The 144,179-nt window shown below is 35.7% G+C and overlaps 2 protein-coding genes across 3 annotated transcripts; both read right to left on the bottom strand.

Moving 5' to 3' along the window:
- Nucleotides 1-29,201: 29,201 nt before the first annotated feature.
- On the bottom strand, nucleotides 29,202-90,447 carry LOC145668150 (sorting nexin-10B-like). 2 transcript variants are annotated; one of them, XM_081735735.1, is made up of 6 exons: nucleotides 90,157-90,447; nucleotides 42,377-42,463; nucleotides 35,098-35,198; nucleotides 33,316-33,408; nucleotides 32,389-32,571; nucleotides 29,202-30,056 (listed from the first exon to the last, which is right to left on the bottom strand). In XM_081735735.1, the coding sequence occupies exons 1-6, from the start codon at nucleotides 90,199-90,201 to the stop codon at nucleotides 29,861-29,863; spliced, it is 705 nt and encodes a 234-aa protein (XP_081591861.1). In that variant the 5' UTR covers nucleotides 90,202-90,447; the 3' UTR covers nucleotides 29,202-29,860. The 2 variants fall into 2 exon arrangements, with proteins under 2 accessions (XP_081591861.1, XP_081591860.1); XM_081735734.1 differs by lacking the exon at nucleotides 90,157-90,447 and adding an exon at nucleotides 45,330-45,748.
- A 6,425-nt stretch (nucleotides 90,448-96,872) lies between these two features.
- LOC145667600 (uncharacterized) lies at nucleotides 96,873-97,310 on the bottom strand. The gene has a single exon (XM_081735065.1). The coding sequence runs from the start codon at nucleotides 97,308-97,310 to the stop codon at nucleotides 96,873-96,875; it is 438 nt and encodes a 145-aa protein (XP_081591191.1).
- Between the last annotated feature and the right edge of the window lie 46,869 nt (nucleotides 97,311-144,179).

Below are 144,179 nucleotides of genomic sequence, written 5' to 3'. Positions count from 1 at the left end.
AAGTCTTAGTCGCTTTTGTAAAAATTTTGTGCTTATCTGCCTCTCCAAATCTGCGAGATTTAGCGACTTGTCTCTTAAATTGGCAACACTTTTTGATGACAATTAGGTCAGAAACCAAAGAGGTCTCCGCTTAACCAAAGTTGATATGTTGGTAAACTGTTAGAAGCTGAAGAATGCCGATATACATGTGAAGCATCATGGTGGTCTTGAATAATTGACCAGCAAATTTAGAGTTTGGTCTCAATTGGTACGGAATCAAAGATCTGAAGACCGTATTTCATATGCACACTATAAGCTCATAAAGGTCTACTATCATGCTAAATTTGGTCAAAATCGGATGAGTTCTATTAATCGCATCTAGTAAAATTTTCCTCTTTTCTTTTTCTTCTTTAGAAAATTTGACTACGGCATCAATTGGCCATCAAACTTGAGGTTTGAACTTACTCGGGACCCAAAAGCGTGCATACCGTAATATTTCGCTACTTACTGATCTCGTTAAGTTCTACCATCATGCCAATTTTGATCAAAATTGGATGAGTTCCATCAATCGGGTTTTAGTAAACGTCTTGATTTCACTGAGAGGCCCATGCGTGGAAGAATGAACGACAGGTATAATTAGATGTCCATTTTTTTAATGAGTACTTGTCTCGTAAAGATTTATCCCCATGCCAGTTTTGGCCAAGACAGATGGTCAACTTTACACGGATAGCATTATATACCATCCTTGATTTTAAAAAATCAAATTAAGGGCGAACAGTTAATGAATAAGCTGTTAATGAATAACAAATTCTAATAATAAATGACAAAGGCTTAATGTGTGTGTCATTCTAACTTCTAATAATGAACAGTTACGCCCATAGATATTGCTGCTTACCTGACGCTAAAGATGTTGCTGCGTGGGCTATCCGATGCTAAACTGTAAAAGCAAAGTTGGTGATTTGAAACTAGTATGATGATTTTTCTAAGGCCTAAATACTAACCAGGATGACCATACCGAAGCGGGACAATAGGGAGGTTATGTACATTCTTAACAATAAGGATAATTGACGTCACACGTTAAATAGGAATGTATGAGGTAAGAGTATCGGATATGCAAGAGCGCCAGAATCACTTCATCTCGGTGACTAGTACGCGACGATTTTTAATTATCTAAAATAGGTTTTATAGAATGAAGATTACTTTCGCTGGATGAAATGACTACAGAGATCATAGTACAAGAGAGAGTGCTCCTGTACAATATCTGGTAACGTTTACGGAATGGTGACATATTCCGGTACCTCGGAGACAATGACGACACAGTCCTTTGTTTGCAGCTGAAGGCGGCATCTTTCAAGAATGTCTTGGACTGAAAATATTCTGCATGCTATTAAGAACATTTGTGAGCCAGTACAGAAAGTACACGAAAGCTAAATGTGAAGCGCGTGGTCAAGACCAAACTTAACTGCTGTTAGTTCAACAGCGAATATTGAGCACTGACAATGAACACTAAATTCTGAACTGTCCTCGTTCATCACGAAAGCACAGCCAACAGAGTTCTTTGGAATCATCCATATAAAACACAGTAAAGTCAGGGTGCTGTTCTAGCAACACTCCGAATATGACTATTTGTGTGCTGTTTGGCGTGTGACAACAACCGAAGGTCGAACCTTGGCGGAGTCAAGAGCGATCATGGAACAGCACAAACATGTAGCAAACAAAGATGCGGAAAACAAATTCGTTCGCGGTTAATCTTATAGACATGAATATACAAGGGCGTGTAGTTTACGGATGTGGAGCATATTAGTAGTAAATGTGTTCACTACGCAGAGTTGAATGAGCGTGAGTTATAGAACGCACATGAACTGTATAGGCGAAAAGTTTCTCACTATGATTCGTTTGCTTCAACATAAAGCCTAGCAACAGGACTAGTGCAGATAGCCAATAGATAGCCGAATGTCCAGAATTTCTTCAGCAGATAGCAATGAGCGAATATCTAAGCAATTCAACCATAGTCTAACTTGGGCTATAGTATAATCTTAACAGAATAATATGATTACTGTCCCAGATGCGGTGAGAATATACACGAAACAAATTCAGAGCTTGGAGAGAAAAGTAGGCCTACTTAAGACAGCAAATGAGCTGTGTCCACATTAACTGGCAATCAAGAATCCAACGAAGTAACCGGACCATACCTTCAAACAAAAAGTGACTGTCACCAAGAAAGAGGCCTAGATCAACAAGATAAGTTGGTTTGTGGCGAAAGTGCACTCACTGAGCTTTCTGAATAAAAAAGAACGAAAAGTTTATCTCATTTGACCATTAAATTACATAGTTTAATATCACTTGAAGCTGTCAAGTAATAACCCTAAGGTATCTGATTGATAGTAAATAAGATCACCAATGTAGAACAAACCATAGACAGGAGAAAAATCTGTTGCCGAACAATGTAAACGACAAATAATGTGGCACTAAAAACGCTGCCTTGATGGACACCGTTTTTCTACAGAAATAGCTCCGACAAACTTGAACTAACACACGCCGTCCCAAGTAACAAAATGAGTGTTGGCTGATGGTTGATTTTCGGCAGAATCTCCATTTTTCAACGGGTGCTAATATGTTGATGAGTCCTCTTCTGCGCAGTACTTTTTCTCCAACCAATTTTCACCGAAAAACAACAAAATTGACAATCAGTTTTCGACATAAATACCAAAAATAAAGATTGGTCATTTGATGAATATTGATTAGTTTAATTCGAAATTAGCTACCATAAATTGTAGTTTATTAGAAGCGAAAATTCATTTGTTGAACTAAACGATTTTGGCTACCATAAGGTGCTTTAAGATCTACTAAATCAACTACTCAACCGCAAAGTAACATTAGCCGATCATGGTGCATTGTCATCCTCGAAAATTTCATTGCTGCCAGAATACACGTAGTCTATAAAGGGCTAGAGATGGTTACTAAGCAGCTGAACATAGCAATGATCGATCAATATCCGGTTCAAACAGATCAGGGGATCCAAACCATGCCATGTAAATACGTCCCTAACCATTATAGAGCCAGCAATAGTGTAGGGAGTGCCTTATTGACAACTTAGATCCATGACCTTTTGGGGTCTGCGCCATCCAGAACCTACCATCCACACGTATCAACTGCCAACGTGAATAATCTGTCCATGCTATACGCTGCCAGTCCACGTGTTCTCGAGCCTATGTGAACCGCCGCTGTCGATTGTCAGCTGTTTGTAGCTGCACTCGTATCGGTCTGTGGCTACAATAGCCTATGCAAACCACATTGATCTGACCTGACCTTTCTGGGAAGACTTATATTCATTCGTTCTGTCATTTCACGCACTGTTGCTTGTCTGTTTGCCCAGAGTCTATCCTATATGTCGCTTGTCGCGACGATTATCCAGCACGCATGGACGACCACTGCGTTGCCCTGGTGGGTCGTAATGCCTCCCATGTGCTATTCATGGTTCATCCTTGACACTGTGAAGCGAAAGAAATTCAATGTCGGTCAATTTTCGAAATTGAATCCCCCACTCGTCTAGTACCAATTTCCATCTCGCGCTCAAATTCCGTTAATTCACATCAGGTTGCTATTCCCACGGCACACGTTTCACAGTGCTTATATAATTTCTACTAGCAGCATTGAAATGATTCGCGCTATTCGATTGGATCTCCGTGATGTTTCCTCGACATCAAATAGTTTCCTACCGCTATCTTATGACTTCCGGCAATTAAGTATATATATATATATATATATATATATATATATATATATATATATATATATATATATATATATATATATATATATATATATATATATATACCCTAATGATATACAGTTTGCGGTAAACAGCAATATGAAATCGGAGCTCGTCAAACGGAGAGACGGTGTGATAGAAAATATATCGATAAATGGGATATCAGGAGCCAAAAGATTTTTTTTTTAATAGAACGATAGATAAAAACCATAAATGACATGAAATTGCACATGGGAAGAAGTACAACACCGTTTGTCCTGTGATATTGCCATGGACGGTGGTATATGTCAGGGAGGGTATTACGCATTTCGCATCGGGGCTCGTAAGTTTCACCCATATCATATCTCCATCCATTAGGAACTACGTGGAAATGATTGTGTGTGAACCGTGTTTAGTTATGCACATGGGTGTTACGATACGACACTCCAGAGTTATCGCGTATCCTATTCATCGACGAGGCAACCTTTGCCCATAATGGAAACGTTAACCTAAGGAACACGTCCTATTGGTGTGTAACAAATCCAGATTGGGTTCGTAAAGTGGAACACTAGCGCCCATGGAGTGTTAACATCTGGTGTGGACTAGTAAGTGAACATCTCCTTGGGCCTTTTTTCACACATGAGACACTGAATGCTGACTGATACACTTCCTAGAAAATGAACTGCCAACACTATTAGACATACCGCTTCAGACGAAGAGGGAAATGTGGTATCAACAAGATGGGTGCCCAGCTCATAGTGCACGATGCACTACAGAATATTTGAATGTTTTCCAATCGGTGGATAGGACGGGAAGGATCTATCAAATTGAAGCCCTCATTCTCGGATTTGCGCCATTAGATTTTTCTCTTCTAGTGGAAGCTGAAGGACATTGTTTATCGAAATCTGTCAACAACACTAGACGATATGCAGCCTGTAGAGCCATTTCAAATGTGATGCTATATTCTGTGAAACAATATTTGCGTTTGTGTCTCGATGCCTGTACGGCCACCTTTTTAAACATACATTTTGGCAGATTAGGTAGATTTATATCATTGCACATCACGTCAGTCTCTATGATTCTTCGAAACACTATCATGCTCATTGTCATTACGTTCTGTACACTGGCAAATAAATGGTGCTGATGATGTCTCATATTTTCTTCTTCCCGATCGAACACCATACGTTCATGTTTCTTCATCTGTTCCCATGACTTATGAGAGCTCACGTACCACACTACTGGTAGTCAGGCGAATCACTTGTCTCTCTGCTTACAACTATTCCCATGGTCATGTCTACGTTATTATATGAAGTAGAAGCATGAGACAAATGGAGTTCTAATTTTCCGCGTGTGTCCTTCCATATTATTAATGTTTCTATCTCTCGTTTCATTCGTTCCTGATGCCTCGTTTGTCTATATTTTTCCTATCACATCATACCTCCGTTTGACGAGCCCCTTTTGATATTGCTGTTTACCGCAAACCGTATATCACTAGTATTTCTCCATTTTTCCCCGGAATTTCAGGTGGTACTTTTATATGTTGAGTGCTTCTCTTGATAGAATTCTCTTACGCCACCGTTCTTCTCAATATGAATATGCCAGAAACACCCATGTTCTGTATTAATTTGCCATACGAATAAATATTCGTAAAAGTTCTCATTCTGTTCCTCTTACAAATAACATTTTGGGAACAACAGTAGGCCCTATATTATATACTGTTATTTTATTTACCTTGGGTATATTCTTAACATAAAAAGTACTGGCTGGTCAGAGCATTGTGTCAACAATATAGAAGTTCGTTTAAATTATAAAATTTTAATCTTATTTTATTTTCTAGTCTTCGTAAAGCTTAAGCTAATAATCTACATCAATCTCCCGATTTTTTGATTCAGAATTTTGTATTAACAATTAGTTATAAACCGCAGTACATATACGAGGTTTTCCATATTAAGTAATATGTTTACATTTTGTGAACATCTTATTTTATTTGTTGAAATAATTCAAAAATCTGACGTTTCCATGGATCTGAAAATTCGTATTAAGTAGAACGTGAGGTGAGTCGATAATAATTTCTTTCTTTAATATTTCGGTTAATTCATTTGAAAATTTACAATAGTGTTCAGAATTTGGATTCTTAGAGGGTAAAGAAATATGCATGTGGTACGAGTATTTTCAATATTATATACCTAGCCTACTGCTGTTATTGTAAAACAGTATGTTGCTGTAGATTTTTCAAAATGAGAATTTGTGTTAGTATTGGTTATTTCGTGTTTTCAAATTCCCAATTTAGTAAAACATTCATTAATGAAAGTAGGCAGTAATTTTCGTTTGAAATTGTTCTAATCTAACAATTGACAATATGAACCAAAAATTGAGCTATAGTAGGGTTTAGGGATATGTGGGCCACTATTTATGAGTAAAATCTAATAACTATTGAAAAATAGATTTCAGCAGAGTATGCAGAATTTCAAGGAGACTCCATGCTCATATTCTTTCAGGACAATCGTGGAGGCAGTGTTCGTAGATTAAGAAAATTTCCCTCAACTGACTCAAAATTTTCCCTAGTCCAATTCCTATGACTAATTTAGAGCTTTTCTATTTCAACTGTGCCCCTTCTGGCGCTGCTGTCGATGTATGTTTTCCCGTACGGTACCTCCTTCAAAAGAGGAGGGAAAGTTGCTGCGGCCGAGAACTTTCAATTGTTGGTTGTGCAAGCGTTGCCACAGTGAATTATTTCACGGAAGATGTTTCTATCTTGTTAGTCATTCTAAGTAGCCTAATATCTTCACTTGTCAAGATCAAACGACTGAATAACAAATTGGCAACACAGCGAAGGTCATTCACTTCTTTTCCCTAAGCAAAGAGAGGATTTCTTCCGTCAGAGGGTGGTGGGGTCGAAGTATGTTTCGCATATTTCCGAGGGCACATCAGAGATAGACAGGCTCTAGCTATATTAAAGGAAGTGTCAACTACAATTGTTTTATTTAACTTGGACTAGAAAAACAAATCACTGAACGAAGTAACGTTTGTTTTAAAAGAATAATTGTGTGACAGTTTCACCAACTAATTGAACATATTGGCTTCATCAGATACTGTAAAAACAGTTCAGATAGCAAATCTAATATGAATCAGTTATTGTTTTATTTATTTGTTTTTTACTTCTATTTTTTTAACTTTTCCTTCACTTTTTTAAATATACACCCTGGCAACAATGAGTGTAAATTATACTACTTTAAACACACACACATAAACTATTGCCATTGTATTGGTTTATTTCTGAAGAACAAAGCAAAAATTAAGCATTGATATTGGTCAATCAGTCAGCTAAAGAATTTCCCTGGATTTTCACTTTTTATCAAAAAATTCCCTTTTTGCTAAATTTACCTATGAAATTTCCATAGAGTAGGAAATTTCCCTCAAACTACGAACACTCGCGTGGGGTAGTTAAACATCGAAACCTTTCTTGTATACGCCAGCACTAATAGATTTACCTCACAACACACATACCAAGAATACCACCTCCGTTTCATATACCAAGTAGACCATTGTTTCAGATACTTAAAATATTACCATTGCCATGTATATACATTCTCGAAACATCATCATTCATACATATGAATAAAAGAAATTTCCAACTCAATTCGGACTTACACAAATACAACACTAGAACAACCAATCATATTCACATACAAAATTTCCGTCTAACAAGAACTCAAAATTCGCTACACCACATAGGAATAAAACTTTATAATAAATTGCCAGACTATGTCAAAGAAATGCAAACTTGCAGTTTAAAAGACACCTCAAGTTGTTGTTACTTATAAATATCTTTTCTATGGTTTAGATGAATATCTTTAGTGTGATCTTTCTTTGTAATGTAAATATTAAGATTTACTTAAATTTTGAAATATATAAAACAAGGTATAATATTTTGATAAAAAGGCCTTGTGTCCATCTTAAACACAAATTAAACATAACTTTCTTACAAGGCTGTCTATATTCTTTATTATAAATTAACGAAAAATGTTACAGTTTTGGAAGTATATCACTTTCTTCTTCAGACTACTAGTCCAACTGAAATCATAGATAACATAACATCATTTGAAGTAAGATTTGAAGCTTTCCTGGCGGCGTATATGATAAAGTTCTTCTCGGGCAATCAGCCAGGTGAAAACTGATTGCCAGAGAAGAACTTTATTATAACATCATTTGTTATCTCTACCAATCAGGAATCATTTTTTCATTAAAATTCAAAATATATGTCCATTAAACTCTTAACAGAAATAATACATTCTTAACTAATCTTTATATTTCTTTTAATATATATTAACTAAATTAAATACTAATTAACTATCTAAATATTGAAATTTTCTACCTAATATTGAATACTAAATTCTCTACCTGAATATTGATTACTAATTAACTACGTGAATATTGAAAAAAAAAACATATAAATAAATTTAACCCTATATTGTCCTTATATTCTACTTTTCTTCTTTCTTCTCTTTTCAAAATGTCCTCCCACTCTTCATTAATCCTCAAACCACTATTCAAGTTCATAGCTTTATCGTACACTTCTTTTATCCTCTTCGCTTCTTTCCACTTCCTAACCAGTTGTCTCCCTTCATATTCCAATATTTTCGCTCCTTTCCAGTTTACTTCGTGGCCTATTTCATCGACGTGCTTGTAAATGGCATTAGTGTCACTCTTCAATCTTACATCATCTTTATGTTGTTTTAAACGTTCTTCCATTCTCTTCTTGGTTTCTCCTATATACACCTTATCACACATCCCACATGGTACTTCATATATCACTCTTTTTTTACATAATTCCGCTGACGTTCTCATCTTCTTTTTCTTGATGATATCTATTATCTACATTCCTCCTTGCCTGTAAGTATTAATACCTTCTCTTTTAAGAATTCTTCTTATCTTCTCTGATATCACCCCTGCACTTTCAATACCACCATCGTTTCTTCTTGTCCTCTTCTTTCTCTACTTTTTTCTCACTTTTCTTCCTTCTCTTCCTGCTCTTTTTCTTGTCCTTTTCACTGTAACCATTGTCTTTCAATTGTTCCCATAGTCTTTCTATATCTTTCTCCTTTTAATCTTCCTTCATATTTATCATTTTGATCTTCTCTTCCATATTCCTAATGAAATTCATTTTTGTTCCTTCATCGACATCACTTCTTTTATTGCAGTAAACTTCTGCTGCACATTCTTTTTGAAACCACGATGTTATAAAATTTCCTTCCTTTTGTCTCTTTACTTTGATATCTAAGAAATTTACTACACCTTCTTTTTCTATTTCCTTCTCTAATATGATACCTTTTCTTTCATCATTCAATTCTCCAATAAATTTCTCCAATTGCCTTCTGGTTCCTTTCCATACTCCAAAACAATCATCTACATACCTACAAAACAATATTAATTCATCACCAACTTTTTCTATCACTGTTTTCTCCCATTCATTCGTTACCAGATCTGCTATTACTGGGCTTATACATGATCCAATAATCAACCCATCTTTCATTTTCACTATCCTATCACTTATCTTGCAGAAACTATTGTCCCATACAAACCTTAAAGCTTTTTCATTTTCTCCTTATCCCAGTTTTCAATTTTATTTGTCCTTCATCACCGTGTTCACTACTCTTGGAACTTCTTCTCTCTTTAGACTGGGGAACATACTTTTAACGTCCACACTAAACATAACAGTCCTTTCTTTTCTGGTTCCTAAACCTTTTATCAATTCTTCCACTTCTGCTGAATTAACCACCCTCTTGCTATCCTAAATTTCTCTAAGAGCTTCTGCAATCTTTTTAATCTTTTTCTCCAATGCTTCCATGAAATTACTCCTACAGTCTAAAACCGGTCTCAGTTTTACTTTCTTCTTATAAATTTTAGGAAAACCTTTCATCTTCGGTATCCTTTCTTCTTCATCAATAAATTTTGATAATCCTTTCTTCTTACTTCCTTCTATTATCTGTCTTCTTATCTTCTTATCTTCTTCTTTCCCTGCTTCTGCTACTTCCTCATATGTATTGTCATTCAACTGCTTAAGCTTCTCTTCATACCAACCTTTCTCCATAACCACTATTGCACCTCCTTTATCCGCTTGTTCTACCACTAGATCTTTCCTGTTCTTAATTCTCTTTAAACGTTGTAATTCATTTTCATGTAGATTACATTTCTTCCTTTTTGATACATTTTTCACTAATTTCACTATTTTTCTTCTTACTTCTTTCACCTTCTCTTTATCTTCTATCTCCTGTAAAGTTTCTTCTGCTCCATAAACCAATTCTTCTATGTCCGTTTTACATTGTACCACCTTAAACTTGTATCTTAGACTTAAAAATTCCTCTTCTTCTTTCGTAATCTCAGCTCCTCCAATAACTACTACCTTCTTCTTGGAATCTTTTCTTTTCTCTTCCTTCCACCCTATTCTTCTTCCTTTTTCATTTAACCTCTTCCTCTCTTTCTCCCTGTAGCTTTCTTCCCAACGTCTTAGACCTTCTATCGTCTCTATTATTTCTGTTAAGAGTTTAAAATTGTCACAACAATGGACATATATTTTGAATTTTAATGAAAAAAGATTCCTGATTGGTAGTGATAACAAATGATGTTATGTTATTTATGATTTTAGTTGAAGTAGTAGTCTGAAGAAGGAAGTGATATGCTTCCGAAACTGTAACATTTCTCGTTAATTTATAATAAAGAATATAGACAGCCTTGTAGGAAAGTTATGTTTAATTTGTGTTTAAGATATAATATATATTTTTTCTAAAAATACACTTTTAGTTTAGTTCTATTGCTACATATATATTTTGTATTATTATTATACATATTATTTTGTATTATTATATATTATTTCCTAATAATAGTATTATTAATTGTAAGAATGTATCTCTTGACGAAGCCATGAACGCAGAGTTCTTACGGCAGAAAATGAAATAAATAAATAAATAAAAATAAATATTGTGATCAGTCTGTTTAGCACCTTCAAGAACGGGACCGCGGTGGCTCAGTGGTGGAATTTTCTCGTTGACATGGAAGTGTGTGGACGTGTCTGCGTGCTCTTCGAAATTAACGTGTTTACTTGCGTAGTGCTTATCAAATGGACTGTGGAGTGGTAGGTAAAATGTGCCCTGTTATTTTGCATGTTCTTCCTGAGACAGCTACACATTTACAGTATACATATATTTGCATATCCGAACTAAACTTCCGTCAAAATCGTGAGCTAAATGGGAAGCTATTTGAGTTAGCAGCATGGGCGTCCGAAGGGGAAAGGAGGGCCTGGCTCACGAAAATGTATACGTAATATAGCAAACCACGTATATTAAATACCAAAAATACCAGACTAATATAGCAACCATGGAAAATTTTCTTCGGCCGCCCCTGGTTAGCAGGTTAGATTTTCTACCTCTACCAGTATAATTGATCATATTCTTCAATAACTGGACAGTCACTTGCTACATATTCATATAGGGCATTTCCAGATGTTCCGGACTGACAGTTATAAAACATTTTGCACTTCGAATTAATATCATCGCTGAAATAAAAGCTCCAGGATACTGTAACTTTGTTTAGCTATCAGGCATTTCAAGACCTTCATTTTGACTTGAATACGATTTCTGCTATGACAGTACTTAAATAGAAGTTAATTATTAGAGTCACTGTTCCGAACTAACACTTTTGCAACCTTCGTTTCAATCTGAAACAACTCATCATTTTAATTCTCTGAAAGTACTGATAATCAGATAGTGTCCCATATCACAAATTACAGTAGACAAGTGTAGTATTATACCATAATTTTCTTGTATAAAGATAATTTATAGTAACAGAAATATTAAATTTATAAGCCATGTTCCGGACTGATATTTCTATGTTCCAGAATGACTCTTGTGAAATAAAACTAGGATACTGGGAATACGAGTATAATGAGCAATAGTATTGTGCATAAAGTGACATATATCAGCGCTTAAAACATGTGTGCATAAGCTTATAAGCATTTAAACTTACAAAACTGGTCACAAGAGCTTAAAAAAGGAAAAAAGAAAATTACAAAGTAGGACGATATGAGCTACAAATGCATAATATTGTAATTCTTACAATCCTTTTTTCAACAGGTTATACTTCAGCAATTTCGAATTCTTCCTCTTTAAATGGACCATTAAAAAACACAAACTACCGAGCTACATTTTCAACTATATCTTTTGATGGCCAACGAAAACTCTGTCCTATCTGCTCCAAGAATTACATTGTAGCAACACTGTAATCTTTGCTGCAGTGGAGAGCTCTGCTGATGTAGAATCCCTGATCGTAAAACACGGCGTAATAAAAATGTTCTTGAAAGGATACTTCCTCAGATGTTGTTTTAGTGTCTTGTGGCGGCATGTGGCATAAAACCTTGTGCCTGATCCACCTTTCTGATGCATGGTACCTGGAGTATTCACTCTGGTAATATCATATTACCTTGAAGAAGTGGTTATGACGCAGTCTTGGAATGCTCACTATATCTTTCCAAAATTCATCAAGATTATCTTTCTCTGCTTCAATTTCATCCACTGGCACTTCAAAAACATTGATATGCTTCACCCTGTTTTCCACTTGTTTCACGTGTTTTATGTGCATTTCTAATGGAGTTTCCACTTAACATAGCCCTTTTTGCAATCCCTTTTACATCACCTCCTATACCATCTAGTTTCTTTCCCGTGGGAGGTTGCAAAACAGTTCCATTCCACGACATCTAATGTTTCAGGTATTCTTGTTATATCTGTCACCATGAACTTCTGCTTAAACTGGCTAGATGCGTTGTCAAAGAAGATTTTCAAAGTTGATGCCACTCCTTCATGGAGTACACCCTAATTCTCAAAAGCAGAGAGATTTTTTTCAAGGTAAACATGAACTGCACATTTTTTATGTTCCAAAGAATTCGAAACAAAAGCAAAAGTCTTTCGCTGTTGCTTACCATTATCATCCAAGAACCACGATACTGTTGTAAAGACTGACACTTCTTGTTAACCCAGTGAGCTGACTGGATTTCATTCTATTCTTTACAGGTGAAATTTCCAGCAAAACTCATCTGAAAACAATGGTTCCATGAGGAATGTCCGCTCTGCTGTTAGCAAAACATGTTGCTTGTTGACGTTTTATGAAAATATGGCTCAAGAAAATCAGGAACGTCACCAGTAAGTTCATCCAGGAGGTCTTGAATTGTAAAATGCTTGTGTAATTGTAAATTGTCAAAACATAAATAAGAAGCTCGATGTTTGCCCGGCAGAATTTCTGATAAGATTAGAGAGCAAAAACAAGTTCAGACAGGAAAAAAGAAGCATCTGTCAGTCCGGAACACACACTTGGTCAATCCGGAACACAGTTTAATGTCAGTCCGGAACACAGTTTACTCGGTTATGGGAGAAGCTACAGTAAAGTCCTATGGCTCATTTGAAAGGCTGTTTAAAGGAGACAAAAAATATTAAATATTTTTTTTTTTTTTTTAATTCACGAGCATACAGGCAAGCTACATCAAGTTCAACATGGAAAACTTTCCAAACTGACACAAATGTAAATAGTGCTTATTTAATATGGAAGATAATTATATTTACATACACTATATTCATTTTACTACTTGATTTGTGAAATACTGACAGTGCATCAGTGAAAAAAAAAAAAAAGGTCAAAATCTTGCTGTCGATACCTCTGTATATCAGTTTATAACTCAACATACAATTTACCTGTTTTAATCACTTGGATAATCTATTATTTATTTAGCATTATTTGACAGTGAAATATAAAATGTATTTAATTAATATGTTTCGATCTGGATTCTATATGAAGTTAGTTTTCAAATGATGCATTGTACATGTGCATGACAGCAGTTTCATTTTTTCCCTATCAGGTTGACATTTGTCTGGAAAGGCCCTATAGGGAACGTCGGGGTCCTTATCAAGGGCGGCTCTAGTATATTTTATACCCTAGGCAAAAAACATGTCTGCGCCCCCATAATCTCCTTCTCCCCCAAACCAAAACCAAAGTGAAGCCTTGTCACCCCTTACATTTTCACCACATCATCACATTATTTCCATTTGTTTAAGCATTAAATAAAATAAAATTTACTCCCAATAAGTAATCTGTAAGCCAATTATTTTTAAAAACATTTTTATTGCTGTGGGATTTGGAACAAAATTTTACTAATATAATTACAGGGCAACAGGAAATTAACGTTTTATTGTAATGTAAACCATGTTGATGTCCACTGTAAATATAAAACAAAAGATTATTTTAATTCTTTCTAGGAAGATTCCATAGGAAACGTGATTAGTGTCTGCAATGTGTTCAAAAATTTACTTTTGCCTGTTTAAGGAAATCAAAAGTTAAGAATATCAAATCAAAATATCACAGAAAAATCAGTTCTGTTTGCACCAATGTAAAAAGCAACATGAAGTTCGTGATGATGGGATAGTACATTTTAATATTTATGTAAATCTCCCACTCACAGTTTGAGATAAATTGAGCAATAGCATCATTTATAACCTTTACGGTACTTTCTTTGCTTTCATACTTGCAAACTCTTTCACTTGAATTGTCGGGTCTATTTATCTTGCTAACTCACTTTCAATAGAAACTGTGGCTAGACCTACTAGCCTTTCCTAGCTCATTGTAGAACGAAGATACGTCTGAATAAGTTATGAATTTGGATAAAACTTCGTTCTGCACTAGCCACGGACACTAGCTACGCGTGAGCAAAATACGAAGAGCTACACATACGTTAGGAAATCCATTTTCAAGATCATGTGGTAAATGTAGCTTAGAACTTCTTCAGGGGTAGATACTGAATCTTAAGATGATGAAAAATTCCTCGAGCTCAGAACAAGTCCCAAGCGTCAGTGTCACATTCCTTACACCTTCTTTATTTTCAACTGTTAGGCCTTTCCCAAGTTTTCACACAACAATTTGATCTTTGCTGCGTTTCTGTTTTTGAGATCATGGATGTTGTACAAAAATCCGAAGATAACACACACATCATTTAACTTGGAAAATCTTTCTTTGACTGCATTCATAGCCGTGTCTAAAACAGCAAAATAAAAATGAATCTTGAAATTTTCCGCAGGGTCAGCTACATTTAAAGATTCATCTATTGATTCATAGTCAAACATTGTCCTCTTATTTTGAATGCGGACCTTCTCTTTCTCAAAAAATGGTTCTATTTCAACTTCTTCTGGAACTCACGAGCATCATCCAGAGTTCTTTCGAATTCCAAATCACTACTAGCACTGATTAAATACTGTTCTGTTCTTTTCAGATGACTAACTGATCTTTTGAGAGACAAATCCTTTTCTTGTAGCATGTTACTTGCTAAATTGACCTGAAACAAAATGTTGTGCCGTGTGACAAGAGCAACAACAAACATGAAGTCTGAGAGATTTTAAAGTAACCTAAGTGCTTCTGCCTTTGTTCTAATGCCACTGGAGCCTGTAAGAGAGGTATGTTCAGGCATTTCTTCCAAAGCATCATTATACAGTACTTGACAACTGATAACGCAGAGGCGTAAAGGTATCAATTCGACTGGGCAATAGAAGTTTTACAGTCAAAGATGGCACGTAACGGCCTAAAATCCCCCATCGATGTTTTGGTGCTGAAAAGAATACATAAATTCGTTGGATCACATCAAAAAAGATGGTACTTCCAAGCAGCATGAAGCTGCGTCATTGACCACAAGCTTTGCGAGCAACATGGAACATAGAATGCACGTGGATTAATATCCAAATTCATTTCTGAACACAACTTTCCCTTCCTTTTATATTACTGCCATTGTCGTAACCTTGTCCTCGAATATTCTCAACAGGTAATGACATACCTTTTAAATTTTCAAGAATTACCTCAGTCATAGACGCTCCAATAGTTCCTGGCAGGGACATAAATCCCCAAAAGTGCTCTTTCACCAGAACTTGATTAAATTCAGATTCGTTTTTTGACGTTACCTCAGAAGAAGAAATTACTTGCACAAATCTAATGATCATAGTCATATGCTCTGTGTGACTGGGGTGCAGTCCAATATGATGGGAAAATATTTAACTTTTTGAATTGAGGACAAGATCTCTCTATTGATAGTACTAGCTAACAATTGGATCAATTCATTTTGTATATTTTTCAAAAGGTAATGAGTATGTCTTTTATCATCACTTCTGATTCTTCGTAGATGCTCATTCTCTTCGTAGAGTTGCCAAACTGAATAATTGTTTTTTATTTCATTTGTTTATTTCAACAGGTACTCAGATACAGCATAACGAGTGCCGTTTACACAGGGAAACATAACAAATATGTATTAACAATAGAAAAAAAAAGACAAAGCAGAGATGAAGTTTCTTAATTTTTTTAGTTATTTAAAGTTTGTGTAGTAGTTATCCTGTCAAAAGCGGAGTAGCTTAAAAAATGTCCACATCAGTTGTTATCTGATTATATAAATTTGGTGCTCTGTGAAAGAACCTTTGGATAATCGGCAGTCTAGGCAGCGGCGCTATTCTAATTTTTTAACAACCGGTTCTGTATATATATTCTGGTATATACCGGTTCTGTATATCCATATATATATATGGATAGTAGATGGATATAAAGAGATAGTAGATAGGTAGATAGATATAATTATCTTAGGAAACAAACCATACATGATAGACGAAAGCATTTTTTTTTACTGGAAACCACAAGTGACAAATAGTGACCTACACAACATTCGAATACAAGGTGGGGTGACGAAATTATTTATCACTGAATATCTTGGAAACGAATTTTCCAAGATAGAGGTTGTGAAAAGTATTGGAAAGACCTTTATCCAGCAATGGATCGACAAGTGTTGATAACTGTACTCGTGTGTTTAAAAAACAAATAACACTCACCACTTCAATCATATAATTCCAGTTTTTATTCTTGATAAGCATTTGAGATTAAGAAATAAACGCTTATGCCTTGTTCTAAGAAATCGTATGTTTAACCCTGTAGCTAAACAGACACTTAAAATAAAATTTTCCGTTCCCCCAGCCCGCCATTAATCCTCTGGTATGTACAGAGTAAAGTATGGTTCTTTAAATAAGTCAATTGTTTTTGGCTGTAAAAAAATTGTATTCAACAAGCTTTCCCTTCCAGCTGCGTGTGTGAATGTCTTGAGTTTATGACTGGGTATAACAAACGGTTCTGCGTTGCTGCTCACCCATATGGAGCGGGGAAACATCTATCTGGCCATAGTACATTTCCGTGTTCATTCTATGACTAAAGCTACCCTACATTATCTGAATATTCAGACTTCGGGTGCTTGCAGATATGCCACTGATCTAAAGTTTCTACATAAGGTAGTCAGTAGAAACTTAAGGTCTGAAACCCTACTTTAAGAACTATCCCTTCACATTCCTATCCATTTAGCACCAAATACCCACCTCTTCCACCTTTTTCGCCTTAGACTGCCGATTATTCAAAGGTTATTCTTTCACAGAACACCAAATTTATATAATCAGATAACAACTGACGTGGACATTTTTTAAGCTACTCGGATTTTGACAGAATAATTACACAAACTCTAAATAACTAAAATTGAATTAAGAAACTTATAGCTTCTGAGTTTTGTGAAAATGAAAAAGAATTTAAGAGAAAATATAATAAAATTTGCATTTAATAAGTCGACCAGTCGAAATAGGCCTATCCTTTATGCAATACATAAATGGTTGTATGATATGATAAAACTCAATGTTGATCAAGTGCAAGGGCATCCATTTAAATACAATTACATAGTATACAATTAAATAGTGAAGAATATTGTGTATATGTAAAGATAATTTCTAAGTGTTCTTTTGAACAGGTTCTGTCCTCACTGTCTCAGTCCGTCAATTTTCAACATAACGATGGCCTTATCATTGTCATTCTCGTGTCGAACACTACTGAGACAATAACGAAAGTGAAGGTAGTCAATCTTCTTTTAGAGATGGAAAATAAAAAATTGTCGCGACCTTAGGCAAGAACGGTGTAATAACACAGTGGTCAGACAAATTTGAAAATAAATAATGGCAATCGAGTGGTACAAATGAAAATAAAATAGAATATTCTATCTCGTCTTATCGTAAGTGGATATCGCACCTTGATTATATATTATGGACAACCCCCCACGTGTTTTATTTGTGGATCAGTTGAGCAAGTAGCTAATAGGTGTTTTTTGCACGAAAGAAAAAATACAGTGACTCAACAACAAAATTTGCCTTCTACATCTACAGGTGTCTTGCAACAGCAGATAGTAAACTTTCTTCCAACAGAATTGCATCAAGAAGATGGACAGACTGAATTACCAAACGCAGAACAAGAGACAACTGAAGGGATAGAGGAGCAAGTATATAGTTCAACTGCCACGCCAGCAACATGGTACAACACTCTCGATTCCCATATTTCCACCCTCTCCGAGTATAATTTTTCTCCGTTATTTCAAGCTGTGACTAAAAAGAGTATTGTTACCCTTCGAATTGCAGAACATTGCAGGACCTATGTTGAAAATGAGTTCATAAATCTTGCAATGCATATTGTTGCTACGGAGTGGCTCAACAGATACGGGTACAAATTTTCGAGGTTTATAGGCTCATAAAAAGTGTAAAGAAATTGTTCGCTGAAGCACCGCCGCACGTAGCTGCTTTTAAATATGAGCATCCTGAACTCACTCTACCAGCCCAGTTCTAACCAGGTGTAGAACCAGAAGCTAGTACTGTCAAAATTTCGGTGTTGACTAAAGACACTTTTAAAGTGTTCGTAGCTTCCTCGATTGGAACAGCACACAAAATGTTAAAGGTAACTTCCCCTAAAGTTGAAACTAAGGGTGTGTGCAATCTATTTACTTTTGTTTTTCTAACTGTCATTAGTTCTTTAATAAAAAAAAAGAAAAAAAAGAAAAAAGAAAAGAAAAGAAAAGAAAAACACAACTGGGAAACAACTGACAACAACTGGCTTGACAAGAAAAACAGTTCACGAATTAGGCAATGTTAATGGGGGAATGATGGTAGATTCTATCACAAATAATGAAAGATGTACTAAGCAAAAATATTAGCTATCGTGTAATGTGCTCCATAACAGATGTTTTTTCAGGCACAAAATTTTCACCTTCCTCAACTTGAAATGGAACTGGCAGTGGGTGATCTTCGGCTTTTAAGTATGCCACCGTATTCGCCAAACTGAATCGATCTTAACTGTATTTTATATCTGAAAATAAAAACAGTATGGTGGAAAATGTATTATTTTTTATATTTTACTTTCGATTACATTTTTAATCATATTTTAGGACATTTTTAAAAATATTTTTAGTGCATAAATTCATTTTGTATCCTGTATTTTCTCTAAATTTCTAGTGCAATAAAATTCTAACCCTAATTATCGTGTGTGTGTGCTTATTCGACACAGTAATTATTATGAGCTTCTTCTGTTGTATTTTTCTGCTACGTTACTGCTGTTGTTAAAATGTTCCAATTGGTCAATGTTATTATAAAGGAATATGTAATATTAATATATATTTTCACCAGTCAGTACTACTGAATTGTAATCGGAATTGGCTTGTTGGTGATAAATACATTACATATAATATTATAAAAACAATATAAATGAATTGAAAAATATTTCAAGGCACTTTAATTGTAGTGTTACAAATTTAAAACCTACAAGAGCCCTAGCTTGTCTTGGTAACATATTTATAAACTTCAGTTTACGTCAGATTCTTTGTAACATATCTGTCTTTCCATTTTCTGATCACGATTGTGTATTAACTTATTATAAGTAATAAGGATGATAAGTTGGTTGCAGGAAGTAAGATTGTAGTCTCCAGGCCAATCGATAAAAAATAATTATATAGACGTATATCTGTACTTAAGAATTCACTTTGCAATATGAATTGGTTTGAACTGCTTTCTAATTGCAATAAATTCTCATACACTTTTAAAATTTTTTAAAATTTATTCTCGTGTAATTTTAATGTCTTTATTCCACAATAGAAGCAGTTAATAAGTCTATTTAATAAACCACATAATGTAAATAAATCCCTCAAACGTTACTTAATGAAATGCGATATTATGTTGTATTTGAACCTATGCAAGAGAGAAAAAAGCTAAGTGACTAAAGTAGTTTATCTGGAAGCTGGTGAAAATTAGGAAAATATATAAACATGCTTTCTAATGAAGCGAAAAAGCAGTATAATTCTGCAAAAAATTATTCATCTACTATTAAATGTAAAGAAAATAATAACAAAAAAACTTTAGTGTAATTACTTTGTAGTTACTAGAAATCGGGATTGTGTTTATCCCCTTCCAGAAGACTTTAATAATTACTTTGTGCACTCTGTAGTTGGAGTACATAATAATATTGGTAAACCTGACGTAACAGCAGTCACTAATGAATTTTAAAGTATAAACCCTATACAGGATAGCTTTGTATTTAGAAATATACCTCTTCTATTAGTTTTGAACATTGTAAATAACTTTAAATCTTCGGAAAGTGCCATATTTACGGAATATCAAGTAATGTGATTTAAAAAGTTATTGATTGTATTGATTTGCCACCTACCCACTGCATTAACCGATGTCTAATATAAACAGTCTTTTCTAATGTTTTAAAAGTATCACGAGGTTTAAAAGCACCTGTCTATAAAAAGGGATCCGAATATTGTCTATCCAGTTATCGACCCATTTCCTTGGTATCTATCTTTTCAATAATTCTTGAAACTGTGATGCACTATACGATAATCTTGATAATCCTAATGTAATTAGTGTTTCGCAGTTTCTTAAAGGTAAATCTACTGTTGGTGCCATTGATTCCCTAACAAAGAAGGTTATTAGAGCTCACATTTTGTGATCTACTCTAAATAAAGCCTTCGGTTGTATTCAACACATAATTCTTTTAAATAAATTGGCGTACTATGGTATCCATGGTATAAGCATTAGATTATTCAAATCTTACTTAGAAAACCGTAAGTAAATTGTTTCTGTAAATAATGATAAATCTGATATTGTTAAATCTGGAGTGTCACAGGGTTCTGTACAGAAGCGAAGGAATATATCTTTCATGAAAGCATTAAAGAGAAAAAAATATACAAGGAAAGGTGTATTGGCATGTGTCTAATCCTCCTCTTTGCTGTGCGACGTTTTCTTTTCAGGCGAACTACTGGCGATTGACTAGATAAGAGTCTTGAGAGCCATCACGAAGAAAGAAAGATATTTATTTCATGAAGAGAACGAAATAAAATAGTCTATTCATCTACTCCTTGGCATTAAGTATTTGAAAACCTAAAACTGTTCTGAATAGCCTCGGGGCTGAACAGGAGAGAAAACTCCAAGTCAACCCACCAACCAACCAGTTGATGTCGAAATCGGGATCGCCTTTTTCTGTCATATTTGGGGTATGGTGGCTCAATGATTGAGTGCTCACTTCTGGTTGCGAGGTCATAGATTCGATTCCAGGCTATTACCATGTAAGTTTGTGTTGGATAGCATCGTTTCCATTGGTTTCTAAGAATTCTTTATTTCTTTCTATTTCATTCCTCAGTTTCTTTTACCATTCATTTTCCTTACTCACCATCTGTTTCCTTTAGCCTTTAGGATATAATCGTGCGATATTAAAAATCCCAATTCATTTCATGGTATTAGACCAACAATGCAGACTTGTATTTTTCAGAATAATTTTTTACTGTTCGCACCTCAATTTACTTGTGAGTAGATCATGAGTATTTCGATATCTAAATTAATTATAATAAGTAATCTAGTAGTTGTAAACTATTCAAATTGAAAGTGGTTTAGATTACAGATTTCAACACTCATCGCCATAGAACAAGAACTGAATTAGAAAGCGATAAGCGGATTTTTGCAAGTGATTCAGTTTCTCAAGAGAACATACAATCAAAATCCCCAACACACTACCAAAACCGGAAGTGGTTGAAATTTACTACTACTTCCGATTTCAAATACTGATTTCCGTAGAGCATAAACGGTAAGAGAAATGTAAAGATGCAGTTTTCTGCAATCGATTAGGTTCCCCAGAATAGGATCTCCCCTCCCTTAATCTTTTCAAACCGCAAGTGGTTCAAATTAAATGATTTCCGATTTCAATCTTTATCACCAAAGAAAAGCAGAATGGCTTGTTGATATATAATCTGTCGGAGGAACAGGTTATATATCTTTGGTCTTATTAATCTACTGCAACCATCAGTTATAGATGTACTACTTCAAGCTTGAGTATTGAATTCCCATAATTTGGAAATCTACCGTAGTTTCACATTGTGAAAAGAAACTCACTTGTTATTTTTAATATATATATATATATATATATATATATATATATATATATATATATATATATATATTTTTTTTTTTTTACTGTACTGAGTCAAACTTCTTGTGTTTGGAACACACTACAACATTACAAACAATATAACACACTAACATAATATCTTGGCATTCTGAATACACTCAAACATAGAACATAAAATAATTCGTCTACGTCTGAAAGGTTCAACCAACAAAAATTTTCTTTTGTAGCGTCTAATTTTTTTTTTTTTGTTTATTTTTCTATTTTTTAATTTGAAGTTGTAACACACTTTGGTTCTTCTAAAATTTACTTACTTCTAAAGATAATTATATTTTTACAAGTTTTTTTTTTTTTTTTTTTTTAAATCATAATTTCTTTAAATCTGCATTGATTCTTTGAGGTGTTTCGTATCTTCTGTGAGCAGATCTAATGCTTTTTAACATCGCTTGAGTAATGTAACTCTGAATTTTCCCGTGAAATCTGATTGCACTCTCTCTCCTCTCTTCTGTGAAACTGAAGCAATTTCTCTGACTCTCGGCATACTTTTAGGCATTTCCCTGGCTTTCAAAGTATATATAAATCCAGTAGGTAGTACTTTTGTATATAAAATAATGTGATACTGATCTTGCTAAAAGTCAAACAAAACTCACCCTACAATGTGTCTAGCTAAATAAATAAGCCTAATTAACATACCAAACTAGTAACACAGACAAATTAAAAAAAAGAAAAAAATTAATCCTTCTACTTGTGAGAAAAGAAGTAGAGAAACTGATGAAATCTGTGAGAAACCTAGAACTTCGCCATGATTATCTATTTCCGTTCTGCATCCTTACCAACCGTACCTTCCAACACGGAATTATTTTCACTTTTTACTTAGCTACGTTACCATCCAAATCGACGCTATCACGACAGCATTGCACGTGTTTCAGATATACTGTTTATTTTTTTCTTCTTCCTATCTAATCAAGCGATATGCATACGTTTATAGTCTTTGTAATGGTGTTATTGATTACTTTGAGTTCATTTTTTTCTCCCTTTCTTTTTTGCAAGTTGTTTTCCATACCCACTTCGGGGTCTCTTCATTCCAACTGCAGTAAAATCTGTCTTCAGCGGAATCGAACGAAACTCGAAAAAATATATTAAAGACAGGTTTCCGGTTAAAGAACGTACACCTATGGGAAAAAAATGTGCATGCATATAATGGACATATTTGCGATAAAATAAGATGCTGTGCGTACCTTAGTCAATTTACAGTATTTATTTCTACTACGAATTACTACACGCAAAACTTACAATGAACAGAAAAAAATACTGTACACACGTTAATTTAATTTTCCAATAGTCAAGGAGGATTTTCTATACACACCGCTACTACTTTAGACTGAAAAACCACACTAAGTATATCAGTCTCATTTCGACATAAGTCAAATGTTGAAGTTCCTTTGAAATTTTGACAATCGCAATTAAGTCTGTAAGCTTATACTCTCCAACTCAGAGCCCTATTTCTCTTCTGTCTCCACTTCCTTTTCTCCTTTCAGACTGTCAATAGAATTTTCAATATCAGTCGTGTCTGCTTCGGTTTACACATCACTATTTTGATATATATATAACATCTTATAGGATGTCTAAAGACCATCGAAATGCTGCACTCTGAAACTTGAAATTTTTCGTTAACCTTATTTTGATTCCCTTTGTCCGTGTAATGCAGTTTCTGTTTAATGAGAGGAATTGAACACGATTTTCGTCGGTAAATTCATGGGACCATGAAATATTTCCGTTTAACACAAGTTTGCGTTTAATAAAAGGTCCGTAGAAGACAAGTTTTACTATATATATTTATAGCTTAAATAAAAATAAAATCGGATCGAAGCAAACGCTTATTACTAATCTGTGTTACAATTTCGGCAATATGTCATTGCCTTCGGCAGGAACAATCTAGCAATTTGTCTGCTACGAGTACTGATATATTGCCGAAATTATAACACAGATTAATAATAAGAGTTTGCTTTAATCAAATTATATTTTTTATTTAAATATACTTAGTTCCAAAGCTTAAATAAGCAGCATTCAAATATACATACAAGGGTGATTCAGAACGTAATGCTTCCAAGCTCACTACTTGGCCAATAATATTGCAAACATATTGAACTGTTTATCACTAATGCACTTATGTTTAAGCTATAAAATGTCACTTTTTTTTCACTTTTCTATATATTCTCCTTCCAGAGCAATGGAGCAATCCATGCTATCCAGTGGTTGAAACAGCGGGCTGTCATTGAATTTCTGAACTACGGAAGGTTGTGTGCCCAGGAACATTCACCACCGGCGACGAGTCGTGGATACGTCATTATGACATGGAAACGAAGCGTCAGTCAATGTCATCTCCGCCTAAAAATTTCAAAGTTGTTCCATCTGCTGGCAAAGTGTTGTTGACATTTAGCCTCATCCTGCCTATAGTCCGGATCTTGCGCTCTGCGACTTTTGGCTCTTCCCCAAACTTAAGGATCACCTTAAGGGCCACTGCTACAATTATGACGCGGAGGTGGGAGCAGCAGTTCGGCAATGGCTGTGCTTCGGCGCCAGCAGTGCTTCTTTTATTCTTCGCCGACGGCATGAAAACCTTGTTTCACGTTGGCGCAAGTGTGTTGCCCGTAATGGGGCCTATGTTGAAAAAAGATGCCACCATTTTGTAGATGGCATTGCAAGCTTTCCACTTATATCTGTATCGGTGCTACCTGTCAAACACAAATAAAGATATAGCTTTCCTTTATGAAATGAAATGATCTCTGGATTTATGCTTCATGCGCATGCCCTCTAGGCTACAGGAAATGGATGATTACTGAAAGTGGATGATTATAAAATATAATTGGTGGAATGAAAATAGGGCAGAAACCCGAGAAAACCCACAGCCCATAAACTTAAATGCTCTGGGATAAAAGCAGTCTTCTTACACCAGAGGTGAGCGTTCTGCCATACCGCCTGTACGTCACAAAATTATATTATAGAGGGAAAGAAGAAAGGATTGGGGAAGGAAGAAAGCGGTCTGGGACCTGTATGTTAGATACTATCCCGGCATTTGCCTGGTGTAAATGGAGTGAAGTCCAAGGGAAATCTCACTTAGGGTGGCTGGCCTAAAAAATCTTTTACACTTTTTCGACCGAGTGTTCAAAACTAGTGTCCCTATGATGATATTACTTTCAAAAACAATTTTCATTACCTTAAGTGTATCGTCATATATATATAATTATTTCCATCAGAAAGAAAAACACAGTATAAATATAAAAAAACATAATTTATTGCTTTAACAAGAAAAATCTTAACTAACGTTTCAGTCAATACATTTGGCGAACATGGTCAACAGAACATATATATTTTAGAAAGAAAAAAGTGAAAATGAAAAGACATTTTGCATCTATTCAAAAATTGAACACACTCTAGACGCTGTATAATTTCAAAGTTGCATTAAAGTACTTATCATTAGAGAAAACAGAAAAATAATAATAAGGAAATAAATTACAGGTCAAGATGAATAAATAAAATACTGGAGTAACACATTTATAATACTTATACAAAAGCTTTAGCTGCATAGACAATTAGACAATACTTGCTTACACGGTGATAAAATCTAACTCAGAATAAATTTTATTTCTGAACTTATTTCCCAAATGAATAAAATAGATCGATGAATGGGAAGAACTCGATTATTATCTGACTAAAACAACCACTCTAGGACGTAAAGCTTTGAATTTTCTTACAAAAACGCACAAACACATACCTTATAGTAAACTGAAAATAAAAATTTAACTTTTTATGGCGATTAAAATTATTATTATTTAAATATGAAATCTCTGGAAAGTATTTTGACGAGAAATGCTTACTGCACCAAAGAGATAAGGTCAAGAATTCCAGTGGCCAAAGAGGCATTCAAGAAGAAAAAAAAATCACTTAACTGGTACGCTTAATATTGAACTATGGAAGAAGCTAGTCAAATGCTACATATGGAGTATGGACTGTATGGTTCGGAGACCTGGATATTACGGAAGTTAAAGAAATATTTAGATAGCTTCAAAACGTGGTGTTGGAGAAAGATAAAATAGACGGAGAGAGGAGTGATGTTTTAAAACGGGTGGGAGAGAAGAGGACGCTCGTAACTAGCATCTTTGGAAGGAAGACCAATTGGATTGGACACATCTTGCGAAGAAATTGTCTTCTTCATACCGCTATAGAGGAAAATATGGAAGAAAAGAGCGGAATAGGAAGATGAATACAATAATAAATATGAAATATGTTGTCAATATTTGCTTATGCTTCCTAATATTTAATCACTACTATGGAGCAAATTTATTTTCATAGTTCAAGGTAAAATTATTAAGTAACGTGCAGTCCACTATAATTTTTCTCCATGAATACTAAAAATGATTTAATTTATTTTAACGAATTAAAACACTTTCATAATATTATCTCATGCTTAAATTATCTGGTGATAACACCACTCCTTTAAACACTACCAAACTTCAAAGAGTTGCATATGATTTTATAAACAGCTTATCTGAAGTTAGTTACAAAATAGAAATTAGTTACAAAACAGTGCTTCAAATTGACAGATTTTAGATTAAAAGATTCAATTAATCTTAAAATGTAAGTAAGGTGTATAACGAAATTCTGAAAATATACAATTCAAGAATAAATTAACATATTACAGTATCCACATATACAGATTTCTACTCCTTTAACATCAGATAAGAAAGTTAAAACACATTCCCGTCAAACTGAAGGGTAATGGTTTTCCGTCCAATGAATCACTAATGGATGAGTGAAGTCATTTCGTTATATTTGCTATTAACGGAAGTGTAACATTACGAAAGTTGGAGTTTTCGATTCCAAAGAGTTCATCTGCTAAATTAAGTGCCAGTGTACGTTTCACTTTTTCATGCAGATAAGTTTCAGTACCTTCTTTACCGTTGATTCAATTACGCTTTTCAAGTTTCTTTATTCGGAGGGGAAAAAATACAGTTTCTCTCTTATTCTAATGTTTCAAGGTAAGCGTGAAACACAATCCTTACAAGTTCCATATGTAGCAAATTTCTTTAAAACACAACGTAAACGAATGATACTGGAAGACAAGCGAAAATGCATCACACTTGACCCATCCATTATAATCTCTATGTACAATAAGACATTTACTAAATTCTGTATTATTCATTTGATACATGAAAGATTCTTTGTAGCCTTTTTGTTTATCATCTCTCGTACATATACTTTTACATATTGTTATGAATATGAAATAATAATCAAAAAGAAATACATTTATGTTTTCTTTCTTTTTTAAAAAAATCAAACTTTTAACCTTAAACATTACAGTAAAAAATATTTGAACGTCTCTAAACATGTGTCCTACTAAAGTTATTTAGTAAGCAGACATTGGAATCTGCTTCATATCTGGTACAGTGGAACCAGATTAAATCTAACCAGTGCCATGTAAACAAAATTACACACACAAAAGCAATTAACATTTAAATAGCGTTCATAATAGTCAACTAGCTCAAGCAAGAAGCAAAAAGTGAAAATAAAAACAATTGCAAGAATTAAACAAATCTCTGATAGTTAAGTATGGTATATATCTCTCTACGTCAAAATATTAAAAAAAAATATTACCATACATTGGTCCGAAAACAGAAATCTATCCAACGAAAAAAATATATTTATCCTAAACTAGAAAAGTATACATAATATACTGTTCGCCAAGATCATAATATATTTCGTAAAGTATCGAAAACAAGTTGTCTACCTTTGCAATGAAAATTTTTTCAAAGGCACTTAGTGTTACAAATATGTATATAACAAAGTAAGTTAGTAATATTGTCAAATGATATTAACAATCATTGAGCAACACTCACAATACGCATTTACAACAACTGAAGTAGACACTAGCACTGTATAAGTTTGAAACTGTTAAACAGGTACCCAAATAGCAAAGAGTTATGGAAGTAATCTTTGGACGATGGCACTCTTTTTGTCCGCACAAACTGTTACGTCACGTTACTAGTTAAAATAAAGACTGCCACTACTATTATAAATAATAAAAGTACAAACTTTGCTACTGTCTAAAATACTTGTCAATAGGTATTTCTAACTAGATATTATACAAAACTGATATTTCGGGTTCATCTGGTTATCTACAAGAGCGAAATTTAGAACGAGATCAGTGACTTGTTTAGCCTCATTGTCCTCACAGTTATTCGTAAGATGTAAGTGAACAATAATTTAAGAGCTCGGTGCAAGAAGGGGATAGTTCCAGTTGAGAATTTGATTCACAATTTAAAATAAAATAAAAATAAAATACTGTTAAAACGCAATTTATTTTCATTTAGTCTTCAAACATTTTGTACAGAAATGTGATATTATAGGGGTATAGGGATATTTGCAAAAAGTTTGGAGGCTAAAGTAGAGTAAACAGATTTCTAACAATATTTTGTTTCAATCCTGAACCAAATGTAAAATTGGAGCTTTCCCTTTCTTGCACCGACGTCTTCAATTACTCTAGTTGTTTTATAGAACTACTTTGCAAAATTACTGTAGATCAAATAGTGAAGTGTAATTTACACAACGATAATAAAAACCGTGAATTATTATCTTTTATAATTTCCTTTAAAAGTGTGTTTCGTTTCATGACAAGGAACTTTTAATTATCCGGATGATCTATAATCAAAACAGCTAGTTGGAATTTAATTTTCAATTCCATTCTGAAATGTATATCAGGATGAATCCGAGATATCAGTGATTGAACATATCCAGTTAGAAGCACTTGTTAACACGTACATTTTATTCAGTCATGTGTTCATTGCTCACTATATATGCTCAGTGGCATCTGAAAGCAAAATGCGATAAAGTTGCATCGACAAAACAACTTTCGTTCCTCTCCTTCTTGTAAAGTTAAATAAAATTAAACATATCAGAACTGATGTTGAAAGTATTAACGGTAATGACGAGTTGGGAATGAAGTGGTCTTCCGTATTGATATCTACCATGTTACAAAGAGAGAGAGAGAGAGAGAACATTTTTGACAAAAAAAAGTATCTATAACAGTTTGGTTTCGTAAAGTATATTGAAAGTGTACTTCACTTGCAGTAATTTCTAAATACTCACTTGAACTAAGCATAGCACATTTCTACCTAGCATTTACAACAGACTAGGAAACAATATACATAGAGGTACCCGATAACTGCAAAATCTGAATGTACTCAATTTTTTTGGTCAATAAGAAGTGTTTGGTAGCCGATGGTCATAACCAGTAACACAGATGTAAACGATCAGACCAGCAAAATATAGAAGTTCACATTAGTGATGGAGCCATTTTTGTTTCTGTGATGCAGGTGAAACATGGAAGAGTCCAGAAATCTCATTTAACAGGTAAAGTTAAAACGTTATAATTTCTCCGAACTGTCAGATTTATCCTCCTCGGACTACCTTGTCCATAAAATACAGAAAACAAAATAATTTGCTAATGCAAATGGTATACGGCAGGAAGTCCGTCAGTGAGTAATGTCGAATTACTTCAATAGCAAGGGTCTGCGTGAAGACTTTACGAAGTTTCAACAGGAAAGCACAAAAATCCTGCGAGTCACACTGGTCATTCCTGAAACTTCCATGTTTCCATCATGATCTCACACTTCTAATTACATTGCTCTCACTTATCCTCAAGAAACTACAAAATCTGAAGGACCAATTTGTATTACAAGGCTTTCTCTCAAAAATCCTGCACAAATATTGAAAAATAGTGGTAGAAGAATTACGTCGTTATCACTTACATCTTCACTAAAGCACTTGGACAGTCCTGTGTTGACTCAATGTGGTCGGTTCTTCTGACTCTACTATACTATTGATATCGTCTATCTCACATTTAGACGCACGAGAAGCGTATTTCTCCGTAGGACTTGCAGATTCCGATGTTCCATAGCCTTCGTCTACACTTTGGTTTTGAACTTTCTCTAGGAACGATGACGTTGATGGGCTGTAATTAAAGATAAAATAAATTATTACTTTATGATTTTTTTTAATATGATCCCTATAATCCCTATAGGATAATAATATAAACCCTATTGCAGGGCTCATAGTGGTCTGGTCTCTTCTAAATAGTTTAAAAGTGACCAAAAGCACATGAAAAAGTGACCATAATCTCAAAGAGTACCTTTAAACTTGATACCAAACTTGGGTATATACTTGTGTTTAGAGGTTTATTATTAATTACATATTTGCACAGTTCTAGAACAATCAATAAACACAGAAGGGCTCTCAAACCTACCTTGAGAGTTTAAGCATCCACCAACCACCCACTATGCTTCAGAAAAAATAAAAGGCTGAACTGAGAATAAAGCTGACTTGGTTCACATGTAACAGCACAGCTGCACATGTCTGCAAGTACTGAAGTTTCCAGAAGAATATTTCTTTTTCCATTTATTTTTATAATATTTTTCTTAAAAAACTGCCAATCCAAAACATAAATCACACGAAAAAATTACTGTACTCCCCCCAAAGTGACTTTTAGTGACAAACTTGGAAAAAAAAGTAACTTTTAGTAAGTAACTTGAAAAAATAACTTTTAGTTAAAAAGTGACTTGCTATGAGCCCTGCTATTGATACTTAAACAACAATTACATTTCACAATTTTGAAATATTTTCACACTAAAATGCTCAAAATTCAACATTATTATTACCGTTAAATAGAAAAAAATAAGTTGTATACACATACCAATCAATAGATCTCATCAAGCTGAATAAAATGATATTGGTGAGTGTAAATTCTCATGCGCACTTTTCGAAAAAATAGAGAAAACATTTTTTTAAATGGATATTGTACGATTACCGCGTCACCTATAAAGATGAAACTGATATTGAAATATACTCTCATTAAACTCTTGATTATGACACTAACAACAGTACACTGTTCGATTAATAAGACATAGCACCAAATTATGATTTAACTCAAACTTTGATTTTCGGTTAATTATATAATAACGTCCAAAGATGAAACAAACACATCAACCGATCACAAAGAGCTAAAGTAGATTGTAGGAAATACTTTGAGGGGAAGTTCATATGCGTAGTTTTCAAGAAAATCGAGAAAAAAAAATGTGTGGTGTTGTAAAGTACGTTCTTCGTCTTAAAAATATCGGATATTTTTTAGCCTGTTGAACCACATTACTTATTTATTTATTTAATTTCATGTTGTACATGTAAAAATATACTATTAAAGTGACAGATTCTATGTGTTGTTCTTTATCTTCACTGTGACACACTAAGCCTAGCCTTAAGTGACGGACATACACCTAACAGTGATACACTTACACTCCTATAGTAAGAATGTAGTATACGAGGTTTCAGCAATCAGTCACAGCAGTTCGGCTAGCATGAAGTACTGAAAACAACAAATTACATCATTCAGAGCGCCATATAATTAGCCAATGATACAATCAGCTATTGCAAGTAGTAAACGATGCGATTAGTTACGACTGCAGCCGGCAGGGTTGCTAATATCACTTTCGTTGCATTGTGGGAACGATCTGAATTTCAGTTGGGTATATAGGGACAGGTGGATGAGGGTGATCAGTGCTTATACTTGTAATGGTCCTAATTAAAAATCGACAAGTTCGAGTGAAGTCTAGTACGTCACAGTACATGATTACGTGATATAAGGACTTGACGTGACATTATATTACATTGGTGGAATGAAAATGAAATGAAATCTATTGAGTTTTACGTCCCACGGTATGCCGCTTAGGCTAAAGGAGACGGTGATGATGAGAAGTGAATCAAATGAAGAAAGTGGGAGGAAATGGCAGAACCCCGAGAAAACCCCAAGAACGGTGTTTGTCCACCACAAAGTGCACACGGTGCGAGCTGGCATCGAACCACGGACCCCAAGCACCGGAAGTGAACGCTCTACCACTGAGCCACCGCGCCCCCCACTGGTGGAATGAGAAAGTGGGAGAAAACGGGAGCATTCTGAGAAAACCCACGGACACGTTGTTGTTCACCATAAACTTACTTGGCCGGGAATCGAACGAGGGACCCCACGCACCAGAGGTAAGTACTCTACCACTGAACCACCGTGCGCCCCGACGATTGGTAGGAATTTTTTTCTTCAGCAGAGACGATATGATATGAGTAGATTGTAGGCCATTACTCGGATTTGCAACTGAATTAAGTACCCTCCAGGGATCGAGCTCCGGATCATGTGGACAAAAAATATGTGCGGTAGCTACTTAGTCCTGACTACAAGGAGACGAATTTGACAGGTATCAAACCTAGGTGTGGATAAATTTAGTATACAAACATGTACTTACGAAACAGGAACTTCAACGACGCGAACTTCTTCAGCAAGTTCAACAGCTGACACATCATTTGGATCTACCACATTGTCATCTCTGAGTCCTATAAGATTCTTTTCTATTTCCTGCCTGGGGAGATTTGATTGCAGCAGCAAATGAAGAGCACGTTCTCCCAAATATACGGGAATTTTTATTACACTGAAAGAGAACAATATTACTAACATAAATAAAACAATTAAGACTATATACTGTATTTCGCTCTTATGTTTATATAATAAAAACTAAATATTTCTCTTGGCTGCACAAATATGACACACAAGGTGTATTATCACTAAAATTTTTTTAAAAAAATCTTAATAAATGGATAGAAAAATGAAAATGCACCTTTAAGAGGAGCAATTCTCTGCGCTGTCTAAAATATTTCAAGTTTAGCCACACCATAATGTTTGTCTAGTTTATGAAGCCCAGATCTACGCAGCAGTTTTTGCTGAAACTGCTCAAAGGGAAGAAAAGTACGGAATAAAGAAATGAAACGTTAAAGAACAGAGAAAAAGAAGCAGAGAAGCGAGCTAGGCACAATGAAGGAATGAAGATAAATGTTGTCAGACTGTACGTAGATGGGAGTTTATTGGAGGAAGGTAATACTAATGGAATGGATAACATATTCATTAATAGTTAGATTACGTTCCCGATAAAGATTTCGTAAAAGAAAGAAGTAAACACTATAAAGAATGAAACAATGACGACCACAAAGCAATATATACATATATTCAAGAAATTATAGAAATAGCATATTGGAGGATAGGACAGTAAACTTCAAGACTAAACGAGAATGGGTAATAAAATGCTAAATTAAAAAAAAATAAGATTTTATAGGAAAAAAATGGACTGGAAAATGGTTAATAATCATCTGTGAGAAAAAATATTTTATAGTAAACTTACCTGCGCAAGAACGTTTGTATATAATTGCATCTTTCTTCAAGAGATGACGGGTCCGTACTCCACCATGCTCCTACTGCCAGAGGTGGTGGTTTTCTAAAATAAAAAATGTTAGCTTTAAGTAGAAATTGGAAATTCCGATTATTACTACACATTATTCACTCATAGAAATGTATGAACACATTCAAATCGAAATTTCAATGTAAACAGCATTCAGACTTTAAAACAAAATACTACATGTGTTTGATTTCATGGAATAAAACTTAAATCTTTCTGCAGAGTGCACAACACATTCGCTAACAGTTTTAACGTTGATGTTTCGATGAGACTACGATCAATACAGAATTTGATATTAGCGTTACATTTATAATCTGATCACAAAGTATTCGTATCATAATTAAGACACTCTTGTACACATTGTAAGGCGAGAAAGTGAACAGTTCAAAGTATTGTAGTTAATACATATGAAGACTAGACGCTGTACTATTAACTTAATACTAGTAACATATGTACACTGCTGATTCACAAATTACAGTAAAAGGCCCCATAAGCACCGAAGAATGTGAAACATGGACCTCGACTTAGCATGAAACCCGAATCGAATAGAGAATCCAACCTGCGTTTTGCACTCAAAAGAGGGGACGCTTACATTTCAACACGAGAAAACCTGTATAAAAGTGGACTGAAAAAGGCATTATCTTAAAAGTTATTAAGCTACAGTGTGGTTTTATGCTGGAGAAAAACATTGAAATTGACTACATAAATGTTATAAAGGGATTAACATAATGGGTTAATTATTATTGACTGTTAATTTGTATTCTTGCCTATGCCTTGATGCAGACAGCAGTGTCAGTTTTTTTTCTTTCTTTCTTTCTTTCTTTTTTGTCCATAACAGAGAACAGCAAATTACCTGCTTCTTCACGGCCAGATATAGTCAACTCCTCGTAGTTATAAACTTAGCAAATGCGCCTTCGGCATATAAGAACCTAGTTCGATTCCAAATGGAAGATCTTGTGATAATCATCCCACGTTAAGCTATAGGTTCACACTTCATATAACCTCACTGCTGAAAGGGACGCCAAATTCCAACAAATCCTACTTCTACCGTCTGCGTGATGAGGTGAGATCAGAAAAGCCGAAATTTTATGTTGATGTACTAGTGTTTTCGTGCATATTCGAGCACAATATTATCTTGCCTTACGCCCGCTCCGGGATTCTTTCTTCAAACTCGTATCGTTTTAAATCATTGTTTTTGCATTTGGCTGAACTTTTAAATTTGACGATATTTGGATCTATTATGCGATGCACTGGATTATGGAGGATTAAATTAATAAATGCCATACCCCAACTCATATTCACTAAAATGAAATCCAAGAACGAAAATAAGCGAGATGAACACGCTCAGATTTAGGATTTAAAAGATTGATAGATTGAATGATCCATATTCATGTCCTTGGTTAGCAACCAAATTACAGTACATAGGAGAGAGCTACAGTTTATTATAGAATCTAAATGACTAATGCTGAACCCAGACATGTCCACTCGCTACTAGACCAGCGAAGGGGTTTTCAAAAGATCGAGAAACTTGTTTAAAAATGGTAATAAGACAGGCCAGATAACGGTTCCTTTATATTCAAAAAATTATCTATTCATTTTTTTTATATATATCAGGTGATATAATTGATATGAAATTTTAGCATGTAGTTGAAGCTCAAAGAAAAACGTGCCATTTAACACTAATTAATCGCATTATTTCTTTGTTGTTTCATATTCCATATTTATTACCTTGCAGGATGATGTTGCTGAAGTACTCTTCTCAGCCAAGTAAAATCTTTGAAACTTCGACGTACTTCTGATTTTGTAAGGGAAAAGGCAGGATGGTTTGTCTGTAAAAACAAAAGAGAAACCGCTATTATATACAATAAATAAGATAAACAGTATGAAACTACGACTAGTAAACTAGTTCAAACTGGATGTTATCAAGGGCAACCTCCTGGTACTTAAGATTAGATATATATTTTATCTTACACAAACTTATACACGGCTAGCCGAAAGATTTCGAAATCCAAAAGAATTCGGATGAATGAAACATAAGACCCATTTTATTTACAAACTGCTTTATCACCAAAAACAAACGAAAGTGCTAATGCGCAGTAAGTTTAACCTACAATTGAAATATAGGCAGTCTTTGGGTCAAGACTAATCTTAACATTTATAATGATGATAGTGAGTTGCTCTCGGAAAGCAAAATTGAAAACGGGAGATTCAATTCGCTTCCAAGAAGAGTAAAGGTGGTTTGATCATTACGTTAAACTATTACTCTGTCTCACATATTGTTCAGAATTGGTTAATCTACAAACCAAGGGGACCAGAACTTTTACTTTCGAAAACGGGACGCATACGAATAGGCAACGGGAGGGGGGAAGGGAGTGACTTCCACATTGCATTTTGGGATTCAGCAGTGTTTTCAATTTACACAATACACAAGTAAGAATGATAACACAGCGTTTCTAACTTAAGTACTACTCAAAAATACTTTTAACTACTTCAACACTCAGAATTCCCCTCAATTCCCACTTGAACCACAGAACACTCAATTTTCATTTGAATATTCACAAGTTCTAGGCAAGACTGAACCTTCCCAATGAGTGTTGGTACGGAAGAGTGTAGAATTAGCATTGGTCATTTATATTTTGAATAATAATTACGGGACACTTGGGTCATGTTTACTTAAAAACGGGACATTTAGGAGTCCCGTTTGAGAATCAGAAAAAAAAACGGAACAACGGTTGAAAATAAGGAACTGTCCCGGCTAAAACGGAACGTCTGGTCACCTTACTACAAACAGATCTATCAAATGTTCTGAATTTTTTTTTCTATTGTATTTATACATGAATTACTTGCTATAACGAATTATCCATGAAACTTCCTTCTAAACAAAAAATAAACATTTGATGTAAATTTAAAACGTATATCATGATGTATGTAGTTTAAGAGAGAAGCAAGTTTAGACATGAATTATTTGAATGGTTTCAGTTGCCAGTCTTATCTGCTATCCAACAACTACTTGATAGAGAAACGGCATACAATACAGCTCACAGTCAGTTATGTATACACGATATTGATACAATATTGCTTATCAGGTTCTAGATAATTGAGCACTGCGACAAAAATAATCTATAGTAAGAAACGCAACGATCAAAGAAACTATCCAGCATTAGCTTTCTTTATGTGAAACTACCTAATTACTACTAACGTAATTATTTGTTAATGTATGCTACAAGATACATATTCTAAATTAAGATTAACCTTGTATCCCAAAAAATGTATTACATATATTAAGTTATTTCAACCCCATCTAAAATATTTGTGTGAAATTAGGTGGAAAGAACATGTGTGTGTTTTAACAGAAAAAATATTTTCTACCGTTATTAGTGGCATGCCTTGTACAGTCAGCGACAAAAGTTATTTCCGTCTGATGAAATTAGTTTCGTAAATAACTTCAGAATGGAAAGTCAATTTGAATACAGTTTTCAGTAAATTAAAAAGAACGTAATTTTCTGAACGTTCCAGCCTTGAAACAACTCCTAATAGTTGAACATACACTGTTCCAGCCGTGAAACAGTGTATGTTCAACTATTATTCCCAAAATAAATTTTACCAAGCAGAAAGAACTTCTGTCGCTGTCTGTACAAGAGATTTACGATTTAAACGCTTATAATTCTTTTTTCAAGAAACGAAGCTCTAAAGAAAAAAATGTGATTTTTTTTTAAAGTTTTTGTTCATTTTGTTAATTTTGGTGATTCAAGAATGTCCCCCATGTGGATCAACATTCAACAATAACACATGATACAACCTAAGTATATAATTTTAATTTACTACGGGTTATTCCCCCCCCCCTCCCGAGTTAATATCAAAATTGGTAGCATTTTCACAAGCTATTTCCAAACAAAACTAAATTTTAAATTACACTATCATTATATCCTCTAGTATTGTCAAAATACATATTTTACGTAGTAAGTTTAAAAAGTTGATATTACAACTTTTACTCCATCAATATGCAAATTAGAGGTCACAATTCTGTCAATTACCTTATTTCTGTCTCGAGAAAGATGCAATAAATAAAAAATAATACTAATAAACTGGCCACGTAGAGAGGTAATTCATGGCACCCCAGTACAGCAATTATTTGAGCAATCATTATCCACACCATGATGCATGATCTACATGCAGGGTTGGCAAAAACCATGGTTTTTATTGAAAAAAAAACAAAAAACCAGGTTTTTTTTGGTTTAAACCAAGTTTTTTTGGTTTGAATAATGTACTCTATGTATTTATATTAGATATGGACAGAAATTAGTTTGTTTCGTCTTGGTGTTATTATGCAACAACAAGGTTATGCTGGAAGGGGTCACATAAGCTTTAAATCGGAATCCAAATCGCTTCTCGACTTACATCCAAGAGAAATTGTCCATTTGGACACGAAACCGGGACAAATTGGTCACAAATGCGATTGCCGACTAACTCACGAAGGACTCCTGATAAAAATACGTTGTACTGATCTTTACATAGGCGTACTTGTTAATATAATTGTTAAGAGTAATTTCAAAAGGACAAAAAATAAACAGTTACACAAGTAGAATTATATATAAACCGGGAAACTCCCGCCTTAGCCATTGGGAAAATCCTGTTATTACTTTAAATGTATTTGTATGTAAAATTTTAAGGTCAACATATCATAATCACTACGCTAAAACTGAGGTATTAAATTACAAATTTGATATGTAGATATCATTCAATAAAATTAAAACAAAGTCAAACCCAAGTTGATGTTGCATGCTACGTAGGCAGTTGATAAATTTTGCCAATTTCTATCAATAAGAGGCAAGCTTGGCTTCTTTATAAAACAACAGGAATTCATTCAAGTAGAAATATATAATTTTGTTTCATTTCGTATGTTTAGACTTAACATCCTTATGAAATACCAAGGTTATCACGAAGAAGACTCGCTTAAAGGGACACCTAGAATCGCTACTTGGTTTATACCTGAAAGATGGGTTGTGGTTGGACCGAGAATTAAACACGGACCCCTTGATTAAAAGGTGAAAAGTAGATAAACGTAATGCGGATCGTTTGATATGTGGAAACGTCACCATTAAGTTCACACGATTTACAGCATTTATCGCTTATATATATATACCATGGTTTAAACCAGCCAACCCTGTCTACATGCATTGTAACTTCATATTAACCAGCATAGGTTTGATTGTACTTTAAAACATTAAAGATTAAATTTAAAAATTTCTTAAGTTCCATATTCTTAAGGGGAAAAAATGTTATGCTATAGAAAAAGTAAAGTTTTTAGTTCAAAATACCGCAAATTAAAAAACAGCATTTCTTTTATAAAAGGATCAATGTAGTTTTTATTTATTCTATGACAATCTAAAACAGGGTGGATTGATTTAAATCAGTCTGATTTAAATCACGATTTAAATCAAGATTTAAATCACTTGATTTTTTTAATAAAAATCGTTGATTTAAATCAAATTCCGAAATAAAATAATTTAAAATGAAAATAAGTAAAATTCCGTTTCTGTTCTGTTATTTCGGTTACAGAAGTTAATAATCATAATACAATGAGACTCAAATGTACAGTATGTACACCATAGTATGAAAACAAGTGTCGTGCACAAGATGATTAGGGAAAATCCGGTTTTGAACGGGTAACGGAGCAATGCTGCTTTCTCCTCTTCGTAACAATGGGTTTGGGTTTTTAAATCGTTAACTATTCCAATGGGGAAATCACCATCGACATTTAAGACGGAAATTCTTTCGCGTGCGCGTCTGCTTGTTTGGTCCCAGATAATAGGGCGTATTTAGAGGGGTCCTATCCACTCTCCGATTTTTTTTTAAAGATTTATAACTTTAGGCGAAATTTATGCATTTCGTGCCTTAAGCTATTTCCAATTTTTTAAAAATATGCCCCCTACCAAACTAACTTCATATCAGTAACTTTTGTGAAAAAAGTGACATTTTGATAAACGTTGCTATACTTTTTCCTTAATGCTTAATATTTAAATTATATTACCTATCTTTATTCTATTAAAAATCGAATCTTCATTGCTCGATTAAAAAAGTATCAATAAACTTTTTTACTTCGTTTTATTTTTTTTCAAAATTGAAGGCATTGTATAACATGTTACATATGCTTTCACGCCTTTCTGCGTCGAGACATAGTATGTGATGACATCATAAATTTAAAAAAGATATTTTTTTGTTATGCCTATTATTCTTATTTTTTGGCGGGTTTACATTTTGCATTCAAAAAACTGAAATTTTACACAGTCGTTCAGTGGACTTCTTAGTATTTTTCAGATGTTTTCAGATCTCTGCTTAAAAACAGGGGGGTCTAGAGGGGAAAATGTAAAAAAAAAAAATAAAATAACAAAATAGCTTTCTCCGGTATTCAGATGGAGTCATGAATGGTACCGTTTGAAAGGCTGTTCTATTCTGAAGAGAAGGACGTATGAACCATGATCCTAGGATAAATAGGGATGTTTCAGGAAACTGTTACCTGAGATCCTGTTTTATACGGGAATCTAGGGTATTTGGGGGATATTTTTCGCGGGCTTACTTTTGCACCTAGAAGATTGAAATTTTGCACATTTATTCAATGTACCCCTTAGTATTTTTCAGTTTTTCAGATCTCTACCTTAAAACAGAGGGTTGGTCCAGAGGGGTAAAAAGTAAAAAAGGATATTTTTAACAGAAAATCTCTTTTTCGTGATTTTTCCGCCCCAGATACACGATGGAGACATTTGAATGGTACGATTGAAAATCTTTTATATTACACATCACGACCCTAGGATAAATAGAGATGTCTGAGGATTTTTTTTTTATTACATGCGGGTTATCTGGGGCATTGTGGGGATGTTCTTAGCTCATTGTTAAATATTTTCCCCGCCCTTACTATTCAAGATAGCTTGGGATTTTATACATACATTTAGTACACCCCTTAGTATTTCCCAGTTGATTTTGAGATATGTGCGTTAACACAAGGGAGTCCAGAGGAGATCAAAATTTGAAAAAAAAAATCAGAAAGATCCCATTTTCTCTCAAAATTTCCCGCTTCAGGGACATGATAGGGAAATGTGAATGTTACCGTTTCAAAGGCTGTTCTATTCTGAAGAGAATGAGGTATGAACCATGATCCTAGGATAAAATAGGGATGATGATATAGTTGCTTATCCATAATTTTCCCTCTAAAAGAGCCCAAATTTAAAAGTGTTAAGAAACATTGTTTGGGATTAACAGAGGTTAACAATTCGGGATTAATTGAAAATTCAACCCTAATACTTTCACTTAAATGGCATAATTAGCATTCAATATTAATTCCTAATGCTTTTTCTTCAGTTCGCCACTTGTAATTTACGAGAAGAAAGATTTGATTTAAATCAAAAAAATCGATTTAAATCAAAAAAATGAACAAAAATGATTTTTTTAAAAAAAATCATGATTTTTTTCCACCCTGATCTAAAATAATGAACAGAGGCTATGGCATACCCTAAATACGTTTCCTGCATTACCCAACATAAAAGCCATTAACTGGAAGAACCAAAGACAATGAGAAAAAGTATAAAATTACCTATTCTCCATAACCATAACGACACACAAGAACTTTATCTCCTATCAAATGGATCTATGGAAAGTAAAATTAGTATTTTTTTTTCTTCCTTGATAAAACAGGAATAGCTTTAAATATGCAAACAATGCATTTGGCTAGTATTTCATTTTACAGTCATTAAATGTAACTATCTGGGCAAAATATTACAGAAACCTTCACCAATTTGAATATTTCAGTATACAGGGGGAAGAGGGCCTATTGAAAACCTAATTTTTATTTCGGTAAGTTTCAAATAAAATTATGTTAATAAATTTCGATGTACAGTGAAACAAGTGAAGTACCGTATTTAGTTAAGTTCGTTGTTCTGAGTAGCTTCGAAAGTAAAAGGAAATACAAATCTTAATAGTTCAAGATTCTGGAAAATGACTAGAACATTGTTGCTTTTTTTTTTCTTTCTTTCTTTCTTTCTTTCTTGTCTCTCTTTACTTCCTAGTGGTTTTACGTACTTTCTTTTGTTCAATTATTGATATTTCCAACTCTCACATTTTAATAATTAAGACACGTACTTGCTAAACAATGTGTTAAAAGTTATTTTTGAGAATTAAAAAGTAACTGTAACAATCCATAGTACATAAGGGTTAATATGGGTATATAAGCACCCCGTACGGGCCCAGAGAGAGAGCTAGGTAGAACTTCTATCCATTCTGAAAAATACAAGCTTGAACTTATACAAGCAGTGATCAACTGAAAACCTGTAATTTTACATTATCAACGGTTTCGTTCTCCATTCTTACGGTACTGTGACATACAAAACAGCAATAATTTGGTATACTGGTTCTCATGTTGTAACGTTATTGTTATCAAAGCTATGTACATTTATCATACACCAAGCTAAAAACAGTAAACAATAAAGCAAGAATAAAACAACAATTACACAACAACCATGTAACTATAAACGCCCCCAAGAATTGTAGGCCTTTAAAAAAAAAAAAACTAATATTTGAGTAAATACGATAATTCTGTAGTTTGTTAACCAAACTTACTTCGCAATATAAACGAATAAATTTTAAAAATCTAAACAAAATTAGTTTTTATCTGCGTTAAGTTGCTTGTACAGGTCACAGATGACGAGAAGAACCCTAGCAGAAGTAGTGTGACGTAGGTATGGGCTCGCCCACTTTTCGCACGGGGTTTCAAATGACACGACGGAAAAGCATACATATAACTTGCTAGCAGACGACATCTAAGTATAGACCACACCTCAAAAACCGAAAATGGACTTGACCGTGTCGTTGACCTTTCCCCGCTGCCCTGTTTTAGGGTTCTTCTCGTCATTTGTGAGCTGTACAAACTTTACAATCTAAAATTTCTAAGTATACTGTCCTAAACATCATATTGGTTACCCTATTATTATTCTGAACATTTTACAAATGAACTCACCTCAATTTTTATAGAAAACGTTGCTGAATCTCCGAAGAAAATGCTGCCACAAATTTGCGGGTTGTCAACATGAAGTCTCAAATATGGCTGTAAACAAAAAGTTAAATATTATAGATATGCAAATAATTTACAGCTTGTTAATACATCACGCTACAATTTCATAGGCATGAGTTGTTACAACCACCCCGAAGACCAGTGGTGCCTCCAGAGCTTTATAAGAGAGATGTCACAGCGGGAATGGTAGCGAAACCGGCTTTACCTTCCTTCCTCGCAAGCCTATTGGGGCTTCTAGTGACTCTTGGGAGGTACAAGTATTACAGAAGAAAATAACCAATTGCATAATAACATATCCAGTATGTTTTTACAGACTAAAAATTACGAACCCATTAAGACATCATAAAAGTGCAATTTGAAATCGATACGAAACTTACGTACTCGTGTAACTAATGGCAAGAAGTTAACTAGCTTCATTTCCCGTATCTTTATAGCATTTATTTACTTGTAAAACAGGGACATGATCATACTTGCATTTCCACAATGCATTGAAATTCAAGTATGTATTCGATTTCAGTCGTTTCTAAAACAAATGAATAATTCATTCGACCATTTATTTTTAGCACAACGACGTAGACCTACTACTTAATATAGAATCAGAATCACACGTGCTCCTACCAGAAACTGAATCCCGGGATTCCACATCGTAAGATGTGTATATCTATAAGAAACGCCAAAATATGCACATAGCTCCGCAAGTCTACCGAGGACCAAATTTACCGAATCCCTTCGATAAGTGCTGCCTGCTTTAAACATACCTTACACGACAAATGACCCAAATGAACGATAATTCTGACCTTCAGGCTAATAAAAGCAATAAAAATTCATGTTTTTGTAGAATATTTCTTGAAATCTTATTTTTCACAATTTTCTTATTCTCTGTTTATTCGTGTTTTATAATTATTTATCTTAATTACAAGTGTAACACAGATTTGTCAGTGGCTTCACATGCCACACTTTTACAGTAATATTTCAGTTTAAAATGCACTTCAAGAATATTCACTCGTTCTTTACATACTTTTTAGAAAGTTACACACATGCATTAAGTGTTAAATTTCGAAATCCTAAAGTGTATTTAAAAAGTATGTTTTTTTTCTTTCTTTCATGATAATTTATATATGAAAGTCGCAAAGCAAGTACAATCCTTCATTGAAAACCTACTGTGGAGCACTCTCTCACCCTTGAAACAAAGACTCATTCTTTCTTCCGCGAGAAGCACAAAAAATCCTCCGAGACCCTCCCCCTTGCGTGCAGCGAGCGACAGAGCTTAGACTGAGGCTACACCTTACTCCCTTCTCTGTAGTTCGCAGCAAAGAGGTAGAAAAAGAAATTTTGTCACAAAAATTTTGTGAATACCTTGTACGTAAGATCAGGAGTTTAAAGGGCTCTTCTGTGGCAGCAGTGTACGCCAGAAAAAGCCAGGTGAGAATAAGTGAACAGAAAGTAACACCTACCATTGTGACTTTCACTATATTGCCATCTCTCTCATGGAGATCAATATGCGTTGCGAACTCCAACAACTAATATTTTTATTTCATCTTTCCTCATTTGCATATACCGTAGGAATAAATACCCACAACTGTTTCTTTTTAATATTTTCCTCGTATCAATTGGGAAGGCACGTTGACATTGTGACTACAAAGTAAGAAAGCATACTCTAGCTTTTATATATGCTTTGCGATAGGCAAATTTTGTCTCAAGCATATAAAAATAAATAAAAACCTTAAAAACTGGATAAGTTATACCTCTGCCCATACAGACACTACGAAAAGAATCACTACATTACAAAGTGCTATTCAAGAGACTAAATCAGACTAATACGTTTTCAAGAGTAATACATTCTTGTTTTATACGTTTGAAGAGAAGTAGCCACCTTCAGCATGCCTATATGAACTAACTATATTTAATTCTACAATAGTGTTAGCCACTAGTCTGTAACGATTTTTTTTTTAACGTTCAATGATTAGGCACGCATGAATCGATAAAGGACATCAAGGCTAACAATTTGATATTGCGAGGGTAAATTCTTACATCTACTTTTCGAGAAAATAAATATAGTGGTAGAGCGTTCACCTCTGGTGCTTGGGGTTCTGGGTTCGATCCCAGCCCCCGCCAAGTGAACTTTGTAATGGACAAACACCGTGTGCGTGGGTTTTCTCGGGGTTCTCCCGTTTCCTCCCACTTTCTTCATTCAACCATTTCATTCATTTCTCATAATCACCGTCTCCTTTAGCCTAACCGGCATAACTGTGGGACGTAAAACTCAAAGATTTCATTTTATTTTCAAGTGTCACTAGTGATGTGTGTGTCATAGGTTAGCCATCCCTGAATTCCCCATGTAGTATATGAACACAAAGAAATCTCAATGTGCTATACAGAAATGAAAGTATTTACAGGGCCTATGATGGTTTAAGACAAACATTTTGAGTTGTTACTAACAAAGAGAGGTTACTGCCGGCCAGATGATTTTAGTTGGGTGATACCAGTAAATCGGCGCACATAATAGTTATTACTAAATTTCTAATCTCTAATTTCTTAAGTTAAAAACTGGTGAATTCAGCTCTAGAAAGCCAGAAATAACTAACTGCTTTATGGCTCGAAGCGCTGACCATATGAAGCTGTATGTTATCTGGCCGGCCTCATTCTTTTGTGACCTGTAACGTCAGGAATTTCAATTAAAGAATACAGACAAAGGTTAGGTTTGATAAAAGAATTTAACTTCTCTGATTTTCGCAGGATATCCTAAAGATATGAAAGGTCCAACTAGAAACTATGATTACTACGCAAGAGAAATCACTACACAAATAAAAATATACACAACATTAACTAATGAACCTACTGTAACAGTAGACTTTAATAAACAAAAGTCCTTTTCAAAAGAAGCAAAATAATTATGTACCTCGTCAATGAAATAGTATTTAGAGCGACATCCACTTCTTCCACACGTATGCACCATCTTGAGATTTCACACACACTCACTACAAGTAATGTTACTTGATGAACGATCTGCCACGAACTGACGCAAATAAGCATCTGCTTGACTAATTCAAGAAATATAAAGACCTCTGGCAAAACATTGGAACGCGTGCGCCATGTTTTTATAGATAAGCTCTTTTGATGAAAACAAGACCTCTTTTTACAATGCACGTGAGTCCGGATTTTACTTGTTCAATATCAAAGGGCAATCGGGAACGTTTTCCTTATCGTACACTGTTATTGTTGAACTTCCGTCCTTCACTGAAGATTTGTAGTTTCAACACATTTTCAATAAATACAAATCATGTGATGCTAACATTACTTCACAATAAACACTGAGTAACGATAACACTTGTGTACGATCACTGGCGCGCCACGTTTATAGTAAAAACAAAAACGGTCTGACAAAAATTTCAGCTCGGTATGAGTCATGTGGTTCTGTTGTGTGATTGTGATCTTTAAACCTCTTGTCTATTAAGTTAAGAGACCTCTATTTATTTTGTCCACGATATGTTTGTTAGCGATGGTCTTAAGAAATAACTGTTCTCACGAAACATGTGCATCCCACGTGATCTGCCGGAAAATATACAACTTTTCTTGGAAATATTTTGAATTTATCACTTTTTCCTCCAACTGCAATGATTACAGTGTAAGTTTAACTCACAGCCGAAGGGTTAAGGAAGGCAGATATATAGACACGGAGTGTGTTTTAAAAAAAAACTCAAATATATACTAAAATGTTGATTTTAACATAACGTACAAAAAAGAAAGGATTATACTTATGAATATATAAGATTTGACAATGAAAGTCGTACTGAAAATGATTAATATTTGAATTCCTGAGATTTTACTTTTATACAATATAGTACAAGAACATACTATGAACTAAGTTTTTATACGAATTTATTTTGGAATCGCAAGTAACAACATAGGACCATTTTAAGCTATTAGCAATTTCTTTAAGAACAAAAATCAAACATCTTTTTTTAAAAAAATCTGATAAAGCTTGCATTGTATCAGGAACATCACTCAAACATGACCAAACTACCAAGGGCGCCCATGTTGTGGTTTCCAAGGGGGGGGCAAGTATAGGCGATGTTTCAAATAGTTTCAAATTTTGCTGTAACTAATGTAAAAATTCTATTGGGTTTTCAATATTCCCAAGTACAATTTCCTCTTAGGGGGCAAGCGCCCCACCTTGCTCCCCCCTGATAGGCGCCCTTGCTGAAACTACGTGTTTTTTAAAATAGCATTTTGTCATATTAAAATCTAACAAACTTCTGAATCACATCTTGTTCTATTATTTAAACAAAAATTTCCTCGAGCCGTCGAAGGCCCGTCTTCTTCCGCCGTACATTATACAATTGTGGTTTGCCATTTAACCTTTTAAAATCAACCAACCAACATGTGATCAGAATAAGAAGTAATTTGGCTGATATTTACATGTACTTAATTACAGTGTAAGCGCGTGTTATGCAACCCTTGTTACACAAAGTATTTACACATTTATGAAAACATATCTTGCTCTCCCTCTCTCAAAAGTCATTTATCATTGTTCCAAAACTTCCAATATCTTCGAGAGCTACCAATCGTGTGTGAGTGAAACTTAAATATATAACCTAGGATATATATATATATATATATATATATATATATATATATATATATATATATATATATATATATATATATATATATATATATATATATATATATATATATTTCAGGGCCTTTTACGTACAAAAGCTTTATACAGGAAAATTTCGGGAAAATTTTCCGATTTTCGCCTGAAATTTATTGACCATTACACATTCATATAGTATAAATCCAAAGTTTACATCATTCTGAAGACGTTGACGTATATAAACTTCAAATCTACGATAATTAGAATACGAGTAGGTGCTTCTTAAGTGATTTTTTTTATTTAAAAATGTCGAAAATTTCGGAATCTTTTTCCGTCTTCATAGGTATAAACAGTTCATTAACTAAACTTGGCAAAAATTAGTTTAGGATTTTTTTTGGGGGGGGATATACTTGGTGTTAGGTTATTTGACCGTAGGGCTCCGCCAGAACGCTCAGTTTGTTATTTTTTTTCTTTCTTTTAGGAAATTTTCCCAATATCGGATTTCCCCGAATTTATGGATCGTGACGTAAGTCTGGCATTCGAAAGCACGAATTATTCCAAAGATAATTAGGTACGAACCATGAATCTATGGGTAATTTGGGTAGGAGCACCAGCTTCCTAAGTGAAAGCCTAAAACTGACTTTAAAAAAAAAGAAAAAGAAAGAAAAAAGGTTAAAGAAAAAGTAACTGTAATACATAAAATATGTAGAACTCTTGAAATTTACAGAAAGAAATCGACGTTCACACTTCATTCATTACAGCCAAGGTTATGAGAATCATCAGCTATTGAACTTTTTTTTTTTTCTTGCTTTCCACCTACTGTACTGAACCATACGTAAGTAATTACAAGGTCAAAACAGTGTGACGCAAACTTTTCATCGTTTCCAGTGACGTTACAAGCAAGATGGAAAAAACATCGCGGAAGTTTATCAGAGTTGCAACATATCGTAATATTCCACAATTTACTTCGGACAACTTTTATAATCTGCTAAATTAATGCCATTTCAATCATTCAAATTTTCACTTTGAACTCTGAATCTTGCACCATACTTGATAATATGCTACCTAGGTAGATTCATACTCTGTATATTGCGAGTTGAATTCACGGCGCCTACTTTCCAGAATAAGGTTGTTCGCCATGCACCAAGAGAGCTTTTTTGAAAAAGAAAACGCTTTTTGATAATTTTAAAATTCTTATTTAAGTATATCATCATTATCATCTTGTAGTAGACTCTGCAATTAAAAAAAGTAGCTTTACAACACTCATGAGCAAGGGCGCCCATATTGTAGTTTCCAGGGGGGGGGGGGCACGTATAAGCGACGTTTCAAATATAGTTTCAAATTTTGTTGTAACTAATGTAAAAATTCTATTGGGTTTTCAATATTCCCAAGTACAATTTCCTCTTAGGGTGCAAGCGCCCAATCTTGCCCCCCTGATGGGTGCCCTTGCTCGTGAGTCCTATGTTCAAGTACGGGGCAGGCTATTCTTTGTTGGTTCTTCGAAACTGAATTTCATTAGTTGCCAGTAAGTGTAAGTTATGGAATTAGCATATCACTAGGGTTGTGTTGGTTGCCTAACCATCGTATCAATTTCTTGAAAGTTACGTATCCTGTGCGTTGTACGGGTTGCCTATATTCAAATTGGCAGACATGAAAAAAAAAAATAAACGAAGAAATGGTACAAATTCGTATTTGTTTTCGTATACAAGTTCTCTTACATTTCGTTTTCCGCTCAGAAAACACTTCATTGTGAGCTTTAGACATCCTATTAGAACCTAATTCAAGTCAATTTACAAAATGAAAGTCATAAACGGCTATTTTGGGTATGGTGTTAGTTTAACAAGTTTATTATTTAACAATTTATTTATTATTTTATCGTGTCAATATATTTGAAATAGGGAATTTGAGTATAGTGTTTTTAACCTTCTCCTATTCGATTTTTAACGAACTCAATAAATGCTATACTTATAGATAGATAATAAACTTATTCCGCGTATCCTCCTACATAAAAAGGTGATTTTTAGCCCCAAAATAGTTTCGGTTTATATAAATTCTAAGTGATAATTTTCTTTTACTAAATCATCATCATCATTTTGTTCCACTAGTACATTTTCACAACAATTATTGCTAATACTATTAAAATTTTCACTAAATCATCTTTCTTGTAGAACAGTACACTAATGGCTTTACAAACAATTCAATCGAACTAGAAAACTCATAGTGTCCACCGATATGCCCTTTTCTTTCCCATTGACTAATCGATTATCTTTGACTATTGAATTTATCTTATTGATTTCCCTTCGAAATACAGTATAAAATTCTTTTTTTCGTGTTATAATGACAAAAGAAAGGTGAAACGTTTTGTCGTTAGTTCATTAAAGTTGAGATGTTCAATGAAGACCAAAATTTCGAGATGCCAAGTGACTTGAAAAAGCCTGCAAGAATGAGTAAAAATGCTTTGAATTTTGTTCCTTTCTGGTCTGTGTATAATTAAAAACAAGTTGCTCAGCATACCATTTCGTTAAGTACTTAAAAATTACCATTATCGAAGTTTGATGTTGCTCGCTTTTTATTATTTTTAAAATAAAAAAAAACAGACAATAAAGCTATGGACGTGTTTTTTTCATGTTTCAATACAAAACTACTTTCTCAAACTTTTAGTTTGCAACTCTGCTCCTCATTTTCCTCCACAAGGCCAAAGAAAATACTGTTGCATTGTTTTTATCAACATCAATAATGGCATTTAAATGAAATTTATAGATAACTTTATAAGTTTATTCATCTTCCAATTCCCAAACATTAATTAGTAGGGTAAACCAAAAGCATAACAGCAATTTACACATACGGTTGGTACCTTGAACATGGTTGTGGTTGTCTTCGAGTCCAGAAGAAACTGATTTTAAAAGCATAGTTTTAGAAAATAAAGCATAAAGCATAAAAATATATATAGCATAATTCTTGGAAAATTCTGTTTAACTGCAAGTTTAACATACTGTACTAATATTTTTTAAAATCAATATTTACAATGCAAAATCATTGAGAACATAACAATGCAACAGCGAAAAGCTTATTTTTATTTCTGTAAACTTTTCGTGTAGTCCTTTGATGTGGAGAAAAGAAAAAGGAAAAGAAAACTTTCCGCCAACAATGAATAGTACACAAGAACTCCACACTATATTGTTATGTGTACTTCTTGAACTTGAGCATTTTCTGAATTCTTTTTTGGTGGCATCTTTCTCTTTCTGTATATATGCACCTCTAAGGTGCAAACAAGTGATAGGAAAAAACTGACTCGAGTAAAGGGCCATTCCACGCGAAAGTGAGCCTGAACCCAAATTTTCGAAAACTGTCAAAACCAATGCATTTTTAGGTATATATGAAGTAAATAGATCGAAATTTACTTTTTCACAAAGAAAAACTTATTTATACTTAGAATTCACGTAAAGTTTTAAATCTAAGTTGTTAATTTGTAACATGTCAGCTGCGAGGAATTTTTTTATTCTTTTTATCGGCAATATTTTACGGTATATTGTGCATGTTTGGCTGAAGGAACTTCGAGCTATTCAAGATGCTTCTTTTTGCTACAAGCTGCAGTTGAAAAAGTGTTTACAGGATAAAAATTGTTAATAATATCATTAAAGATATAAACGTCAACTTGAGTGTCCTGCCCGTGACAGAAAACTACTAAAAGTTATTGTACTGAATTACTAAATTTGAGAATGTGGTTCGTACTTAGTAGAAGTAACAATTTGTACGTGCACTTCACATTTACCAAATTTAATGCTAACAATATATTTCGCTTTATTTCAATTCGAAAACTTGTCCTGCCCGTGACAGTGGGCATGCCATTGATGGGAAAGTTTGTGTACATTGGTTATTCATGATAGAAAATGATTCCATGTGTACTAAAATAAACGTTTCTAAGCAGGAACATTATTTACTTAAATAGAGGATTATTTATTACTGAAAGTATGATGTTTTCACTTTAAATAAGTGCCATATAAATATTATCATTAGCGTCACATTTTTGTTCGTTTCAAAGGAGAAGTGGATGAGACTGGAGTACGCACAAAAAGGCCAGTATGGAACTTTGTGAAACAAAAGAATGTAATTGTAGAATGTGCTGCTGATTTCGTAGCAGCTTTAAGCTCTTCGTTTCAAAATATATATGTTTTACTACTATCATCAGCAGAAATTTAAAAAAAAAAAAAAAAACCGACGCATTGAATAAAAGACGGGAAAATGCTCTTGTCAGTTTAATATCTCCAATGAAAAGTTTTTTTCAGCAATTAGACAGCGAAAATTTGATAGTTCGTCGAACTTTTAAATCAGAGCTTCATCCGTGTCAAATCTTTAAATTTCTAACAGAATTTTTTTTCTGATTCTGAAAATGATGATTCCGAAAGCCTTGAAGCTATTCTGTGCGACGTTTTAGGTTTACATCTTAACAAGGCTTGTGTTAGACCAGCTGTTGAAGATTTAACACAAGGAACATTTTTGTTGATGAAATTTTTCTCTAGTGGACAGAAAAAGAAAACATAGACATGCAACTATCGCATAAAGCCCAGTGGAAAAGGACGAAGTAGTCAAGGAAATTCATATGAAGACCGTAAGTGATTGCGGTAAAATTTTCAAGACTGTTGAAGATGTGTCTTACATGCATTTCGATCAAATAATATCTGTGATAACAGCAGTGCTGTGCTGTGGGGTGAAGGGGCAAGCGGGATGACGGCCCCGGGCGTCAAAGTAAGGGGCGGCAAAATTCAGGAGGAAAGAATAAAAGATATCTATATAAAATGGAAGGAAAAAAGTATTAAAAAAGTGTTCAAAATCAAGGAAAAGCAGGGTATATTTTTGAAAATTTTCTTACGCGTCGCGCCAACCATGGTGACGCTTTGCGGCTGGTCTGTCAACCTCACTCATTTACGGGGGCGCCGTCACCACTCATCGTATACTCTCGCCCCGGGCGCTGATTTTCCACGGCAGGGGCACTGGATACCAGCACCTATTTTATATACTGTTAGACAGTGTTTTGTACGAATTTCCCTACAAGGTGGGTCTAAATGGGCAAATAAAACAATTTCCAAAAGTGTAGGTGGTGAGAAATAAGTGTACGACATATTATTTATATGTGATAAAAGCGAGCTTCAAGTAAAGTAAATACAATTATTTGTGTACATTGCTATAACAGAACAGCAGAAATTGACTTATTTTCGATTTTATTTCATTATTGAAATCATTCTTATTGAGATTTTGTGTGTTGATTCACACGGTGTCCTGCCCGTGACACAGTAAAGTTACTTTATTTTTTAATATAAATATTTGGCAAATTTCTCTTATGTGGAGTTCGTTAAAAAAATTTCATCATTTATTCATTTCCGTTTAAATAAATACATTTTGAGGTAAGAATTCACAGTTTTGCAGGGGCGTCATTTAGGGAGGGCAGGAGAGGGCAATTGCCCCCCCCCCAAGAGTTTGAGAAATACATATACTTTAGTCGATTGTCTACTAATATACTAGTACAAAACGTGAAAATCTTATGTCGGTGGTGCTCTTGCCCCCCTCAAACGAAGCCTGAAATGACGCTCCTGGAGTTTTGTAACATTCACTTGGTGTGTCGAAAGTCACTTCTCTTTTTTGTCCCCGCCCGTGACAGACATTTAGGAATTAATATTTTCTACTCTAAACAGAAAAAAAAAAATACTGAAAACATCAGCTACATATACTCCTCATAAGTCTGCCTGCTCATATATCATACAATTATATGTTGTACTATTATGTATAGCAGAATTTATGTTGTACTTTTAGAAATATACAACTTTAAAGCATCAAAAATGTAGTGTAAATGTCCTGCCCGTGACGATGGAATGGCCCTAAAGCATATCTCTTTACAGTGCATTAAGTAGAAAGTTCATTAAATATGAAAGAAACTAGTTGCATAAAATATTTATAAATACTAGATCAAGATATTTAGAATATTTAATGTATAGTAAATATTAGCATATATTATCCCCTTCGCTGGGTTGAAATAAATAATTTAAATGCACACTGATATTGCTTATTTTGGATCATTTTAATGTATGTCATCCCTCCTCATCCCCCAAGTGTCAGGGCTGAAAATGGACTTAAACAGCATCAGAAGTGTGACTGTTCATTTCGGCGACCGCAAGAACTATAGATTCAACAGTAGTATCTGTCATTGTTGACCATATTATATATATATATATATATATATATATATATATATATATATATATATATATATATATCCCCCACCCCTATGTTGCGGGCCATGGCATCGGAAGTGTCACCGTTCATCTCAGCGACCTCAAAAAATATGGACTTCGCACTAATATCTGTTATTTTCGATGATTTTTAAATATCTCTTCCTCCCCCAAGTTGTAGGTTTGAATTTGGATTTAAATGGGATCGAAAGTACCACTGTTCATCTAAGGGATCCAGAAAACTATAAATTCAAAACTGATAGTGGCCATTTTCAATCATTTTTATATCTCTTTCTTCCCCTCCTTCAAGTGGCGGGGCTGATTTTAGATTTAAACCGGATCGGAAATGTCACTGTTCATCTGAATGATCTAGAAAACTATGGATTAGACACTAATATTGGTCATTTTCGAACATTATTGTATATAGCTCCCCCTCCTACTTGCTGCGACACACATCAGAATTGTCACTGTTAATCTCAGGTACTCCAAAAACTATGGATCAGACACTAATATTAGTCATTTTCGATCATTTTTAAATGTTTATTCCCCTCCCCTACCATCAGGGCTGAACCTGGATTCAAAACAGCATCAGAAGTGTCACTGTTGCTCTCATCGACCCCGAAACTATGAATTAAACACTAATATCGGTCATTTTTGGTCATTTTGAAATTTCTCCCCCCTCCCCTACGTTGCACCATCAAACTGAATAGCCTAAAGCAATCCCTGCCCTTAAACTCATGTATGTTGAAAATTTGATTGAAATCGGTCGGGTGGTTCAAGAGTGATGGTCACAAAGGCAGTCTTTTTTTTTACATTTATCTCCCCCTCCCCTACGTTGGCTCGTCAAAGTGAAACGATAAAAAACTCCCAAGGTCCGCCCTTCATATATGTTGAAAATTTGATCGAGATTGGTAGGGTGGTTCAAAAGTTATTAGGTTTTATTGATACGACCCCGTCCCTTCCCCCTCCCCTAGAATCTACCGTTAAAGTGAAATTGACATATGTTTTCAGATACGAACTTCATGTATCTTGTAAATTTGATTGAGATCGGTCGGATAGTTCAAAAGTTATTAAGTTACAAAAATAATCAATTTCAGTCTTATATAAATTGATTTTTATATATCTCTTCCCTCCCCCTCCCCTAGGTTGCACCGTAAAAGTGAAATGACGAAAACATCCCAGGTCGAACCCTATCTATGTTGAAAGTTTGATCAAGATCGGTCTGGTGGTTCAAGAGTTATTGTTTCATTTATTTTTATAGATTTCTCTCCTCCGCTCCAGTAAGTTCTACCGTTAAAGTGATATGATAAAAACCACCTCAGGTGCGAACCTCATCTATGTTTATTTTTTTAAAGATCGGTCGGGTGGTTTAAGCGTGATAAAGTCACAAAGACAGTCACTTTTATTTTTACTTTTTTTTTTACATATATCTTCCCCCTCCCCTCCCCTTCGTTGCACTGTAAAAGTGAAATGAAGAAAACACCCCACGTCCGAACTTTAAAGTTTGATTGACATCGGTCGGGTGGTTCAAGAGTTGTTAAGTTTTATTTATTTTTATATATCTGTCTCTCCCCTCCCCTAAGTTCTACAGTTAAAGTGATACGATAGAAACCACCTCAAGTCTGAACTTCATCTATGTTGAAAATTTGGTTAAGATCGGTTGAGTGGTTTAAGCGTGATGAAGTCACAAAGACAGTCACTTTTATTTTTACTTATTTGACATATATCTCCCCCTCCCCTAGGTTGCACCGTAAAAGTGAAATGAAGAATGCATCCCACGCCCAAACCTCATCTATGTTGAAAATTTGATCGAGATCGATCGGGTGGTTCAAGAGTTATTAATTCACAAACATAGTCACTTTTATTTTTATATATTTCCCCCTCCACCCCCTCCCCTACGTTGCTCCGTCAAAATGAAATGATAAGAATCATCCCAGTCCCAAACCTCATCTATATTGAAAATTTGATCAAGATCGGTCTGATGGTTCAAGACTTAAGTTTTATTTATTTTTGTCCCCCTCCCCCCCTAAGTTCTACTGTCAAAGTAAATAGCTAAAAACACTCCCAAGCCAGAACCGCATCTACGTTGAAAATTTGATCGAGATCGGTCGGGCGGTTCAAGAGATTAAGAGTCACTTTCAATTTTATAATATAGATTACACATTATACACGATTAATGTAAAAAACATAGAAAGAAAGAAAGAAAAAAAAGATTGAAATTAACAATAAAGCATAATTTGGAAAAAATAAAGCGTAATTAAACAAAAAATAAAGCATAATGTGGGTTGCTATATTAATTAGGCACAATATTTCTAAATTAGTTGGAACTGAGCTGAAATAAACATGTGACGCATGGATGGCCAGTCGTCTGTACGTTTTAAGTAAAACTCGATTCTGTAAAGTAGGCTATTTTTTAATTGTAAATATCAATGATAGAAAATCAATACTGGTAGTTGAATAAAGAAATCACAGAAAGGCTAGTGACGGTTCATCAGAGAAACACATCGGTAAAAATTTAAATTTTATCGTTTACAAGAAAAGGAATTTAACCTAGTGTACTTTTTCTTGTTTCTTTTCTTTTCTTTTAGTTAAACATCTCAGAATTATACACCGAGGATAAGGGAGACTGGTGATGGGATGGATAATAAATAATGCTGAAATGACGAAAGTGGAGGAAACGGGAGAACTCAGAGAAAATACACACACGATCCACTTGGCAGGTACCGGATCGAACCCGGGACCCCACGCGTCAGAGAAGAGCGCTCTACCACGAAGCCACAACGGTCCTTACTACAGTAATAAAAGAAATGAAATGAAATATTTATAAGTTTAACGTCCCACGGTTATGCCGGTTAGGCTAAAGGTGACAGTGATAATGAGAAATGAGTGAGTGAAATGGTGGAATGTAGAAAGTAGGAGGAAACGGGAGAACCCCGAGAAAACCCACGAGCACAGTTTGTCCACCACAAAGTCTACACGGCGCGAGCTGGGATAGAACCAGGGACCCCAAGCACCGAAGGTGAACGCTCTACCACTGAGCCACCCCGCCCCCCAGTAATAAAAGAATGAATAGCAACTCCATGCATAATTTTATGCATTTACAAGGTTTAATAAGTGTCTACATTAGCAAAAATAAACATACAATGAAATATACATCAACGTAAAGGAAATTTTACGCAGAATGCAAATTAAGTTACAGAAAGCAAATAGGCCTAAAGTTGCTTTGTTTGTCTATTGTAACTATTCTTTTATTAAAAGTAAACAATGAACTTAAAGGAAAATCCGGTTTAATATTATCTTGCAGCCTTAAATAATATATTTAAAGAACATGCTCAATTGACGGAATGGGAAGAGTGCTAGAATTGCCTCAGATGACAAGATGTTATAGTAGTTATCGCCCTGCTTTTATGGTACAGAAGTGTTTTTTGGACAAAAAAGTTAAAGTATCTATCAAACTGTATGCACAATTAATTAATCTTCAAGAAATGCATTTTCTGGCATATGACTCATTGAAATTAAGACCAGAGAGCAAGCAAATAACTACAAGTAAACACAGCCATTGAAAAAAAAAAAAAAAAAAGCAACGATTAATGTATACATCCATAACAAATTCCTGGAAGTATGACAAAATCGATTGACATTTCTTTTATGGCGTTTAGAAACTAATAAATTTCTTGGTCTCGATACGTCGTGACTAAAGAAAAATTGGCAAATAATACGTTTTAGTCAAGGCTACATATGTGTTTGTAAAGATAATAAATAGATGAACAGTACGTGATTTACTAACAGTCATAGGGCTCTCTGACGCAATGATCATTAAATCTTACATCAGCTGATTTGGCTTTGAAACTTACATGCTAGTAAAACAAAACAAGGAAAAAGGATCTGTAGTCCTTCGAAAATGACAATTTTCAAGTTTACGTTAGTTATCGGAATTAATATATACATATCGGTACAGTATTGTAAAATAGAGTACACAATAACACATTAAACTAAAACACTCCGTTCTATCAGTTTTCTTCCTAAAATCGAAGACAACCCTGAACATGTATTATATCGATCCAATCCTCCTCTAAATCTTTGCTTTACTCCATCTGGAGATGCAAATGCTAGGGGAATATTTTTTGAGAGCTCGTGGGAAAATTCCTTTCCAAGGCTTTTTTTTTTTTTGCCTGGGAAGTTGTGTTTTTCTTTCTTTCCTTGAGCTTCAATTTTAAACTCATTCCATCTCTTTCCCAGTTATAACACTAAAGAGCATATATTACCATATTTTGAAGAAAGTAATCAAATGGAAGAAAATCAATAATTCGACAGGAAAGTAAAGCGTCAAATTGGTGGACACAGTGCGTTCTCCAATTCCAACGAATAGGTTACAAAACCACTATAGCGATCGCAAGGAGTCTTGAAGCTTGATCTGAATCTAACAACTTCACGAACCAATAGAACGCGAGGGAGTGTCTAGGTCGTCCACCCTCCTCGATAAAATTTTGACAATGTCGTCTCTCACACTATACGGAGAACATCTCCTGCGAGTGCAGTGTTGTCGGATTGTCAGTAAGTTTCATTTTGTTTATTATTTTTGTTGTATATTTTTGCTATTATTATTGTTGTCATAGTTCTTGAATGTTTTTTTTTCTGCTTGTTTGCCATGTCCTCTAAGTTTGGCAACGTTGTTGATGCACTTCCGTTGTTTTAGTTTTTCTCAAGTGCCCGTTCGGAATGCAGCTCTACTAATCGTACCGAATTCTTCCGATGTATCATAAGTGAGAGAAAGCAATTTTACGATTCGTGTAGAGCCCTAGGGATGGTATCGAGACGAGACTTTGTACAGTCTCGGTCTCGTCTCGGTTGATAAATAACGGTCTCGGTCTCGTCTCGAGTAAAAAATCACCGTCTCGGTCTCGGTCTCGTCTCGGTCAACAGATGCTTGTCTCGATCTCGGTCTCGGTCTCGAGTACCAAGTCTCGGTCTCGTCTCGAAAGTCTCGAAATAAATAGCGTGAAATTAAAATAGTGAAAGTATTATTCTCGTACAGTCTGTCGTTTCCGTTTATTTTTTCCTTTCATTTTGACTTAGAATTATGATATGGTGTACCTCTTCATAGCTAATTTGCTAGTACTAATGCTTTCCATGCGCATATTCCAGGTTCAATGATCAGTGGGTATATCACCCTAAAACCCTAATAGAACCCATATTTCACTTTCAGCAATAGACTTTGTCTCATATAACCTCAGAACTGCCTATACAATTAAACTCTATTAAATTAACTCCAGTACTATACAGTAGTTTATTTCCTTCCTTTGAATCTGAATTGTTCAATACCTTCTAACGGATAACGTAACACATAGAAGCATGTATTTAATCGTACCGAAATTGAAACTTTACAATTTCTCATTTATTATTCAATACATTCTGCTTTGACTGTCATTTTAAAAACAGAATATAACTTTCATTATCTTAACAAATAGGGTAAATTATTACTACATTATATTTTGTTTCAAATTGATCAAATGCTTTATTAGCGTTTCACATCTCCGTGTTTAATTGACACTTTATAACACGTACGTCCTGAACCTTGTGGTGGGAGCTACTACACTCATCTTTGCTATGTGAGGTCTCGAGTTGGATCACAAAACAAGTTAGATTCAAAGTCCAATATTTCGCACAATTCGCGTCTCATTTTAAGTGCATTCTGTTTATTATACAAGTTCATAAGGTCGTAATGCATTCCGTAAGCACATATCCAGTGCCGTAACATAGAATAATCTTATTCCTGAGCTTTCAACGGTGCATGCAATCTTTATTCGAGAAAACTAATCTTGCTTTCCTTAAGTTGAAATTTTATATTGATTAAAAATTACTTGCGAAACATGGACAAACATATTATATAAGTATATAGGTAATTCGAGTTATCTGTATCTATTTTTTTCTCGCTCGCCAAAACAAGTGATTCTTAACTTTCTAGTTTTCTTTTGTGTTAATTTTCGTAGTTTTGCTGCAACATGATGGATTGAATAGTCAAAAATACTTTTTTCGTTCTACGACTTTCATTAAATTGTGGATCCATTTTTACCCTACCTTACCTAGTAAAAGTTATGTATATAGTCTTAGTTCAGGAACCAGTTTTTCGCTTCTGTAAAATTACGAAATTATGACTTGGTTTAGTTTACCTCCGAGGTTTAGATATAATAAAATCATCACCACCATCATAATCAACCATTATCAATCCATTGCTGGATGAAGGTTTTTCCAAGTCTTCACAACTATCTAACTTGGGCAATTCTTTTCCAGGTTACTCCTCAGTGGCTCTTGATTTCGTCACACCTTCTTGTATGCGGGAGTTTCCTAGGCTGTATTTGTCTTCTGGTGTCCAGTCTAGAATTGTTTTCGTCCGTCGATCATAATTTCTTCTTGCAATACGTCCAGCACATTTTCCAGCTCATATTAAATTATTTCATTAGCACCATCAGTATTCATTTCTATATATTTGGGCTACAAATAGTTCGAATTCGCTACTTTCGGAGTACAGACACGCTACTTTTTAATCTTCGAATCTGGCAACACTGACTGAATGATTTAAATCAACATAATGTGAGAACCCCCATTTTGTCTAGCGGCTAGCACTCTTGATTTCGGTTCGAGTGGTCTCGAGTTCGATTTCCGGTAGGGGTAAAGTTGAACGACCGAAGTGGTTCGGATTCCACTTATAATCATTAGCTCCACGTCTCCTTTAGCCGCCCTAGCATAACTGTGGGACGTTAAACTAAAACAAAACAAAACAAAACAAAAGTGAACACTGTGTATTACTGTGAGTCCTTGAATAATGTAAGTCCTTGAATAATTGCATATAACTATGTGGTATGGGTCGAGTTTGATGTGATCGGTGGTCAAACTAAATCAAATGATAATTAATTAGTGTGTAATTAGAACTTTTAATTAAACACGGTCTTAATCTGAAGTGTACACCAGGCCTAAGGCTTAGGAGGAACAACTAGTGTTACTGAAAATGTATCAGTTACAATTTGCATTTACGTGTATTGCTGGAACGAAGACTTTAACATTATAAGTAGCCCAAAGACTATGAGAAACGTCTTCTCTTGAAAGCATTCTTGCACCATAAAACAAACTACGAGTAATTTTAACCCTTAGTTGGTAACATCCAAAAAAAATAAGCTATAACAGTAACATCCGCCTGAGAGACGGACACGCACAATTGAGACGCTTGAAGCCAAAGTGGTGTAAGTAAGCTTTCAATAAGGTTTAGTTACACCCAGAGAATTGATTCTACGTAACAAAATTAATAAACTGGATAAGAAGCACATCGTAGTTCACTTGTAAATGTACCCATGAGTTCAATGCAACATGCTTCGCCGCTAAGAATTAATTTCTAAATATATACCTTGTAGTGTTTTATCAACACGTATATGCACCCCAATAGAATATGCCGTTTGGCAATTAGAAATGAACTTATTGAAAACATTGGACACTGTTGCTGGAGGATTCTTTCTATTCCTTCGTTCACGAGTAGATGAATCATCAAACCAAAACTTCACACCTCTTGAGACATGGTTGCATGAAAAGCATGAAGTCCAGTGCAGTCAGTTGATAAAGGTGACACCAAGCTCTCATGCCCCGACTTGAAAATAGATCACAAAGTCATGAAACCAATATGCCCTTCAATTTTAGTCTTATCAACATTCTTATAACTTGAGGAGTTATGTAACTTTCTTCTCATCACTTCCATTGTACACTAATGCAGTTCACAGTTTCGTTCAAAGTGTCATCAGTAAGGAATAAATGCCAGATGTCCTCTGGATTTGGAAAATTCTATAACTAATTCGCGGGTCCTACCCATGATGACAATTTATTTTTTATAACGTTTTACTTAGGTGTTTTAGTACCCAAATTTGGCTTCTTGCAACTCTATCTGATTGAACTTTTTTTTTTTTTTTTTTTTTTTTTTTTTTTTTTTTTTTTTTTTTTTTTTTGCAATAAACACTATTAGTTTCTGTTGTACTTTCGTATTATTCTGATCACTTTTCTGATCATTGCTGTATCCCTTATCAGATATGTTATTGGCATCATTAAAATCTATTTCTGGATTGCTTTTATGAACTTTTGGATAAATGATCTTGTTCAGGAACATAAGAGTCATCGGATCCGTAATCATAATCACTTTCTGATCTATAGCCATCTCTAACTGTTCTATAGCCATTTGTGGTATAGCCTTACTCCTTTGTGGTATACCTTTGCTATTTGACATCTTAAAATATTCAATTTTCGAAACGAAAGAAACAACCAAATATTAATAGTTGTCAGTATAAAGTAATATCCGTCCCTTAGACGGATAAAATATATTTCCTTTACAGTAATATCCGCTTGCGAGACGGGGTAGAATAACTTTATACACTTCAAAGTTTGCAACAATGAGCTAGACACGCAACCACCTGCTGAAAACTGCACAGTCAACCCACAACTGAAGCATAGCTGAAGTATCAGATCATACCTCCAATATGAGTACCAACTCTGAAGAAAAAAGTATCGTACATCCGCCTGGGAGACGGATATTACGGACTAAGGGTTAAAATATCTTGCAGTTCATCTACGTTATTTGTACATATTTAGAATAATATTTAGCAATTTATTTAAGTGGGCAACGCTGCTTAAAATAATGTAACTGCGACTTGTTGTAATTAAAACCACCAAAAACTATTGTTGTAATGTTATAGAAGCAAAGGAAAGCAATAATTATTATAAACATTTAATACAAATACGTCATTTTAAGCAGTATAATAATCACTACCAATGTGTTTGGTATCTCTGAAACGATGTGAAATAACAGTTGTTGTAAATGGCGTTATAAGCATTTAAGTCTTGTCGAAGCATCTGCATGATGAGACGTGATATGTCAGCGCGTTTTCGAAGTAAGGTCTTTAGAAACATTTACATTTTTCGTTTCTTGTAACTTTGTTCCCTCATTCATTCGAAATATATTATACCATGATCACAGTATTTGAAGCTAAGATACAGTTCATGCGCATTGCACAGTCCATGCCATTTGAGTTATTAGAAATTTCCAAAATGTTGATGATGTAATTGATTCTGTGTTATTCTTTGTTACACTAAATAATGTATGGGCTATTGTGGTTTTGTTAAATAACTAAATTAGAAATATGTAATACTTTACGTAGCGCAATTTGAGAAAATACAACTTTATTTTGCTTTTAGCAACATTGTTTATCTAGTGATATTGCAGAATATCTAGAAGAATTTCCCAACTTGGTACAAAATTTCAGCATTTTTAATATATATATTTCGCAGATCATACGGGAGGGCTATAGGGACTATAGCCCCCCTTAACGCTCAGGTATACACTGGATAAAATGAGTTTCAATCCTACTTTCTTTACATTGGATAAAGCGGCAAACCATGGTTTAGCCCTTCCCTTGATCACATACTGGGTCCACGGATATATGTATATATTTAATCTTTCCACGGAGATATCTCGAAAACGGTTGAACATAAATGAACCGAAGAAAAACCCAAATAGGAAATGCCATGGGGCACACTGAATGGTGTTGTCGCGGCGCCTCCCGGGGCCACCCTTCATGGGGTACCAGGGCCAAACTTTAACATTTTAAATGGAAACATGGGGCGAGTAATACCTCGTTCCATAGATCTTTAAAAAGTAAAAAGCGTTGTGGTAAAAGATTTTTCATATTGGTCACCGTATTCAAGATGGCCGCCATGATATGGTGCCTGTATCTGATAAAACGTCCAGTACCACTAATATGAAAACAGTTGGAGGTAAACAAACAGTCAGAAAGTGAAAGAGGAAAGGCATGGGGTGCGTCGATTACTGTTCTCGCAGTGCTCCACGGCTGCCTTTCAAGTGGGCCAAACTTAGAAATTTTGAACCGAAATATGGGTCAAGTGATACGTTGTTGGATACATTTTGAAACACTAAACAGTATTGTATCAAAAGATTTTTCATATGGGTCGCCGTTTTCAAAATGGCCGCCAAGACATGGTGCCTGTATCAGATAAAATGTCCAGTACCACTAGCCCCCTAATATGAAAATAGTTGGAGATAAATGAACAGAATAAAACTCGTATAGGAAAGCACAGAGGGTATTTATCATTCCACGGCTCGAGTATAATGCAACGGAGAAAAATATTATTAAAGTATAATTAACATTATGCAAAAGAGAAAATGATAGAAAATTATCTTTCCGATCTCTGTCCGTAAGCGGGTGAAGCGGGAATGAATGGTAAAATCTCAAATGAGAACCTCACTTTTATTTACAATAGATATGGTTTGTCTGAAGCACTTGTGTGTACAAATGACTGGTAGTATAATGAATAAAAATAAAGTGAAATAAGGTGAGAAAAATAAGGCGAAATTCAAGTTTAACAACATTTTGCCCGCCCCTTCGCCCCTGATAATTTAACGCAATGCGTGCAAGATCTTTGGGACATATCTGCATCAGTATGTACTGTTTCGTTACTAAGGATCACAACTGAAATTACCGTTGAAAGTTATTCGGAATGTAACTGTGGACATCTCAGTGAAACTCATATTCTATCACATGCAAGAAGACATAGAAGGAAAAGAAGCTAACCAATATCATGCAGACGACTGTTGAACAAAACCAACGTTTGAAAACACTGTTCTAAAATTGCATTGTTCGACAAATTGGTTTCGCATTTCAGTTGATTCATTTTTGCATCAAACCATTGCCTGCAATCAAAAGCAAGGTACCATTTAACAAGAATTTTACATACTTTATCCCATTACAGAGATATTTATCTCTTATTAAAACACATTTCAAATAACTTTGTTTCGTAGATACAATTTGCAAAAACTAAGGCTCTCATTTGCAATTTCACTGATCCTTCCCGCTTCACTCACTTGCGGAGTGAGGTTATGATAAATTTCTAGGAGTTAAATTTCTTCCTTTCCATTAGGGCACTTTCACTCTAATCATCTTTTCGACTGTTGCAACATTCCCGAGCTATAGAATGATAAATTTCCTATTCGAATATTTCCTATTCGAATATTTTTTCCTGGTGTTTTCATATTAATGATACTGGATGTTTTACCTGATGCAGGTACCATGTCTTGGTGGTCATTTTGAAAACGGTGACCCATATGAACAATCTTTTGCAACAGCTCTATTCAGTTTTTAAAGATATGTTGAACGAGGTATCACTCACCCCATGTTTCCATTTACAATTTTGAGGTTGCGCCCTGGGCCTCCATGAAGAGTGGCCCTGGAAGCCTCCGCGACAATATCAATCGATGTGCCACATGACATTTTCTATTTGAGTTTTTGTTCGGTTCATTTATGTTCAACTGTTTTCATATTAGTGGTACTGCACGTTTTAACTGTATCTAATAGAGGCAACATGTCTTGTCGGCCGTTTTGAATACAGTGCCCGATATGAAAGATCTTTTGCCACAATGCTTTTTTAGTTTTTCAAGATCTATCGAACGAGGTACCACTCACCCCTTGTTTCCATTTAAAATTAAAGTTGGACCCCGGGAACCTATGCAGGGCGGACCTGGGTGGCACCGCGACCATATTATATATATATATATATATATATATATATATATATATATATATATAGAGAGAGAGAGAGAGAGAGAGAGAGAGAGAGAGAGGGGGGGGAGAGAGAGAAATAAAATTCTATTTGCATCAGCAGTGGATTTAGTTTCTGGAGAGGCTTGAGAAACCAGTAAGAAACATTTGCGTTGTACGTGCAATGCAAAAAATTATCACAAATTTATTTCGGGAGGGGTTTGAGCCCGATAACCACCCCCTAAATACGCCAATGTACATCAGTCAACCGCTCTCATATTATCTAACACAGCAACGAAACCAAGTTTGAGTGAAGGCAATTTTAGTATATATCAATATCAATATTCGAGACGAGACCGAGACTTTCGAGACTGACCCAAGTCTCGTCTCGATTTATAGAGGTCTGTCTCGGTCTCGGTCTCGTCTCGGTTTTTAAAAGTCCGTCTCGGTCTCGGTCTCGTCTCGGTATAAAAAAGTCCGTCTCGGTCTCGGTACCATCCCTATAGAGCCCAGATTTACGAATCGTCACGGTCACTATATGTTCAACAGGAAAACCCCCAGTTTTACAAAGAGATGGAGAGAAACCCACCACACGTGATAGTGTGAGCTGGAATGAGTGCACACATTTTTGGGCCTTGCTTCTTCGAAGACAATATTAATGGGCAATCTTACCTGGAGAAAATGGCTTGGTGCCTCAACTGGAAGAAAATGGTATCAAAGATACTGTTGTGATACAACAGGATGGAGCACCAGCACCTTCGTGATTCACGTGCTCAATTATCTGAATCAGATGTTTCCTGGCCGCTGGATTGGGAGAAATTGTTCATCTTCACCAGCTCCCTTTGCCTGGTCTCCAAGAAGTCCCGATCTGACGACACTAGACAATTCTCTCCGGGGTTTCATAAAGCAGCAAGTAAGAAACACTCGATATCATACAACACAATAATTACGAGCAGCTGTGGAATACGCCTTCACCCTCGTGACTCCGCAAAACATCTGTGAGAATTTGGCGCAGAATTCAGCTGTGTTACGACATGGACGGTGATCAATACCAATGTTTGTGACTCTTAAGACTTCACGGTAACTGTGTACAGACATTCTACCATAACTGACACTATACTGTTGAAACTAAAGGGGGGGGGGTAATCCCACTTTCGGACCACCCTGCAGTTTTTACGTATGCAGTACAAAAATAAATAATATGATCCAGTAGAATATAAACTATCAATTATTAAGTATTAGCAAATAAGAGAGACTTTTTCCTCAAAACCTACGCATGAGAATTAAGCCTTACACATTTTCGTTTTATTTTGATATCGTGTATACACATAATCTGACATCTTGCTGTCATAATGAAAAAGTTGGCGAAGGCATATTTCAGGATAAGTTTAATTTTAATAGGTGGCGTGTTAATGATAGAGGACCAATCTTTGTTTACATTTTTTTTTATTGAAAACTACGCATGAGGATTTATACTTTTGTTAACTTCGATGAGATCTATAGATTGGCGTATCCTATTGTGGACGATTTCAGTTTTTTTCATTAAACAATATTATTACAGATTTTTTTTATATTATTATATAGGTTTCTATTTCAATCATATTGACATAACAGTAAAGAAAGTACATATTGTGTAAATAATAAATTTTACTTACTGGGCTTACGGCATAGACCCTACTCAAAATGGTAACTTGTGTTTAATATTTGAAACAGAGCTCATACTAGCTTCTCCTAGCAAGAACTGCTCACAGAAAATCTTTCCCGAACTAAGAACTTATGGTAAGAGTAGTTTTAAACCAAAACAACCAAAAGGCATCATGGCTACATCGGCTCTCTTCTACAGACATGCATTTATCAGGGTCAAGTAATATAAAACCACCCTTTTCGATTTATAGAAACAAAAGCTCTCCCAAAATTCTGTCCCCCCTCCCACGAATTAAAGCCGGGGTCGTCACTGTGTAACATAAATGATTTCTCGTCTGTTTCTTTGTTCACGTTGTTTCCTTGCCTCCATGTTTGAATTTATATAACTTGATAAACAAATGACAAAATGTCTTAACTTATAAGCACTAACACGACAGTTAGGGAACCAAAACTACATCACTGATGAATTGGATTACATAACTTAACCTCGCAGAAGAAAACTATCAATATAGCCAACAAATATAGGACTTAAAAGACAGTCCGCCTTATGAGGAGTCGTTTTGACGTACGATTAGCGTCATACTAAACGCCTGACTACTGCTGGAAATATATGTTAGTCGAACTCTTTAGTATGGCACTAATCACATATCAAAACGACTCTGCATAAGGCCCTGTAACTTGTAAAGATACTTGCTTAGTGCAGAATCAGGAAAAGAAAGCAGTAATAAAAAGTGGAAGAAAGAAAAATAATTTCTGCCACTTTCCCCTAAAACTCTGCATTCGAACAAAAATACGAGTAATATGTTCGAAAAATGTTTTTTTTTTTTTAACCATCCATATCACTGTGAAAAACGGCCGAGATTCAAAATAGTCCTATACTACCAAATGATTATCAATACTACTCTAACGTCTGTCAAATTAAATCTGATTTTTTTAGAAAAGGAAACAAATCTATTCCAGTGTGCAGAAGAAACTGGTACAGTACAATGAACCATTTAATTTTCCAATGCTATATCTTTAATAACCAAAGATTGTATTTTAAAATATGAAAAACACTGGCTTCATTGAATGTGATACTACGAGTAACTTCACAAAATCAGGAGCTACTACGAAGTTTACTTCAAATGCATGCAAGGAAACTAATTTATGAAGAAAGAAAAAAATACAAGGTCGTAGACAACATATAATATGTAACAAACAACGGCACAGGCCCGTATCCACGGGAAGTCTAGGGGGCCGCCCCCCTAAATTTTTGCTGGCCCCTAAAATGTTCACGGTAGGATGCAAATGAACTATAATATGGTTGGATCGCCCCCCCCCCCTACATTTTTGGGCTGGCTACCGGCCTGCAACGACAGAAACAAAAAGAAAATTGATTCCAACTAATAGTATTAGCAAATGTAAAAATATCCACTTTACTGTGAGAAAAAATAATGAATTCATTACATAACAATTGCTTACTAATCAAAAAGTTCAATCACAATCTGAGGATAAAGGTAACTGGGATGCAGTATTCGTACCTATGAAGAAGTTTCCTCACAAGTGGTAGAAATGAAATGAAGGAATGGCAGGTCAGAATGTAAGCAAAAAATATAGCTGTTCTGTTTAAACTTTCAAACATAAAAATCTGACTATTGTACTATCATATATTAAACTAGTACGCCCTTGAATGTCAACTTCATTAAAACTGAGTCCGATATGACTCTCGTAACTATAACTGTCTGTATCCGCAATTCTAGTTTCAAAATCCTAAGAAAAATCGTGATCATCTTGAACATGTCAATTTTACGAAAACGAGTCATGAAATGAATAAAATATCAAAATGGGTTAGATAAGTTACACGCTATTTAATCATGATCTAAATGATGGTTTTGAATAGCTTGATAGTCACTATTCATCGTAGAGGAGGCACGTGCAATTCGCTAAGACTACACGTGAAAGTATCAAGGCCTCATTCAAGCCAGTGGGCAGCTTCTATCATAAGCGTGACAAAATACGGAAACTACGCACTGCAGACTATCAACAATTCACAGCAACGCCCAACTATGTTTCCCCTATACTTAACTGATCGCTGATTTTTGCGTTCTAACAATGCCTGCGTTTGCGTTTAAGCGTCGACCATATTGAATTTTACATTATATATACACAATCAGTATCACTCCTGATATGGTCAATCAATTGACGTCTTGTTCATCAAATGTTATCAATCCGATGAGGTTTTATGTGGTCATTTCAGTTTTAACAATATAGCGCCATATTCACACACAATTCTACGTATGAGCAAAGCCTTCTTGATAATCTGCCTGGAAGAAATATCGAGAGTAACATTCCTGTGACTAATCCATATGACTAATCGATGTCTCAATCATCAAATTCAATCAAACCGTTTAGGGAATTTAAGCTTTAACAATATGTAGTTTAGTGTCAGTTATATTGCATTTTATGGTTTTAACATTTGCCATTTAAATTTAAGTAAATCCATACATCGGGAAATTTATCGAGATCTTATTCATCAAACTCTGCCAAGTCGTTTAAGCTCTACTTTACACATATTCACACACATACACGTGACATGAAAAGTACAAGCTGCTCCCTTTATTATTCTTCCTTTTAGCTTTGCCGCAGTTGGGAATGAACCTGTCATTTTGTTTTCATATTTGAATAATATAAGAAAGTAGGAAAACCAGCTTGTCACAGACCTGCCTGATGGATGAGCAATGTACCAAAGTCAATCACCAAAAATATAAGTGAAGAACACGAAACACATGTGACTGTGAATATCACATTAAGATTGCTTGTGAGTTGTCTGTCACAAATAACGATGCTACATTTGTAGACGAAAATTTCCCAGTTGCGAAAGAAAATTCCTATCTTTTGAGGTGTCCCAACTATTGTAAAGAATGTGCCAGAACTCTGTATACATAAGCAGGGGGCAGAAAGTATGTCTATAAATGTCTTAATTCTGGAGTCTTTTTACCTTGAAATCTGATGTAAATAAAGTGGTCGTACGAATACATATAGTAGTAAGTTTCACATGAATTTCTCTGTGCCGAATCTCAATTACCAACGATTGATCCACTCAAGCTTTTCTCTACAAATAGAGGCCTCTCTTGCAGTCTCATGCTCACTACGTTCCGGGTTTCAAATCCTGATACAAATCAGTAAGTGCTCCAGATCAGGCCGGTAGCCAGCACAAAACTGTAGGGGGGGGGCGGTAGAAGTTAGGGGGATCCGATCCAACTATATTATGGTTCATCACCATATTATAGTTCAGTTGCAAGCCTACGGTGAAAAATTTAGGGGGGACCCGGCCCCCCTAGACCCCCTGGTTACGGGCCTGGTCCAGATCCCTCTAATCTAATTGCCAACCCTAATTCTAACAAATCGAAGAAAGGGTTTATTTCAATTTTCGTCAATTGGCATAATGTTTAAGAAACAAATTTGGCTTCCTTCCAATAAATTCTGGCGATGCCACTGACATGAAAGATTTAGTCCGATATAGTTACATCTTTTATTCGAAGACCAGTGCCATAACTGTTAACTTTTTCTGCGAGGGCATACATTAATATCTGACCCCTTAGAAAAATATGAACTATAACCCTCTATTAAAATATAAAATATGATCTTTGTGTCTCCCCTTGAATTCAAAAAGTAATAAGCATTTAAAATTATTTTCCGCTCTTTTGGAAATAGTGTGGTGGGTCAACTGCATGCTTCACAAGTGAAATTGAGGGGAGTAATATTTGACAAAACGTACACCTTTAATACAGAGTGACCCAAAAATAGGTATACGGGGGATACAGACTATATCGATCGAGTATGACATTTTAATTGATTAAGGTAATGAATTTATTTGCTTTGGTTTGTTACGAGCTTAAGGTATAAGTGAAAATAAATTAAGAACAGGTAAGGAAGAAACTAAGTCAATACCTGTATGGATAACAATAAGCAAACGATATAAAATTTCATGACTGATCAGTACGGGACTATATAGCTACTTTCGGGCCACTCTGTATATTATTTCTTGGGGTCCTTATAGTAAAGATTTACTGAAATGGACCCAGACCACATTTTTTGCATTTTTCTAGGGGGGATGCGTTGAACCTATTCAATGCTTCATTTATACATTTCTTCGTTTTGATTTATATAGAGTAGGAAAGTTTTACCTTAAACTAGTTTCTCGAACGACGCGGAGCTGAAATCGGGATGAGTTTCCCTTCCTGCTCCCACAGAAGTTACAACCCTGTCAGAGACCAATTTATTAAAAGAAGTTTTCTTTACAACTTTAAAAACAATGGACAAAAAAAGAAGATACCAGACTTTGGACTTGACAAAGGACTAAGTAAAATTAAAATAAGCACCACGTTTGAGATACCACATATCGAAACAGTTTTATCACTTACCGTGAGACACTAAACTGACGGGAGTTGATTTGAATTTAATGTCCCTTTCAGCGGCGAGGCTATATGAAATGTGGATCTACCGATTAACGTGGAATCCGAACCACATGAGCTCCCGCCGGGAATCGAACCCAGATCTCGCATGCCAAAGGCGCGTACAGTAACTGCTTAACCACGAAGGGGCTCGAACTGACGGGAGTTCAAATTACACGATGATGATCCATACCATACTATTGCATTAGATAAGTATGGAATCCAAATGTTGATATGGAGTACACGGTGGCTAGGCGGACAGCGCTCTTTTCTGGCGCGCAGGGTCCCCGGTTCAATCCTGTGGCATGGGTTTTCATAGTGGACAACATCGTGTTCGTGGGTTTTCTCTCTTTCCGAATTGTCCCACATTTCCATTCCACCAATTCCTTCTTAATCATTCATTTTCATAATTCATTCGTTGCTTTTAGCCTACAGCGCTAAATTAGATTTCACTTTAAATCCAAACGTCGATATTGCCCTTTTGTTTTTCATTTATTTCCAAACATGTAAAGAGAAAGTAAGGAACCCATAGAAGTGCCTAACGATTTAGCCTGGAATGAAACGGTACTTTTTTCTATCCGCAGTGGCTAAGTGATAGAGCGTTCACCTCTGGTCCATGGGGTCCTTGGTTCGATCCCTGCTCACGCCAAGTGAACTTTGTGGTGGACAAACACCGTGTGGGGGGTTTTCTCGGGGTTCTCCAGTTTCCTCCCACTTTCTTCTTTCCACCGTTTCTCATCATCACCGTCTCCTTTAGCCTATTCGACAAAAACAGGGACGTAAAACTTAAAGATTTCATTTCATTTTTTCATTTCCTACACGGTATAAATGTGAAACGTAAAACTTTTATGTGCTGAAAAATATGTAGAATAAAAATACTGTGTATTGTTGGTTTCGAATACTAAACGCGAAATCTGCATAAAATGTTAAACAAGTCGTTTACGGTCTCAGGATCAAGTTTCCGACTGTTACATAACAACTGCGCATGTTCTTTGCTACTTTGTTGAGACCAATTTCAAGGCAAGTAAACTTATGCCTTGACAATGAGTAGAGGACTATATATACTTAGATGCACTAAAGACAATTTAGCAGTTTCCATCGAACTACTTTTAGGTACTCATTTCTTCCTATTTGTTTCCTTCTATCGCGTAATTGATCTTGTAACTATTAAGAACTGACAACGCTGGATCTGTTATAGGGGGCGTTGGGTACACAATTCTTCAGCGGCAGACGCAACGACCTTGAAAATCTCCGCAAGAGTTATTCGTCTATCAACTGCTGCTACTTTATATCATGACCTACATTACAAGCTAATTCAACACACAAACTTTTACTTACATTAGATTTAGTTTCTTTCATTTTCCAAACTTCCGGTTTACATGCGTATACGTATCAAACATGAACATACTACACGAGAAAACGTGTTTTACGTATAGATGCGTAGTTGAAAGTATTTTTCTGTAAAAGTGTGACATTTACACGATGCACAATCGAGACCAATTTACTTTCACCTATCCTCTTTTGTCAATGCTATTGTTCTTGAACAATAGCAAAGTGCTTTGTTGAAGCAATAAAAATAATTATCTTAATAACACGGACTACGGTACAGCATGATTGTAAGTAATAGGGTCATACAAAATCGGAAAAATTCCATAACGTTAATTAGTAGTATTGTTCCATGGAGTAAATATCGACAATCACTAAACTGTTTGATTACTTTCTTAATGTAATATCGAAAAAGTACTAGCTATGATGTTATACCAAGGAACATGTATCAAGCATCACTTGACCTTATAGTTTAATTAAGTAGTCGTGCTTGTAGACTACAGCAAGGTTGTGGCAATGGCCTTATGTTGCGACGCCTTCTCTATTCTACTAAATTGCAGACAGGCCCTTCCGGTATGTTCTTTCTTCCGGATCAAAATATAGCTTACGATGTTGCAGAATCTGGATAAAAAGCTAATTACACAAAACTGACGGAAAAGCTGATGGCTGTATAAACATTAGAATAACAAATACAATGCTGATTGGAACGAAGAGCTGTAGTTATATATAAAACAGAATTTCACATTGAAAGAAGCCTCCTAGTCATCACATTCTGTACACACATGTAGATCTTTACCATATCTAACCATGTACGAAGCCAATTTTTGGGTTTTCGGCTTGGGGGAGGGGGTTCGAGGGGTCATAAGTTATGCAAATTTCTCTTCTGGCTGTTACCTGTATATAATCCACATTACTTCTGTGTTCCGTAGGTGTACATAACAGCATAGGATAAATACCTGGTCAATGCAATAAAGACATTCGTCTTCCTCTCTATCCATATTCTAAATTAGTACTCAGCAACAATGAACGCTTACTGCTAGTATCAAATATAGAAGTAGGAGGAGGGAAGCAAATAGAACACGTAATTACTTCACAGTACCTAAGCACTCCTATTAGAAGTGAAGGCAAAGTGTGAACGTGAAATAAAAGTTAAGACAGAAATGAAGAAGATATATTAAGAAGAAATGTGTATATCGTGAATATTTTCAACAAAGAATTCAAAAACTGAGTATTACGTGTAAAGAATTTTACTTCATGATGCAGAGACATAGACACTACATAAAAGTGAAGGAAAACGACAAAAAAGAAAGAAAAAACTAATGTGTAGAGATGAACCGAGATCACTAGCTAGCTCAATCGAAAATCCATTGAGAAAGAGCTACAATAGTAGGAGACCCAAATAGCAATACTCCACACAATTAAAAACTGGTAAAGAAACCGGTTGGAACACTATTTCTCAATATGTAAACACTGGACAAGCCGAAGGATAAAGGGGTAGAATAGTCTACAACTGATGGACATTATAATGGTTATATACTTAAGGAGCCGCGCTTCCCATTTAGGAAAGGACGAGAAACGCCATACTTTTAGGAATTATTCATTAAGTATCTAGCATGTTAAAAAGTAGGTAACAGAGTGAGTTCTAATTAGTTAATGAGTGATTCGAAATAAAAGAAGATGTGTGTATATTCCGCTTTCGTTGTGTTTTGAAGTTTGTTTTGCCCTTGTACTTAATGTATGAGTATGTGTGGGGGCAATTGAACGCATATCGCATGTTCCGTGCACGTGGATACTTCTTAACCTGTTGCACTAGCTACAAAATTGATTCTATTTGATGTACAAGTGGCAATACAACACATAAGAAACCCAGATCACACTGTATTCTCACTCCATATTGGAGTGTAAATACAACATGATCCGGGTTTCTTATGTTGTATTACCACTTGTACATCAAATAGAATCAATTTTGTAGCTAGTGCAACAGTACGAAGTATCCTCGTGCACCGGAGATGAGAAGTAGCTGTTCTTAAGAATTGCCATTATAATTTTTACAAAACGAAGATATTAGTTCAAGGACCATAGTACAGTTTGCAGTAAGTATCCACTAATGACTATTATAGGTGTAATGCGCCGCTATTATCTAGCTGTCCCGAAGCGCATTACATAAAATTTAGAAGTTGGTGATGTGGTGTCTGGTCCGCATCTTGTGGTATTAAAATTAAAATTTAAAGAATAACTTTTTCGAATCGAATTTAAAAGTTAGTTAGCAGTTCAATTTTGGACTTCCGCGGTGATTGTGAAAGTGTAAACATCTCCGATAGTTGAGCTGCCTAAGAGGAAGTGGTTAAAGTGGAAAATATTCATCATTCACTATCTACACACATTACACATAAAAACGAAAACATTTACATACATTCACAATTACTCTACACGTACTCATTTCATTTATTTTTCACTTTATCCAACATTTTCACCCCGAACATCTGGGTAACTGGCCCTCTTCTTCCCGCTGGAACTCCTTCTCGATTTTGACCATTTTCATACCTGATTAAGACCTTACAATTATTACCTGGATTTGTCAAATTGTTTTTTTCAATACTACAAATTACATAACTAACAATTTATATTTAAATATATATTTATTACTATATGTAACAGGCAATACGACTAGAAAGTCGACCAAAAAATGCAAATAGCGGCTTCCGCCATTTGTAAAATTATTCATAATGTCAGTACAAGTAATTCAATTTAACACATTTTTAGCATACTTGGCTTAAAGCTGATCCTCCATTAAATAATACCTATAACGGTGAAGAAGATAAGTTCAATTTTATAAATGGTTTTCACCAGAGATGTGCGTCTACGCGTAAAAAACGATAGTTTACGTTTACGTGTCAACAATGCGTAGACAATGTAAACAACGTAGACTATGTAGAATATGTCAACAACACAATTTAATATGGCGTCGTGGGCAATAAAGGAGCTTTCTTTTGTCGTTACCTTGCGAAATTGCGTACAAAATAAAATACCTAGACCAGCGAATAGTAACTTTCGAATACTTAGTTTCGTCTTGATGAAGGAAAATGAAAAATATTATGCATTTTGTAAAATATACAAGAAAAAATTGGCAAATACAGCAGCTTCAAGACTGAAATCCCACAGGTGAGAATTAGTTTTGTACGTTTCATTATAAAAGCAGTGCTCGAAATGGAAAACCTAAGGAAGTGGTATGCACAGACAAAGAATATAGGATTCATTCTTCTACCTTTCTTAAACACTACAGCAGCATCAACAGCGCAACTTCAGCGTTGTCATCCGTATCACTTTCAGATTAGATAATTCCCTCTACTTTTTATATGTTAGTCGTTTCCCCAGGGGTGTAGCCAGCAGGTTTATGTAGGGGGGGCCCGTCGTTTTTGAGGGGGGCCAGCTACAAAGCCAAAAGAAATTATGTTGCAGCTAGTGTTTTTGAGGCATGAAAAAACCGGCAAATTTTGGTTTCCAGCTTCTTATTATTATTATTATTATTATTATTATTATTATTATTATTATTATTATTATTTGCTTTTTGTGCATAAACATAATAAAACTACCTGGAATATAATTTAACCAATAATTACTGTCCCGGACCAAATTCCTTACCGGACCCGGAATATACCTTTTGCATAACTAGTTTAAGCCCTTGTACGCAAAACCTATCTACGTAAGGCTAATTTTCTTTGAAATTTCACTTATTTTCTTTAAGATTTCCTGACAAAAATAATTATTTATTATTCGTGACTAAAATAACAATTATTTTATTAACATCTACAGTACTGGCACAATTATTATGGATTTTTGATAAAGACAAAACTTTTGTGCAAAAATGTCTTGCAAACAATTTTATTAACTAATATTTTATTTACTTTACCACACCAGTACCAAACAAATATTTATTAGTTATTTTAGGTTGGTTTTACAGTCTTATACGGGAGTGTCTGGCAATACAGAGAGAAAATGCCTGACAACCCTGACACAATCACTGCATTGTCTGGACAGAGCTCAGTAATAGTCTGGCATTTGCGTGGAGAAATGTGTGTTTATTGCATTGTCCGCCTGCCATTTGCATGTTATCACTTTAGTTTTGTGTGCTTGTGCATTCAAGTTTAATACCAACTTTTTTTTTCCAGATTTTCTAATGTGTTTATGCAATTGAGCAGACATGAGCAAAGTTCGTGATTTGAGTTCTCGCAAAGTTGGACAGATAAGTGTTTTATTGAAAGAAGCCACCTTAAAACAGAAAGAAATAGGGAAGAAACTTAAAGTTTCAACTCAAACCGTCAGTAATATCAAGAAAAATTGGAATATGGCCACAGTTTGGCATCAAATAGGGTTGGAAAATGTGGTAGACCTAAGAAAACAACACCGAGAATGGACAGAAAAATAATTAAAATGACAATTAACAACAGAAGAGCATCTTGCAGAATGATTTCCAACTAACTTGAAGCAGAGAGCGCTACCATTGCTCGCAGAACAGTAAATAAGAGACTATTGGAAGGTGGACTAAAAGCATATCGTCCCAGAAAAAAGCCTCGCCTTACTGATAAGATGAAACAGGCTCGCAAGGCCTGGGCAGAGGCTCACGTTGACTGGACATCCGAGCAAGGGGAGAAGGAAAGAGTTTAAAATATTCATGTAAAAACGTTAATAACACAAATAATTAAAATTATGCAAAATATTAAACTTAACTTCCAATTTTAAGCCTTGCAGACTTTCACGTCATTAAGCTTACTCGTTATTCAATTGCTTCCATCACTTTCATTAGCTGTTCAACGCCTTATTTTGTGGCCTGTATTGTTGCAGATTGTGTTCTGTGACGAGTCTATCGTTGCAGTGCTTAACGACCGTGTGCAGACTCTAAGAAGGCGATCAGGTGAGCAATTTACACCGGAATGGTTAAAGAAGACTGTAAAATTCCCTCAGAAGGTCATGGTCTGGGGAGCCATTTCTGTGCATGGAACAATTCGTTTGGAGATTGTTGATGGCACCATGGACTAGTATAAGTACAAAGAATTACTACAAAGACGTTTGCTACCTCAAACAAGGGACTGGTTTGACGATAGACCTTGGATTTTTCAACAGGACTCTGCCCCGTGTCATACGGCAAGGTCAGTGAAGACCTGGTTTGAAGAAAATGGTGTAGAAGTGCTCTCATGGCCTGGAAATTCCCCGGATATGAATCCGATTGAGAGTTTATGGTCTGTATTGAAAGATGAAATACATGAAGTTCCCGTAACGACCAAAGCACAGCTCATACAACGTCTTATCAAAATATGTATTCATTCAGGTAGAATCAGGGAATTGTGCAGGAAGTTGATCACTGGAACACCCAGACGTGTTAAAGCACTTGTTAATGCAAAGGGTGAACAAACTAAATATTAAAATAGTTGTTTACTATTGACGTACTCTTTATTTATGAATAAAATTGATTTGCATTATTATTTGTTTGCTTAAATGTCGTTTTTGTAGAAAAATTATGTTTTTTTTCCAAAAATCCATAATAATTGTGCCAGTACTGTATGTCTTATTTCCTGTTCTAGGGGCCGTCCACATATTACGTAACGCTATTTTTGACCAATTTTACCCCAACTTCCTGCTTGTCACACTTCGTAACGCAAGGCCGAACCCCACCCCTTTGTTACGTAACACTTTTTGACGTTTTCATTTTGATGATTTTTTTCATTATTTTGATTATTTTAGGGGTTACTACAATAAAAAACTATTTTTAGTGGTAGAACTTTTTATTAGAAAATGCTTATATTATTGTGAATATATTTATAGCGTTTTTCGCCAACAAATCAAAGTATTAGAAAATGGTAGACTCGTAATAATCTTTTATCCCCATAAGGTTGTTTAATTAACCAAGGAGGTCGCACCCATCATTTTAGGTCACTGGTGATTGGCAAGAAGAAAGTACTGTGGAAGATGCAGTTAAAACAGGATTTAAAGAAATAACATCGATCTCTTCTTCCGAGATACAGGGTGCTTCGTGCATTTGAAGTTCGCCAGTGTTAACGATGCAGAGTTCTGTTCCTCGTCGACCACAGATTCGAAGTGGCTGCACACGTGAAGGAGCAGGGACATCTCGTTTGTAAACAAGCTTTCGAGCATCTTCTTTGCACTTTGGACTTCAGTTTACCACTATACAAATTCTTTTTAAAAAAATTAGTGCGAGAATGCGAATAAACTCGATTTCTTCAGAAATATTCAAATCCAAAAATAATAATAATAAAGTAGTACGACAATAATATCCGACGAATTAGGTTTTTAATATCTTTAGATCTGCAAATCGTGCATTGTTCCGTCAAAAAATGTTTCAAGAAAAAAAAAAGTTTCTTCTGTTTCACATGCGAAACTTCTTCGAAGGAAAGAGTGGGTAATGATTCGAATCAGAAGTTTTAAATAATATTCTCAGAAATAGCGATACAAGTGGGAACGCGAAGGAATTTTAAAGCGGTGGTTACGATCACTAACAACTAACTCCAGAAAATCGTGTGACGTAAACGCAATGCTGCGATAGCCGCAAAACCGAGTTTTATTGTATTGTGATACACACAGAGTTCTTCACCAGTCATGCTGGTGTCTAGTGCGTCTTCGAATAACTTCTGTATGATTCAATTTATATAGGCTATAGTTCGAAACTTTCCGGAATAATGTAATTAATTATTTATCTATCTATATATACAGGGCGAACGGTAACTACGTGGACGAACTTGGACGGGTGATATTATATCTTTAAAAAAACAAAGATGTCCTAGTGAACATGGGGGAAATTCCGTTCCGTTTAGGAATGACAGAGTGTTGAAAGCATGGGAACATGTACTTCAGTGGCCAACAGCTTAAAAACAATACATCGTGGAGAGTGCGGTTAAAAACGTCACTTAGAAAGTCATACCTACTCTATTGAAAAATACATATTTGAAAACGCAGCTATGTGTGCGCACGGGATTAACAACATGTGACACTTCTTTCCTTTACAGCATATCCGGGAATCCCTCCGTTCATTTGGGGAATTCCGTGCGCACGCATAGCTGTGTTTCCAAACATGCATTTTTCAACAGAGTAGGTATGACTTTCTAAGTGACATTTTTAACCACACTCTCTATGATGTATTGCTTTCGACACTCTGTCAGTCCTAAACGGGACGGAATTTCCCATGTTCACTACGACTTTTTTTTTTTTTTGTTTCTTGTTAGATGAACTATCACCCGCCCAAATTTGTCCACGTAGTTACCATTCACTCTGTAATATATATATATATATATATATATATATATATATATATATATATATATATATATATATATATATATATATATATATATAATGAAATTACTACATTTGTAACAACTCTTGAGCCACCCGACTGATTTCGATTAACTTTTCAACGTAGATGAGTTTCGGGCCTGGAATGTTTTTTTATAGCTTTACTTTGAATGTGCACTTTGAAGAGAAGGGGGAGATATACAAAAATGATCGAAAATGACCAATATTAATGTTGAATCATAGTTTTCGGAGTGGCTGATACGAACAGTGCCACTTCTGATGCCGTTTAAATCTAAATTCAGTCCCCATTATTACTCCTAAGGGGGATGGTGACATGTAAAAATAATTGAAAATTACCGATTAATTGAAATCCATACTGAAAAACGTTGTTTTTCACCAAATTTTTCATCTGATATAAATATGTTTTTTTTTAATACTAGTTACAGCATATAAAAAATGTAATGCAGGCCTACTTACAAATCAGTTTAGTACCATTGTTTTATGGTAGTATTTACAGTAAATTGTTGAAACATTTGTTTTCAAAGTGTCAAATATATATCGCAGTAAACTGTGTGATCTGCTGTAAAAAAAATAATAAACCATACTGTTTTCCGACTGGTATAAGGAGGAAATAACATACAATTTTTCGATTGGTATAGTAAAATAGTATTTTCCCATACTGTTTTACCGTAAATTATCAATTATATGCAAACTTTGTTATTTTCAAGTGAGTGAAGCGAGGTAATCTTACAATGAAGCTGGTCATTTGGGGGGGCCAGGAAGTCATTTGGGGGGGCCGGGCCCCGATGGGCCCCCCCATGGCTACACCCCTGCGTTTCCCTAATCTTTCGCTGCATGGAAGCAAAACAACTGAATGAGGAAATATGAACAAACGAGCAACGAAATTCTTCCTTACTTTTGATCGGTGTTGTCTACATAGTCTACACGAGAAAAGGTGTAATGTAGATTACGTATAGATTACAGTAGACAATCGCGTAGACGTAAAATTATAGTTTACGGCACATCACTGGTTTTCACAGTATGAGTTTGTGTTTGTAACTACCGATTTAGTTTAAAAATATGAAGCTGTAATAAGTAAAGACCTCGGATCGTACGTCAAAAGTTAATCCATTTGTAAAATTATGTATGTATTTATATTTAATGCCTAGAAATATCAAATCAGTTCGAGCTCTTGCAAATATATTATTTGTTCACAGATGATGTGCAGCATTATAGAAAACAGAATGATCGATAATTAATAATTTTAACTATGTTCATATATATATATATATATATATATATATATATATATATATATATATATATATATATATATATATATAGGCTTGTGTATAGCCCGCTCCCCCCAGTTCTTTGTCACCGGAACTGGAAGAGTCACTACTACTACTTATATCGAGAACAGAACCCAACAGACCCCTGCGGGGCTTCTAACCCGTTCCTACTACTACTACTATTGCTACTAACTCCCACTACTACTACTACTACTACTATAGCTACTAACTACTACTACTACTACTGCTACTACTACTACTACCGCTACTACTACTACTTATACTAAAACTTCTTACCACAAGATTTACATCTTAAATCTTTATAACATGCGATTCCGATTCATTATGAACTAGTATGAATCATTAGAATCACTATGATTCGTTAAAAATCACTGGGGGGAGCGGGCTATACTCAATCCTATGGCTTGTATATATATATATATATATATATATATATATATATATATATATATATATATATATATATATATATATATATATATATATATGAGAATATTAATTCTAATTTTGAATACAGCCTCTATGAAATTGAAAAAGGAGATAAAAATGAGTTTCATGATATGATGAACTATAAAAATTGTATATGATTACAAGGAAGATGATAATATGTAATGAATATAATATGTAATTTGGAAAAAGGGCTGTTGAAAAGCTTAGAATTGACTCCTATTAAAATATAATCTAATATTCGCATGTTCTTAAATGCTGCATAGTCTAGTTGACATTTAAAACTATGTTTTCCTGCACAGCTTAAGTTTTAATGGGCACTTTTACGCATGGCTAATGGAGAGATATCTTACGTTCTTCATTGTAGGGGTTCCTTCATTTGCGCACCGAACCTTCAATTTTATGTAATGGAACATGTACCTGTTTGTGTGACAAGGTACAGTTCATAGGGTTACCACACGCTTTAAAATCCCAAAATGGTGCGGGTTTTTAGGAAGTGTCTTCTTTCTTTTTTTCCCCTAGGTATATAGACATCAACGTCAAGATTCATAGAGGGGACGGTGGTTAATTGATGTAGTCGACCGATTAGATGTGTTGAACTGACAATCGTCGGGCGAAACTTACTGGGTACTCGAGTCTGAGATTGTGGGTGACAAACATCAAGGGTTTTCTCAAGTTCTCTCGTTTCTTCCCGCATTCTCATTCCACTAATACGACTTGACTCGATCATTCACTTTCATTAATCATCAGCCTCCTTTAGCCTAAAGGGCATAATCGTGAGACGTTAAATTGAAGATTTCATATTTTTTTCCTAGATTCGAAAAAAATAAGTTCAAGAATAATAATACTTAACACAAAAATCGAGGCTAGTTCCTACTTTTTATTCTTGAAATGCCAAATATTTCAATGAAAGTACGTATATTATCACTCACTATGAAACAGGGTTGGCAAAAACCATGGTTTATTTTGAAAAAACAAAAAAAAAAAAAAAAACGACCTTTTTGGATTAAACTTTTTCTTTTGTTTTGCTTAAATCAGATTCTTTTGGTTTAAATAATTTGCTCTATGTAATTATATTACATATGGACAGAAATAAGTGTTGATATCATGCAACAATGGGGTTATGCTGGAAGGAGTCGCATAAGCTTAAGAAGTTCGGTCAGTAAATTTCTTAAATCTGGATACTCCCGCCTTAGCCATCGGGAAAATCCCGTTATTATTTTAAATGCAAAGCAATAACGGGAAATTCCTGCTATTGCTTTGCATAAAAATTTTAAGGTCAACGTATCATAATCAGACGCTAAAACTGAGGTTTTAAATTACAAATTTAATACGTAGCTCATTCAATAAAACTAAAACAAACAAAGTCCAATCCAAGCTAATGTTGGAAGCTACGTACCCAGTCGATAACTTTTGTCAATTCCTATCAATATATTTAAGCAACCTTGGCTTCTTTATAAAACAACAGGCATTCAGGCAAGCAGAAATATACAATTTGGATTAGTTTCGTATGTTTAGGCTTAAAATCTTTATGTAATACCGAGACCTTATCAAAATGACTTTCGCTTAAAGTGACATCCGAACCGCTACTCGGTTTACACTTGAAAGAAGAATTATGGTTCGACCGAGAATTGAACATGGGATGATTTGATTAAAAGGTGAAAAGGAGATAAAACTAACGCAGACTGTTTGATATGTGGAACATCACCATAAAGCTCACACGATTTATTTATTTTTACCAAGGTTTAAATCATGGTTTAAACCAGCCAACCCTGCTATAAAATATGTCCCAAATTTTCAGTTGAAGAAATGAAGACGCTCGATGTGCAGCATTCATCATCACGCAACCGCTTTGCAAACAACAAAAAACAGAAGCTACAATAATACCGTATGTATTTTTTTTTTCGCAGCTACAGTATAAATAAATACAATCGTGATAGATTGTTGCAATGTTCTGCGGCAGACGTCAGATGTTGGGACTGGATTACTGAGAGAACGAACTACAGAGAGCTGGATAGGCGACAGTCTACTAGTGTATTACATACGTATATAAATTTCGGATGAAAATTATACAATAGATGTTGACCTGAAACACTGCATTGGTATATCAGTAATCGGTATTGTAAAGATTTTAGTTGCGTAATTCATATTTTTCTCGCTATACAATTGGGAGAGTTGACGACAAATATAAATATTTTTATGAAAAATAAAAAAGTCCTATTTTTTTGAAGTCTGTACTATCGTAATCCTAAATGAATATGTGCATATTTCTATTATAGATTTCTGGGCAAGCAAGTATATTAGATATGCGTATAAGGCAATTAGCAATGCTAAACACTGTAACATTTCAGAAAATAATTGGCAATTTATATTTCTACCCGTACACCAAGATTTTGATGTGTACAATAATTAAGGCTTATCAATACTCTTTTTCTCTCTCGGTTACATTAAATCAATTATTATACAAGACCATTTCAAAAGAAATTTATGTTCATCTCACGTTAACGAGTTTCATTAATGACTTTTTTTTTTATTTTTACAATCAGCTAGTTCCATTTGTATGAACATAAAAAAAGCAGAACTAAACGGAAAAATAATAAAATGCAATATATATTAAAGAAATAAACAAACGTTACCACGAAATAAAACTATTTGTTTGATTTATGTTATCTCAAAACATTTACCGATAACTTATTTTTCCGTCATTGCCATATACTATTCTTTAGAATAACAATGGAAAGATATTGCTTTTTGTTCCGTGAATTACGTCTTTTATGATAACCACTAGTATCTGAACAACACAAGAAAGAAAAATAATGTACACAACGTATTGCTACAGCAAAAGAATCTATAGTGAAAAAACACAATACCCAGATCACATTTTCAATGAACAAATATATTATAGGTCCTAGTCTTACATATAATCATACAGATATGAGTCATCCACATCTTATCAGTTTCTTCAATCTATGATTCAAGCCATCGACTTTACGTTTTTCTTGTTCCTTAATTGAAGGTACATTCAAGTTATATTTATTCCATTCAAGTGATTGAAATACTAGAAACCCCAGTAGTTCTAATAGTTGGTGAACCAGATTAAAAATAAACAAACACGAATAAATAAATAAATAAATAATAACAGCTATTTGGTCTTTAAATCACATTCCGGCCTTGAACTTTTGTCAGCTGAAATCCACTGCTATTGTTACTGATATTTGATGTCTATTATTACTCTTGCTTTCGTTTTATTAGATATCACAGAGTTTAACGACCCTTATAGTTAAACTTCACAGAACTCTGAAGCTCCAAACCGGGACATTTTTGTTATTGTCAATATTTTATCAACCATTCTCGTGATAAATCCTCAACTGAGCCAGACGTAATAAAAATTCATACTTCACGTTTTTCAAAATTCTAATATAAGATTTATTACTACACGCCACTCAGAATTCAAACAAATTTACACTGCATAAGTGATAATAATCACAAAAAGAGTATTTTCATTTGTAGTATCAAATAATAATAATAATAATAATCCTTTCTGTCTTCATTCTATGGCGCTAAGCCATTGATCGAGACCATTCTCCAACAAGATCTTAGCCTAGTATCGGATTCGGATGTCAACGATAGCATTGCTAAGTGTTCATCTATAGTGGGATCAGATCCCCCTGACCTTGATAAGAGAGGACTACAATCCTCTTGGGACGATCCTCTTATAAATCATCACTTTTCAGCTCTGCTTCAGTCATCCGATAACCCAGAAGATAAGGCCAGACTTCTAGCTACATCATCTCCAGAAGCAGGAGCTTGGCTCCATGCTATCCCGTCACCTTCTTTAGGATTACATCTTCCCAATGACAGTTTTCGAATTGCCAGTGCACTGCATTTGGGAGCAGATGTTTGCGAGCAACACAGATGTCCTGCCTGTAGAAGTGTCGTAGACAAGAAGGGCCTTCATGGACTCTCCTGTGCCAATAGTGCGGGCAGACATTCACGCCACTCCAGCGTCAACGACATTATCATGAGGGCACTAATTTCAGCAGGAGTTTCTTCTATATGTGAACCGTTGGGATGCAGTCGTGCAGACGGCAAGAGGCCAGATGGTATGACTAATACCGTGGAAGAAAGGAAAAGCACTTCTATGGGATTTTACTTGTTCCGACACCTTCGCCCCTTCAAATATACATTCTTCCTCAGCACAAGCTGGCAACGTGGCTGCTCGCCGGGAAACAGAAAAGCGCAGGAAATATAGCAATTTACTCGACAAATATCATTTTGTCGCTATAGCTGTCGAATCGGGTGGTTCATGGGGTCCCGAAGGCCTTAACTTTATAAAAGAAGTTGGTCATCGCATTCGTTTATCGTCAGGAGATGCTAGAGCAACCTCGTTTCTACTGCAACGCATCAGCATGGCAGTACAAAGAGGGAACGTTGCATCAGTTTTGGGAACGCTACCCTCTGGTAAGGAACTGGAGGAGATCTTTTGTTTGTAATCTCGGCGAAGGTTTGAGGATGCTGTTGTGAGGCTTATCACAATAACGTGTATTAGTGAATAATTATATTTTAATAATCTGTAAAATGTAAATTGTGCACTGTTCAAGGAATGTAATAATAATAATAATAATAATAATAATAATAATAATAATAATAATAATAATAATGCAGAAATCAGTGAGTATTTTAATCTCAAAATTTGTTGTTACGTAGTCAAATGTGGTGATCTAAAGCAGTTCAATTTCTTTGAAACCTTGTTTCTGCTTAAATATATGCATTAAAAAACTAATTTTACTGTAAGACAAAATTTAACTAGCTCGTTTAACATCCGCAAAATGAAGAGGAAAGGAAGAACTACTATACATTATTCAAGCTTATACTTTTCACTTGAATGAACATTACTCAAAAAGCACTTATTTTTCTTTAGCAAAGAATTCACTGCAAATCATTGCAAAGTTCATTTTGCAGAGCATTAGTCCTCTCACTGTAACTTTTCCATTAAAGTTCTCTATGGTAAAAGCGCTAGAAGTTGTTAAATAATTTTGCGACTAGAAAATAAGTTTCTCCGTCTGACCGGGACAAAACACGAAACTGGCCGGGACGTAATACAAGCCTATTTATAATAATCACACACACACACACACACACACACACACACACACACACACACACACACACACACACACACACACACACACACACAGAGAGAGAGAGAGAGAGAGAGAGAGAGAGAGAGTATGATGTTATTTCTATACTCCTGTATTATTCTGAAGCAATATCACCCTTTACTCTCACTTCCAGTAAGGGTGTCGCAAATTTTTCCTTACATAAAGTTTCAAATACAAAACGTATGGATTCAGTGAAGCTTTGAAACATGGCATTAGAAAACATATTCTAGAATTTTGTTTACTATTACCACCAAATTTATAATGGAATTCTAATATAACATACAAGTAAAATACTTTAGAGGTTAGAAAGAAACAGAAATAAAATTTAAATATAGTCATGGAAATTTTTAAAAAATTAAATGGAAATAAATATTTCACTAATTATAAAAGTTCTTTCTTTAACTTCTGTAAAATCAGAAATAAACATTTTAGTAATTGTGGAAAATTTTTATATAACTAATTTTGTAATAAGTAAATAAATTTTACAATAGGCGTGCACGCAGAAACTTTTCTAGGGGAAGGTCCAACACCACAAGACACTACGTCTGTGTGCAGTATTGAACCAATGTTATTCTTATACCCGTAAAGACGATAAGCAATTTGTAAATACTGCCACTTATGTAGCCTAGGCTATATTCTCAGAAAAATGATAGAACTAGATTGCTTTTATAAGAAACGAACAGCATACAGGAAACGGAAAAATCAAATTCGCATGCTACTATACAGTATTAAAAACGTGTACAAATACATATAGACACTGGCGTCCCTGGCATGTAAAATTGGGGGGGGGGGCATCAAAAAAAGTGATTCAAATAGTACTACCTAGCCCAACCTGTTTATGATCTTCGATTCCATTTGTTACCTTTCTGCTTACCTTCACGGACCCCCTAGGGTATATCAAGAACTTTGTTATAGTAGCTTCATAGCCTGAATATTATATTCCAAATAAACATAATTATTATTTATATGCTATCAGTGCAGGATTTTCATATAAGCTAAACAAGCTACAGCTTAGGGCTTCATTCTCTTGGGGTTTCCAAAAATTAAAGAAAAAAACTGGATGTACATTTGCAAAATATAAGGAAAACAATGAATAAAATAAATTCTAAATATAGCAACAATCCTTTGTAGCCTCTTTGCTACATAAAAGTCACTAGTTTCTTCATTTCTGTATATAGGGTGCTACGTTCATCTGGGTACAAAAAGGGCCCAATTAATTCAACAGCTTACGGCCCCACCAAACCCAAATCCGGCACTGTATGTTATTCTGTCGTTAGTAAATAAATTAAATTAGAATAAAATATTGAATATTTTGTACTTAAAAAGATTGAGGGGACGTGTCCCGCTCGACCCCCTGCCAGAGACGTCCTGCATATAGTTACACACTTTGGAGGAGGGAGTCAGGACTCTGTGGACCCCCTGCGTGGGTGCACCCCTGATTAGCCCTTTGGGGATCCTGGGTTTTTGGGGTATTTTTTAGACTTTCAGTCAAGCAGCTACTGCATCGTCACTATTTATCCTAGGATCATGGTTCATACCTCATTCTCTGCAGAATGAAGCTGGTACCACTTGCATGCCCATATCATATACCAGAAGAGGGAAAATTGATGTCAAAGGTAAAATTTCGGAGGGAAATTTCTTTTCTCACACTTTGGGCCCCTCTGGAGCGGCCCTGTGTGAACGTAGAGATCTGAAAAAAATCTGATAAATAGTACTTGATAGACTAAATGTGTGTACCAAATTTCAAGTTTCTATGTTGAATAGTAAGGGCGGGAGAAATTTTATCAAGAATCCCCACAATGCCCCAAATTACCGCAAAACACCATGATCTCAAGGAAAAAAAAATCCTGAGACATCCCTAATTACCCTAAGATAATAATTCGACCGTTATTCTCTTCAGAATAGAACTGCCTTTCAGACGGTATGACTCACGTGTCTCCATCATGTATGTAAGGCGGGAAAATCCCGAAGAACGGGATTTTTTGCTCTAAATATCCCTTTTTTTCAACTTTTGCCCCTCTGGACCCCCCTGTTTTAACGCAGAAATCTGAAAAAAAATCTGGTAAATACTACTCGGTGGACTGAATGTTCGTGCACAATTTCAATCTTCTTCGTGCAAAAATAAGCCCGCCAAAAAAAAATTCAGAAAATGTCCCATATTCGCCTACACAGAAGTATATTTTGATAAAAATTCCCTGACACATCCTTAATTACCCTAGGATCATGGTTTGCATATCATTCTCTTCAGAATAGAACTGCCTTTCAGACGATATGACTCACGTGTCTCCATCATATATCTAAGGCGGGAAAATGAGGAAAAACGGGATTTTTGTGTAAAAATATCCCTTTTTTCAACATTTAGCCCCTCTGGATCCCCCCCTGTTTTAACGCAGAAATCTGAGAAAAAAATGTGGTATATACTACTCGGTGGACTGAATGTTTGTGCAAAATTTCAATCTTCTACGTGCAAAAATAAGCCCGCCAAAAAATCATGAACATAGGCTTCATAAGAGAAAATATAGGCCTATATTTTAAAATCATAACGCCATCACCTCCTATGTCGGGAAGCAGGAAGGTGTGAAACCATACGTAATGTCTTCTACAATGCCTCTGGACTTGAAAAACAAAACAAAACAAAACAAAACAAAAAAAAAACGGACAAAAAAGCTAAAATAGAAGAGTTATAACGCAATGTAACATGAAACACCCGTATGGTACAAATTGTACAGACACCTCCGAGACAGGTTCGTAGCCAGCCCAAATATATAGGGGGGGGGGAAGGGACGGTAGAAGTTAGGAGGCCCGATCCAACAATATTATAGTTCATTTACAAGCCTACAGTGAACATTTCAGGGGAGCAGGAAAAAATCCTTGGGTCCGGTTCCTTTGCCCCCGTGGATACGAGACTGCTCTGGGACAAAATTTTCTGTGAGAAATCCTGACACGGACAATATCTACGCTTTTGATACTCTCACGTTAACCTTCTTAAGGCATCAATGAGATCCGACAATATACATATCGTTAGCAGGGGCGGGTTTAAGATTTTAATTTTGGGTAGGCCCGCTCAATCGCTTCTGGATACATACATTTGATTAATTAATGACAGTAGGAAATTATATTTACAGTAGTAGTTAATGTTATTTGTTAATTATTTAACATTAATATAAATAGCAAATATATTTACTCTTTATTGTATCTTTTAGCGTTAATGTATTTTTTTTTTTAAATTTTGGGATAGGCCCGTGCCTACCTGCTAAGGCCGCCACTGATTGTTAGTGTTTAAATTGCAGAGAAATTTTAATATTATTATTACCTGAAATTTAATTGATACCCAGGTAATTATTATTACTTGCAAGTGGATGAAAGAATTCAAATACTCTACGTACGTTGAGTGTTTTAACTGTATTTTATTATTTTCATACTGAAGTACGAGTTCTAGTTCATTTCTAATTATGAACCGAACGCGATTTATACATTCTCTAACACTGCCCAGAAAAGCACAATCTTAAATTCATACAATTCCCTAATTACAAGGCGAGAGAACAGTATTGAAAACCTCTATCATTAAAATGAATTCAGGTAGAGAAGATTTGTAACTACAAGTTATACAAAAAAAAAAAAAAATCAATAAAATTGAAACACGAGAACATCAAACGACAAAATAATAAATAAACAAATAAAACAAACCTTTGAACTTTCTTCTGGAGTTGGAACCATTGCTTCCTTCCCCATATTTCGTTTATCAGAAACAAAACAGACGCACAAACTTTTTATGAAGAAACTTAAAATTAACTTCTGCGATTAAAGTTCAAAAGAATTAGCACTCCGATCTTTGAACTCTTCCTCCACACTACAGTTCACTGTTGCAAATAGTAATCAAGCAACACTAACACATGCTCATTCTCGCTGCTAGAAGCACATAGTACGCCCAGCTGATGTAATCCTGGCATGAGACGACGTCAAACACTCCTCAGAAAGCCTTCGCGCGTTGCTGTCACGTGAACATGCATACCGCCAGGCAATACAGTAATACAGTGCTGCCATACGTAAAGAAAAATATCTCTTGTCAATATTATCATTTGCATATTAGCGGATAGCACGGAAACAATTTAATTTTCCTGTAAGATCGGGTTTATCCCGATTGTCAAGACTTAATTTTAAAACTTCGACAAGGTATGCCAAATCAAGTGTATGGCAAGGTTTGCCAAGAATGTGTATGGCAAATCAAGTCGATACATAAATGTAATAGATTTTCAGAGGCGGATCCACACAGTGGTGACACTCTTATCAGTTTACTTGATTCGGTTATTAAAAGTACGAGAAAAATTAATTATTTGTGTTACTATTAAGTTACTATTAATGATTTTGCGTGACTTATATTTTAGCTTCTAAGGAGACAATTCTGATATACTACAGTTTTGATACATTGATACTACTCGTCAATGAAACTGCAATACTGCCAATGAGCAGACATAGTTCGCTTCTGTAATAGGCCTACAGTATGTGTTCAGTTCAGTTTCCAATTTTCAATTCAGAAATCCAATTTTTGAGTTGTGTTGACGCAAACCGATACGAAACGATACTCTCGATAGCTATTTTGTATTTTGACACTCACAGGGATCATTGCTAAAAAAAAAAAAAAAAAAAAAAAAAAATGCCGGCTAGGCTAAAGGGGACGGTGATGAGAGAAATGAATTAAATGGTGGAATGCAGAAAGTGGGAGGAAACGGGAGAAACCTGAGAAAACTCACGCACATGATGTAACCTTTATTAAGATTATTGGAATAAATAAAACAAATAGAACTATAAAAATAAATACGCGTGTACGCACACACACGCGCATACCACGATGAATGTCCCCTCGGAAAACCCAATGTTTTCCTTTAGTGGCCATGTTTTTCGCGAGTGAAAGCGGGACGGTTTTCGTAATTGCCCCTTTAGGGTATTTAAATTTGTGTAATGACTTTGTTTAATCCTAGCATGACCAAGAAGGGATGTATGAAATCTCAATACTTCAATTTATGTTTCTATTCTTGGCTATGTGTGACTTTTATTGCAATTTCTTTGTTTTTAACGTATTAATAAGAATGCAATATATTTATTTCTGAGTGCATAAAAAGAATAAAAAGGTCAGGCGATGCATGTAAAGTAGCCCTTACCCCCCATGACCCAACTTAATAATAACAATAATAATAATAATAATAATAATAATAATAATAATAATAATAATAATAATAATAATAATAATAATAATAATAATAATAATAATATTATTATTATTATTATTATTATTTTCGGAAATATTTCTCCGGTTACAGTTTTTACATACAGGGTGTTTCAAAACCTGGGAAGTATTCCTGACACCAAGATAAGATAAAAAGTATAGACCAACCTGGGTGCACAAGTGCTTCCTTTCGGAGTTTGAGGCTGCCGAAAACATGAAAAAATTAAATTTAAAGGTCCATAACTCCAAAACTATGGGACCTACCGTAGTCGGGTCAAGATTTCACTTAGGAAATAATATGTGCATTATCCAAAAATACATGTTTCAGAATCCTGAGGTTCTCACACAACAATTTATAGATGTTGTTTGGCGATAGACATATAACTTGAAGCACTCACCAACTACCTCTATAAAAATTATAGATTTGGGGCAAAAACCCGTTAAGTCCAAAAAGTGAAAGTGTAAAGGAGGTAGCTTCACAATGGTTTCTCCTCACCTGATTTTCTTCAAACTTGGCATATATATACTAGACCGAAAATAAATCGACAAGTATTTCTTTGTTTCTTTCGGAAAATAGGTTAAGGGTGCAAAGGCCCCCTTTTCAAACAAGGGCCCTTTGATTAAAAGGGCTAATTTAAAGAAACGAAACTCTGCCGATGCAAAGATGACTTCAAAGTAGGAAATACGGGTTTTGTCGTTTTTGCTAGAAAAGGGTTGCAGGGGCTATGGCTCCCTTCGAAATGAGAAAGGACCCCGCACAATCCTTATGGAAATTGGATTTCGGTGGAATTGCATAAAACCATGTTATGTTGTAGATATGGTGTTCCTGAGAAAAAGTCTCAACAGGCACAACCACAAATTACTGACCGTTTGGCCACTACAGGGCCACTTTTTTAAAAACGGCCGAACATAACGATATTCTGGATTTCGGTAAAAATGACTAAACCCGTGATACGAGGGCTATCCAGAAAGTAGATTACGTTTTCGTCTGTGTCCGCTAGGGGCGGGGCTAGCGCGGCCATCTTGGGGTCAGAGCGTTGCGCAGCTCAGTCGGCATCTAGCCGTGCTAGTGAGAGGTTCGTGCTGTGCTCCGTTAAGATACTGTGACGGTTTGAAATGTCTGCGTTAATTGAAAATCCCGCGAGGTGCGTACAGTAATAAGGTTTCTGACAGCAAAAAACTGTAAACCGATAGAAATCTATCGGCAGCTGTGTGAAGTGTATGGGGACAACATTATCACTGAAGGTGGAGTGCGACAGTGGGTCATAAGATTTAAAAATGGCCGAACCAATGTTCACGACGAAGATCGAAGTGGGAGACCCAGCAAAGTGACTGCCGAACTTGTCGAAAAAGTCGATGTTAAAGTCCGTGAAAATCGAAAGTTCACAATAACGGAACTTTCTTTGAGTTTTCCACAAATTTCGCGAAGTTTGTTGCACGAAATCATCAGCGAAAAGCTTGGTTACCACAAGTTTTGTGCAAGATGGATTCCAAAAATCTTGACAGAGGACCACAAAAATCAGCGAATGGCTGCAGCGTTGCACTTTTTGGACGCCTACAATAAGGATGGTGACTCTTTACTCGATCGCATCGTTACTGGTGACGAAACATGGGTGAAACACGTGAACTGTGAAACGAAATTGCAATCAATGCAGTGGGGGCACACAGGTTCTCCCCAAAAACCCAAGAAATGCATGCAAACAATGTCGGCAAGGAAGATGATGGCGACTGTTTTTTTGGGACAGAAAAGGTGTGATTTTGGTGGACTTCCTGGAAAGAGGCACTACAATAAACGCTCAAAGGTATTGCCAAACTCTGCAAAACCTCAGAAGAGCAATTCAAAACAAGCGCAGAGGAATGTTGAGCTCTAAGATCTTGTTGATTCACGACAACGCCCGGCCCCACACGGCAAATGTCACGCGTGAAGTTCTTGAATCTTTTCAGTGGGAGTTGTTTCCTCATCCGCCGTACAGTCCCGACCTGGCACCCAGCGACTTCCACCTATTCCCAGCAATGAAGAAGTGGCTGGCTATGCAGCGTTTTGATGACGACGAACAGCTGCAAGAAGAGGTAACGAAGTGGTTGAAGTCGCAGGCGGCCGAATTTTTCGACGAAGGAATTTCCAAGCTCGTACATCGCTACGATAAATGCCTTAATTTGAATGGTGACTATGTCGAAAAGTAGTATTTGTGTGTGGCTTTCATCTGTATATAATAAAATTTGTTTCCTATACTTTGTTGATTTTTTATTCCAAAACGTAATCTACTTTCTGGATAGCCCTCGTATGTTGTAGATATTGCGATCCTCTAGAGGGTCACTTTTTGAAAGCAGCCGAAGATAGTGATATTCTGGATTTCGATGAAAATGACTGAGAATGTGATATGTTGTAGATATTGTGATCCTGAGAAAAAGTCTTAATGGGGATAACCACCAATCACTGACCGTTTGGCCACTACAGGGCCACATTTTTTAAAACAGTAGAAGGTAACGTTATTCTGGATTTTGGTGGAATTGCTTAAAACCGTTATATGTTGTAGATATTCTGATCCTGAGAAAAAAGTCTGAAGAATCACAACCATCCATCAATGATCGTTTGGCTTCTAGGGCCATCTTTTAAACCGAACAGGAGGTAACGTTTTTCTGGACTTCGGTGAAATTGCTTGAAACTGTGATATGTTGTAGATGTTGTGATCCTGCGAAAAAATCATGGACACAACCACCAATCAATGACCATTTGGCAACTACGGGGTCACATTTTTTAAAACAGCGGAAGGTAAGGATACTCTGGAATTTTGGTAAAATTGTATGAAACCCTGAAAAGTCCGATCTTATAACCAGAAAAAGGGATGGGAAGAGTATCGGCCAACAGACAACATTTATATGTTCATCTTGCGGGACAAAGGAAAAACTTGGAAAGCCCTAGACAATTTTTCTCAGGGTCACGACATCTACAACATATCACAGTTTCATTTATTTACACCGAAATCAAAAATATCGTTATACCCGGCTGTTTTAAAAAAATCTGGACCTATAGTAACCAAACGGTCATAATTCGATGCTTGTGCCTATTAAGACTTTTTCTCATGATGAGATCTTCAACATATTTTAGTTTTACTTAATCTTACCGAAATCCAGAATATCGTTATACTCGGCTGTTATCAAGAAAGTAGCCCTGTAGTGACCAAAAGATTAGTGATTTGTGGCTGTGTCCCTTGAGTCTTTTTCTCAGGATGACAATATCTAGAACATATCACGGTTTCGGTCATTTTCACCGAAATCCAGAACTTCACTATCTTCGGTTACTTTCATAAAAGTGGCCTCGTAGTGAGTGGTAGTTGTGCCCATTAAGACTTTTCCTCAGGGCAGAGGCGGCCTTAGTAGTATGCGGGGCCCCGGGCGGGGAGGTTCGATAGGCGAAGCCCCCTCCCCCCGAAACCAGGAAACATAGGTGAAATTTTTGAGGGGGTAAGGGGTTCTTATGGCATGGGGGTCGATATAACTTACGACATTAATGATTCGGAAACATTTTACATGCATGCAAGATCAACAAACTAGAACACATAATAAAACTATCACTGACTTACGAAGCAGCTGCTTTGACGGTCACAGACGGAAGTCCACTTTTCTGGCTTCTCGCTGTGCAAAATCGTTGATAAGGTCCTCGTGGTGCATTGTTGAGGCAACTTCCTTTTCGATGGACAAAATAGCTAAACCGCACAATCTGCTTTGCGACATTGTTGATCGTCAGTGGCGTATTTACGATTTTGTTTCGGGAGGGGCTTTGCCTGGAAATGTAAAAATTCTGCAAGATATTTCATTTACTTTACTATACTAAGTAAGATTTCGGGGGGGCTTAAGCCCGGAAGCCACCCCCCTAAATACGCCACTGTTGATCGTAGATAGTTTTTGATAAGTTTCAACTTCGAAAAGCTTCTTTCCGCGCTGAAAACTGTCACAGGAATTGTCAACATAATTCTGTATGCAATAAAAAAGGTTGGGAAATGAATCTCGAAGGGCCAAACGTACTGAAGACACTCTTGGGCGGCATTGATGTTATCAGGAAGCATTTCTCGAAAAATCTTCAATTCTGCGCACAAGTCAATTCCGTCCAAATCGCGTGAATCTTCTGCGCGTAACATGTTGTCCAAATCCATGCAGCACTTTAACAAATAATCGTCATTCAATGACCGCAAACCCTTCAAGTTGTATAGAAATCCAAAGATTGAAGCATACTCTTCCAGTTGTTCGAATCTTTTTTCCATTGAGGTAAGTGCTTGATCCACTATCCATAAGAAATATCCTGTTCTGAAGGACTCCTCCGGCGATGTTTCTTCGTCGTTACCCTCAGAATCGAATTGTTTTTTCTTGCATCTGACTCTTCGTTCCTTGAATTTCTGAGCTACGTTCATTTCGGACGCAATTTACTTTGCTGCGATCATAGCATCGGAGAATCTGGTTTCCCGGTACTTTCTCAAGAAAGTAACAAGGCCTTTGATTTGCTGTATTGCCACATCGAGCTGCATGTCAGCTGATTGCAAAGTTTTGCTGACAGCATTCACAGCAAATAAAATGTCATACCATATGATTAAGCTCAGAATAAATTCGAAGCTTTCGAGTTCATAATTTGCAAGACATTCGGCTTCCCTTTTTACTAGCGGATCATTGGCGGTATCTGCGACAGTCAACAGTGCCTTCCTGACTTCTTTCGTCTGATAACGCAGCGCTTTCACACTTTCCAGGCGGCACTCCCACCGCGTTTCTGAATGTGATTTTGTAGTCATGAAAGGCACGGTTTCTTTCAAAAATTTTCACCTTTCAGCCGAGGCAGCAAAGCATTTATATATTCTCTGTATGACACCAAAAAACGTCACTGCTTGGGAGTTGCATTTAGCCATGTCTCCTAAAACAAGGTTCAAATTATGGCAGCCACACGGAGTGTAAAATGCTCGACTGTTCATGCGAAGAATGTGCCCATGAACTCCTTGGTGTTTTCCCTTCATGTTCGCACCATTGTCGTACCCATGGCCACGACAATCGGCGATGTCCAGACCGAGGTTCGCCAGTGCGGCAAGAAAAGCTTCAGACAACCCCTTTCCTGTTGCGTTGTCTACATCCAGAAATTCGATGAAGTGCTCCACCACCTTCACTTCCGGATCTGATACGTCCACAAAACGCAATATTAGGGACATCTGCTCTTTGTGGCCAACATCAGGCGTGCAGTCAAGGATGACGCAAAATATTTAGCAAGTTTTACTTTATCAATAATTTTCCCCTTTACTTCTGACGCCATCAGGTCGATAAGGTCGTTTTGGATCCTATGCTCGAGGTAATGGTCGTGAGCCTCGTCGTTCTTAATTCGGCGGAGATGTTCTTGCATGGTTGGATCAAATTTGGCCAGCATCTCAACTAAGCCTAAAAACTGACCATTGTTCGGCGCATAAAGTTTCTCCGTTCTCCCACGAAATGCGCTGTTTTCGGCAAGGTACTGTACAATCGCTAGAAATCTTGTTAACAATGCGCGCATATGCAGCTTTTCTTTTCTAATTCGTTCTTGCATCATCTTATCTATTGCGCTGCCATTGGACATTCTCCGAGCTGATTCCAACCACGCTGTCATGCACTTAACGTGATTTACAGAAACTTAGTGGTGCTGAAGTTTATCGCCAAGATGCTTCCAGTCGCAGCAGCCTTCGTTTGCTAACTGGCCTCTAGTAGCTGTCGTGCCAAACAACTTACAAGGAAAGCAAAATACTCTGTCTCTGATCTTCGAATAACTTAGTCATCGCCTATCCACTGTTTCTCCGTTCGGCATCCTCCGTCTAAAGAAATTGTTCGAAAAATGTCTGTTACCTTCGTCCTTTGGGTATTCACAGTCACTTAGCCTGATTGGACCCTTCTCCACTAACATGTCACGCACTTCACTGTTAATATGTTTCCAATTACCTGGATCGTATATGTCCTCGAACAGTGTGCTCGTCGTTTGAAGAGTGTCAGAAGCATGCAGAAGAATGGTCGCGCTTTCACAGGAGAGGTCACTTTCTGGGTCTGTTGCAACAACGTTGTCCCCAGAGAATTGCACCAAGTGCTTGTGGGACAACAGGGCGTAGAAACAGTTTTGTTGCCGGCTAGTTTGTTTTCTTCATCGGACGCAAAACTTGGTATCACAACCTGGTCTGTCGCATCACACCGGTCGCTCACAGTCACAGACAAATCATCATCCGTGTTCTCAAGTTTTTGGTGTTGATCCGCTGATTTTACCGCTACAACAAACTTGTCCAAAGATCCCTTTTGCTTCTGAATGAAATCTTCTTTATATTTCCGTTTCTTGGCTTTCGCAGCCCCACTTTCGTATTTACGGAATTTGTCTCTGTCTCTGCCACTCACGATGGTCACTTATTCTTTGCCCAATAAACGAATAATCGGAAGACACTCACGCACTAATCATAACATTACGTATCCACATCTCACTACGACTTTGCGGTCCGAATTCCGAAGCCAAACTGAGGTGCTACACAAGGCGTGCAATAGGAGCTATTTCTTGGAAGCGATGGCTCAGAGGTATCCGTAGCAACAGGACCACTCTTCTGACCCAAAAGCAACAAACAATATGACTTCTCACTCTATTTCGACAACAAAGAAAAGTTGAGACAAGGCCATTTAGAGTCACGTGCACGGTATTAGCGTCGCTTTGTTTGCTGACCCATTGTTAATCCGAAACTCAAGGGCGTAATTATTACGGTACTTTAAAACCAAAAATATCATGCTAAGCGCTTTCATAGTAATGGTGTAGATTTCGGGAATTTAAGGCTTCTAAAAGTAGCCAAAGTATTCACTTAATTCTAAGCTACGATACATTAGAATGTTGCAGAGGCCCCGCAGTTGAGCTGACTGTGACAAGAGAATATCCCATCGCGGGGCCTGGGGCGGATGCCCCAGTCGCCACTCCCAAAGGCCGCCTCTGCTCAGGGTCACAATATATCCTACATAACATGGTTTCAGGCAATTCCACCGAAATCTAGAAGACCGTTACCTTCTGTTTCCAAAAAAATGACCCTGTAGTGGCCAAACGGTCAGTGGTGAGTGGTTGTGCCCATTAAGAACTTTTCTCAGGATCACAACATCTACAACATATCACAGTTTCATTCATTTTCATCGAAATCCAGAATATCACTATCTTCTGCTGCTTTCAAAAATGTGGCCCTGTAGTGGCCAAACGGCCAGTGATTGGTGGTTATTCCCATTAGGACTTTTTCTCAGAATCACAATATCTATAACATATACCGGTAACGGTTTTAGTCATTTTTTCCGAAATCCAGAATGTCGTTATCTTCGGCTGTTTTCAAAAAAGTGGTCCTCTAGTGGCCAAACGGTCAGTGATTTGCGGTTGTGCTCATTGAGACTTTTTCTCAGGAACACCATATCTACAATATAACATGGTTTTATGCAATTCCACCGAAATCCAATTTCCATAAGGATTGTGCGGGGTTCTTTGTCATTTCGAAGGGGGCCGTAGCCCCTGCAACCCTTTTCTCGCAAAAACGACAAAACCGGTATTTCTTATTTGAAGTCATATCTGCATCGCCAGAGTTTCGTTTCTTTAAATTGGCCCTTTTAATCAAGGGAGCCCTTGTTTGAAAATGAGGCCTTTGTCCCCTTAACCTATTTTCCGAAAGAAACAAAAAAAAAAAAAAAAAAAACGTGTCGATTTATTTTCAGTATACTATACATCAGGGTGCGAATTGGCGGGGGGATGCCGGGGATTTCCCCCCCTGACAAAAATCTTTCCCACCCTGGAGAAGAACAATTTTATCCCTGGCAGGGATAACTTTTCCACCTCTGGAGTATTTTTAAATGGATATAAAGATAAGATAGAAAAAGGGAACTATATATATATATGTGGGGGGGACTGGGTGCGCATATGGGTGAAATTCATCCCCCCCCCGGGAAAATTTTTCAATTCGCACACTGCTATACATACGCCAAGTTGCAGAAAATCGGATGAGGAGAAACCATTGTGAAGCTACCTCCTTTACACTTTCACATTTTGGACTTAACGGGTTTTTGCCCCAAAGTCTTCAATTGTTGCAGAAGTACCACAGGATTCTGAAAGTTACATATTTTGATAGGGTACATACTAGTTCCTAAGTGAAGTCTTCATCCGACTACAGTAGGTCCCATAGTTTCGGAGCTATGGACTTCATTTTTTCTAGTTTTCGGCAGCCTATAACTCCGAAAGGAAACATTTGTGCACCCAGGTTGGTCTATAATTTTTGCCTTATCAGGAATCACCTCCCAAACGTTGTCGGTGTTGTTTTGAAACACCTAGTATACTTTAGTTTTTAGCAGTGCAAGTCCGACACTATTTTGCATTGGCATTATAGTTTTGCAAAAATGCGTTGTGTTGTTCCTTCAACAAACGCTTTTTTAAACGTTAAGTTACGCTTGAAATATACAACAAACCTTATTTAAGTTCCTTGAAAAATTAGAAATGCTGTAAATGCAAAAATATACAGGACTACTTCTTAATTGAAGTAAGTTTCATGCTTTGAAAGAAACATTTCATTTTCGGTAGACATTGTTTAGCACAGTAGAATATGTTTACGCTTGATCCTGCGAAGGTCAGAACATTTAGTTGTATAGGTCTGTACGCTAAAAGCGGAGCTTCGTTCCGACAACCATTTTTTAGGCAGTGAGACAATCAATCTGAAATGCAGGACAGTCCTTCCTAAAGCAGAACGTATAGCCACCTTACCTTTAGGTGTCCGTTAGGTTCTACCACAAACTAAAACCATATTACTTGAAGTCGTAGAATTGACAACAAAGAGACCATATTCACTTCAGTATTTTATTCCAAATATAAAGAAAGAACCTCATGGTGCTTTCAAGATGCAAAACCCGAGTTTACTTTTCGGATACTGGATCACTAGCAAGCACAAGAGATTTAGTTGTACGTACCCCGTACTTTTTCTTAGTTCGAAACGAATTATTATTATTATTATTATTATTATTATTATTATTATTATTATTATTATTATTATTATTATTATTATTATTATTATTATTATTATTATTATTATTATTATTAATTTCATGTAAGAAATCCCCTCTCACGGTTTGTCGATCTAGTTCATTAATACCCTGTATATTACACGATCCCTATTATCGCTTGAAATTTTTAAGTTGCTCCTTCTGTTGTCCTTATGGAACATCCTTGACATGGTCGCCCAGAATGGGGCACAAGGTCTCTTTCCATTTTTTTTTTTTTTTTAAATCTTTACTCATCATAACGGAGTTGGTTTATGACTTCGGACTTTTGATACACCCTGTATATATGAACACTGCATAGTATTATAGTATTAAATATAAATATAGACTATTAAATACCGTACTATAGTGTGTGAGTAAGTAAATCTTAATATGTGTTGATACAAGATTCGAAGAACTGATCCTCCCTTCAAAAATCCATGTCGGGAGGGCAATTGAACCATATCCGTCACTATAGAACATGCTGAAAATAACCACAAAACTCTAAAAAGTTATCAACTGTGCAAATACAGTGACATACGTTGATATTGTTTACCTTTTTTCATTGTATTTGGTAATTATTGCGGAAATGCGCTGATACCTTTTATAAACACTTATCAATTGCTAAATTTAAAAATTTAACACTTGCAAGCATCGTGATCAGATATTTTATTACTATTATTATTATCTTTAAATGCAATTTGCAGATGAATTATTTTCCTCGAATAATGCTGTTAACTTCCTTGTTCTTCCTACTGCGGGGATTTCCCTCTGCTCTCAGCTAAAATAAGAACAGGAAATAGAGCGCCCACACTCAGGATTACTTTATCCGTTGTCATGAGGAGTTTCTACATTCTCATTTATCTTATTATTCAGCGTTAAATAACTGCGAAAAAAAAAAATTGAGATCTCACGTTTTTAAAATGTGAATCAGGAGCGCCAATTCCAGGGGTGCTCAGGTGTTCTACTATTACCCAATATTTTTGTTAAGTCCTCAGAACATACACTAAAAAGAGAGAAGAAAAATATACAAAGAGAAAAATAACAGGCTAGGAAAGAAGAAAGAAACTGGTTGAAAATTAACTTCTACAGGCTTAATACCAATCGGTCTGTGTACTTTATTATTATACTCATTAACCCTTTTAAATTATGGCATTTTTCAGGTATTTTGTAGATTTTCACTCAATCATCTATTGCGTCAAGACTATTTATCGTAGGATCATCGTTCATACCCCTTTTTGTTTCTAGTAAAGCAGTGTTTCCAACTGCGTCCGTAAAATGTCCCTAAAATGTACCAAATGCGGGAAATTTTCGCTCAAAGTGGGAAAAAGGGATTTTATTTTTTAAAATCCATTTTTTTATCGCGAATATCTCACCTTTGGTATAGCATACGATCATGCGAACGCTACTAAAAAAAACTTTGCTTTATAGTGAAGAGAATGAGATACAAAGAGTGGCCCTGGGATGAATACTTTTGATGCTACAGCCAATTTACACATTTTCCCTTGATAATACCTTTTTAGTGAATTTCTGTACTATCATAATCATCATCAAGACTTCATTGTGGGACCATGAATTGTATCTCGTTTTCTTTGCCATGAACCAGTCTTTTAAACGTTACCATTCGCATGTCTCTAACATGTACCATAGTGGAGAAAATTCGCAAAAAAGGGAAATTTTTGTCAAAAAATTCATTTTCCCCCGATTTTGGGCCCCTCTGGCCGGCCCCTGTGTCAACCCACAGAGCCCCAAAAAATCTCAAACATACTACATACTATGTGTAATAACTGTACGAAGTTTCAATGTTATATCTTGAAAAATAAGAGAGGAAAAAATATTGTCCCATGTGCAAACAGTATGGTTTTCCACTATGTGAGCAATGGATAACCCATTTTTATATAAAAATTTCCTAACTCATCCCTAATTATTGTAGAGACATGATTGATACACCGTTTTGTTTGGCTAAAACCAGTCTTTTAAACGGTACCACTCGCATGTGGGTTGACACAGCGGCAAGCCAGAGGGGCCCAAAATCGGGGAAAAGGGATTTTTTGACAAAAATTTTCTTTTTTGCGAATTTTCTCCGCTATGGTACATGCTAGAGACATACGAGTGGTTCCGTTTGAAAGACTGGTTCATGCCAAAGAGTTGAGTTGAGTTGATTTTAGTTTAGCGTCCCTTTCAGCAGCGAGGCTATATGAGACGTGGACCTACTGATTAACGTGGAATCCGAACCACATGAGCTCCCGCCGGAAATCGAACCCGGGTCTCCCACGCCAAAGGCGCGTACGCTAACCGCTTAGCCACGAAGGAGCTCCTCATGCCAAAGAAAACGAGGTACGTATCATGACTTTAGAATAAATGGTGATAATACTGTAGATACTTTACTAAAGTAATTGACTAAAAATGTGTAAAAAATTAAAAAAAAAAGAAATTGAGATTTTTTTGACACACGTTTGTTGACTCTAGCAAGATGAGTCATACCTCATTTTCTTCAGCGTAAGGCAGCCTTTCAAATGGTACCACTCAAATTTCGCTATCGTGTACCTGTAAAGAGTAAAATGGGGAAAAGGGAATTTGAGTGGTACATTTCGGAAGCCTGTCTCATAACGAATCCAACGAGGTACAAACCATGATTTTAGGGTGAATAGTAATGTGTCAGGGATTTTTTGAAAAAACTTCTCTAATATACCCTTTTTTTAAAACGCATCGTCCATGTTTGTGACGTCACAGCCCCCAGAGAGCACGCGAGGCTGCAAAATGTCCATAAAATATGTTCTATGATGCTTCCTTATTTGAATGAATGCAAAAAACCCGGTCTAAAAAGCTTTACTAGACACTTATAAAGCAAATTCCGAAGGTCGACGCCATGTCACAGGTGTTGTGCCATCATAATTTAAGAGGGTTATAGTTTGTTGTAATCTATCCATTTATAATTTACTTGAGTACTAAACTTTTTCCACTTGTTTTGTTTAAGAGTTCTGCTAAAACGTTCTACGATATGTTGTTTTACGAAAACACATGCTCAAAATGGAGGGCTCAAAATTGAAAAATTCGCAAAAATATCATCTCTCTATGATTTAGTGTTCCCGAAATATGGCTCCTTAAATCTCCCAAAATCCAAACTTTTTTTGGTCAATATTTGGGAAATGGTGGCCAGTTGGCCAGTGGCCACCGACTACTATTTGGTATCAAAATGTTCTCCATCCTCTTAGATATTGATCAACACCAATATCATCTCTCTATAACTTACGGTTCCCGAGATATGACTCCTTACTAAATTTCCCAAAATAGGAACTTTTTGGGACTATCTCGGAAACGGTAAGAGTGACACGAAAAATTCCATCACTTTCTCCGTTAGTTTTTGATGTTCTATCGAATGGAGGCCTCAAAATTGAAAAATTCACAAATAACACACACACACACACACACACACACACACACACCAACAGATATACAAAATTCAATAACGAACTTTTTAAGTTCGTTGAAAACGTGATGATGCATGTTCACGAGCTAGAAGCGAAAATAAGTTGAACCTGGAAACTGTGACTAACATTACTATCAATCGATTCTACAATGAAACACTTTCTTTATGAATGGGACGACAAATAGAAATTCCACAAAGACTAATTTCTGAACTAATGATAACAATTTCATTTCAAATTGCTTCATTGAATACATTATCATTATTCAACAATGTGCTTAAATGTTGTTCTATCTATAAATCTAGCTAGCTTCGTTCTAATAGCTAGCTTCATTCGCTTTCTCTCCTTTCAAATTCTGCAAATCCAAAGATTAGCGTTCAGAATGGCGTCACTAAAATTAAGATAAGGAGTTAGAGCCTAGAACCTCCATGGTTATACCGCCATACTCTCATTCAACAATATTTTCCACTGTGAGGAAAAGAGAAAACTCCAAAATTCTTAAATACCTGAAACTAGGCGTGCCATACGTGCCGGTTCGACTGAGACAATCCCGGTTTTGAGGAGTCGTCCTAGTGTCCCGGCCGGTTTCGTGTTTTGTACCGGTCAGACGGAGAAATTTATTTTTTTAGTCGCAAAGTTATTTAACTTCTAGCGCTTTTACCATAGAGAACTTTAATGAAAAAGTTAACTGTGAAAGGACTAATGCTCTGCAAATTGAACTTTGCAATGATTTGCAGCGAATTCTTTGCTAAAGATAAATAAGTGCTTTATGAGCAGTGGCGGCGGTTGGACGTTAAAAATGAGGGGGCAAGACATGATCTGAATATTTGTATATAAATGTTAGTTTTCCTGGTTGTTTCTAACATTTTGTTTGACGAAAGGTTGTATAACTAATAGGATACTATATTTTCAGTTAAAATACCGTATATCGTATATAATAGTTTATTAAGTAAATTGAGAAGAACAACGCAAGTAGATATTAGCCCTTTGTACTCTTAAACAACGAAAGTGTAAGAAGAGATTTGATTTCTTGCTCATGAACATCTTAAAATTCTGTCTGGAAAATTGTGTGATCAGATTATTTAATAAATTTGCAAAACAAATAAATAGAAAGGATAATATTAATCATAGTAATGAATAATGATGCTTGTTTTGCAAAAGTTATATTGAAACTGAGGATTAATGAAAAACTTAATATTTAATTCCACACATGATATTAAATGTATGTTATTACTCTTAGAAAATGAAAGACAGTAAATACTACAAGCATATGCTACGACATTTAAAGAAATATTTGCTTTTGCAACTTCTTGAAATATGTTCGTTGCCATTAGGTGCAGATTTCACTTTCTTGGAACACATCAAAACACAACAATACTTACAATCCACACTTCAGTTATACAAAATAAACTTAAAACCTAGAATTATGTTCAATTTACTAAATTTTATTGTATATACACTCGTACATCCTTAAACACAACACTTCACTCGTATATTACACTACAAAACAATGGAAAAGGTAGAAGTTGTTTCTTATCACGCTCTTTTTAATCGATATTCCTTACTTTAGAAAGAAGAAAAGACATTTTAGGAACTGTCAATTTTTGTGCAATTAAAGAATAACTTGTGAAATAGGCCCTACTTTTTTGCATAATGTTCTTTCGATTAGCTTCAAAGCGGCTCACTAACATATCGAGCCCTTATAAGAAGAAATGAAAGTATGCTGAAATTGTGCTCCAATAGGTTATTTTTTGGAGTTATTTTCTGTAGCGATTAAAACGCAATTACTGTAGCTTTCTTTACTCCACGGGAAGACAACCAATACGTATTCACGCAACAGCAAATATTATATGGCAGCATTTTTTCCTATTAATCAGTAACACATACAAAATCGTTACATTTCCAAATGAAACTATATACATTAATTGGTTACTTAAAAAAAGTGCGGGGGCAACTGCCCCCCTTTGCCCCCCCTAATCGCCGCCCATGTTCATGAGTAATGTTCATTCAAGTGAAAAGTATAAGCTTGAATAATGTCTTCCTTTCCTCTTCATTTTGCGGATGTTAAACGAGCTAGTTAAATTTTGTCTTACTAAAATTCGTTTTTTAACGTATATATTTAAGCAGAAACAAGGTTTGAGAGAAATTGACCTGCTTTAGATAACCACATTTGACTACGTACAATTTTGGAGACTAAAATACTCAAACTGATTTCTGTATTATTATTATTATTATTATTATTATTATTATTATTATTATTATTATTATTATTATTATTGTTATTATTATTATTATTATTATTATTATTATTATTATTATTATTATTATTATTATTATTATTATTATTATTATTATTATTATTTGGTACTACAAATGAAAATACTCTTTTTGTGATTATTATTACTTATGCAGTGTAAATTTGTTTGAATTCTGCGTTGCGTGTAGTAATATATCTTATATTAGAATTTTGAAAAACGTGCACTATGAATTTTCATTACGTCTGATTCAGTTGAGAATTTATTACGAGAATTTTTTGTAAAATATTGGCATTAATAAAAATGTCCCAGTTTAGAGTTCCAGAAATCTGGCAAGTCTACCTAAAACTGCATTTCTAGGAGGTCAATTTCCAGATTTTCTGGGAAGTATCCCTCGCTAAGCCTGGAAATATTCCCAAAGAATTATGAAATAATCACTAGAGGCACATCGGCACCACTATTTATCTGGTTCTAGCTACTACTATAGTGCGAGGCACTCAAGTTGGCGTATGATCTTCAGCGCTGCTCTCACGTGGAGCAACCCGGTTTACAGCGACGTTGTCAGCGCAATGAAGTGGAAGACTGCTTTGGCCGAAACTAAGATAGAAATGGGACCTTTTTAATCTCAAAGAGGAACCGAGAGTTGTAGAATATATTTTTCTGAAAATATTGGTGAAACAACCGCTTTACTTTTTTCGTGTTTTGTGGCTGTTTTATTTTCTTGTGATTTGTTTTTATGGTTATTGGTTCATTTTATCAAAGTTGATTTTAAGAGATTAATTTTATGAATGCTCTTTGATTTTAAATTTCTGTTGAGCAGAGCACTAGATCAGGGCACTAAAATGGAATTTAGAACTAAACCTGTATAATGTGTTCTTCTGGCACTAATGTACAGAACTGTTCAAGACACTATCCTCAATAAATTTTAAAATCACATTATTATTACTAATTCAAGTATAGGTTATAACAGTTGTTCCTAAACTTTCTTCTGTGAAGCCCTGGATCACTGCAAAATATTCAGTGATGTATAATGATTGATAATTTTCAGATACATTGTAATTTCAAGTAGTATTTCAAATATTTATTTTTAAGTGAAATTTACTTAACCGTATTAGCTAAAGCCGCAGTGGTAAGGCGTCTAGCACGGACAATTCTCTTTGGTGGCTTATGAAATGATGATGGTCGTTTGGGAACCACTATTAATTAGGTTAATTAATTTTAGAATGAACAAATGAAATGAAATCTTTGAGTTTTACGTCCCGCGGTTATGCCGGTTAGGCTAAAGGAGACGGTGATGATGAGTAATGAATGAATATGGTGGAATGAAGAAAGTAGGAGGAAACGGGAGAAGCCCGAGAAAACCCACGCACACGGTGTTTGTCCACCACAAAGTTCACCTGGCGGGAATTTTAAAATGAGTGTTAATACCCTACTATATTGGAATATCGCTTCTCGTGACATCAATGAAATCAAGCAGTGTTGGATCTGATCAGAGAAAAAAGGGGTGACCATTTATATTCGATAGGTGGTATTTTCATGGTGGCATCCATCTACTCCGTTGTGAGGACAACTGCAGAACTACTTGAAAGAAGAAAGGAGCGATCTCTGATCTGAAAAACCTGCATTAATGGTGAGAAGAGCCGATGAATGGAGCACATAACTCCTCAAAAACTTGCGTGTGATAATCAGTGATAATTTCAGTAGATTTTTTTCCAGCGGGATTTTTTCCAGAGAGCATTGAAAATAATATTGCTAAAATAGTGATAAGCCAGATTGAGGACGATCGGAGAAATGCCCCCGCGGAAGCTTTCCCCTGGGCTTCCATCTTAAATCATCATTCATCACTGATTACAAACCGGCTATTTGGTCTTGGTTCTTGAAGGGCTGTTGTGCCAGGAGTTTAGTTTTAGCTTTAAATTCTAGAGCAGCAAAAAGGAAAAACCCTTTTTGTCAACCAAAGAGTGATCTAAAGAGACCAAAAATAAATTTGTTGTCAAAAATTATTTCTTTCGACCCTGTGTTCTTGGTACCTGCTTGGACTAAGTTGGTAACTAATCATTCCAAATACATATATAATTAGATCTGTACTTGAATTTTGGTCTACTGCATGTACTATGTTTGGTGAGCAAGTACTGTATTGTATAGAACATATTCATTATGTTATAAAACCTCTCCTTCCTGTGCAGTGTCATTATCGTTCGCATCTATACATGTCGTTTACGTGTGCGAATACGAATTGATGCGTTATAGTGTTTTGAAATTTGGAGTGTAGGCTATATATTATGAAGTGTTTATTATGAAGAGAACGAGTGAGTGTATTATACTGTTTTGTAATTTGAAGTGTATATATAGCCAAAAAATGTCGCAAAACAAACCTAACACAAGCGCTATGATAGCTCGAGATTGAAGGGGTCTATTCCAGGAAATGGCATTTGAAGTGTATACGATTTCTTTAAAATGTGTATCAATCGACAATCGATAAAATATCGAGTTTTCCAAATGCCAACAACTAAACAGCTCAAGCATGTGCAATTAGCACGAAAACTGTATCAAGAATTTGCAAACTGACACAATCATAGTCATACGTCTTTCAAATAAAATCAGAAAAATAAACACACTACTGAACAAGACTGCACTTATTTAATATAAAAACACATTTACACGTGACGTTTCGATCTTCTAGCCAAGATCCTCATCAGACGTACACTCTTGTGAATGGGGTCTTTGGTTCGATCCTGGCTCCCGAATTTGCTTCGTAGTGGACAAACACCGTGTGCGTGGATTTTCTTGGGGACCCTCTGTTTCCTCCACTTTCTTCATACCACCATCTTTCATTATCATCATCTCCCTTAGTCTCGGTGAATAACGTGGGACGTTAAACTAAAAAAAATGTAATTAATTCAACATACCACGATTATGCTCTGCAGGTTAAAGCAAAGAGATAATAAATAAAAATTAATGATGATGGAAGAATTAATGCAATTAAGGTAATGGGATTTTCCCCAAGAAACCTACGAACACGTTTCCACCTCAAACTTGTAAGGGCTTTAATCGAATCAAAGACGCTTGTCATCAGAGATGACTGCCTCATCACTGGGCCACTCTGCATTCCATAAGTATATTTCATGAATTGGCGCATAACATGTAATTGTTTTCTTGTGAGACTTCCTTTGTCTCGGAATTTTAAAGAAAATCAAAATGGTAGGGTATTGCCTTCGGTTTGCGGTGTCCCAAGTTCGATTCTCGGATAGATGTGAATGGGGTTATAAACGATATACTTAGCCAACTAATATCAAGCATATTTACATTCATTTGCTCATCGTGTGAACATTCGAACGAAACGAAATATAGTATTCATATCACATTCGTAACAGAAAAATAGTATTATTAATAAGATACATACATTAATGATCCTATTAGTATCAAAGTTTTGTATTGTCATAATATACTGAATGTTGTTAGTGAGACTAGCACCTTTGATACATGCAATATACGCCCACTGGAAGCCGACTTTCTCACCAGACATTTGGCAATATCGGTTTGCGGACTCATTGGTTGACACCTTCCGCCAGTTCGGCTGACGCGGACTATAACAATAATGTTTTGTGTAGTTGGGATTGGGAATGGTTTATTGACAGAATTACTATCTGATGTAAGGAAGAAACAAAACATACACCATGAATAAGTTGAGGTAATATGAATTTCATGATATGATTATTTTAACAAATACGATAGCTATAGCACGGCCAACAAGAGATGGTCTCTGACGTTTCTTACCACATGTGGTGGGACATTGCAGTTCCTATTTTGATACCAGTGTTACCAACCACAATCACTCTGTTTTATACCATTAATTAAATTGCCACTACAGTTGCACCGAAAAAAAACTTGACACGCGAGTAGTGGCAATGTCACTGCGAGCTGTCAGAGACGTTCTCTTACTGGACGCACTATAATGAAAGGTTAATCTATATTGAAATGTTTTTACGGGTAGAGTCAATGATGGACCAAGATGTATCCCTTCACCAATTTTATTATAAAATTAATTCTTTTGTGGGGGGCGCGGTGTCTCAGTGGTAGAGCGTTCACCTTCGGTGTTTGGGATCCCTGGTTCGATCCCAGCTTGCGCCGTGTGGACTTTGTGGTGGACAAACACCGTGCTCGTGAGTTTTCTTGAGGATCTCCCGTTTCCTCCCACTTTCTTCATTCCACCATTTCACTCATATCTCATCATCACCGTCTCCTTTAGCCTAACCGGCAAAATCGTGGGACGTAAAACTTAAAGATTTCATTTCATTTGTTTTCATTCTTTTGTGTCTTCAAAAGTTCTTATAACAAAGTCTCTATAATGACCAGGGTTTGTAGGTTATAATGCTCTGTACGGTTAACACCTTCACTTCATAGCAGCCTCCAGGGTTATTTAAGGATGCGGTTCTAGGAGACCTCAGCTCATAGCAGCCTCCAGGGTTATTTAAGGATGCGATTCTAGGAGACCTCAGCTCATAGCAGCCTCCAGGGTTATTTAAGGATGCGGTTCTAGGAGACCTCAGCTCATAGCAGCCTCCAGGGTTATTTAAGGATGCGGTTCTAGGAGACCTCAGCTCATAGCAGCCTCCAGGGTTATTTAAGGATGTGGTTCTAGGAGACCTCAGCTCATAGCAGCCTTCACGAGGTACGGTAACGTTTAAGGTGAACCCCTTCGCTTCATAGCAGCCTCTAGGGAATTAGGATAGGTTGCGAACAGTGGTTGACTCTGTGGGTTGACTGATGCCGGGTCCCTGCGTGATCCATCTTTTATTTGTCCTCTTCTCGTAGCTCGTCATGCTTCGGATTTTTTCGTGTGGTCCGTCTCCTTTCGGTTTCCTTCGTGTCTTCCTCTTTAGTGTATCGTCTGCTTTTGTATACAATGGCACGTGTCGCTATACATGTGCTTTTGTTGTGATGTGAGGATTCTTACAATATAATTTTTATATATTTGAAACATCAAATGCTGATTTTTCCCTTAATATGCTCATATCCTCCAACTTATGTTATATATGTGAACCAAAACCATTCTGTGGGTCGCAGTGACTCAGTGGTAGAACGTTCAACTGAAGTGTGAGGTCTCTGATTCAATCCTAGCTCTCGCCAAGTGTGCTTTGTGGTGGAAAACACCGTATGCGTGCGTTTTCTAGAGGTTCTCTCCTTTTCTCCCTCTTCCTTTATTCCACCATTTTCATTAATTCCCATTATCACCATCTCCTTTAGCCTATACAATGTAATCGTGGACGCAACCTGAAAGATTTTATTCCATTTTATGAAAAACCACTGCATAAACATAAAAGTCAAACTTTCCTGACATCATGATTTAGCAGATATTTTTGTTGGCATTGACCTTATCTGTAAGTTCCATTCGAATCGATTTCACTGTTGTTCTCTCTAAAGAACAGTATACTTACTCAATAGTTTTTCGTTAAAGGTAAATATTTCGAATACAATACAGCGTTTTATCAAAGACTGACTCACATTAAGATCACGAAATACCCTTCGAGAACATTCTTTTTTTTTTTAACACAAAAACTAGAAATGTCTTTTATTTGAAGAGTGCTGTTTAGAAATGAACAATTTCCGCACAATAACCTCTTCTTGGTTGAATATACTCACACAAACAATAAAACAAAACATCAAAAACCAGTCAGATCAGATCATAGCACATAGTTTTCTCTGGTTATTTCTGCTTTCTCTGTCATTGTAAAAATAGACTTTTTTATCGGTTATGTGTGCGTAAATACAAATTCTTGGATACTTCTACGTAGTCATAGATAATTCCTTTCAATGTACATTTATCGTTGATAGCAAAGTCCAAATAAAGAGACGCCAAAAGCACATTGTTGCGTGAGTAGGACGTAAGATGTCCAAGAGTTTACGTAGGACATTGAATTTAGTCCTGTTGAATTGGTACATAACAACGATATGAAAATAGATTAATAAAAAAACTTCATGAACAAATTCCGATTGAATTATACATCTTTATATTAAAATGCTAGGTTTATATGCTTGTGGTCAAGAGTGGAGGTTATCAGGGCCGGATTTAGCATTTTGGCGCCCCTAGGGCCAATAATTTTTTCCGCCCCCTAGACTGGTTAAAGTTACTTTCCTAAAAACCTTTATTAAAAATTATATCAGGCCCAGTGGCGTATTTAGGGGGGTGGCTTCCGGGCTTAAGCCCCCCCCGAAATCTTACTTACTTAAGTAAAGGATATGAAATATGTTGCAGAATTTTCACATTTTCAGGCAAAGCCCCCCCCGAAAGTTAGCAAAGCCCCTCCCGAAACAAAATCGTAAATACGCCACTGATCAGGCCTATATGTTAATTGCTTAAACACCACTCCACGATGCAATTTTATCATTGGAAGTTTTTTGAGGAATTTACTTAGTTCTGGGCTTAACAAAATACCGTTAATATTAACAAGAGATTGGTGGACTTTACCAACAATTATTTGTTCCAATGAACTTCAAAATCAGAATGCTTTATTAGCCTGATTTTTTTAATCAATTAAAAAAATATGTTAAGTTATGGCTATTTATTTTTATTTCTAGATTTTTTTATTTTTTCTCTCGGCCGTGCGCCCCCTGGGAGCTTGCGCCCATAGGCCCGGGCCTACCGGGCCTACTGGGAAATCCGGCCCTGGAGGTTATATGTTTGTGACCAATTGAAGACCACGGAAGCAAAGGCGCCGATCCTGGGGCCGGAGGCCCGGGCCTCCCCAAAGCTCATGTAGGCCCCCATGCATTTTTATGAATATATATTTTTATATGTATTTTTATTGTTACATGTACTGTTATATGCATTTTTTAAGAATGCCTCCCCCCCCCAAAGTTACAGGGAAATCGGCGCCCTTGCTCGGGAAAAAAATAATGATATCCCACACTGACATGATTTTGAGATACACGGCTTTGAATGTTTGAGTACGTAGTAAACACTATTGAGAAACCTGTAAGGAATTGACCATATCTCTGTCATCTGCTGACCAAACTCGGTAATTCTTCGAGTAATAACAGATCCACCGGCGCTGCGTCAAGTAGCATAAGCTGTTTCACTCATTTTTCACGATTTTGAGGGTTATCATTATTTTGGCCCGAGGTCTTCAATTCTTTAGACCAGCGTTTCCCAACCGATGTGCCGCGGCACACTGGTGTGCCGTGAATGAGCCGCTGGTGTGCCGCGAGGAAATCTAAATAAAATTACTAATTCTATAGCAATCATATTGCAAGACATAGGGAAAAATGAATATTTATATTTAACATTACTGTGGACCTCTACTACGAATCTACAATTTTAAGTTTCAGATCTTTTTACTTTTGTGTACATTTTTAATGTGGATAAAAGTATTTATCATTTTATGACCATTATTGCTTCTTTATTGTTGCAGACTATTTCGTAACTTGAAATTTTAAAATATCATTCAATCCTTTCGACAAACCAAACATGCATATAAATTCCCTACATTTGTGTTTTAAAAGAACAAGAGATTTGTTTGTTCGTACGTTATTTAGTGATCTTCCTTCTTAGTGAAAGATTGGATAGAGTTTTCGAGAAAGAAAGTGTATATTTTAAAAAGCTGAACCCAACATTACATTGCATTTTTTCTATTTTTAAATTACAATAAAAAATAACCATAATGATTAACCAGTGATCGATCTTTTTCTCTATGAGAAGGAGATCAGTAATCACAGAAAAAAAAAATATCACGGCATTTTAGGTATAAATACAAATACATAATATATGTGTGTGTGCCGCGAGAATTCAAGTTATAACCGTAGTGTGCCGCAAGTTGAAAAAGGTTGGTAAACGCTGCTTTAGACAATAATATCTCGGCAACCACAAGCTCTAGAAAGATGCCGTTTTCAATGATCGATTGCAAATTTTGTGTAGATTGTTCAGTTATAATTGAATATTTAAAAGATAGCCGTTATTTCTTTATTACATTTTTTAAAAAGGGATAGGTACACGGGAAGTATTGAAATTTTATAAAGCATCATATCCTACGAGTTATACATTTCAACATTACATTACATGTATACGGGGTTAGTATATCTCTCGGGCGTTTGTTTCTTGGACAAATGATAAAAAACGAAGGATAACCATTTCTCCAGTCTCAGATGAATCTTTATTGTTTGGAGTGTTTTCCATAAGGAACACAATACATCACTGACAATATATTTAATTTTGTAGCTATGTAATGTATTTGCTTATTACATACTGCATGCAAGAAGAAAGAAAACACTGATCATACATAAATTACAGTATAATCAGATAAGAATCAGAAGAAAGATATCTTAGCTGTTGTATATATATATATACGATTGTACAGTTATCCTGTATTACATAGTGTCTGATGAAGCCAAAGAGTTAGTTGGCAAAACTGTAACACGTGTTGAATTTTAATGAAAATATATAGTTTTGCTCAGCAAATAATTAGTTTATATTTAATTATAACAAAAAAATCTTTTTATATGATCAGTACCATTATTCTTTTTTTTTTTTTTTTTTTGACATAACTAGCTGAACTTGCGCTGTCTACATAGTGCACCATTCTAATATAAGCATTAATTTTCTTCCCACTTTCTCACTATTCCAGTATATGTCCCTATACAGACACAAGTAAAGAACAACCGAGCTACTTCTTGGCGAACAGGTTAGCGCACACACCTTTGGCGTAGGAGATCCGAGTTCGATTCCCGATAGAAGCTCCTGTGATTCGGATTCCATGTTAATCAGGAGGCCCATATCTCATATAGCCTCTCTGCTGAAAGGAACGCTAAACTCAAAATCAACTCAACAAGTGAAGGATGAGATGACTCACAAAGGAGAGACATGATATAGACAAACATAAACTTAGCATTTTAACATATAGATGTTCGGGTAAGTTCGTGCTAAACTTGAAAAAGTTATAGGTGATGAATTCTCCCACCCTCCCTAAATCCATATCTGAGTACGCCTCGTTGCAGCTTTACAGGCCTTTGGAATTGCCAGTACTATAGATTTTGCCATTCCGAAAAATAAAGCAGCTGCGATATCCGTCAACCCGTTATACGTAAAGCTTCTACTGGTTGCCTAACGCAAGGATATCGGCATTAGCCACGGACTGGCGACAATGTTAATTTTATGGATTCAAAATGACCCTAAAACATTGAATAGAAAAATAACGCACTTTATTTATTTATTTATTTATTTTTAATTTGAATGAGAACTGGCAAATCTACACAAAATTTGTAATCGAGCAGCGAAAACTGCACATTTTTTAGAACTTGTGGTTTCTGAGATCTCATTGTCGATAGGAATTAGCCACAAGAATATAAACGTAGCATTATCGAAAGAATTGGCTACAAACATATAAACTTTTCTTGACCACAAAACACATAAACCTAATTTTTTAATATATAGATATTCTCGATTACTTTCCATTCCCACTTTTCGAAGTCATATAGTGAGTAAGCATCTCCCTTTGATAGTGCCACACAAAAACCTTCATAAGCCTATTTATTCTTTCTTATTTCTGCTTTCAATGACATGACCAATATCTTACGTCTTCTATTTGAGTGCTTCTTTCGTTCCTCTTACCGTTGATTTTTATTTATCGTTCACGTTCCATATTTTTAATAATAATAATACTATCTAAAAGGTATAGATAAAGAGCGCCACTCAGCCATAATAAAACATACAGGTTCTTCTAGACTTCAGCGTATACAAGAGATGATGTAGTCACCTCTCAGTCCGACTTTATCCCCAAATATCCACAGGTATCACTTTTTCAGAGACTTGTTGATCCCCTGGGAGATATTGTGAACACGGTAGATTGCTACTGTGCTTACATGCAAGAAATATGTATGTATTTTCTATTTTTTGTCGTTCAACTTTTATAGTTAATACAACTGCATGAGTAATTCAAATAAAAATTTATCTGTCTGTTAAAAACAAAGAGAGAGAAACTGCTTATCTGTACACGTGTAATGTGATATGATCGATTATCACTTTAGTGGATATCACACAACCAAATTGTCTTAGAAGACCAATTCGAGTGTTGAGTAGGTGGTTATCTACTCTTTTAAAAGAATGAAGTAATCAAAGAAAAAGGGCGAGCAATATTTAGGAAAGAATTATAGCGGAAAAGGGGGAATTTTTATAAGTGAAGATGAATCAGTTTTATTATTAATAAAAGATAATTAAAATCCTTCCAAATGTTACATTAGAAATGTTTATACAGAGTGTTTCAAAACAACACCGACAAGATGATTCCTGACGCCAAGATAAGACGAAAAGTATAGACCAACCTTGGTGCACAAATGCTTCCTTTCGGAGTTATAGGCTGCCGAAAACATGAAAAAATGAACTTTAAAGATCCATAGCTCTAGAATTATGGGCCCTACCGCACTCGGGTCACCGCACTCGGTATATAGCCTATTCACTACATCTATCATTTAATTTTATAATTAACCCTAACAGTACAGACAGTAGAAAAAGGTAGACTAGTTAATTACCAGCATTGGCTATGTTAAAATTGGCCGCTTTTCCGAGCATTTGCCAATCAATTTCTAATGTAATCTGAAAATTCGAAACGTGAGGTTGAAAATGTTGGATACGTCGGGAAATTATAGTTTGGCCAACATGACTTTAATTACGTTTGCCAACGTACTTTTTAACTTTAATTCTGCATTTGCAAATTCCCAACCATTAGTCTACGTAGAGCCTACCAAATGTGCTGCTGGGGAATTCATTATTTTACAATATTCCCTTCAAATTTTGAAATCCAACAGAAATTTAATCAAAAGATTTCCAAAGTTTGAAGTAAGCAATGCTATCATCTGATAGGCACGTTGGGTATACAAGGTTGTGTGATATTTCGATATATCGATCATTATTTCAAATATCGATATCAAAACTACTACTAATCGATCTATCGATGACTTCGATATTTTTTGATATTTCAATATCCAATTTTCATTATTTTTCGATGTGTGTCTATATTCATTTTTTTTATATGATACCATTACATATTTCCGTATTCGATTTTTCGATACTTTTCAATATTTCGATTTTCTGCAATATTTCAAGAACGTTTAAATATTTTATCGATATTGAAATCTGAATATCACTCACCATTTATCTTTATACGTCCTTGTAACTTTTAAACTAGAGGGCAAAAGAAGGCTGAAATTTTGTATCACGCAAATATCGGCAGGGTGCATTGTTTGGCATACTCTGACGTAGCACAGGGTTAACGGTGTTGCCAACTCAACATATAGTCATATATTTTTTAAATAGTATTGTCATGTTACTACATACTTTAAGTCTGCATGTAAAAGAAAATTATACAGGGTGACCAAAATACAATGCAATCCGGAGTTTGGGATAGTAGAACTTTTGAACCTGAAGTGATACACAAATAGTGGTTATACCAAAATGAAGCCTTGTTCATGCATCCATAAATGACTTCTCTTAAAGCCAAGTTGAGGTTCAATCACTTTATCACGTCAAGAAATTAAAAATCCTCCACATTTAATGAAATATGTTAGAAGCTAGGATGTTATCAATATAAAATTAAGGAAGAACTACATATGAGTTACTCATTTTATAGTGCAGTTGGAAGAACATCTACCTATATATATATATATATATATATATATATATATATATATATATATATATATATACAGGGTGCGGCACGTAAAACCGGCCCGTAAAGTGAACACATAAAATGAAAAGTAATGTATTGAATATGATTAACTACAACACATAAAAACACGTCTGCAACTTCTCTCACTCGCATGAACCTGTTGACTCAATCTCCTGGTTGACTTTCGAGGACTTCTTGTCTATATCTCCTCCACCTGCATCTTTAATTCAGGTGTACAGACAGATGGTCGTCTGTTCCTGGGAGCATTTTGAACCGATCCTGTACGCCGCCATTTTTCAATCAATTCCTGAATGGTGCTTTTTGCTGGCACAAAACGTCCTGGAAATTTCTCCCGAAACAAATTCTTTGTTTTCACAAAAGATCCAGTGAGAATGAACCCCTCAACAATGGCAACACGCTCGGGTATCGAATACGGCATTATCACACACTGACACTCACCCGGCTTAACACAACGAGGCCTTTTTCTCAACTGGTTTCGACAAGTTTCACTGGCTGCGGCTGCACGTGACTGCTGCAGGTCACGTAAGTCGACCCGACCTCGACACGCCATCTCTTGGTAGGAAGGTAGATTATTTAAGTGTTGCCAAAAACACAATATACCAGAATATTACGACGGGCCGGTTTTACGTGCCGCACCCTGTATATATATATATATATATAGTAAATATTAAAGGCAGGCCGGTAGCCAGCCCAAAAATGTAGGGGGGGGCGATCCAACTATATTATAGTTTGTCACCATATTTTAGTTCATTTGCAAGCCTACCGTTAAAATTTTATGGGGGCAGCAAAAATTATGGGGGCCTAGATCCCCCTGGATACGGGCTTGATTAAAGGTCTAGATTTCATTTTTGTCATTCTACAAGTTGGAGGACTTGCGGAAGTTCATATTTTCTAAACAGACCTGGCAATTCTGGTGGTAAAAACATCCTAAAATCCCCAGATCTCACTTTTTAAAACATTATATTTCAGTATATATAAGTTGCATTTTTTTTTCTCTTGCGAGATGAAGTTGTACGCAGTATCTTTGTGATGTTACAACATTATTTACCAGATACATATTGGCAGAAGCTGCTGTAAACTGCTTTGAGAATTGCGTATCTTGTTAATATGTTTATGGGTACACGAAACAGGTCACTGATAAGGCACAAGTTGCAGGATTCTTTTTCATTTAGAAATTAGCATTCCATGTAATATGATTTGCCAACATTTCCTTCCTGACACTGAATTTACTGACCTTTTTAATGTAAACTTTGAACTATATTCTAAAATAGTACGTAGTAATATATTTTTTTGTTCTTCATGAACTTCTCATTTGAAGCTGAATGAAGTGTTGAAACGTAAATAGACTTGAAATGTGGCCAACATTTTGAAAGATCGAAAATCTTTCATTACTTGAGCATTAGCTATAACTACTAAAAAAGTAGGTCTACAGTATTTTTCGATCAGAAATAAGTATGTGCTATAGTGAAAAATTATTACGTCTAGCAACGATTTTTTTTTAAAATCCTACAATAGTTAATGTGTTGAATCAATGTAGCATTGAGTAGAAGTGACCCTGAAACTGTCCTTGATAAAATACGTACTATGACCGCGCGCATTAAATTTTGCTGGCTGCATTGAGTTTAACGTGTCTTTCAGCTCCAAGGCCACATGAGACGTGTACCTACAGCTAACGTTTGATCCGGACCACATGAGCTTCAGCAGGGAAACGAACTCGTTGTCTCCCACGCTAATCACATTTAATTGGGTGATGGGGCATTCGGGACAAATACTCTCAACGGCATTGTTTCTGGATTTCTAGATCCCAGTTTGACATATTTTAATTCTATTACCTTGCGTTATGGATCTACATCGAAAAAAAATGTAACCCCACAAGGAATCAAACACAGAACTAAGTGAACGAAAGGTGCAGGGGTGCTCAACCACCGAAGGACTTGGGCGCAACAGGCCCCAAATTTACACTCCTTCCTCCCCAGATTTACAATTCTGCACCCCTATTTTCCATTCTCCAGTTTGATTGTACAGTTCTGGTCACAAAAAGTGGGACTGCCTTCCAGAGACTAAGTTTGAAAAAAATTGCCTTAGATCCTTTTGAATTCCTTTTAGGTCTGGCTCTTTTTCCCCTGCCTTATTGCCACAGTCAGGGACAGGAATCGAACAGTACAGTAATAGTACAGTACAGTATGCATATGATAATTTTGCTGTGGACAAACAAAATAGCTACAATACAGAAAATTACGATTATTTTGTCTCAAATGTGATACATTGTTTATATTTTAATCTAAAACGAGTAAATAAATTATGTAAGTAAGGGAAAATTACGATTATTTTAACTATATATAAAACTACATGAGCTGACATAAATTAAAGGGGTACTTCCAGTTGACGTGGAAAGTTGAAATTTGGCATGATTGTAGCTTTCCGAGACTAACCGATAGAAAAGTTGCCAAAAGTGAATATTTTTAATTTTTAGGGGGTCTAAAAGAGGGATGAAGAATTTCCCCATGTTATTTAAATGGACTTTTATTTTTGACCTATAATCTCATGTTTTAGGTATTTGGAATTGGAATGAAAACTTGAAATTCGGCATACTTGTACGTTTTCGTTAGCGTTAACTAAGGAAATAAGTAAAAATAATAATTTAAAAAATCCAACTTTAGAGTGGTTTTATGGGGAACTGAAAAATCTCTCCCATGAGTCCCATGTTATTTACATGAGACACCTTTTACACCCCAAAAATTATTGGGCACTTCAGTAGATTGGGGGCATCTAGTACACTAACCTTGAATTTGCTTTGTGTACTTTTCTGACATGGTAGCACTTGGTAATGCACGTTTTAAAAAAATGGATACACCCTTTTTTCTCGCATATTAATGACACATAATGTATGCAGGTGCGGCCGGAAGTAACATGACACATAATAAATGGTTTCCGGTCAAAAGAAATGTTAATTGGACAAGCAGAATATAGAAAAAACCTTTTCGGAAATAAAATATGCAGATCACACACGTAGAACAAGGTAATTCATTAATATTCAGCACATGTAACGCGACAGCTGCTGCTGGAGAACATTCTAGAAATTGTGATTGTTGGTATGGGATATTACGTGATGGACGAAGCATATTGAATAGCCAGTGTTTTAGTGAAAAGGAATTATAGATTGGTTTTAAAGCATGGATTCACCGAAACCTTTGAATTTTAGTACAAGAGGTGAAAGTGATCTCGCAGAATCATCATCTTTGCCGGGGACAGAGGTTTTATCCCAGCCGGTGGTGAGCCCGCACTTTCCGCCATTGGAAACAGAAGTTACCCCGTCTAAAGTGGATGTATTACCGGGAACAGAAGTTTTATCCCAACCGGTGGTGAACCCGCAACTTCCGCCACTGGAAACAGAAGTTACCCCGGCCAACTTGGATGTATTACCGGGAACAGAATTTTTATCCCAACCGGTGGTGAACCCGCAACCTCCGCCACTAGAAACAGAAGTTTTCCCGTTACTTGATGTTGAAAACGAAATAGAAGAATATCCCCCTACACCTTCACCAACAGTGAGTAATTCCCCGGTGGAGAATTGGGAGTTGGAAGAATTTTTGAATTTGCCATGTGAGTGTACTGTGGAACGTACATCATTGGATTGTATAAAAGACTGTATAATATACTGGAAACCAGACGATATATGTATTTGTTTTGCTTGCGGGTTCGGAGACGGCAGTCAATGGACACACGATTGTTTGGTGTTGGATACGGAATCTCTTGAACGGAAAGCTATAGATGCTGTAACGAAATTTGAAGTTCGTGAAGAATTATTATCAATTTACAGAAAAAAGCATGGACAGCCTTTTGCGATGATATGGAATTTCATTGAACGTTTCCGAAATCTTGTGTGGGACTTTGAATATAGACCCATTCTATTAAAAATTTTACTAGAAAAAGATTATGGGAAATACGTGGACATATGGTAAATTGTGTATTGTTTGATTTCCTTTTATTAGTAATCATGTATTGTGATAGTGAGAATTGTGGACAAAACATTAGTGAAAATTGTGTGTTAGAAACGATAAGTGTATACTTACGTTCAAATGGAATAAGTGGTATGCAGCATAATCCTGGAACTTTTCTTGAAAAGCACTTGTTGAATGATAAGACTTTAGTAGAACTCTTTGAAATTTTTCATGAACGGCATCGTGAAATTTCAATCACAAACTTTATGTTAAAAACTGGTGAATGTTTAAAAAATACTGAATTTATTGGACAACTTATTCCAGTTGTCATGGAACGTTCGTGTGAAATTTCAGTTTGCCATAAAATGTATATTGTAGACATACAGGGATTTAAGATTTCCCCGAATGAATTTGTGATACGTGAATTTTGTCTTACTGCGTGTGATGATACTTTAAATTTTCATTGTTTAGTAAAAGTACCATGCGAATTTAACGATTTACCAATAGGTTGCCAAAAACAAATCGATTGGCTTACAAACCACTTGCATGGCTTGTCATGGTCTAGTAAGACTGGCTATCTCGTATCACATATTCGGAATATTATGTATGATTTTTGTGCATTAGATGCAACTTTCCTTTGTAAAGGTGGGGAAAAAGCCAATTGGATAAAGAAAATCTTTGCGTTAGCAAACGTTGTGGATCTGGAAAGAAAAGGTTGTCCACCATTAGCAGAATTACAAGGTACCGTTTATGAAATTTGTTCATTTCATAAGCAAGTAGAATCAAAATCGGCATGTGCATATCGAAATGCACAACAATTGAATTATTGGTGGAAAAATGAGCGATCCACAACCCTTACTAAGGGCATAGCAAGTTTAATGTTTTCATTGTAATCTTAAAACTATTGTAAGGAAGATATATTTTATGGAGAAATAAAAATATAAAAGTTTTAAAAAATTGGTATTTATTTATTTCTAAAAATCTACAAACATCTACTTTTTTCTTTTTCATTATGTTTTCTACATGTTTTTTGACAAGCTTATCATTATTTTTTAATTTTTTATGATTAAACATTGCAATACATTTGTCAAATGAAACACCACGTATCATATAATATAGAAAATATAATACAAAATATCCACACATGATAGAATGATTATCTTGAACTTGTACAGTATTTACAAAATAGAGTTTACAATTCCTTTGTAGGAACTGTTGAATTAGTTTAGGCACACCCTGTGCCAGAGAATCAAAATAGTATCCATGTTTATTGTTATTGATATAGATCGCTACCCAATGGCTACCAGGTAAATCAGACTTGTCCAAATTAATAATCAGTCCTACAGGGTGTTGAACAAGTATAGGTAAACGATCAATGGGATAAATTCCAGTCACATTTTCACCGGTAATACAGTCCTTTAGTAACACTTGTAATAATTGATCACTATACATGTTTATTAGTCTATTTCATCCTTACTTTCCTCCTCTTGTTTTATTTTTGATGGAACATACGTTGCACTATTTGGATTTACGTATAAAACATAACCATAGACTTTTAAGTATTCGGCATATAATAAAGCTTCACGCACACAACACTTAAATTGTCCAAATCTATGTTTTAAATAAGCACAAGAGTAAACATGAAATCCCAAGGAAGACGCTTTTGGGCACTGTAAATCTTCTAAATTCACAACAGTCCGTTCCAATAGTTGCTGCAGATAGTCCTGACGTGTTTTACCATAAGTATACAAGGTACAGGTATTAGCACAATATTGTTTCAATATAGTAGGTAACAATGAGTAATCTATATCGCCATTGTACCAGTCAATACCATAATCATGTTGTACTAGATGTTTATTCGAAAGTATGAGCGGCACACGTAATTCATGTAATGGATATGGTGGTTTAAAAATCCAGCTTTGTACAAAGGGGATATCAGGATTTACAATTGCAAGTTCCTTAATAATAATATGATCATCATTATCGTTGAACGCGGAGAAGTGAACAATAACCCTCATGGCACTCAAATGACGAAATTTTACATTGTATGATCAGTATATACATTCCTGTCTTTATCGATTTGAATGAGAGAGTCAAATTGAGCGTACACAATACATGTAATGGAATTTTGTAGAGGTTGAGAAAATGATAATTTTAAATTGACAGGGGAATCACGTATGACATCCCACGTAGAATCATCTAATGTTCCTGTTGGAGATAGAATGAACGGGTACAAAGTGTATCCATGTCGAAATTCTTCACGGGAAATTGTATGTGAATGATCTTGATAATATATACCGGTACCGGAAAACAGAGTGGAATATGTTTGAACATATAATCCATTTTCAAAATTAGGAGTGAGGGGTGTCGGTGGAAATGATTTTGAACCAACTTGTAATTGCAGTTTGTTAACGTTAAAATGTTGAAATTCAAAAGGATTTACATGTGGTTGACCATTAAATGCAGCGTTTGATACAAAACCTATAACAACACCTTTTGGTACTTTACCCAAAAATAAATTATCGAGATTATATGAACTTACTTCTGCGGGAATGGTATAGGTACGAGTTTCAACACGAGTAAGAGGTATGCTGGCCGGAATGTGTTCCATGCCAGCATTGATTTGCATAGCTAAGTCGGCAGCAATATCTAGACGCCGCACGTGAAGTGTTACGTCTTCAAGTTTGACTTTATATGCTGTATTTTCAGCAGACATTAAACAAAACGTATCTTTTGTACGATGTAATTTTACACGTAAGCTTACTTTATTAGGAAGCATACATCCCACACCGGCAATATCAGCATGGATACGGCCATACATATCAAATGATGCACTATTTCTAACATACTGGGCACGATTTGTAAATCCAGTATTTGCATTACCTAATACATTAAATTGGTTTGCAGTATCTTTATACCATAATCCCCCAGTTAAATGGGTTCGAGCGGCATCACTACCATAATTTAATAATGTTTCGATATATGCACGGTACGGATATGAACCAGATGATGAACTAATTAATTTATCGTTTAATAAAACATCAACTTGACTAAATAACGAATGAAGAAAATTATTTACAGGTGCAACAATATCCGCCACAACTAAATTTGTATTATCGTTTTTTGTAATTTTACATTTTACATAGAGATACAAGTATGCAGTGTGAATAAAATCACCAGTTTCACCAGGTACAACAAATTCAATTGGTCCTTCTGACGATAAAGTAGAAACCGGACGATATTCAACAGTGGAAGATGACTCAATAGCAGTTTGAGTCATTGGAATAGTAAACAAATCAAGTTCACTTGTACAACATTCAGGACTACTTCCACTGAGTAAAGCCATGATTAACTAAATATATCACCGGAATATTTTCGATTACGTTTGACCGGAGGACCGAATTGTACAATAGCAGGAGCCTTACGTTTTCGTGGACGTCTCTTACCACTACCGGTTAACAACTGACTAAGTTTATTTGCAGCTTTAGTTTTTAATGTTTCTCCAGCTTCTTCTACGCGAGCACGAACGGATTCTTTAAATGAACGGTCTTCTAGTACATCACCTGCAACTTGTATTCCTGTTTGTAACGCTTGCCGGCCTACAGCTTTGGCACCTTGTTTTAATAAAGGCAATGCAAAACGAAATAAACCTTTAAAGAAACTACCAATCCCATGACCCCGTTGATAAACTGGACCTGAAAAGAAGGGAAGGCCACGTCCCCGCTGATAATACGTATGTTGCTTTTTCATTTTCCAGGAGAACGTTTAAAATGAAGTGTCACTGTCAATGTCCCGGAACGAAATGGTAAATTTCGTCCTGCGTGGTCCTTTAGTAGTATTTCAACACTGTTAAAGCAAAATTTAGAGAGTGGTATATAGTGAATATCTTGATATCGTAACGTTTGAACTTTTCCATAAGTCATATTGCCAACAGTTGCAATACGTAGTAAGGGAGCTTGCGTATCTCCCACCAATTGATATTCAATAAGATCAGTATACACAAAAATTTGAAAAGGATATCCAATATCTAAGTATGGTTGTTTAAATCCCTGTTTTTGAATAACGAGGTCATTTTTTTCATGAAAACCTAGTTGTATAGCCAAAGTAGGTGAAAGTGTTATAAATTCAACGTTTGGTTCAGAAGTAACATGAATAATATTGGAAGCGTTAAATCGTATAAATTCTGAAACTTTATTTAATTCTTCCAGTATGTGTTCAATGTTTGCATAATATCCAGGAGTAATTTTACTTTTCATAATTTCATGACCTTCTAATTTGTACCAAACGATATTTTCATCTTCGGTGACATTATGACACGTTAAAGGAATATGTATTTCACTTAATCCGACACACCAATCCGTATCTGTTAAACGTACAGTATTTTTCAAATTATTAATGAAATGGGTTGGACTATTTTTAGGATAAACGTCTGTACTTGCATTTGAAACCAGTGTAATGTAGAAACTGTCTTCGATGCTTTCAGAAATCATTTTCGTTTAAAGTGAAGTGTCAAGTTCGAAGTTCCAAAACGAAATGGTAAGTTTATACCGAGTTCATCTTTTAAGTTTACTTCTATCGTATCAAAATATTTCTTTTCAACTTTCACGTACTGCGGGTTATGAAATAAAATATTTTTGATTCGTCCATACCGCTCGTAAAATATACTAATTTTACGAAGTAAAAGTCCAATTTCTTCTTGTTGTTTTACAATATCCACACATACGTTAACTTCTGTTGGAATATTATAATCAAGGTTACAGGGATATTTTCACTGAGGAGCCAGAAATTGTTCCCTATGTTGATCTTTTATATACACCACTGAATTATAAAAATTTGAATTTTCATTCATAAAACCGAGTATATGTTGTAAACCTTTTGTTATGTCTAGAATACACCGATCACGTGACCGGAAGGAATGTTGAATATACACTTGATTCTTAAAATAATTATATTTTATTATACGTACTTTCTCGGGAATTAGATTTAAGATGGCTTTAATGGATGCATAATATCCCTCTGTTACTTTAACAGGATATCGAATATATTCACCATCAATAAATGTATCGATTGTAATTTGTTCACCCGGACCAACATTATAAAAACTCCACGGTATATTAATTTGTGTTAAGCCCACAACCCACTCTCCGTCCGTTAAATCTATGGCCCTTGCAAGTTTTACTCGAAATGAGGATGTTGTATTATCAAAAAGTGTACTACTTGCATTGGAAGGTAACGTCACGTAAAAACCGTGTTTCAATGACGAATTCATTATGCAGACTGAATACTAGATACTCGAATCCACGAATTCATACTTTCTGGGTAGCCTAACCATTTTACGAAAACCCACCCCTTCTTACATTGAAGAACTTTTTCAATTAAATAGGTCTTGTTTGAGCTTAGAAATATTTTTTGTAATTCTTCAGCATAAAATATTCGTTTAATTTCATCACCATTCCAGTCTTTTAATTTATAAGTTACAGGATTTGATTTTATACATTTATCAACAAGAAATATTTCTCGAGACCAATTGGGCAAATATCCTTTTTCAAGCTTATGTTTATATTTAGTAATACGAACATAATCTCCTGCTTGAAATTTACAAGTTAATTTCTTCTTATGTACAGTCTTTCCGTACAGCGTATTCCACACTTGATTGATATTTGAATCATTTACTTCTGCGGGTGCCATTTTAATAGTTGAATGATAACTATGATTATAATTGTGTACAATTTGATCCAACACATCAATGTACCGATACGTATTTTCTGCGGTAAAATAACGATATATTTTACTTTTAATGGTACGAATTACTCTTTCTACTAACGCACATTTCATTTCCGAATGTACACTATAATGATTAATCCCAAAATCTTTAAACACTTTCTTTACATGGCGATTATAAAATTCTGACCCTAAGTCAGTTTGAACGTGAACCAGTAATGGCACTTGATTTAAAATTGAAGTTATTGCATTAGCCATTTCAGGCCCTTTCTTTGTTTTCACAGGAATGCAATACAAGTACCGCGAAAAAATGTCAATTGCACATAAAATATAGCGATATCCGTCATTATACTTTGCAATATTTTGCATGTCCGCCAAATCGCATTGTAATGTTTCATTAGGACCACTAACATAATATTGTTTCCGTGGAAATGTTTTTCGTATTGGAGCGTGCATTGTATATGCATATTGTGATGCTAACCATTTTTTAATTTTCTCTCGGGATAATTTTGTTTTACGTTCTAATGTACTAACACTGGATAAAGATGCAGGATCTGAATACTTGTAATAGATTTTTGATAATTTGTCATTTCTTATTTACATTTTATATTCTTTCCAATACCGAAATACGTTAGCTGCAATTGCGGGGGATACTGCAGTCGAAGAAGAATGCCGTTTTCGAATTTTACTGCCAGTCACTTTCGGGGTTGTAAAAGGGGACCCGGACAAATCCGCCAAATGACAAATCCGCCAATTACCAAATCTGCCAATTACCAAATGCGCCAAACGCGAAAATGACCAAATGCGCCAATTGTGAAAATGGACAAATCAGCCAATGGACAAATCCGCCAATTACCAAATCTGCCAATTACCAAATCTGCCAATTACCAAATCTGCCAATTACCAAATCTGCCAATACCAAATCTGCCAAACGCGAAAATGACTAAATGCGCCAATGACGAGAATGGACAAATCTGCCAATTGACAAATCCGCCAATTACCAAATCTGCCAATTACCAAATCTGCCAAACGCGAAAATGACCATATGCGCCAATCGTGAAAATGGACAAATCAGCCAATTGACAAATCTGCCAATTACCAAATCTGCCAATGACCAAATCTGCCAATTACCAAATCTGCCAATGACCAAATCTGCCAATTACCAAATCTGCCAATTGACAAATCTGCCAAACGGAAAACACCGAACTCTGTTTGTATTATCATCAAATAACTGGATAGTCTAGTAAAAAGCATACAGAAAGAAAGTATTTATGAATATCAAGCAACAAACTAAAAGTAATTAATAGAAAGTAATCAAATCATCGCCCAGACATTTGAGGATTTGAACGAGGTAACCATTTAAAATAACATTAACGTTTACTCAGTATATGTTAAAAAAAAAAGTTGGTTATTTTATGAAGACCGGAGAGACATGATGTAAAAGTTCAATAAATCGTACATGCTCTAACGCAATGAGATAATTTGTTTGTTTTTATATGTTAATTTTGATGAATTTATAACTGTTAAAAATGAATGTTCTTGTTATTTGCTGGAGTGATTGCCCCCTTTCTGCACTGAAGTTATATTTTTCGGGTGCCCGACCTCTTGGACATTACACTATACTTGTTACAGTTGGCAATACTTCTTAAAATGACGTAGTTGCGAAAAATTTTTAAAACGATCGTTGTTTGTTTTCGTACTTTTGACACTTGACCAACAGTTTTTGGGAGTCGTGATTACTACATATTCTCCTAATTTCACGACTTTTAGCAGTATTGCCAACATTAACATTCATTATCACATCTCCTAAACCATGTAAAATTTCAAATTGCTATTACGTGTTGTTTGCCATGACTCCATTTCGGTGTTGTTTGCCACGGTATTGTTCTCTCTAGCTTATCTTATACCACAATCGTGAAGACTTATACAAAATCGACTTATAAGCTAATGGTTGCCAGATGAGCATATTATAATGATCAAATCTATTATATTATAAACAGAATGCATACAATACGAATTGTCCCAAGCACGTTATTGGGTTACTACGCTATCAGCTGTTCACGCCACAGCTAAATTTATTCAAGGTGAGTTCAAGCACTCAATATAATAATTTGTTTGCTTAGAAACTCTCCAAGTGCATTTTCAAAATTGATATTGCCTACAATTTGTTTGTGTTCGACTGTGTAGCCAACGTTAAATCTAGGCATATCATCAGTACTAACAATAAGCGGGTATAGGAATTCCGATAAATGGGGACCCAAACCTTCTAGAGGGAGCGCGATACGCGAGATATATATATGTATATATTTCATAACCTTTCTAGAGATCAAATTAAAATTAGATTTAAAAATCTGGATTTAGCGATCTCTTAAACACCTTTGGTGAAAGGAGAAAAATTTAGTCTATTGGTAATACAAAAATTTAGTGACTTATGTATAGTTACTGGGGTATTTTCAAGTCCACACAAAGAGCTCCCTAGTGGATGAGCGGTTAGCGTAGGGACCCAGGTTCGATTCTTGGCGGGAGCTTATTTGGTTCGGATTCCACGTTTAATTGTAAGTCCACCTCTCATATAGCCTCGATGATGAACGGGACGCTAAGACTGAAAATCAAATCTGTCCCACAGAGATTATTAAAATACAAGGGTCGGCAATCCCTCCATAGCATTTCTGAAACAAGATGGAATGTACACGAATTGGAGTGGATTTGAGTTAAGCATCACATTCAGCAGAAGACTATGAGCCTTGGGCCTACAACTTAACATAGTTTCCGATACACATGAGTTTCCGCCGGTAATCGAACCCGGGTCTCCCATACCAAAGGCGCGTACGCTATCCACATAGCCACAAGGGAACCCTGTGTACGATTTAAGACTATAAAACCTATGGCAGAAGAAACGGGTAGGTTACATTTCTCTAAGTTACAACCATTAATTCTTCCGGCCGTTTGAAGATAAAATCTAGATCATATCAATGTAAGAAATTGAATCCCGCATTTGATACTGAACCACTCCGAGAAGAAATCAGAGAAGAACAATTTAAAATATTGGCTTTTGATGTAATCGTACACAAGATCGTATCTCAGGTGGATTCTCGGTGTACAGAAATGAGATATATTTACTTGACTTTCCAAGCAATTCTCAGAGTAAACACTTTGGATGACAGTGTCACAATTAAGAAATTAATTACAATCTACTCTGATGACTTCAGTTGTAATTTTGTCAAAGAGAAACAAGTATATAAGTCAGTCTCTGTGCAGCTACTTTCTCGGATCTTCACAATAAAAATTATAAATTGATGTTATATTTGTGTTTCCTGAACTTCAGAATTTCCTCGCGCGAAGTGGATTCTGTGGTGGACAAACACAGTGTGTCTGAGGTTTCTCGGGGTTCTTCTTCCTCCCATTTTCTTCATTACACTATTTTTCATTCATTCTTATCATTACCATATCCTTTAGCTTACACAGCATAAGGGTAGGACGCATCGGCGCAAATCTGTCTTCAACATTGGTTGGGACGAGTAAGACCGTTCTCATATATATATATATATATATATATATATATATATATATATATATATATATATATATATAAGCGATGTTCAAAATATTTATGAAGTTGAAAAACAATGCTGTGAAGAATCAGAGGAGCAGAATTGTCTTCAGTGGCGTATTTAGGAGGCTATCGGGCTCAAGTCCTCCCCCCCCCTCCGAAATAAATTTGTTAGTTTTTCGCATTCCACGTACAACAATAATCCTTCTTACCATTTCTAAGAATGCAATTGACTTTCCATTTTCTTATGCTCTTTGTTCAGAAATAATACTGTATTTGTCAAATTTCATTCCATGTAAGAACTGCGTTCTTTTGTTCTTTCTTTCGTCCTTTCTACTTTTCTGTTTCTTTTTCTGGGCGTTATTTTCTTTCATTTCGCCTATCATACTTTATCGACCGTTGTCAGTTGTGATTTAAGTCGGCCGTCATCAGTAACACCAAAACTAAGAGGATTTGATAAGCGAAACTGGTGTTCCACACCAACATGCGCGGATATCAACATGACAGGACTTTAGTTATTATAATAAAGGAAAAAAATATATCGTTTAGTTATTTTTAAAAGAAGGGAATATTTGAATTAAAGAAAATCAAACCGGGGGAATAATTAGTCAAGGAAGTTAGGAAGGCCAAGAGGATGCTTCCTTTTTCTTGTATGAATAGAATAAAGGGTTAGATTCACTCATAAGTTTTTGTATCATATCATATATAGGATTTATCGGTCTGCAATTCTTGCCACTATAACTTCAATTTATGCATAAATTAAAATATATTTAATTCTCAAACTCAGATGGGCAATTGCACTCCGACTTCCTTCCTTGTGTTGGGCATAGCCCCTCGAAACAAAATACTTAGTACGCCTTATTCTAGAGAAGGGAGATGAAACTCATATTACGGTAGATGAATCTGATCAACTGTTGTGGAGTATATTATATATTAGGCGATGTAGGTGAAGTAGTTGTACATATCAGTATTACAAATCACTGCCGTGAACACATTCTTAAATCTGAATACACGCATATTTATAATTGGTATATTTCTAATTAGGCATCCACAAAGATCAACTTTAAAATTGTTTTATAATAATATAATAATATAAATGACTTCCCCAAAACTATGAAGAAAGAATATCAATTATGTATGACGCAACAATACTGTTTGAGCAAAATGATGATAATCTCAATAACACTACATGAATCGTTACAGAAATCTGACGCATGTCATATACTCTTTAGTTAACAGATGTAACCTTAAGATTATGGAGAAAAATATTCCAGCATTTGAATTCTTTTCTTTGCTTACGAAGCATCCTCTCTCAAAAGTAAAATTGGTACACGGAAATACGTAGGAACAAACCATGGTTCGATCTAGCAGAGAAGAGAAAACAGGCAAAATTATGTTGGCTAAAAAATCCGAACGAAATAACTACACAAAATTTCGTCGATATCAGGCGGGAAACTTCCAAACAAAGAAACGCGATTTTTTGAAAGCTAAAATTTAAGAACTTGAAAATAATAGTAAAAATAAAAACATTCGAGACATGTATAAAGAGATCAACGGATTTAAGGAAGGCTATCAACATACATTAAACAGCTTATACATTAAAGAAAGCTGATGGAACAGTTTTCACTGATACAGATAGCATTTTAAATAGATGGAAAGATTTCTTTGACGATTTGCTTAACACCCAGTCAAAAACAAATGTGCGTGGAGAAAGGGAGATACTCACCGCAGAACCGTATATTCCAGAACCCAACCGAATAGAAGTAGAAATCGCTATAAAGAAATTAAGGAAACACAAATCTCCGAGTGTAAACGAAATTCCGGCTGAGTTAATTTTAGCTGGAGGCGAAAAATTGTGTAACAAGATACACAGACTCATTCTCCTTATCTACAACAAGGAAGAATTGCCACAAGAGTGGAAAGAATCAATCATTGTTTCAATCCACAAGAAAGGCGACAAAACTGACTGTAATAATTATCGAGGCATCTCTCTTCTGTCAACATCCTATAAAATCCTTTCGAACATTCTATTAGCAAGATTGACCCCATACGCAGATGAAATTATTGGAGATTATCAGTGTGGATTTAGAAGAAATCGATCAACTATCGACCAAATATTTACCATTCGCCAAATACTCGAAAAGAAGTGGGAATACAGTAGCCCGGTACATCAACTATTTATTGATTTTAGAAAGGCTTACGACTAGGTTAGGAGAGAAACATTGTACAACGTTCTTACAGAATTTGGAATGCCGGAAAAGCTAATTAGATCAATTAAAGTATGTTTAAATAAATCCCAAAATAAAGTCCGGATAGGAAAATTTTTTTGGCCACGAGCTTTCACGTCGAGAATGGCCTGAAACAAGGAGATGCGTTGTCGCCATTATTATTCAACTTTTTCCTGGAATACGGTACAAGGAAAATCAAAGATAGCAACCAGGGCCTAGAGCTGAACGGTGTTCACCAGGTTATGCGTACGCTGATGATGTAAATTTAATAGATGATAGGAGAACAATAGAAAGAAATGCAGAGGTGTTATTAAACGCTTGCAGGGACAAGGGTTTAGAAGTAAATGCAGAGAAAACTAAATACATGAAAGTGCGTCGGGACCGTAATACGGGAAATTATGAATGCGTTAAAATATTAAATAATACTTTTGATAGAGTGGATACTTTAAAATATCTAGGATCAATATTAACGGACGAAAATCCTATTCACGAAGAAATTAAATGTCGACTAAAAACAGGAAATTCGTGTTATTATTCAGTTCAAAATCTCTTGTCGTCGCGAATTCTGTTGAGGAATGGTCGCTTATTCTGAGGGAAGAACATAGACGTAAAGTATCTGAGAACAAAATGCTCAGACGAATATTCGGACCCAAGAGGAATGGGAATGGGAAACTTCATAACGAGGAACTACGTAAATTATACTGCTTATCAAACATAGTTAGGGTCATCAAGTCTAAGAGGCTTAGGTGGGCAGGACATGTAGCCAGAATGGAAGAAAGTAGGAACGCTTTCAAAGTGTTAGCGGTAAGACAAATCGGAAAACGACTATTAGGAAGATCTAGGCGCAGATGGGAAGACAATATTAAGATGGCTCTCGTAAAAATAGGAATACAAAGTAGAAACTGGATCCAGTTGGTTAAGGATAGAAGTCAGTGGAGAGCTTTTGTGAACGCAGCATTGAACCTCCGGGTTCCATAGGCTACAGAGGTAGTTAGCTTACGAAGCATGAGTAGATGCCTAGGCTGATACTACAAATAGATTAAATACGCATTTACTGAAAAGATGGGTTCTACTGACACTGGATAGTCTATACTCTTCCCGTGCTAGGGCCTAGGGGAGAGTAGGAGATAAGATTTCATATCAGGTTACGTCACACACAGTTGCACGCCTTCATTTTCATTAAAAATGGAAAAGCCAAGAGAAACAAACTTCATTTCACTTTCCTTTGTGGCAGTCGGACACAAATCATCACACTTATCTGCAAAAAGCACTTTTCAAATCGGATTATTGGGAGAGTCTCTAGTTCCTATGTTGGGGGGGACATGTCTCCCCATTTCCCCGGAATTTGTGCCCGTGCCTACAGCTGAGACAACTTTCCAGCATGAGGAGAGAGGCATATCCTCCTCTGGCATTTATTACAATTTGTGCCCAAGTAGCGGAAGTGGAATTAATACATATTGATGAGACTATTAAACGCACTACAGCACGAAGTTCAGTTTGAAATACTACAGAATACGATTCTTTTTTAAAAAAATGGAAAAGCCAAGAGAAATCAATTTCATCTTACATTCCTTTGTGGAAGTCGGACACAAATCATCACACTTTCCCAAAAAGAACTTTTTGTCAGATTATTGGGGGGACAGTCCCCCTCAGTTCCAAGATTGGAGGGGACATGTCCTCCTCGTCACCCCTGGGATTTGCGCCAGTGGTAGGGCGTAATTGAAATTGAAAACAGAAAATTATACAACAGGAGATAATATTAAAACTCCGTTAGAAGAGAAAATGCAATTATATCAATTTATTAAGTTATTGTGATATTAATGATGTTCTGTGTTCATTTGTTTTGAGTTTAATGTCTCTTGTTTTGTTTAATGTCACTTGTTTGATGTTTGTTTTGAGTCTCTTTCAACAGTGACTCTAATGAGACCTCTCTCGTCCCAAAGGCGAGAACATTTACCACTTGTTCCAGAGGATCAAAAACATAGGTGCCTGGCAACCCTTCCTGTTACTCTAGATGTGTGTAAATTTTCACGATAATAAGATATGATAAGATCGGAATGCAAATACTTTGTGGCAAACAACTCGAAAATCGAGTCGTGGCAAACAACACCGTTGCAAACAACACGCCACCCAAATTGCTGTAAACGGCATTATGATTATTACATCTTTTGAAAATAATCTACGTAATTAGGTGTGATACTTATCTCAGCTCTTTTTCGAAACAAAGCCCTTTGCAAGAAGTCAAGTTTTGAATTCCTTGTAGCTTTTTTCTTCTGTTTGATAGAAATACATCATATGCTGACCATAGTATTCGATACTAATTTGCTTTCGATGTGCGATGCACCATCCGTCTCACTTGCGTCCTTACTGTTGTAGAGGCCTCCAAAATTGGGAAGTTTCTGGAGTTTTGTGATACTATAGCATCCTTAGTTTGAAACACTGAACAATAAAAGTGGTATTGTTTGTTTTCGATTTGTATGTAGACTTAAAATTTGTAATAACTTAACGTAGTGCTATTTAAAAAAAAATACAACTTTGTGTTGAGTGTTGGCAACACTTTTCATCCGATGATATTAACCAATACGTGGCTAGGTGTCACCCTTCCTACAGTTTCTTCATGCAAGGTTTCGCTTCCCTCCCTCTTCCCGTTTTTCTGTTATCAAGGTTGGACATTATAAATGACGTATCCTCTCTCTCTCTCTCTCTCTCTCTCTCTCTCTCTCTATATATATATATATATATATATATATATATAATGTGCGAAATGTTGTCTAGTAGTAAACCGGAAGAAGACCCGCACGCTGAGAATTAGTCGACGATGTATGGAACCGCCCGGGTTAGCCACTTATGTCCTACCCGTACCTCCTAGTGGTGCAGACTGGTAACTTCCTGTCTACGGTGAAACTTACAGGTTTCCGTAATGATAGGAAGGCGAACAGGGAGGGCTATCACCAACATGCCTGACCGGCACGGTGATTTTTGCCAAATACCTCCAACTTCTTTAAACAATCATCATAGGACACAGTAAGCCAAGACCCTCATTCTCTGGAAGCAGAAGTGTGTCTGGGCAAGGCAACGTTCAGAATCACATGCAGGCAGAGGGTGCTAAGAATCCCCGGAGTTACGGACTAGGTTACCATTTAAAACTGACAATGGCTACATACAATTCAAGATCCCTGGCTTCAGAAACAAGATTCCAGGAGCTGGAAGAAGAGCTACAGAAAATCAACTGGGAGATCGTCGGATTGAGCGAAGTAAGAAGAAAGGGAGAAGAATTAAGCGAATTGAAGAACGGACACTTATTCTACTACAGAGGATCAGAATGTGGCAAGATCGGCGGAGTGGGATTTCTTATCAACGAAAAATTGAAAAACAAGGTCCTTGAGGTAGATAGTATATCTAATCGAGTAGCAAGGCTTGTAGTCAAACTCTCCTAGAGATATACACTACAAGTGATTCAAGTGTATGCCCCTACCACAAGTCATTCAGAAGAGGAAGTGTATATCCAGTGGTACTTGTAGAAACCTGAACTTGAATAAAATGGAAATCTGTCTATAATTGAAACTCCTCAGAGTCCTTATCGCTGTTATTCCTTCCGTTTTATACTAGCTACAATGCTAGTCATTCGCACAGGATGACGAAGATTGTGAAAATATTTAAATCCCCCAACTCCCCACACAATGCTCATTTCAACGTTTGATTACCCGGTTATCTCGACTGAATCTATTCTTTGCTCATGTTATACTCACCGTGACTTTTTATTTTTAACTTCTCCTCACTAATATCAGTCATTTTCGATTATTTGCATATGTCATCCCTCTGTGGCTCTCTTGGGGATGATAGGTGTGGAATACGCGACAAAGTGTACTAGCGACAAAACGTACCACCGACAAAACGTACCACTTACCCTGAGGGCTCCTTGTGAAGGGTTTTCTAAAAACACTTTAAATAATGACAAGCGACAAAACGTACCACTTGCCTGGAGGGCTACTTGCGAAGAGTCTTCCAATCAACCATCAAATCAAATAATGTCAGGCGACAAAACGTACCACTTGATAGGACGGTATATAAGTATATATATATCGGCCAAAATAAGGTTAAAAGTTGAACAGATTGGTGCTGAGAAAAGTACCGATGCAAGACCAAGACTAAGACTAAGGCTAAGACTAAGACCATGCCTGCAAGATTCTCGCAACACCAAGACCATACCTGCAAGATTCTTGCCAGACCAAGACCAGCAAGAATCTTGCATATGTAATATTTGAATATTTGCTGATTTCCATCACACTTTATCCAGGCTTTGGACCAGAGACGGACAGGCATTATTAGAGGGGTGCGGGCGCTTTCTTCCATAAGCGCCACCAGCATCTCAATGTCACAAATCAATTGCACAGTTTTCTTTCTACAGTAAGTCAATAGTATTAACAATTGGCAATTAATACCTGATATTCTTTCATCAGTATATTATTCTGAATTGTTCAAAAATATTATATGAAGTTCAAGGAGAACCTATACTATATTACAAAATTAGCAGATGTTTTAGTGTACTAGTTTTTGATGCTACTGTATCTATCACTTTTGCATTCGAAATACTTTTTAATAAATCTTTTTCAATAGACATCAACATAAATGTTTTCAAATGTTCGTGAGACATGGTACTCGTTAGCCTATTTTTAATGTATTTCAGTTAATTTGAATTTTGAAAAATTTCTTTCACATGTTACCTGAGTTACGGGCAAAGTCAATAAAAATTTGTATGCTGAAAACCTGGATAAGTATTACTGCACAAATTACAATTCTTCAAAATTAAAAAGGCAGCACATTGGACAATTTTGCAACACGTTTTGCATTCGCTTTCCTTGTAAACAAATATATTTTCTCCTAATTCTGAGTCACTTGCACCATCAGCACATTCATTTTACCTCGGTTGTGCTCGTCATCAAGACTGCCTTTCAAGGATATCCACGTGCTTCAAAAACCCAAGAGAATACATTTATAGTATCCTTGGAAACCTCTTAACTGAAGTTTTTCAGAAAATATGTAAGTTTATCGAAAGGCACGTATGGAGGTTCTGTTACTTGGTTGAAGTGGCTAGGGTCCAAATAATCCATAAAGTACATTGCTTCTTGAATCTTGAAGAAATACTCAAAACTACCATGTCCAATATTGAGTTGAATGCTTCGATGCAGTACCTGGTCATTGGATAGAAGCAGCTTCATCTTCATATTCACAGGAAAAATCTTTGTCCATCTCTGAAGGCGAATTGTCGATAGGTCAATAGAAAAAAAGAAATCACATTCTAAGTCTTCAAATTTATTATTGGCCCATTCTGCAAAGCTTAATGCTGCATTCTTAACGGATTCAAAATCATCTCTCTACTCTTTCAGTTGGAACAGAGTAGTCTGCACCATCCATAGGACTACACTAGCAGCACGCTCTATTTGGAGATAGTTTGAGAGAGGTCGTCACTTGAAATATCTTAAGGAACATTTCTGCTGTCCGAATTGTTTTGAACTTGAGAAGATCTTTTATAATTCGCTTTACACCTAGTTTTTGGTTTGATATTTTCTGTAGAAGCAATTTTCTTAATTGTTATGGTCAACTCTATATACAAAGCACTTTTTGGATTAGGAAAATGACCAAACTTTTTCTGAAAAACAGTGTGTTTTCTACCATCTTGTTTCCGCAATAACTGTAAGACGCCTTTGTTAACATTTGACCTTCCAAATGTACATTCACTGATAAGACTCATGTATAAATATCGCACAGTCATTCAGCAGAACAATGACACAGAATCAATGCAATTTTTTGTCAGATCACATATGACATGATTGAGTATATAAGCGTAACACCACACGTGTAATTGAGTTTCTTAGTAGTTAAGCAGTTAGCGTATGCGCCTTTTCGTGGGAGACCTGGGTTCGATTTCCGGCGGGAGCTCATGTGCTTCGGATTTCCCGTAAATCAGTATGTCCTTTCTCATATAGCCTCGCTGCTAAAAGGGCCGTTAAACTCAAAATCACTAAATCAGACGTGTAACTGATCATAGGTGAATTTAAAAAATCCGAATATTGTCCTTGCATGTTACTTGAGCCATCGGTTGAATTTCAAATACATTTCTTAATATCAAGGTTCAACTTCTGCAGAATTTCCAGCAGTAAACCGCAAGGACACTGGCCTGTGGTAGATATGCATTTTACAATGACAACAACACTTTGTTTAACAACCATTTTAACAACATACCGTAAAACAACAGAGCACTGGCCTGAAACTACTATATCTTGAGTATTGTTTAATAGAACAGAAAATGTTGAAGCTTGAGAGACTTCTTTCGAAATATCTTCTCTGATAAGTGTGCTGATAGCATTCAAAACAAAGTTCACCGTGTTTAGTAAAAGTTATGCGACCACTATCCTGCTTACTTCCTCGTATATGACTCTTCTCGGTGACCTTATCTAAATTACTTTTAAGCGGAAGATCAAATTTGCTTAAGAAAGGAATAATATCCAAAAAGTTTCCATGATCTATAGCTGTGTCTTTCAGTTTATAGGCTGCTACATTTCCTCTGTAAATTAGCACTCTTTTACCAATGAGTTTGTGCACTTTGACAACTCGATACATTACCTGTCTGTTCTTCTCAACCTTATACTGCCGTTGTTTTACCTGTTCAAACATGAGGAAGTAGTTTTTTTAACATTATGTTCTCTTTTGTTAGATATGTAAGCACCCACATTGGTCTAATGTATTTTGGAAGACTCGTGTTCTCTTACTCGCTGATAAACGTGTTTAATGTTACGTTTGTCACATACAGAACCTTTAAGAAAAGTTTGTTCGATCTGGAGAATAATCTGTGAACACGCTAAAAAAAAAAAAAAGCTTCAAGTGGTACGTTTTGTCGCGGATTAAATATCCGAAATGTTTTAATTAGTCCAAGACAGGTTGTAATTTATATAAGTGGTACGTTTTATCGTGGAATAAATATCAGAAATGCTTTAATTAATCCATGACAGGTCGTCAAAAGTGGTACGTTTTGTCGCGAAAATTCAAGTGGTACGTTTTGTCGCTGGTACGTTTTGTCGGGACACCTATATAGATACATACATACACTATTTTTTACACGTCATCCTTCTGTGACCCTCCTAGGGATGAAAGGGGTATCTTTCGCTCATAGTGTTTGTTTCCTCATTGTAAGTAATACGTGTACCAAGTTGGATTGAATTTGCTCAAGGCGTTCCAGAGTTATGCTAGAAAATATACACATAAGGCCTACATACCTTTATACATACGTCTTTATATATATATATATATATATATATATATATATATATATATATATATATATATATATATATATAATACAGTACATCCACGTTTATAGAGACTATCTGAGACCAAAGGCAATCTGGAAAATCGAAAATCCGAATAATCCTGATAATATGGATAATAAGCAAAACAATAATGTTGTAGGGGTGAGATACCCTATCATTCACAAGAGGGTCACAAGGGGATGACTTATGCAAATAATCGAAAATGACTGGTATTAGTGTCAAATTCTTAGTTTTTGGGGTCACGGAGATGAATGGTGACAGTCCCGATAGCGTTTCAGTCCCAGTGGATGTCCGATAGCGTTTCAGTCCCTTACCATCCCTAAGGGGGTCACAGGGGGAATGAAGTACAATTACTCGAAAATTAGCGATATTTGTTTCGAATCCATGGTTTTTGGGGTTGTGGAGATGAATGGTGACTTCCGATGGCGTTTCCATCCAAATATGGCTAAGAAACCCCTATCAACCCTTCGGGGTCACATGGGGGATGACATGTATAGTCGGAATGAACCGTGTAATCAATTATTGAAATGTATATTGTTAGGGTAGTTGGGAGTTCAAATATTTTTATAAACCTGATCTCCCCGTTCGAAGGACGGGCATTTCAGCTAGTTTAACCAATAAAATACAAACCAGAGACATACACAAGCGATAAGTTCTGGTGGTCCGGACTCCCCTCTTCCCCCCCAAAAAAAATTCTGTAAATTTAGTCTAATTTTAGGGGCGATTTTACAAATTTTAAAATTCTTTATCCTCAAATTGAAATTGGATCCCCGCTCTAGAAAGAAATTGCTGCGTATGCGCCTGATACAAACAGTAGAGGGAAAGTGGGTTTGGATTGATTGTAACTACCGTTTTAAGAGTGATTCGTGCAATTAAATACTGATATTCATTGATGAAGTTCAATTAAAGTGACAATCATGTTCTCCCCTGCATCGATCGGCATCAGAAATTTCGAAATAAATTCCAGCGAAAAATTCTATGGGTGCTGAACGCCAATCTAAAATCCTCTATAAATCTTTGATCCTTGAAGCATCTATCGAATTAGTTAATTATTAGTGTTTAGCGTTTCTTTCCAGCACCGAGACTATATATAACTTGGACCTACAGTTTGAGATGGGATCCGAACCACCACAATGCGCTTAAACTTAAAATTTCTCCCACTGGGAATCGAACCCGGGACTTCCTGCGTGGCAGACATCACCTAGGCACTGGACCTGTCTGAAATCCAGTCTCATGTGTAATTATAATCTGCGCTTATCCTAGACACTTTTGTCTGATTATCAAATGAAAACCGCCGGTTAAGTTATTTTAATTGTTAGCTCTTAATTAACATCTTTCTATGTACTATTCCTTATGTGTTTTCGTTTTCTTAATAGCATAATGTTTACAGCACCTGTATTTAAAAGCATGGCTTTAGATCGATCTATCCTGTTCAAACAACTTGAGTACGTTGGAAAATAACCACCCGTTCAAACAACTAGAAAGAGGAAACTGGAAAGCGACCGCTACTTTTTCTTCTTTTCTTTACGCACGTATTTTTACGCTAGGTGTAAGGGCCAAAATGCGGATAGACACTTCGGTCGGAAATTTACGGACGTAAAATACGCACGGGAAAACACGTTAGTATTTGCCTAGCTTTATTGTGCAAATGTATGTTGATGTGGAAGTGCTTTGTAAATTCGGTTTATTGTGTGAGATTCTGACAAATCAAGCGTGAAGTAATGTAAATTGTGGTCTGTAAATATACAAATAAAGATGGTACAACTTTGACTTTCATCTGTTTTATTATCATCTTTCCTTTATACTGTTTTCAGTTATGTTACTAAACCAGCACAAACTTAACATTTCTTCCTAGAAACATTAAACGTAGTGTCAAAATTACCATACGTGTTGAAGCAGCCGTTCCTCGTCAGTATAACTTCAAAACTATGTGAGCAAATTTTTACATGTCACACATCACCTACAACATGACGGCATGAGACCCGCGGTACGTAATTATACCAACTTAACTGACATACTTGAAAATATATGTAATTATCTGGCTAAACATATGGTTACTATATATATAAAAGGTAACAGATGTATTTTCCACTTTGAAGAAATTTCGATCCGGAGGATCGAAGACAGGATAACTTTTAGTTATTCCTGAATTTTGCTATACATTTCCACATCAAATAACACAAATTTAAACATTAGTTGTGAGAATTACAACGTTATTCTATATTTTGCACTGTATATATGTAAATAAATTATCCAAACCATGCTCCCGCTAAGTGAACTTTGTGGTGGACAAACACCGTTTTCTCGGGGTTCTCCCGCTTCCTCCCACTTTCTTCATTCCACCATTTCATTCATTTCTCATAATCACCGTCTCCTTTAGCCTAACCGGCATAACCATGGGACGTAAAACTCAAAGATTTCATTTCATTTTAAATTATCCAATTACATATCTTTAAAAATCTGTCTCTATGTTAACAACAGGAAACTTTTGTATACAAACTTTTTTATATCTTTTTCTTTTAAAAATAATAACGAAGAATTCTGCTTCCAGAATTCTTGTCTGAACGCGCATAGAGTAACTTTCGTACAGATATAACTTATGAGGGCAGTTCTAATAATAATTGTAATAATAACAACAAATTAACTCAATAATTCATTCTGAACATAAATGCGATAAATTAAAACAAGGGGAATTTAAAAAAAATAAGAAAATTCCTTTAAGGAATACAAATAATCCTGTAACGCCATAACGTTAACAGATGTCAATAGTGCCGATTATCCCGCTTGGGTGAAATTAAAAATTAAATGAAATAAAATTTTAAAAAGTGGCTAACACGTGTGCTTTAAGTGCATGCGGTCCCGGCTTCCATTCGTGATACGAAAGATCACAAATTAATTTCACAACCATTCACTTTTCTGAATAACCCACCTGCTTTATTCTAAAGGACGTAAGCGTTTGACGTTCAACTAAAAAATGTCATTTTTTGAAACTTCTATAAAATATGTTTATATGCAGACATGTATTAAGACACAAATTCCCAGAATATATTGTAAATATTCTTTTGCAACAGTCCGGGATGGGGGAATTACGCATGTATGTAGATACAAATGATACAGGAGGGAATACAGGCAGAAAGAAAAGGGTTGATGAGCAAAATGTCCCGAAACCTGTGACCAGGAAACAGGTAAGAGATGCAGAAAAGAGAAAGAAAGAGGTCGTATAGAGTTAGGTGGAAAGGAGAGGATATGCGCGATGCAGACAAGTGCTCAACAACACATCCGCTCCCATCCTAATCATCTATTTGTTGACCTTTCTTATGCTCTCAGCACCTC

Source organism: Thermobia domestica, chromosome 13 (assembly GCF_964235325.1).
Source record: "Thermobia domestica chromosome 13, izTheDome1.hap1.1, whole genome shotgun sequence".
NCBI lineage: Eukaryota > Metazoa > Arthropoda > Insecta > Zygentoma > Lepismatidae > Thermobia > Thermobia domestica.
The sequence above is the reverse complement of the archived record's forward strand: the minus strand, read 5'-3'. Positions and strand labels throughout refer to the sequence as shown.

Excerpts from the sequence above, each read along its gene's own strand:
- LOC145668150 (XM_081735734.1), bottom strand. The coding sequence starts at position 45,386 with ATGGTGCATACGTGTGGAAGAAGTGGATGTCGCTCTAAATACTATTTC. Across the intron at positions 42,464-45,329 it reads AATACTATTTCATTGACGAG|CCATATTTGAGACTTCATGT; the intron begins GTACATAATTAT and ends TTTTGTTTACAG. Across the intron at positions 33,409-35,097 it reads CAGCAACATCATCCTGCAAG|AAAACCACCACCTCTGGCAG; the intron begins GTAATAAATATG and ends TTTTTATTTTAG.
- LOC145667600 (XM_081735065.1), bottom strand. The coding sequence starts at position 97,310 with ATGACAGCGTGGTTGGAATCAGCTCGGAGAATGTCCAATGGCAGCGCA.